Here is a 144,179-nt window from a genome sequence, read left to right on the forward strand (position 1 = left end):
ATAACAAACAATAAGAGTTGATTACATTGATGAACCTGGAAATAACGCCACCTGCTGGTCCAACTTTTACTAAAAACGTCGTGAAGTAATAGTTGATAAAATCAGCTACAACATTAGCTAATCTGTAGTCATTAAAATGTAGGGAAACATTCGTTTCTTATATAATATTAATAAAATAAACTGATGAGACACTATATATAGTAAAAACATATTAGTATAGACATGCCCGAGTCGTTCACCAGGAATTCGTGTATTCAGTCTAAAACTGTCCAAATGTAACGTTTTCATATGCCATAAGTATATACCAGTTACCATTTTATCATAACGACATTTTAAGTTTATTATTTCCAGTAACAAACGTTTGTGTATAAAATGTCTAACGTTTGCCCCCCAGTGGCTCAGCGGTATGCCTGCGGACTTACACGCAAAAATCCGGGTTTCGATACCCGTGGTGGGCAGAGCACCGATAGCCCATTGTGTAGCTTTGTGCTTAAATCAAAACAACAACAACAACGTCTAACGTACAGATATTGTTTCCTGTCATCCAAACGAGACTGTTTGAAAAAATAAAGGAAAATATTTTTACACAGTATTTCACAAATACAACAATGTGAAATAAAAGCATATTTAATACGTTTATTATAAAATAGTTTTAATTGTTTGAAAGTTGATAGAGAATTAGTTATCAGATGTACAGTTAGATTGGTAACGGTAAGAGGATATACAACATGTTTTTATTATAGAATTTTACATACCTGTGATTATCGCCACCTTCTGGTCAAGTTTCTTATCTGTAGATATAGATGTTGTCATCCTATATGTTTATACAAGTAATCTGGAAACAAACAGCAACATACAATTTTATTCTCATGTCCCAACAACGTATGGCTCCGTTTTAAAAAATGTCAGTTTGAGAAAACAAAACAACAACAAAAACACCACACAGCTTCAATTATATTGCGCTAAATATAAATAACCTTCAAACAATAACACAAGTCTAATGCCTATAACGAGAGAGAAAAACAAAATAAACAAATTATATATTCTTACATAAACAGAATATTTGTATGAGAAATTTAAACTTTGTTCATTTCGGCCCCGCATGGCTAAGCGTGTTTAGGCGTGCGACTCGTAATCTGAGGGTCGCGGGTTCGCATCCTCGTGGCGCACACATGCTCGCCCTTTCAGCCGTGGGGGCGTTATAAAGTGACGGTCAATCCCACTATTCGTTGGTAAAAGAGTAACCCAAGAGTTGGCGATGGGTGGTGATGACTAGCTGCCTTGTCTCTAGTCTTACACTGCAAAATTAGGGACGGCTAGCACAGATAGCCCTCGAGTAGCTTTGTTCGAAATTATAAAATAAACAAACAAACTTTGTTCATTTCACCGAAGTTTTCTTTCAACTACATTTATAGATCACATTACTTTATGCAGAATAGTTGTATTACCAGGAATTAGTGGACCTCCAACTGTTTGCAGATCACTTTCGCGTAACAATAAGACAAACTGCTGGATGCTGAGCAGTTAATCAGGCAAGCTTCTTGTTACTTATTGGTTGGTTAGGTTCATCCTACAATGTTTATCTTTTTTGATAACCTTCCGTTCTATCTACAACATTCACAAACCACGTGACTGATAAAAATTACTTTGGCATAAAAATGATAAAGTGTACAATAGTTATAATTACAACGTTTTTACCAGATTCACCTTGCATCCTCGAATGTAACAACAATATGTAGTTAGCTGGTGATCGAAACAACACGAACAACTAGCGGATGGATCCATTAGTATTTTCTAATAAATCATTTTTAAGGTCTTACGTAACAGGACACTTCCTTTAATTATTTAAAGTTTGTACGTTACACCACCAGGAGATTGTGCATCTTCACCGAAAGTGAACATGGGCTTGATTCTGCTCTGGGAGATCGACATGCAAGATTTAACTGAAAAACGTTCAACACTTCTACACAGTCAGTGGTTACATATGACAGTTTTCTGGTCTACCAGAAAAGTTAGCTTTCACTAATCACGTAATTTATTTTCAGGTGTAGAATAACAGTACACAGATAGATCAACCTGCAAAAATTAACTGAAACATTTCAAACACTTCTACACAGTCAGTGGTTATTGTATATGGTAGCTTTCTGGTCACATACATCTACCAGCAAAGCTTGGTTATAATACGTAACATTATTTTAATAAATAAACATCTTGTTCAGGAAGCAGGCTGTGATCTTAAAAAATATATCAGATACATGTTATTAATTGTAATAATCAATCTTAATATATTATTACTTAAAAATACTACATTATCAATATATTTATTGCAATAGCACTTATTTAAACACGAGATTTCTGAAATAATACAAAATATGATTCTTAAAGCTCACACCAAAATTTATAAGTCAATTTGTTTTAGGCCTAACATCAATTAAACCTTTATCAATCTGTGTATGTTTTTTGCGATGGTTTAATTAAGGCGAAACTTTATTGAACGTAATACTAGTGATAAATAAATTATGTTATTTTGAAACCGAAAGATAGAGTTTGAAAAAAAAATTGATAAGCTATTATTATTTTGATAGATTATATAATTTAATTAAAAATATTAAATTACGTTAAATATCCTTTAAAAATTATTGATAACGAACCTTTAAATAATTCTATTTAAAAATAAACGTTCTTTTATATTTATAAGTGATGTTCATGTAACTATTTCAATAAATGAAATCATATACTCATTAATAACAATGTATCAGTAACATATCGTGAGAGCAAACCAACGGTTCAAGCATGGCCAGGAAATTAGTACGTTCGAGTGGTGATCGAAGAGTCGCAGGTTCGAGCTTTCACCGTAAGAAACGTGACCGCCGTGTTGGCGTTATAAAGTGATGATCAATCACACTATTCGTTGGTAAAAAACGTAGCTCAGAAGTTGGCGGTTGGTGGTGATGACTTGTTACTTTCCCTCAAGTCTCACACTGTAAATTAGGGACAACTTGCGCAGATGGCTCTCGTGTTTACAGAAAATGAAGTATTGGAATTTAACATACTAAGATTGAAGTAAAATCGTTTTAATAACTGGAACCTTTAGAAACATAATATACATGTATTATGTCTGCAGAATAACTTACCTTTCAGATAGTAGACATATATATTAGGTCGTTTGGTTAATTACAAATGTAACTTTTTATTTAGACCTTAAACATCAATTGGAAGTGTTAGTTATGTCTTGTGTTTATTAAAAATCGCTGTATGTGTGTTTTTCTTATAGCAAAGCCACATTAGGCTATCTGCTCAGCCCACCGAGGGGAATCGAACCCCTTAGTTTAGCGTTGTAAATCCGGAAACATACCGCTGTACAAGTGGAGGGCGTCACTATATGATTTATCTGATTTATTAAAGAATCTATATAATGTTTATTGAAGCATTTTGCGACAATTCAAATGTTTGAAGTATTGAACACTTATTAGTATTAAGGAAAAGTGTGACTTACATTCATAAAAAATATGAAAAAATGGTTACATAACGAAGATTACCTGAGAAGAGAGACATATTGATAAACTTTCCTGTTTATACTAACCGCGAACAACGCTCTCAAGGTCATAAAAAGAGAGACTGAAGCATGGGAGAAGCTTCGGTAAATGTTCACATTACCATGTAAAAAACTGCCAAGATAAAAAAGTCGGGACTTTGAAGTAGTATCTATTTCAAAAGTGAGTATGGATACAAGTGAGAAGGCAGCTAAGTTGCCGACTTTATCTGCAACCAAGGAGCCACTGGTTTTGTTATTTGTATTTTAGTGTCACAAACAATGAAGATAAAATGACCAATTGAGTGTCAGAACTACTTCCAGGTAAATGTGTTTACTATTTGGAACATCGTAAGAATACCAGAAAGTATTTGTATGAAAATTCTTGTTTGAAGATCGAAAATCAATTCTTATGATCTCAAAGCTAGTTCTTGATAACCTCGAAAATAGTTCTTCCTGATCTGAAATAAGTCACAACCATCACCAAATGAATCTCTGAAGCTATTTGTAAGTGACGTATTGCGATTATTGCTATTATCAGATAACACAGTTGAGTTATACAGTGTAATGAATAAGAGATGTTATGGAAAGTATTCTTAATGAACGTTTTGCTATTTATACTAAATGATTTTAGAGCTTGTTAGTTTAATCAAGCTATTCAGATATTGATTGTAATATATAATATTTTGACAGCATATGAAAAAGTGCTTTATGTAAAATTTAGTCTTAGAGTCAGATTCTTTACTGTAACAGTAAATTCTCTAAGTTAGTGCTTGTGTGATCTAGTCGCCACTGCATTCCTCAATTAGATTATGTTGTGTCTAGTGGAATTAGTTGAAACTCCAATGGCTGAGCGTACCCGTTCGGCCTGTCTATTACATTAAGGTTTTTAAGTCATTTTCAGTTTACAGTTTATTAACCTAAGCTAATTTGTGCATGTGAGTTATGATTATTATTAAGAATTTATCAATTTTAATAATTAACAACTTAATTATTATATTACAGATCTCCTTTTCCCAAATGTAAAACTGAAAATATAATCTGTAACATAAAGGACTAATGTATTTCATGGTTAATTGCACCATTTAAATTATTTTGTCTTTTGTGCTTTGTGCCTACTATCTTTCTATAATGTGATGTCACTTGATATCTAATAATTTAAATTTGGCTCCATGAAACATTTCCTGGCGATACTTCGGTTATTCTGAGGTTCTGACACTGTTACACGAAAGGAAGTCAATGAACTTCTTATCATTGCAGTATTACATAAAAGACGTAAAAGTGTCTTTTATACAAAATGATGCTTTGAATAAAGTAACCATTGTGGGATGTCTATAATAAAGTATTGTAGAGATATAGACTTATTTATCATATAACTCTTTGAGTTACAACACGTAACTGTTGGTGACGTCAGTTTGGATGGCTGGTTGTTTGGAATTAATTAGCTATTTGTGCTCTACTCACCATGGGAATCGAAACCCGGGTTTTAGCGGTGTGAGCCCCCAGACACGTCATTGTGTCACTGGAGAGCAGATCACGTCAATCAAAGTATTCGGTTCTATTCAAATTCACACAGATTTCACATGACACTTCACATTAAAAACAATTATTACCACAGTGAATAAAAATTACAACTAATACTTCTGATTAAAGTGAAAATACATTTAGATACCCTATTGGTTGTGTTTTATAAATAACTTAAGAGATTAATGTGTAGTTTATATAAGGGGCCGGAAGCACTCTTAGTTAGCTTGCCAAGAGAGTGAATATTTGGGACATTGGATTTGCTCAAAGTGTGACAGTCAAATTGGGGTATTCGGTCACACAAGATTTACTAGATCATTGATAGTGGACGCTGTTAAGAATATCTCATTAAATGTAAGAACGGTCATGCACAGATTTGTGTAAGTTTACGTGAAATAGTAAACGAAATATTTATTACAACATTACTGCTTTAAAATTTTATTCATTAAATTTTCTAACGGTACAAAGTCCATTTTTATAAGGAAATAGAAACTACAACTTGGATGGAACTATGTTGTAAACAGAGGTTAAACGGCCAGGTATAACTTTTAAATTTTAAACTTCTGACCAGAGAGAAGGTATATACGTAATAGCAAACGTCTCCACAAAGGCTTTAATGGAACGTATGACCTGAAAAAGGGGATTGTCTGCTGCTGTATAACGCGCCCAAACAACACAGATTAACCAATATCTTATCTCGTTGACAATCATAGTTTTGTTCAATTAGAATAAAAATAATCCAAAATTTATGAAGTTTCCATTTTACATTTTGTTGGTTTAACAGGAGATATGTAACTAATCAAAACAAGTGTTCTTTTTCTGTTCTGAAAGATTCTGGTAATAGCTCAAAATTCTCACTGGCCAACCAATATACGATCACAAACTTTTGTGTCATCAAATTTTCTCTGATCAACTGTCTTCAGATAAAAAAATCAAAACTTTATTACTTTGTTTTACAATTTTAACGAAAAACTACACAAGCAGGAAATAGTAAACAGAAACCCGCGCGTACTCTTGTGATTCTACCATCACTACAACTATGAACCCTTAGATTCACCAACAGAGTAGGCTAAACATTAGGCTACGGCCAGCCTTAAATAAAAGCATATCAAAATATCACATGCACCTAAAATGTTCATACGAATATCGATTATATGGAAGGAGAGAAAGAACAAACTTACTTTATTGAGTTTACTCTGACATGCTTGGGACAAACAAGGTCTGAAAACGATAAAAAGACGAAATTGAAAATAGAGAGAGGATTTTATTGTTACAATAACAATGTTTTTAAAACAAACAAAACTGTGAATTTGTTTCATTTAATGTTTACATTTAACCCTCTATTAACATTAAGTTACTTTCTCGGATTATTAATAAATAAATAAAAAGCATTGTGTTAGTGCGTAGTTACACCGAGACAAAAATAGTTCATGAACAAATCTATCCTAATTATTTTAAAGAATACATACTGTTATGATTGAGTAAAGATGACGGACCACCTTGTTAATTATAAAACAATATTTTTGTAGTTGAGGTATAGAGTATGCTGTAGTTTCGTGAATAATACTATGCGGTGAAATTACGCAAGAATATTTACTGTAGGGGAGGGTTACAGCAGTGCATCGTAAAAATTCATTGCTTTTGAACTCTGTTCACTAATACATTCAATTACTCATTAACTAACTAACTATCTCATCCTTTTTTAAACAATATTCGTTTCACTCTGCGTCACATGTCATCACGACGTTATGCCATAAACTCCCTCTAAACTATACTTTAGATTATTTTACCCAAACATAAAAAATTATCTATTCAACTTCAGAAGTATTTACCATTACATGATATGAAATGTTCGTTGTTGATATTTTCCATCCTCATCTTCCTGGGATGTAAAACGATAAACGATAAAGAATAAAATTTAAAAATAATTATGTTTATATTTGTATTAGTATTTACTTAATAGGTTTTGAGTTTAAAATTGTATTCAAATATATAAGAATTATTATGCTATTTTGTCACTAAATTGTGTTAACATACGATAAAAGATTACTTTTATTCTCCAAACACAAACACATGGTTTTGATATCATAACATGGCTGTAGTGACATTCCTTTTTGAGAAATTAAAGTTGTGGTTTATTTTTCGAAGCCAGTCTATTTCTTTTTTAAATAAGTATAATCTAAAACAAAAATGTTTATATTTAAATACGAATACAAAATTTTAAACTTAAAATTCATTATAACAATTCGAAATCAATCTATAATATATTTAATAAAGATCTATCTATATAGAAAGATGCAGGGTAAGTAGAATATTTTTATAAGAAGAGATTAATGATTTTATGTAATATGACGTAAATTTACAAATATAGAAATCATCTGAAAATATTTGTGTTTTTATTAAGTATCAAAGAAATAAATAAACATTTGCATGAAATAAAATAAATGTAGTAGTTAAGAATATAAAAATATTTGAATGTTAACCATATGCCCACTCAATTTTCAGGTTGTCGAACAAAACTTTGAAACTCTTAGTAACACTTGTTTCTCTTTTTTATTTCTTTGTGTACATGTATATTCGTTTTGTTTATTAAACATATTTTTCAAGTTGAAACCAGTTACGCATACATCAAAAAATGGACAAATCTTCGAAACATAACTTGGTATCTGCCAATTTATTCTCTCTCACAATGTTAAGTAAAAGTCAAACTACACATCCACAAGTGCCCTTCTCAATAATATCTCCATCCTCGTTACAACAGTTACAATTTGTATGAACATATTTTCCTTCAGTTAAAAACCAATATGGCATTATTTATATATTAGTACATTATCAGCAACTATCATTTAAACATTTATGTGTTAGATATTTCTGTGTTATATAATGTTTGGTCAAACCTTCAGATTATGTATTAAATACTTCTATGTTATATAATGTTTTCTCAAATCTTTAGGATATAAGGTGAAAGTGCTTCACATTCTAAACAAGATTTTGTCAAATTTTTATAGTTTCTTCCAGTCAAAGCTAGCCTCGCTCCAAGGCGATAGAACAACACGGCAGTGGCTCTACCTATCCCTAAACGTGAACCTAAATGATTAGATATCCATTAGGTATGTAAATTTATAAAATAAGAAATTATTTCACAGGTATAATAAATGGAAAAATATAAATAAGATGTTGATTATTTTATTTTAAATTTATCATATCAGAGGTTTATAATGTTAAAACAAATAATCAAAACTAATTCACCGACCTGTGATTAACACCACCATCTGGTCCAGTTTTTTCTCTTAATGTCGTGAAGTAGCCATTGATGAAATTATCTACATCAAGAAGCTATATTTAATGTGTCTTTTTTTTTCTAAATTTAGTACAATATAAACAGGTGTGTTATATGACACATATAAGATACAACAAAATCAATATTTATTGTTGAAAATTTTCAACACCGACATTCAAGATTTGCTAATATGTTTTAGATTACTGGGAATTTTATTGATACATTGACTTAAAAACAAGATAGAAAACTGCACGAAAAACTACCGTTATCTTCTGCATGTGTACAATAGCAAAATATATGTCTACTCATCACATACTGTATCTCGTGGGTATAAAATTATATATCAAAATGCCTTTTCTCACGAATATGTTACAAGAGTGTTATTTATTTTTTAATTCTTAAAATTTCATATCGATATAAACATCAATTTGTAGGTTTTTAATCAATCTAATAAAAACCTGAGAAGGAATTCACGAAAGAAGCGAGACTTTCTCCTTTGACTGACTGTAAGAAATATTTTAAAAATATGGACATAAAAGGTAAAAACGTACAAAGAGATAAATCTTACATAGTACAGTTTTGCTGTTGTTCTGTATAATTACAATACTGTGCAAAACTGTCGGGACTATACTAGAATATATTATCATTTTAATGTGGGTAATTCTTCCATACCATTACAGAATGTAAATTTCAACATTATAGTAATGTTTCACTGATCCTTGTTAACGACTGAATGAGACAGAGTGAGAAAACTTATTATTCTTTAGAATTCCCATATACTTGTACCAAGGGTATGTCATAAGGGTTCTGGTTGAATGAACAAACGTAATGGAATTTAAGGTATGGATTAACTTTTATGGTACCTTATCCAGTGTCTTACCTACATAGAAAGAAGCTAGCAAGGAGTATATGGTAAATGTAGATACCAGAAGAAATCAATTTAATAGCACTCCACAAATAAGTTTGATTAAAAACAATCTTTAACGCAATATATCAAGTTTTCTAGTCATGCCACAGCCCAAAAAATGTAGAGAATTGACAGTAGAACAGAAAGCTTGTATAAAATCTTTACAGGTTGGACATTCTGACAAATTGCTACAGACTTGAAATGTTCCCCAAACACTATCAGGTACACCCCAGATCATGAGACCAAGACAGGTAAATTTGAAAATATAAAAGGAAAAGACAGAAAACCTAAACTCAATGATACTGATGTTAAATATCTTCGTTCATTGAACTATCTGGACAGAACGGAGACTGCTTCTGACCTCAACCATGAGATAAACAACCATGTACCAAAAGACAGAAAATTGTCCAGATCTGCATTTTCAAGAACACTCAAAGATAACGAAATATTTGGTTGTGTAGCAGTTAAAACCTTCACTTCTGAAAAGTGCAAACTCGAGTGTTATGATCTGGAAAAGTGAGTCCAAATTTGAAATATTTCATTTAAAGCGTTGGTTGTATGTCTAACGTAAGAAAGGTGAAATAAACTTATCAATACACAACACCTACCATGAAGCATGGTGGGGCAGTGTCGTGGTTTGATGGTGTTTTCCTGCTGAGATGACAAAATAAATAGACCAACACAAGTACAATAAGATACCGATCCATCATTGTTTGAATGTTATTTGTAATGGATTATAATACCAAGTACAATCAGATACTGATCCATCATGGTATGAATATTATTTGTAATGGATTATCATACTAAGAAGATAATGACCCAAAATGCGCATCCAACCTATGCAGAAATTATTTAGTTAAGAAAGAAGATGCTGTAGTCATTAAAATGATGCAATGACCCTCACAGAGTCCGGATCACAACCAAACTGAGAAAGTCTGGGATTTGGTTGATAAGAAAACTAGAGAAATCAAACGTTACTTCAATAGAAACTTTATAGTAACACATAGGAACACTTCAAGTAAAATCCCAAAGAACACTTTGATTACATATGTTACAACAATGCCTTAAAGACAGTTTGCAGTAATTAAAACAAAAGTAGGCCACACAAAGTATTTACTATTTGCTCAACTAAAACACTTCCATTAAGTTTCTGTTGTACTAATTATAAAACTTTTGATGTTTCATCTGTGATAAAGACTCATGTCCTTCAATTCATAATAAAAAATATACTTCTAACCCTATCAGTGCAAAATACAGTCAGGTGCATTATAAAGTGCTTAAATTTAATATTCATTACAAGTAGTTGTGTGAAGTTTATTTTATTTTAAGGGCACTACTGATACACTTCACTTTTTTACTCCAAGAATTATGTGATTTAATGTTACATACAAAGAAAATAACCTATAAACTAATGTGAAGGTTCTTCCATTGTTCTTTGAAAGAAGACTGAAATCTAATTATTGACTTTGTCCTATCACTTTAGCTCAATATTCCAAATGAACATTTTTAATGAAAGGAAACGGGGTGCATATTTTTGAAACACAAAAATTACTTCGTATTTCACAGTCAGACCTTTGCTGGCCGGATGTGATTCGAGAGAGCTACTGCACTATTTCCATGATTGCAATGTCAAGTGGAAACATGTTACATTTTTTATACAAAATATTCATTTCCTAAATTATTTTAAATCATGTAACATAATGTTGTCCCATTTTTAGGTTTGTAAAATTTAAATATCTGTACATAAAGGTTTGTCCCCTGCTGTTACAGCGATAAAATAATGGATTCGATAGCCATCGTTGGAATTAGCAGCAAGGCCGATGTTGCTTTGGTATAAGAAAACACACACACACAAAAAATAGTTTTAAAGAACGTGACGGTCACACACACAAACACAAAACGTTATCCACACTGAAACAAAAAGATGTATAAGCTGGATCACAATTTGTTAATGTTTCATCTTTTAATTATTAAATTACGTTTGGGAAACATTTAGTGACATGAGACGTTCACTGATGCAAATAAACTGAAAACTTATTTTGGTTCAATTTCGACGTGTAAGAATAGAGAGAGTCAGCTATTCATATCCACCCTCCGCCAACTCTTGGGCTGCTCCTTTACCAACAAATAGTGGTTTCGACTGTCACATAATAACATCCCTCCACGGCTGGAAGGGCGAGCATATTTGGCGTGACTGAAATTCTAATCAGTAACTCTCAGACTACAAGTCGAGCGCCCTAACCACCAGCCCGTGACGGTCCTTTTTGTTTATCATGATAAGATCCGTGATAATAATATACACAACAATATATTCATTTGGTGAAACACATATATAATATCTACTCATTCTTTTATTGTGTCTTGTTAAGGTAAAGATTTGGATGTACACATTTCCAAACTTTATATACCAGTTGTATACATAAAAAAAAACAATAACACGATGTAATAATCAACAACTTATCTAAACAGTTTATAATAACAGTAGTGTTATACATCATAACATGTGAACCAGGATATTTAAAACAACAAGAATATTACTCTATAAATATTTGATATATATATATATACACACACACATGCATTAAGACAGAAATTGTCGAAAACACGTACTGTAACATACATCACAGGTCTCTCAAACAAACATAATATCAGTACGATCTCTACTAAATGAGTTCATACACAAAAAGGACACAAAACTACTTTTAATCTGTTAAAATACTTCAACTAAAATGTATGAAGGACTGTTGTCTGCATGACAATCAATCAGTATAACACCAAGGAAGAGATACTAATTGGTAGTGATAAACACCATAGCCAGTGATAAACAGGAACCACTTGATCTTAGACCTTCTCTACAAGATAAAGAGAAAGGAGTTGAATTACTAAATACATTAGATAGAGTTTATCATTATGATTAGTTAAACAGATTAATCTTGTAAGACCTAGAAAGTAAAATAAACAAAGATTACCCAACCATAAGTGGACAGGGATATAGAATGTATGGATAACTAGTGACATTAAGGGTAAATAAATTAATATTTCTAAAAGCAGAAAGCGATAAGTCTATCTTGAAATGTATAAAGATGAAATACTAAAAGAAATATCTATTTTGTGTCTGATACAAAACATAGTGATACAATATTGTTTAATTAATATAAATACTTTCCAAATGGAAAGAAAAAGATTCGGACAAAAACAAAATATGAGTGTTCAAAGGTTTACAATCACAAATGAGAAAATGTTTAAAGGAAAATGACGCTTGAAATTCAGGATAAGTTTGTCTTTATAAAGCTAAAACCTGCAAAACTATCAATATTTATGTATAAATAGTGACTGATTTCCAATCATTATTCCAGGCATTTGTTCAACTTGTTATATAAGCTAAATCGGATATTGGTTCAATTTCTTATATAAACCACACTAGGTATTGGTTTAACTTGTTATGTAAACAACATCAGACAATCGTTTACCTTGTTACATAAACAACATCGGACACTCGTTATGCACGCCACTTCGGATATTACTTCGATTTCTTATATGAGCCATATCGGAAATTGGTTCAATTTGTCATACAAACCACGTCAAGCGTTTGTTAACCTTGTTACATAAAACACGTCAGGCGTTGGTTAAACTTCTTACATAAACCACGTAAGCGCGTCAGTTCAATTTCTTAAACAAACAAGGTCATGTGTATGTTCCACTTTTTATATAAATCACGTCAGGCGTTGGTTCAAATTATATAAACTGCATCAGGCATTGGTTCATCTTGTTATATAAACCACATCAGGCATTTGTTCAACTTATTATACAAACTACACAAGACATTAGTTAAACGTGTTACACAAATTACGTCAAGAGTTGGTTCAACTTGTTAAATAAACCACGTGAAGCATCAGTTCAACTAGTTATATAAACCAAGCCATGTATTGGTACAACTTGTTATGTAAAAAATTTAAGACATTGGTTTAACATTTTCCATAAACCACGTCAGACATTGGTTCAACATGTTATATAAACCACGCCAGGCATTGGTTCAAATTGTTATATAAACCTCGTCAGACAATGGTTCAAATTATTATATGAACCACATCATATATTGGTTAAGCTTGTTATATAAACTACATCAAACGTTGGTTCAACTTATACAAACTACATAAGACATTGATTTAACTTGGTATATAAACCACACCGTGCATTGGTTGAACTTGGTTTATAAATTACACGACCAATTGGTTCAACTCTTTGTATAAGCTATGTCGGATATTGGTTCAAATTATTATATAAAACACACTAGAACTGGTCCCACCTATTAAGCAAACTACATAAGACACTGGCTCAACCTAAAAATCGACTTTTAATCTTGTCATCTAGTAAAACACCAAAACAATTAAATTATTTAACTGTAACCGTCACACTTTTAGTACGTTATACTTTAAATTAATAATTAAAAACAAACAAATATTATTTTCTTGGTATCAGTGAAATTACTTGAATGTGTACAACTGTGAATTTATTATTTCACTTAATAACTTATAAAATTGTAAATATTCATACAACATCAAGAAAGATGCAGTTATGTGTTTTATCCAGTGTCTTAAGGCTGCTGGCATGTGTAACAACACAAGATGAAGATGAAACATTGTTCTCAGCTTTATTAGTAAGTTTTAATAGACATACTAGCCGTCGTAAGATAATTTTCACTTCAAGTGATTTCTCGTCACGAATTGTAACCAGTGTTTAAAGGACTCATTTTAAGTCTGCCTAAATCCCTTGTGTTTTCGTGTACATTTAATTTTAATTAATTCTTGTAGAAACAAAATGTTTAATATTCAGCTTCAGTGATTACTATTTAATTAGGATATATCCGTGTGTTATCGTAGTTCATGACATAACAGTAATGAGAAAAAGCTCAGAATGTCTCCCATCGTGAACGACACATCAGGAACTTGTGATAAACTTTTAAATTTCCGTTTCATACAAAGAATGCGCAAAATCACATTTTTAAAAAGCTATACAAGTCAACTTTTTAACTCTAAGAACTATGTTTGGATCATTCAGACTCTAAATATTTAATTTTAATGAATCAAAGTATTGCTTAAGAAAAACTATTATTCTATTCAAACAATACTTTTACCGTATAGTAATACAAATAAATATAAATACCATAAAATTCTTTAACTAATCGGGTTTTTAAGAAAATTAAATCTTTCCTGGGTCATCCTGTTGGTCAATTTGTGTTTTAATGCACAATGAGACGATTTCATATTATCTGTAACTGACGAACTGAAAAGTGTAATCGTCCGAAACAATTGTGTAAATTTTCTAACCTTAACCATCTGGTTGTTTTATCGCGTGTGACAAGAAATACAAGTTGAACAGGATTGTATCAAACTCTTGTGACTTAAGTTATTATGTGACCTGTCGTAATAACCTTTTGCTGCAACTGGTGTGTTGTATTTCAGAAATAGTTATTAATAGTTTTTCTTCTATTTTCACGGTGAATAAATACACCAAAGAAAACAATGCTGATTCATCATTCTTGTGTTTTTCCTTACCTCGTTTTTCTCGTCTTATACTGTGGTTGTTATGACACGTATTTATGACTTATTTACCAACTCTCTCAAAACCACCGCCTGCCTTTGTGGGGTTTACAGGAAACGATAAAACTACGCAGTTTTAACATTGTTGGGTAAAACGAAACCTTGACCCTGGTCAGTTACAACAAGAAGGAGAGTAAAACAGGTTACTATACTATTAATCTCCAACTTTGGTAAAGTTAAGGTTTTTGTGATGTTAAAAGTGTTTTCTCCAGAAACCACCAGGTCCGCCCTTACTTCTTTTATCCTCTCTTTGTGTTAGATATTATATTTAAAATATCTTCTCAAAATGACACCTCAACATTTTCGAGACGAAAGAACAGAATCACACCGCGTGTTCCAAGTCGTAAGTGAGGTCGTTTTAAATTATGATAAATTATGTTTAATTAATCTAGTGTTTGAGTAATAAATAGCAGCAAAATTTGTAAAACATTAAAAATTATTCCTTGTAAATTCTTGCTTTAATTTTTTTAACTGACCAAATGAAATTAATGACTAAAGAAATCTACCAGTCTTTTAGACAACCCTACATCCAACATTTTCAAATATATTCCTCTGCCTCGACAACATTTATTAACTCATGGAAGCAAGAAGAGATGAGAGACAATGGTAACTAACGAGATACTGTTGTTAGTTTGAAGTGTACTACACGAAACAGTGCTAATAGTTCAACTCTGTATCTCAGATAGTGGACCACTCGCCTAACGATAACGAATCCGAGCCGAAGAAATAATCATAAAAAAACTGAAATCACCAAAAGATAAACTGGAGTCAAACTAGTATTCATTCTCAACTCTTAAGATGACGCATGAGGGTCAGCCTTATGTCTAAGAAGAGGAATTATATGGTACTTTGGGTTATCACAAAGGATCTTACTAGCAGATCTTAACTAACTGTAAACTGAGCGAAACTAAATAAACAACATGCACTCTGCTAACTCTCATGTTTTGAAAACCCGGCAATGCCAGGTGGTTTATGTACTTGACTCACAATCGGAGTGTCGCGGGTTCGAATCCCCGCGGCTCACCAAATCTGTTCGCCCTTGCAGCCGTGGGAGAATTATTATATGCCAGTCAATACAACTATTTGTTGGGAAAAAGAGCAGCTCAAAAGTTGCCTTCCCTCTAGCCATAGACTGCTACTTTGAGGATGGCTAACGCATGTGTCCGTCGTGTAACTTTGCGCGAAATTCTATCACGTCCACCTATTCACCATTTCTGTTAAATACTGAAACTTTACAGAAGTAACAACAAATCACATTGTTTATAGCAAGAGAGAGATAAGGTTGGTTTATACATGTCTTATCTAATTACTCTTAATTTTAGTGAAGAATTCATATTATCGTAGCAAAGTGATTTACTAACAAACGTTCGGTTGTAGAAAAGTGCCGGGTTCGAATCCAGGTTGACAAAATAATGTATTTAAAGTTAATACAGCTTAAAAGACAATTTCAGATTATTTGTTTGGTATCAAATGCTTCAATAGTTGCATTGTGAAAATTTAAATAATTTATCAATTAAATTACATTAATAAAGTGAGAGCTAGTACTCCCCCCATCCACCCAAAAAAGTAGGCTTAAAACTGTTTTCGAGAAGTGGGAACATTTTCACGTGATGAACTGAAGTATTTTTGGAACAGAATTAAGAGACTGTGTTTTCATCCCATCATTTAACAATTGTCAGCATTTCACTCTTGTTATGTATTTAATTAATTGTCCACGTCTGGTAGTGAGATATGATAATACAATTGAGAAAACAATAAGGAAATTAGAAATAATTAAAATGTTCTTAAAAATTATAAAATAAAACGTAAAGCAATAAAGTGTTGTTTATATTGTATATACAAACTTTAACCGATTGTTGCTTTATATGCAGTGGAACATAATGTAATAAATTAGTGGAATAGAATTATAAGATAAGAATACTTAGTTAATACTTACTGTAAGTAACTAATGAAAAACGTCACGGAGTAATTTAACTGTTTCTTAGTACAGACCACAGAGTACAGTAATAACTATGTCTCAAGACTCTCAGTGGAGACGGGTGATAGTGACCCTGCTTTTTGTAAGTGTTCAAGAAATACAGCTGGTGCAAAACAAAAGGGGCGGGGTCTTTCCCATCATCCAGGTATGATTAAATTAATACAGTTTATAACTTAGCGCCTTATATCTTCGGTTCCTGGGTCCTCAGAACGGCAAGTATCGTGTTCAGAACAGCTTTACGCAATTAGATCACCACAAAAAACCCATTGCACCAAACTTGTAAGGACAAGCTCTCAGAGCGTTAGAGAAATATATTATACTTATCCGGAACTGTAAAATAACGTATGGCTATTTAAATGCTCGACACCATTAGAGTACGTTTACTGGCTGTCACCCAGTCCACCTACATGAAATAGAATATCATATCAGTGAAATTCCTTCTTTTGATATTCACTACAAGTTGTTCTGTTTGTTTCTTTTAACTCAGATCGTTTTTGTACTAATTCTGTAACTTATGTTATTCCATACCATGCGACGTCATGGAAACATATCCCACTTTTTAACTACCTTTATTTAAAAATTATGCAAACGTTCACAATAGTATCTTAATAATTTACTTCATGTTATGTTATAAGAACTTACAAGAGATTTTTTTCATTACTATTAGATATATGAGGCTATAAATAATTATGTTACTTATCTGATAGATTTTTTAGGCAGAGTATTTAACTGAATAGATTTCAACTGCCTGTTGTAGATACTTTAGGACGCCTATACATCAAATGTGTTAAGACTAAGCCTAATAATAATATTGTTCATTAAACTAACTATAGATTTGTGTGATAATAGAAATAAGAACTAGTGATATAATAAAGCAAATAACTTAGTTATTTAGTTGATAAGGTTAAAAACGACAACACAATATTAAAATAAAACTGACTGCACAAGTATGTAAATAAAGCCTAAAGCAGGATACAGGAGGTTGAACTGTACAACAACTTAGTAATTTGCCACCATTTTAAAATTAAATCACTAGTTTAGAAATAATTATATTCTGAGCGAACCACAAAATGGATGGGATTTTAGTGTCACTTACCAGACAATCAAAGCTTCAATTTCGGCTTTAGCTTCTTGTTATTTTTTCAGTGTAAAACTACACAATGGGCTACCTGAACTTCGTCTACTGACTTCAGGGTTACTTAATTTAGCATTTTTCACAGGTAAAAAAGACGACACTGACATGTGACGACACTTCTCACTAACCCAAAATTAAGATAAATATTATAAACACATAACGAATAAGCCAATAAACATTGATTAATAATAGTTATTAACCAGTATATTACTTAATTTGTATATTGAAATAGAGTTATGTAAACGTTAAACTTTAATAATTATCAATGGACATCGAATTTAATTCAATATTTGTAAAAAGGAATACCTTAATGTTTATTTTGATAATTAAAAACGAATATCTAACGTAATTTCGCTTTTTGTATTTGAGTTATATAAATGCTCATCTAAAGTAATATTTTATTTTTAAGTAGAGTTACATAAATTTTATTAATAGAAAATTGATGAAACGTATCTAATGATTTTTTTTAAATATATTATCGGGTTATTATTTGTTTTCAGTACAAGCTGGGTGAATCAAAACATTTCTTTGTTTACTTTCATAACTTTGGACTTGTGTAACTTTAAAAATGATAAAATATATGTTATCATTTTTCTATTTGAAGCAAAAGCTAAAATCATATTTTAATAGTGCATGAATAATATTTTATTAGCCATTTATTTATTTATTAGTATAAAACAAAGAAAAGGAAATGTATTTGTTTCGGAAGTAGAAAAACAAAAACAACAATACTCTACTTTTCTTCATCATGTTGTTACCTGAGTGTTTTAAAACAAACAAATGATACAAAATAATTTTGTTAACAGACAATTTCTTTGAAATTCGCGCAAAAATACACGAGACCTATATGCACTAGCCGTTCCTAATTTAACAGTGTAAGATTAAAGGGAAGGCAACTTGTCATAACCACCCACCGCCAACTTTTGGAATACTATTTTACTGACGAATAATGGGATTGACCACACATTATAACGCCCCCATGTCTGAAAGGGCGAGCATGTTCGGTGCGTTTGGGATTGGAACCCGCGAATTTTAGATTACGATTCGAGCATCTTAATCCACCTGGCCATGCCGAGCCTAACAAACAGTAACTATGCCAGTGTTTAATTTTTCGACCTAGAGTCGTGTATTTATTTTTAATATTGCAGTTAAATAAAAGTCCGGGTAGTAGTAAATGTTAAATTTTTGCTTATTCTACAAAATTGTTTTCTGAGCGGAAAAGCCAAATATATATTAACATGCTATAAATTAGCCGTTTAATAATACTAATATGAATAATAACATAGCATTTTTATTTTTTAAACAAGTGCCTCAGACAATTGATGGAATTCGCACAGTATTTAATAAATGCAGTTTTCATCTGTGTCTTTTTTTTACGTGGATGGAATTACGTAGATGTAATCTCAGGTGGTAGTGGTGGGCAACGTGAAAGTTCGCAAACAGTTTGGGCAAAATGGTGGTGAATGGAAGCACGGGAGGGCAAAATTTTCAAAAATAAGCTTTAAGTGTTCCCACCAGCTTTACATGCCTGGTTACTGATGTAGAAACTTATTGCAAGATAAATCTACAGAAATTATTAATAAAATTGAATAGGATGTAAACAATCACAGACTTTGTTATTAAGTAAAAAGTTACACAATGAGCTAACTGTGCTCTGTCCACCAAGGGTATTGAAACCCTAGTTTTAGTGTTATAATCCATCACATTTAAAGCTGAGCCATCGGGAGTGTCATTTATGTAATCTTAATTTTAAACAATAAAAATTCACACAATTTAATTCAAACCGTCAGTAATAATTCGTTCTGTCAATTTCAAACCGTCGATAATTACCGATAGTGTTGAAGCTCTCAACAAACCTTGAACTGTTTCAGAATTTTGATTGTTTTAGGAGTGAATAAATTTTATGGTTAAAAATCATTCTATTTGTAACTGAAGTATTTCTGAAAAGCTTCACGAGAGCATTTTACCTGACAAAGTAAAGTTTAAATTTCTAAGCTACGAAGGGTAAGAGAAAGTTTCACGTAAGGATGTCATTAAATTCGCATTACGACTCAAAGCAAACACACCTTTATTATTTGTATCCTTCAATCACTCCTATAGATAACCTCTGAAGAAGTGGTGTTGTTTTCATAAATAAAAATAATTAGGACACCTAATGAGGTAACGGAGCACGTGCGCCAAATTTAGTACCTCTGGCGTTTGAGTGAGGTACGAAAATGGAGTCCTCGGATTCTGAAGTTAACAAGCAACATTAAACGAGATACCATATTCTAAGTCAATGACCTTTAAAACCTTCTCGTAGACATACATCATGTCTGGTTGACCTTTTAGGATCGTCTTAATGCCCCATGACACTCCTCCGCACATCGCACAGATAAGGACGCCATGTCACAAAATTGTTAGTGCAGGTTCTAGAGCTATTCCCAACACAGTGAAAGGTTCTACTTTCACATCGTAAAAATTAAAGGAATATCGGGGGAAGTTAGACTTAAACTCCTGAAATCTAGTGACAGCGAAATAAAACAGTTTGTAAAATATTTCAACAAAGACATGAAAAGTATGTCATATTGTTAAACTTTCTCACTTTGGTTCTGAATTGCTTTACGTTTCAAGACACTGCTTTATATTTTGTGATCTAGTTTCCCTGCAGGGGTGTTTATTTACAAAGTACGAAAGGAGAAATAAATTAACTGTTCACAGAAAAAAACACATAACGGGAAAATATTTAAAACAAAGAAGTTACAGACAGAGAGATAAAACTTCGTTTAGTTTATTTTTCTTGCTCTACAACAACAGAATGCTTATTTATTTTCTCGCGGAAATCTGCTGATGTTTCTATCTGCACTTTTAGAATTACGGACAATTCTAGTGTCCGTAATTAAGAACTATAAATACGATTGAAGTGTCTGTAATGTGGAGTTCCAAGTACAACTGTAGTGTCTCTTCTATAGAACTATGAATACGATTGAAATGTCTGTGATACAGAGTTCCAAATATAATTGTAGTGTCTGTAATATAGAGTTGTAAATACAAGTGTAGTGTTTGTACCAAAGATCTATAAATATGATTTAAGACCCTGAATGATTGAATTATGGGTAGTGGCTAATAGATTAATACTAAAGGTTCAATATTGTGATTTCAGCCATCTCTGAAAATAAACATTTGTTTTTCGCCAATGTAAACTGACCGAGTGTCAAGAGTTTGTAAGTTACACCACCAGGATATTATGTATATTTACCTAACGTGAACATGGACATGATTCTGATCTGGCAGATCGACATCCAAGAATTAACTGAGAAAAGCTCAATACTTTTACACAGTTTGTTGTTACATATGACAGTTTTCTGATCTGTTACATCTACCAAGAAAGTTTGCTTTCACTAATCACGTGGTTTGTTCACAGGTGTATAATAACAATGTTTATGTAGATTCACATATAAAATGAAACAATTTCGATCCCTCTATATATTCAGCAACATATAGCAACTCTCTGATAATGTAGAAGAAATATGTTTTGAATAGGCCTAGTGATAAAAACAAATTACATGTTTAGCGTCTCTGTCTGATTCATATTTTTAAAGGCTTCTCTCCTCACTTTTTTAAGATATTTCCCCTTTTTTGAATTGTCGTTTTTTTAATCTTACAAAGACACACAGAATATAACTGTTTCAAACACGTTCATGTTTCTCCAATAGAAGTCGTGGCAGTTATCACATTGTATTTTATATGGAATGTTGGTGTGGTGTTTTTCAATGGCTAGAACTGGCGATATTTGTTTTAACACAAGTTGAAATACAACTAACACAGCATTACATCCACCACTATACAAGTACAGATATGTAAACGAAACGATTGTGGGATTCACATCTACAGAACAGACACTTAATTCTTTCAATCACATTAACTCTATACATCCCAACATTAACTACACATGCAAAGATGAAGAAAGCAATTAAATTTCATTTCTTAACCTCAAAATTACAAGAACTGATACACAATTTAAAATAAATCTACTGAAAAATCTCTCACACTGGACTATACATTCCTTGGGACTCAGCACATGAAACAAAACAAAAACTCAATATACAAAGAAATCAAATAAACACATCCATAAAACTATGCTCACCAGATAAAATTAACGACGATTTACACAAAATAAAACAATACTTCATCAACATCAATAAGTTTCTTCCACAAACCGTAGAAAACACTATACGCACACACCTAGACAAAAGCAACTAACAAAAGGAATTATATCTCAGGAATTAAAAAATCACGAAACCATTTACTGCTGCATATCACATATTCCCGACATAAGCAGACAAATAACCAACATTTGGCAAAAACTGGCAACAAAATATGACATTCCAGTTAATACTAAATTTATTCAAAAACCAGGCACAAAACTAAGGTCTATACTATGTAAAAACTACACTGACAAACACAACACCAACATTATTTCGATGTCAGAAAAAACTGTTTTCGTAAGCGAGTATTTGTGACTGAAATTAATCTAGAATAGAATACTTTGGTTGATGTCATCCAACTGATGTACCATTTAATATAAAATTTATGTAAGCAATATTATATTTGGTTTATTTTGTTCTTAATGACCATTTTATTCAAAATTAATAACTAGAGGCTGAACGGAATGAATTAGTAATGTTTTATTTAAAGACAAAAAATGTGTTTTACACCAAAAATAAAAACAAATGTTAGAAAGATCAGAACAGTCAACCAATAGACTTAGATCAGTTAAATCGCCACCTTAACTACCATCACACAAATAAAGAACAAACGGAATAAATTAGTAACTTAGGTTTTATTGTTGTAGAAGAAAAACAAAAAGCAAACTTATTAGTAAGAGACAGTTTTAGCGCCATCTATCACAAGGGTTTCTACTGTTATATACGAAGCTTCGTAAGAAGCGAGAAAAGCGATTGCATTGGCGACCTCTTGAGGTTGTACCCCACGACCAAGCGGATATGACAGGGCTGCTTTTTCCATTATCTGTAATATACAGATTTAAAGATATTTATGTGCATGTAATGTTAAATTTCAATGTTATCAAGTGAAAAATAAGTGTATATATAAATTGTATTTTCATTTATATTAATAACTTATTCAACTAAACCGAATGCATCAGAGAATCTTCTGGCAAAGAGGTGAAAATTATGTTAAGAGGGTATTTGGTGTATATGTCTAAAATAAATATCCCCGGTTAGTGTTTATTCTGGTTTGATTTTCGAAATGTATTTATGCCACGTTATATTCTGTATTAAAATGTTAAATGAATTAGAAACCAGTATGATTGTTATCAGTATGGTAGAAACCCGCCTGCTATCTAACAGGGCTCTGAGATCAGGAAAAACTTGAAACTGAACAATTAATTCTTGTAAATAAACAAAAACATTTCTAATACCTTTAGATAACCATGCTGAAATAATTTAGGTTTATGAAATGTATTGTGTTTATCGTAACCCCACATATACGGTCTCGATTAATAGTAAAAATGTGCATTTTTGTACACTGTTTATGGATGAAACAGTCCCACGGTAGGACAGTGGTAAGTCTTCGGATTTACAGCCCAAAAACCATCGGCTCGATTCCTCTTCATAAAGACTGAAGATAGCACAGATGTGCCATAATTGTAAGAAAACGCACTCATGAACCGAATAGCTGACGGATCCATTACTTTGTTGGTTAGGAGATTCTTAAAAACATTTGGGTTCCAAAGAGTGGTAAACAGAATAACATCAATATTCTAACAAATGCCAATAGTTTATGTTGGACTTCACACTATATCTTTGATTTCAATTAACAAGAGTGACCAGTATTTTTTATGAATCTAGTGACTTTTTCTAACTTTAAATAAATCGTATTATAGTTATATATCAACAAACTGATACACTTTTCACATACTTCCTTTGCGTCTAATCCAATAGTTGACAATATATTTGTTTCAATAAATCCAGGACTGCAAAATAAAAATAAGTAGAGAACATTAGCATGTAAAATATTTGAAACATTACTTGCAAAATTTAATTGAGCAAAAAAAAAAACCAAAGTATTCTATTCTTTATAAAGTCTCACAGATTAAGACCATTTTACGTTCAAATTGTTAGAAATACGAAGAATAAAAATAAAACTAACAAGAAAAACTAAACTGAATAAAAATATAAATATTAAATTATCATTTATAAATTGAGTAAGAAATACATGTATAGTCTTGAGTGTGACACCGGGAATCGCCTATGTCACATGTGAATTACCAGAGGATTGATAGAGGGCGCTGTTAACGTGTTACCCAGCTGTCCTCCTTCAAGTCCAGTCGAAAACTACAAATATATTGATGATCATGCTCAGAAAACCTTTTATTTGTGTTTATGTGAAAGTCCTAAGAAATCTGTATATCAATTAAAAATTTCATTCTTCGAACTTCCTATATTTCTCTAATTTGAAGACCGTTTCTAAAAATACAAAGTGTATTTTTTATAAAGAAGTGCTACTCACAACCTGAATGGTATCTTATGCATCAGATCAGCCTAACTGACCAGACAAAACGCTTGTAGTGTTGACCTACTGGCTAATAGAAAGTCACATAGCAAGTAGTACACATCAACACAAGGGTTTAATAGAATCTTTGATTTGTGAAACGGGATTGAGTGCTACCACGTCACGAGTCCATAGCTGATAGTGCAGAACGTGTTCAGCAGCATCACATCTCACACGTTAGATCTTTCCGACAGAAATTAACAGGGTAACTAATAATTCAAACAATAGAGAATAACTAATATCTTCAGTGATGTCGAGAAAACCCACCTGTAGAGAAATATATATGCAAAAACGGCTCGTTTGGGTTGAGAAAATAGTTTACATAGAAGAGCGAACAACGTTTCGACCTTCTTCGGTCATCGATCTTCTTTGTAAAATATTTTCTCAACCCAAACGAGCCGTTTTTGCATATATATTTAAATAATATCTTAACTTGTTTATAATGAATCGTATTTTTGTTCAGTTGCGATTACAGTACTCCAGAATTTGTAAAGCATTCATACAATACGTTAATTTCATTTTTTGTTAATTTATCAGGTCATGGGTATCTCCTCAAAAATAATTGTATTGCTTTCGGATCTGGAAACAGATCAAAATTCTCACTGATCAACTGTCTTCAGATAATAAAAACATAGATCAAAACTGGATGACTATTTTTTTACAAATTTAGCATCAAACTAAACTTACAGCTCTACAAAACTTCATTAGCTGTACATAATTTTGAACTCGTAAACTGATCAACAACGCCCACCGCCAACACTTGGGTAACTATAGTAGAATCATCTATGGTTGCCAATCATAAACCCTGAGGTCAGTGATGGCAAGTGCAAGAGACTTGAGAAGGCATAGATTCCCCAAATAGGAGAAGAAAGATATCTCTTTCCTGAATGCCCAAAGAGCACTTCCCCTTCCTATTGTGTATAAACAAAGAGCTCTTGAAACGAAAATATTCCTTACGGAGCACAATTTTCAACAATCAAAAATATTATACAGTAAAAAAAAATGTATTCTCTGGTAACACTCAGAGTCAAAGCTCTAAGCTACTTATACCATCCACCACAAAAAGTAATTCCTGAGTATTTCATTCATGTTAAGAGTCACTCAACAATAACATACAGTAAATCTACATTTATATTATTTAAGTAACGTAAAGTTTTGAAATGTAAATGACAGTGTGATTAGTTCCTGTTCTCCAGTTATTATAAAAGTGAATGTTGAGGTTGTCTTGCGTGCTCAGCTATTCAAATAGAACACAGAAGATCGTTGTGATAAACACCATCGTTCGCAACATGTATATGATATCTGACATAATATGATATCAAAACAAAATACTCTCCACCAATACATCAGATTCACAATGCGAATACGTTAAACAATAAACTGAGCTCAGTTTTAAATAAATAAAAATAAAAATTGATATATATCTAAAACAATTTTCTAAATAAAGGTTACGAACACATAAAAACATACTTACTTTACTGAGTTCACTCTGATTTGTTTTGGAGCAAGATCTGGAAAAATAAGAAATTTCTAAAGACAATCCAACCGGTGATAAATATCTGTTTCTATGGTTTACGTTACCCTGCTATTAATATGAACACTGGTACCAGCTCTTTCAATTTTTATATGAAAAGAACATCGAGAAAAGGTTTCAAAGGGTGTAATTATATTTAGACCAAAAAATAGCTCAAAAAGTAATAAATAATCGAGATTATTTTAAGGAATATTTACTCTTATTTTAGCAAATAATAAATAACGTAGATAACGTTTATAGTGATTACACAGTGTATCGACAATACAGAAGTAAATTCTATTTAGAATAATCTGTTACACTTTGAAATGGATGTAGTAATATTACACTTGTATATTAACGTTGCAGGACAATTACTCTCACACAATGGGCAAAACAGAATTTTTACGAACTCTTTAAACTAATACTGAAAGTAAGCATACGTTGAATTTGACATTTCTTCAGTCAGTCGTCAGGCTTACACTAACAACAATCTTAAAGACTTAAGATAGAATTCACGTATTCTGTAATAAAATTGAAAATAAAGTTCCAATAAAAATTATCTTCAGAAAATGCAGACTGAAATGTGTGTTATTCCATATAATCAATTCGTTTATTTTACACTTAAGATTTTAATTAATTGAATGTGCTATTCAAACTAGTGGTATTGTTAACTCATTTTAACGAACGTTTAACGGATTATACTTCAAGGATTCAAAACTGTTACTTAGGGTTAATTTCGGTAAACTTGTATAAATAATAATTTGTTTGTACGTGGAAATATAATGATCAATATTCACAATGAAATATAAGTTAATCACTCAGATGAATAAATCTATATCTTACGATGTAAATGAACAAATAAACAAAACCTTACTTTAAGATATAAAACTTAAAATTTATGAACAGTCCCAGATGTTTTTATATAAAACTATGTTCGTTTCTCAATATTTATGTATTTGTTAACAAACTCACCTAATGCCACACTTCTGGTAAACTGATATAAAGCGCCTTTTGACATGGAATTGGACAGGGTTCTTGCACACTAGAAAAATTCATAAAATTGTTATAATATGAAAACTACAAATATGCCATGTTTTGCTTTAGAAACTACAATAGAGTTAACTAAATCTGTCAAGCAATTTCAATTAAGTTTAACGTCTTTCATGTTTATATAGGATTACGACCAAACTTGTCGCTAACATTGAAAGTTCCAAAATATTTTATGGTTAAAAACTCGCCATAAAAAGGACTGTGATAAAAATTATGGGATAAATTAACATGACATTAAGAAGTGAAACAAAACAAATTACACCTTGAAAATTAATGAAAAAAATATATCATTCTGTACCACGTTTCAATCAAACCACAATCTGTAATTTTTCACTGGCTCTTACATATTGGTCCGGCATGGCCAAGCGTGTTAAGGCGTGCGCTCGCGGGTTTGCATCCCCGTCGCGCTAAACATGCTAGCCCTTTCAGCCGTAGGGGCGTTATAATGTTACGGTCAATCCCACTATTCGTTGGTAAAAGAGTATCCCAAGAGTTGGCGTTGGGTGGTGATGACTAGCCGCCTTCCCTCTAGTCTTACACTGCTAAATTAGGGACGGCTAGCACAGATAGCCCTCGAGTAACTTTGTGCGAAATTTAAAAACAAACAAACAAACAAGCTCTTACATATTAGACTACTTACTCCCCTTTTGCTGAGAACGCTTGAAACGTTGACAATTGAACCTTTACTTTCAATCAGGTGAGGAAACGCTAGCATCGTCAAGTGGTACACAGAACTTGGAAGACATAGAAGAAAAATACTTAGAATGTTTTTAAAATTAACCATTAAAACAACAGATGACGTCACTATCAAAACCAATATGGTGTTCGGTCGCATATGTCTGCAAAATATTTTTTATGACCGAACTATTTTACAACGATCCTGGAGAGTTTTTCCTTAACGAAAATTGTTTATAAATTACTATTTACTATCCATATCCACTAATTCTACAGTTTATTTCAGGCAGATTTAATATCGAATTATAACGTAAGGTACACATTGCTTTATTTTAATAGAAAAAACAATATTCTAAAACGAAATTAGTTCATGAGAAACTAGAGGTTGAATCTTTTAAAATTTAGCCTCACAATATTTTTCTTATCTACATATAATATACGTATAAAGTTCTTTCATTATGTACATATAATATTCCAAGTCTATGTGTTTACTTGTTTGATTCATTGTTCTTTTCATGTATTCTCTGAGCACGTCACATTTCTCACATGTGATGGTGCGCAAACAACAATTTTATATTGATATACGCATCTATCGTCTGCTACCCGAAGCAGTAATTTTATCGTTAACATATATAAATATCACGAATAAATTCTTTGCTGACTTGGCATTTTTTGGTAAGTTTGAGTTAATATTTAATTACAGGCCAATTTAGTTAAATCTAATAACTATACAGCTACTAATGCAACATAAAATTAATTCACATACAGACGAGATATATACAGAATTAGTATGTTTGGGAAAAAGAAACAGTAAAGCTAACTTATGAAATATAAAATGTCTACCATAAAACATGCTATGTAAAAGAGAAAAGTTTACATTACAATAATTATTATGTAAAATGAGATTAAAATCAAGTCAACTTATATATATTATTCTATACTTTTTCTTCCGGATGCTTCAATACCTGGAAGTGGATTTTGTCTTTGATACATTATAAAGTATTATATTGTATTTTGTTAAAAGCATGTTTCATTCATTAATTTCAAAATGTGAATGTGGGATCGCATTCATAAACATATATTAAATTAACATTGAACTTAATATTAAATAAATATTTAAGTTTGAAATTTTAATAATCCTGGGGGGATGAGGAGAGATGGGGAAATAAAACTAAGCTTATCCTGTTCACTAAAATGGACACTCATACGTGCACAAGATAATCAAAATATTATCCATAAGGGACTATTTATCCTTACTAGTGAAGAAAAAATGAAAATCATCGTCTATGAGAAAGCTCTGATTTAAAACAGGTTCGTGGTTTATTTTCAAAATCAACGCTATGTTTTTTTTCATAAATAAACAAAGTATTTTGCTACCTATCGAAATATGGAACGGGAAACAGAGACAGTAAGGTGTTTTTTTGTTTTCGAAAACTCTGCAACACTGAGTAACACAGCTAGTTTTTATTTAATGTACAATGTTTCATTTTTTTTATACAAGTACAATATACCGTCTAGTGGCATAGAAGTATGCCTACAGAATTCAAACACTAGAAACTAGGGTTTGAAACCTGGAATGATTAGAGGACATATCGTTTTTGTGCTTAACTACAAACAAATTCTACTATGTGCATACAGTATTGAATACAAATAGTAAATACACACAGTCCTCTCCTTGTCTGCCGAAATATATGTGTGTGTGTGTGTGTGTGTGTGTTGTGTATATATTCCTTATTTCTGAATATAATTACTACATGCTAGCTCCCTCACAGAACATTGTTTTTTCACACCAAATCTAGTGTCCCTAAAGAACCATCTTTAGCTGAGTCCAGTGCTACTATTCCAGCATTATTAACCTAAAACAAAAATAACACATTTTACTGTTCCAACATTACATTCCCATTTTTTTTATCTTTACGAATTAAAAATTAAAGACATGTAAAATGTTAACTGTGTCACAGAATTTTATACATTTTGGTTTCTGGTGCTTTGGTAGCTATTAGGGTTATAACTGAAACTTCTGAAGCTGATTGAGTTTGTTACTAGGCGACACGCGCTATGATGATCTCTTCGCATGGGATAATTTCTGTTTTCTCCATACCTCTTACTTTTAGTGAGTACAGATCGTTATTATATATCTATATCTAAGTAAGAATTTCCATGATCTCTAATCACCAAGGTTGGAATCCTACTGTGTCACTTCAATTAAAAAGAAGTGATTTACAAGTACAGATGAATTTCAGGGAATATTACATTACAGAATGTGTCCTTATTCCTGTTTATTAAAGTATGAAAAGATTTTCATCTCTTTCATCTCAACGAACGGACTTTTTTAATATTTAACTGTATCGTTAAACAAGAAATGCTTTGAGTACAGTAGTAAAACACTGGCTATTCTAGAACGATATGTAGTTTGTGTGACAGAGGAAACCCAAGAACGTCTTGATACTTTGTAGGTTAAGTAGGAACCCACATTTAGACTCAGAAAAGTAACAGGAAGGTTCTACAAAACATAACCAAAGTGAAGGAAGAGCAGTTGGTATTGGGTCATAGAATTAGGTCGTCACATTGGACAATGTATATTTTCAGTGAAGGAACTCTAACAAAACTTACGTGATGGTTATTATTTATAAATAAAACTACCAACTTTACATATAATGCAATATATAATTAGAAAAGTAGGACATTAACTCGTAAGTAAATATAACACATAAAAAATTGGTAAACAGATACTAAGCTTAAATACTTTATCTGAAAACTGGACTAGTTTATTTTCTATACTTGGAGTGCCTGTTAAATAATGGGTCCGCCAGGCTTAAACTTTGACTTGTAATAGTAACACCATGTCACAAATTTTTTTTCTTTTTTGTTTCTGGGCAGAAAGTGTTATTTTCCAATTATTTATGCTTAAAGTAGATGGAAAAACCTATTTTTCTCTTCAAACTTTACTTTTGTGACCAAATAGCGTATAACGAAAACATGATTGAATACTATATTTGGGGCTGATACGTAAAAGTGATTTACATTACAGTCGCAAATCTCGATAAAACTACTCACTTCTAAACACTTTTGTTCATTTTTATATAACTTTAGTATAAATACATGTAAATCTTGATTCACATGTTGTTTTACATATAAAATAGGTTAATTTCTAAATTTCATTATTCAGGTCACAAAAGCAAAGTTTGAAGGGAATAATGGCCATTTTCTGTACTTTCACAACACAAGTAATTAAGAAATAACACATACTATCACGTAAAAAATAACGGAAAAACGTTATAGACGTAATGTGTTAATCTATATTTTTTTCTAATAACTAAACTTACCAAATATCCAGTCTTCCATAGGTATCAATTGTTGACTTCATAATCTGTTCAATATCTGATTCTATAGTTAAATCACCGACGATACACAAAGGCTGAAATACAAAAGAAGGTGAACATTTAAGTTAGAAAAAATTAATAATAATACTGAGCTGTGTGTATCAAACTAAATTTTTACCTTAAATTACTGTATGATGTAATTTGTGTAACAGAGAAAATCCAAGAACATTATTTCGTACTTAAATAATATATAACACAGCTATATAATAGCTATACAATTTTACCGCTTGTGTTATTATATTATTGTGTTATCGTTTTTTACCGGTTTTTTATGAAAACATTTCTAATTTACTGAAAACTTCTATGTTATATGATGTTTACTCAAACCATTAGATTATGTGTTAAATACTTCTATGGTATCTTGTGTTTGATCAAACATTTATATTATGCATTAAATACTTCTATGTTATATAATGTTTAGTCAAACCATTAGATTATGTATTAAATACTTCTATGTTATGTCAGGTTTGGTCAAACAATTAGATTATAAGAAGAAACTGTTTCACATTCTACAGCAGATTTTGCCAAATTTTCTTGGTTCCTTCCAGTCAACGCTAGCTTCGCTCCTAGGCGTGAGAACAGTACGGCAGTGGCTCTACCTATCCCTGAACTAGCGCCTAAATATTTAGATATCCACTTAAGTATCTTAATTTCTAGTAGAAGAAAAAATACATCGCTTTTAAACAAACAGGTAAACATTGAACGCTTAGTTTATCAACATTACAGAAATAGGCATCAGAGGTACAGTTAGAATAGAAACGGCAAGAAGACATACAACATGTTTTTATATAATTTTACATACCTGTGATTATCGCCACCTTCTGGTCAAGTTTCTTATCTGTAGATATAGAGGTTGCCATCCTATATGTTTATACAAATAATCTAGAAACAAACAGCAACATACAATTTTATTCTCATGTCCCAACAATTTTTGGCTCCGGTTTGAAAATGTTAGTTTGAGAAAACAAAACAACAGCAAAAACACCACACAGCTTTAATTATATTGCGTTAAATATAAATAACCATCAAACAATAACACAAGTTTAATGCCTATAGCAAGAGAGAGAAACACAATAAACAAATTATATATTCTTACATAAATATAATATTTTTATGAGAAATTTAAACTTTGTTCATTTCACCTAAGTTTTCTTTCAAATACATTTATATATCACATTACTTCATGCAGAATAGTTGACTTACCAGGAATTAGTGGACTCCCAACTGTTTGTAGATCACCTTCGCGCTGCAGTAAGACAAACAGCTGGTTGCTGATTCGTTAATCAGGAAAGCTTCTGGTTTCTGATTGGTTGGTTAGGTTCATCCTACAATGTTAGTCTTTTTTTGTAACTTTCCTTTCTCCCTACAACATTCACAAACCACGTGACTAATAAACGATGACATTACACTATTTTATTATGGAATATAAAGTGTATAATAGTTACAATTGCAGTGTTTTAACCAAGTTAAGCAGGCACCCTAAGATATATGTAGTTAGGTGGTAATCAAGATAACACGAAAAACATAGGATACATTCGTATGTAATAATAAATAATTTTTAAGTTTTACGTAACAGGGTACTTCCTTTAATTATATAACTGTTTTGATATTAATTAATAATGGTTCAATAATGTGATTCAGTTAACTCTGTAAATTAATATTTCTTTTCAGCAGTGTAAACTAATCAGGTGTCGATAGTTTGTAAGTTACACCACCAGGATATTATGCATCTTCACCTAAAGTGAACTCGGGCATGATTCTGATCTGAAAGCTAGACACGCAAGAATTAATTGAAAAACGTTCAATACTTCTACACAGTCTGTGGTAACATATGACAGTTTTCTGATCAACCAATAAAGTTAGCCTTACGTAATCACGTGATTTGTTTCCAGGTGTAGAACAAAAAATAACAGTACATAGAGAGATCAACCTGCAAAAATTAACTAAAAGATTTTCAAACACTTCTACACAGTCAATGGTTGTTGTATATAATAGGCTTTCTTGTTAAATACATCTAACAGCAAAGCTAGGTTATGATAATAATACGTAACTTTAGTTTAATAAATAAACAACTTGTACAGGAAGCTGGCTATGATTCTATAAAAATACATCAGATACGTATTACTTTTAATAATCAATATTATATATTATTACATAAAAATACTACATTATGTTCTCAAAGTAATATATTTATTGCAATAGTACTTCTATAAATACGGGATTTCTAGAATAATACAAAAGAATTCTTATCGCATACACCGAAATTTACAGGTCATTTTGTTTTAGGACTCACATCAATTTAGCCTTTGTCAATCTATGTACATTTTTGCGCTAGTTTAACTCGGGCTAAACTTTATCGTACGTAATACTTCCAATAAATATTTTTTTATGTTATTTTAACGCCGTAAGACATTCTTTCTAAAAATTAATAAACTTTTAACATGTTGTTCTACCAAATGTCTATGAAAAGTAAATTTACATTATATTTTCAGTTCAGATAAAAACTGAGTGTTATTATAATAGATTATATAATTTAATTAAAAATACTGAATTATGTTAAATATCCTTTAAAAATTATTGATAACGAACCTTTGAATAATTCTATTTAAAAATACACGTTTTTATGTATGCATAAGTGATGTTCATCTAACTTTTTTAAAAAAATGAAATTATGTTCTGTTTGATAACAACGCATCAGTGTCAGATCTTGAGAGCGAACCAACGATTCAAGCATGGCCAAGTGGTTAGGGCTTTCGAATCGTAAGCGGAGTGTCGCGGGCTCAAGCCTTCGCCACACTAAACATGACCGCCGCGTTTACGTATGATGTGATGGTCAATCTCACTATTCGTTGGTATAAAGAGTAGACCAGGAGTTTGCGGTTGGTGGTGACACTAGTTGACCAATGTTTACATAATCATGTACAAAACTGTCAAGAAAGAAAGTAAGTCGGATCTTTGATGTAGAGTCTATTTCAAAAGTGTGAGTATGGATACAAGTGAGAAGTCTGCCAATTTACTGCTTTACCCCTAGTCTTTGCTAAATTCGAAACGATTAACGCAGATAGCTCTAGTGTATCTTTGCGTGAAATTCAAAAATCGAACCAAACCAAACCTGTCCCCAGTGAGGAGAAGAAAGATCTGGAAAAATAAGAATTTTTTTAAAGACAATCCAACCGGTGATAAATATCTATTTCTCTGGTTTACGTTACTTTATTTTAATATAAACATTGTTTTCAGCTTATTCATTTTTTATATGAAACGATCATCATAAAACTTTTTCTGACGGTGTATAATTATATTAAGACAAAAATTAGGTAAAAAGTAATAAATAATCAAGATCATAAATAAATTAGATAACGTTTACAGTGATTATACAGTGTATTGACAATACACTAAAAAATTCCATTTAGAATAATCTGTTACACATAAATCGATGTACTAATATTACACTTGTATATTAACGTTGGTGGACGGTTACTGTCGCTCAATGGGGAAAACAGATTTTTTACGAACTGTTTAAACTAGTACTGAAAGAAAGCATCAGTTGAGTTTGACATTTTTCAGTCAGTTATCAAGCTAACACTAACAAGAATCTTAAAGACTGAAGATAGAATTCACGTATTATGTAATAAAATTGAATACAAAGTACTAATAAAAATCATTTTCAGATAATGCAGACTAAAGTGTGTCTCATTGTATAAAATTAGTCAATGTACTTTTAGGCTTTGGAATAGAAACTAGTGGTGTTGTTAACTCCGTCTGACGATCGTTTAAGGAATTGCATTTGATTAATCTAGGATTCAAAAGTGTCACTTTTCGTGTTTTTAAGCTGACGATTACAGAAATAGATGGAGAGACTATCAAAACTAAAGTTGTTTCGGTTGCACATCTCAAGAGAATATATATTTATATTTTAATTTATTTCCGAACTATTTCACAACGATCCTGTAGAGTTTTCCAGCGCTTCCCATCGACGAAAATAGTCTCTAGATGTATGCAAATTACAAGCGAATATAATTTTATTTTCAAATGCGTTTTATTTTTGAATTACTTCAAAACTACTCGATATTTCATATCCACTAATTCTACATTTTACATTAAAAAGATTTAAAAGCAATTTATAACGTAACGTAAACATTTCTTTATTTTCATATCAAAAACAACATTTCAAATTAAATAACAATAAACCAGAGCTTCAAACTTCCAGATGCTAGTATTACAACATTTTCTTTGTATCTATATTTAATATATGTATAAAGTTCATTTATTGTGCACATTTGAAACTCAAAAAATTTGCGTTTGTTTGTTGCTTGCTTTTTGTTTCTCCGCTGTGTTCTATACGCAAGTCACAATTCTCACAGGCGAAAGTGCGCAAAAACACAATTTCAAGTTGATGTGCACGTCTATCGTCTGCTACCCGTAAAAGTAAATTTTTTACCATTAACATGTATAAAGCATGAATAACATCTATGCAGAGTTGTCACTTTTTGTAAGTTTTTTAATTACAGACCTATTTATTTTCAAATGATTTTATATACATTCAACTCATACGGAGAAGAAATATATGCAGAATTAGAATGTCGTGAGGAAAAAAGAAAACAATACGCCTAATGTATAAAATAAAATAGCGGTGTCTACCATAAAATACATTATGTAAAAATAAAAAGGTTTACATTATCATACTTATTATGTAAATTGAGATTAAAATCAAGTGAACCAATGTATTTTTTCTAATTTTTTTCCTCTGGATGGTTAGATACTGGAAGTTGATTTTTCTTATGATATATTATAAAGTAAAATATTACACTTTGTTTGTTGTGTGTTTCATACATGAATATCATAAAGTGAGTACGGTAATACATTCATATAAACATATTAAATTTACATTAAAGCAAATTGAACATACTGTTAAATAAATATATACGTGTAAAATTTTAGTATTCGTGGAAGGATGACGGGGAATAGGAGAAACAGATGTAGGCTTATCCTGTTCTCCGGAACGGGTACTCACATGCGTGCAACATAATCTAAAGATTTCCCATAAGGGCTTATTTATTCTAGCCAGCTAAAAAAACAAAAAAACATTGTTCATAAGAAAGCCCTGATTTAAAACAGGTTCGTTGTTTATGTTCAAAAATGAAACCTAAAATTTTGTTTTCATTAGTTCACAAAATATTTTTCGAAATATGGAACGGGGAAACAGAGAGCAAATGTTGTTGATTTTTCTCAAAAAGCTCGGTAACACCAAGTAACACAGCTAGTTTTTGTATAAATTTATTATGTGTGTAAATTATTTTCCTTATTCTTCCTATATAACTGCTATATACCTTCCGGTGACATAGCGGTATTTCTACGGACTTACAGCCTTAGAAACCGGGTTTCGATACCCGTGATGGCCAGAAAACAGATAGCCTTTTGTAATAAATTAGAAACAAATACTACTGTGTGTGTGCAGTATTGATTACAAATTCTATATACACACAGTCCTCTCCTTGTTTGTCTAGGTACATATGTGTGTGTGTTTGTAAATTTTAATTACTTCTCTAACTACTAGATGTTAGCTTCGTTACCGGATATTGATTTTCCACATCAAATCTAGTGGAGTCAAAGAACCATCTTTAGCTGAGTCCAATGCTGCTATTCCGGCATTGTTAACCTGACGAAGAACAAAACATTTTTAATGTTCCTACTTTCCTCTTATATTCATATTAATCTGAATCATTTCGATTCAAAAATAAAAGGCGTGTAAAATGTTAAATGTATCACGAATTTTAGACATTTTGATTTCTAGTGCTTTGCCAGCTGTTAGGGTTAGGACCGAAACTACTGATGCTGATTGAGTTTGTTATTAGACAACACACGCTGTGATGATCTATTCATTTGAAGTAATTTCTCTTTTCTTTATACCTCTTACTTTTAGTGAGTACAGATTATGATTATATATCGTGATCTGTAACCACATTCAGGTTGGAATATCTGATTGTTCTGTGTCACTTCTGTTAAAGAGCAGTTATTTACAAGTATAGATTAATTTTAAGAAAAACTACATTACAAAATGTGTCCCAGATGATTAAACTACAAAAAGCGTTTTATCTTTCCAGAGAACGATTTTTTTTACAGTATTTAACTTGATAGTTAAAGCTGAAGAAGGCATGAATACAATTGTAAACACTGGCTATTGTTCGTGATATGTAATTTACTCGGACGTAAATATAATAAAGAAAATAATGTAATCATAGGCTAAGTAAAATAGTTTGGTTAAAATTTTATCAGTTTACTTTCTTTACTAGGAGTGCTAAGCCTTTTATGTTCCTGTTAAACGATGGGTCTGCCAGGTTTAAACTTTGACCAGAAATAATAATGGAACACTAGCCTTCAAATGTTTAAGAATTGGACTAAAAATAAAAATAAAAGAAAAAAGTCCGTTGTTGATATTTTCATCCTCATCTTCCTGGGATGTAAAGCGATAAAAGACATTAGAAAAAAATGTAAAAATAATTATGTTTATATTTTTATTAGTTTTTAATTAATATATTTCGAGATAACAAATGTGTTCAAATATATTAGCATTATTAAGTTGTTTTGTCACTAAACGGTGTTAACATACGATAAAAGATTAGTTTTATACTCCAAACACAAACACATAGCTTTGATATCATAACATGGCAGTAGTGACATTCCTGTTTGAGAAATTAAAGTCGTGGTTTACATTTCGAAGCAAGTCTATGTTTTTAACTAAGTGTAATCTAAAACAAAAATGTTCATATTTAAATAGGAATATAAAAATTTAAACGCATAATTCATTATAACAATTTCGAAATCAATCTATAATATATTTAATAAAGTTATATCCATACAGAAAGATGCAGGGTAAGTATAATATTTTCATAAAAAGAGCACGTGTTTGTGTGTGTTTTCTTATAGCAAAGCCACATCGGGTTATCAGCTGAGCCCACCAAGGGGAATTAAACCCCTGATTTTAGCGTTGTAAATCCGGAGACATACCACTGTACTAGCGTGGGTCGTTAGAAGAGATGAATTATTTTATGTTATATGACGTGAATTTACAGAAATGAAAATTTAGTGTAAAATATTTGTGTTTTTATTAAGTATTAAATAAAAATAAACATTTTCATGATGTATAATAGGTGTATTAGTTAAGACTATAAAAATATTTGATCTTTAACCATGTGTCCACTCAGTTTTAATGTTTTCGAACAAAACTTTGAAACTGTTACAAACACTTGTTTCTATTTTTTATTTCTCTGTGTACAACTATTTGCTTTTTGTTTATTAAACATATTTTTCAAGTTGAAACCAGTTACGTATATATCAAACAATGGACAAATCTTGGAAACAGAACTAAGTATCTGCCTATTTATTCTCTCTCAAAATGTTAATTAAAAGTCAAACTAGGACACACCCACAAGTGCCCTTCTCAATAATATCTCCATCCTGGTTACAACAGTTACAATTTACATGAACATATTTTCCTTCAGTTAAAAACCAATATGGCATAATTTATATATTGGTACATTATCAGCAACTATCATTTAAACATTTATGTGTTAGATATTTTTATGTTTTATAATGTTTGGTAAAACCTTTAGATTATGTTTTAAATGTTTCTATGCAATATAATGTTTCGTCAAACCTTTACAATATAAGGTGAAACTGCTTCACATTCTTAAGCACATTCCAGTCAAAGCTAGCCTCGCTCCCAGGCGTGATAACACCACGGCAGTGGCAATACCTATCCCTAAACGTGAACTTAAATGATTAGATATCCATTAATGTATGTAAATTTATAGAAGAAAAAATTATTTCGCAGTTATAATAAATGGAGAAATATAAATAAGATGTTGTTTATTTTATTTTAACTTTATCATATCAGTGTTTTATATTGTTCAAACAAATAATCAAAACTAATTACATTTCACCCTCCTGTGATTAACGCCACCTTCTAGTCCAGTTTTTCTCTTGATGTCGTAAAGTAGCCATTGATAAAATTATCTACATCAAGAAGCTATATTTAATGGTTCTCTTTTTTTTCTAAAGTTATTATACTACAATATAAACAGGTGTGTTATATAACACCTAAAAGATACAGCAAAACCAATATTTATTGTTGAAAACTTTCAACATCGACATTCAAGATTTGCTGATTTGACTCTGAGTGTAACCAAGAATGTAACACAATTAACTTTTCTAAAGTTCGTGAAATAATTTAAATTGTTAGACTAAATTAAACTATTCCATCACAGAGGAAGGACACAGTTGTTTTTACTGTATAATATTTTTGAGTTATTGAAAATTATGTTCCATAAGGAGTATTTTCGTTTGAAGATCTATTGTTCATACACAATAGGAAAGGAAAGTGCTCCTTGGAGATTCAGGAAACAGATATCTTTCTTCTTCTATTTGGGGAATCTATGCTTTCTCAATTCTCTTACATTTGCCATCACTGACTTTAGGGTTTATGATTGGCAGCCATAGATGATCCTTTTATAATTACCCAAGTGTTGGCGGTGGGTGTTGTTGATTAGCCTACGAGTTCAAAATTATGTACAGCTAATGAGGTTTTGTACAGCTGTAAATTTAGCTTGATGCTAAATTTGTAAAAAATAGACATCCAGTTTTAATCTATGTTTTTGTTATCTGAAGACAGTAAATCAGTGAGAATTTTGATCTGTTTCCAGATCGAAAACAATACAATAATTTTGAGGAGTTACCCATCTCCTGATAAAATAGCAAAAGTTGAAATTAACGTATTTTATGAATGCTTTACAAATTCTGGAGTACTGTAATCCCAACTGAACAAAACTACGATTAATTATAAACAAGATAAGATATTATTTAATCAGTATTATTTGAATTATTAGTTACCCTGTTAATTACTGTCGGAAAGATCTGACGTTCGAGATGTGATGCTGCTTAACACGTTTTGCACTATCAGCTATGGACCTGTGACATAGTAGCACTCAATCCTTTTAGAAATCAATGATTCATTTAAGCCTTTGTGATTATGTGTGCTACTTGCTTTGTAACTATCTCTTAGCCAGTAGTTCAACACTACAAACGCTTTATCATTTAGGTTGATCTCATGCACAAGATTCTATTCAAATTGTGAATTCCACTTCTTTATAAAAAATACACTTTATATTTTTGGAAACGGTCTTGAAATTAGAGAAATATAGGAAGTTCGCAGAATAAAAATTTTCAAGCGATAGAGAAATTTCTTAGGAATTTAACGTAAGGACAAACAACAGGTTTTCTGAGCATGACCGTCTCTATATTTGTTGTTTCAGACTGGAGTTGAAAGAGAACAGCTCGGCTACACATTAACAGCGCCCTCTGTCAATCCTCTGGTAATTCTTGTTTAACACAGGCTATTCCCGGTGTCACACTTAAGACTATACATGTATTTCTTACTCTATTTATAAATGATTATTTAATAGAATATCTATAGTTTATATTCAGTTTAATTTCTGTTATTAGAATTAATAACGTATAATGTTTGATATCTGTGAGAATTTATAAAGCATAGAACTCTTTGGTTGGGGTCACCCAGTTGTTAAAGTTTGTAAGTAATGTTTTAAATATTTTACTTACTAATGCTCTCTACTTATTTTTATTTTGCAGTCCTGGAGTTATTGAAACAAATATGTTCCCAACTATTGGATTAGACACAAAGGAATTACGTGAAACGTGTATCACTTTGTTGGTATATAACTATAATACGATTTATTTAAAGTAAGAAAAAGTCGGTATATTCACAGAAAATACTGTACACTATTGTTAATTAAAATCAAAGATTTAGTGTGACATTCAACTTAAACTATTTGTATTTGTTAGAATATTGATGTTATTCTGTTTACTATCGTTTATAACCCAAATGTTACTAGGAACCTCCTAACCAACAAAGTGCTGGATCCGTAAGCTATTCGGTTCATGTGTGTGTTTTATGACAATTATGTCACATCTGGCTATGTTGATCGTGTCGGAATATGTGGGGTTATGATAAATACAACACATTTCATAAAACTAAATTATTTCTCCATTGTTATCATAAGGTGTTGGAAATGTTGTTTTTATTTATTTACAGTAATTAATTGTTCAGTTTCAAGTTTATTTGTTTCTTTATCTTATCCCAAAGCCCTGTTTGATAGCGTGTGTGTTTCTACCATACTGATAACAATCATACTGGTTTACAATTTATTTAAAAATGTTATACTGAATATAACATGGCAAAAATACATCTGTTTGAGTAAGAAATTTTAATGAATTCGTAAAACCTACAACAGTCATTGAAGTTCCAAAAATAAAACCAGAATAAAAACTAACCGGCGATATTTATTTTAAACCTAACATCAAATAACCTCTTACAATACTTTTCAACTGCATGCCAGAAGTTTTTCTGATCCATTCGGTTTAGTTGAATAAGTTATAGATATAAATATAAGTACAATTTATATATACACCTACTTTTCACTTTTTAACATTGAAACTTAACGTTACATGCAACTAAATATCTTTAAATCTGTGTGTTACAAGTAATGAAAGAAGCAGCTCAGTCATATCCTCTTGGTCGTGGGGGACAACCGCAAGAGGTCGCAAATGCAATTGCTTTGCTGGCTTCTAACGAAGCTTTGTTTATACAATTACACAAATGTTCGCTTATCAAAACAATTCTAACACAGAAATGTTACTTTTGTTGTATCGTGTCCAATGGGGGTCGACGTTTTTATAAATCATATGAAAAACATGAACGTGTTTGAAACAAATATCGCCAGTTCTAGCCATTGAAAAACACCACACCAATATTCTATATAAAATACAATGTGATAACTGCCACGACTTCTATATTGGAGAAACATGAACGTGTTTGAAACAGTTATATTCTGTGTGTCTTTGTAAGATTAAAAAAACGACAATTCAAAAAAGGGGAAATATCTTAAAAAAGTGAGGGGTGAAGCCTTTAAAAATATGAATCAGACAGAGACGCTAAACATGTAATTTTTTTTATCACTAGGCCTATTCCAAACATATTTCTTCTACATTATCAGAGAGTTGCTATATGTTGCTGAATATATAGAGGGATCGAAATTATTTCATTTTATACGTGAATCTACATAAACATTGTTATTCTACACCTGGGAACAAATCACGTGATTAGTAAAAGCTAATTGACCGTCTCACAAATGTTTTCTCTATAGAACTCTAAATGTCCAAATGTTTAGACAACTGTTTCCTATCATGTAACAATGAAGGAGTTCCTTTGTATTGGTTTATTTTGAGCTTGAGTTGTTGTATAAGTGAGGCTTCTTTAATTTTGCGTTTGTTTATGTTTGTTTCGTTATTGAATGTTTGGGTGTTTTTTATGGTTATGTTGTGGTTACTTGATTTGCAATGTTAGGAAAGGTGTGAAAATGACTTTTTGTGTTCTTTGAATCTGGTTTCCATTTTTCTACTTGTTTCTCTGATATAGAAGTCGTGTCAGTTATCACATTGTATTTTATAAATAATGTTGGTGTTGTGTTTGTCAATGTAGTTTTTACATAGTATAGACCTTAGTTTTGTGCCTGGTTTTTTAATAAATTTGGTATTAACTGGAATGTCATATTTTGTTGCTAGTTTTTGCCAAATGTTGGTTATTTTTTTCCTGATGTAAGGAATATATGGTGTGCAGCCGAATATGGTTTCGTGATTTTTTTAAATCATGGGTTACATTTACTTTTGTTAGTTGATTTCTGTCTAGGTGTGTGCGTACAATGTTTTATACGCTTTGTGGAGGAAACTTATTGATGAAGATGAAGTGTTGTTTTATTTTGTCTAATTCGTCATTAATTTTATCTGGTAAGCATAGTTTTATGACTATGTTTATTTGGTTTTTTAGTATGTTGAATTTTTGCTTTGTTTCATGTGCTGAGTCCAAAGGAATGTATAGCCCATTATGGGTAATTTTTCGGTGGATTGCTCTTTTACACTGTATATCGGTTCTTGTAATTTTGAGGTTAAGAAATGATATTTGATTGCTTTCTTCCTGTTCACATGTAAAGTTAATGTAGGGATGTATAGAGTTAATGTGATTGAACAAATAAAGTGTGTGTTATGTAGATGTGAATCGCTCCACATATCTGTACCAGGATAGTGGCGAATTTAATGCTGTGTTACCTTAAGTGATCAAAAATATGACGTACGTTACCTAAAGTCATCTCTTTTACCATTAATTTATGATTGGGTACTAACAATCACACATACCTTCTTTTGTTTTACTAATTAAATCTGTGATCACAAGACAAATTACAGTGTGCTACTGATGCTGCGCTGCCCTCTACGTTCAGCAATTTCGTTATTCCCAATGCTAAAATATTAAAAGTGAATCTTTCTTATATTTAGAATATAAGGAATTACAATTTTTTTAAATTTCTAACAGATATTCAGTTCAATAGTTTTATGCCCATATTAATAATTTCCTGCAAGGAAACTAGATCACAAAATATAAAGCAGTGTCTTGAAACGTAAAGCAATTCAGAACCAAAGTGAGAAAGTTTAACAATATAACATACTTTTCATGTCTTTGTTGAAATATTTTACAAACCGTTTTATTTCGCTGTCACTAGATTTCAGGAGTTTAAGTCTAACGTCCCCCAATATTCCCTTAGTTTTTACGATGTGAAAATAGAACCTTTCACTGTGTTGGGAACAGCTCTAGAACCTGCACTAACAATTTTGTAACATGGCATCCTTATCTATGCGATGTGCGGAGGAGTGTCATGGGGCATCAAGACGATCCCAAAAGGTCAACCAGACATGATGTATGTCTACGAGAAGGTTTTAAAGGTCATTGACTTAGAATATGGTATCTCGTTTAATGTTGCTTGTTAACTTCAGAATCCGAGGACCCCATTTTCGTACCTCACTCAAACGCCAGAGAAACTAAATTTGGCGAATGTGCTCCGGTACCTCATTTGGTGTCCTTATTGTTTTTCTTTATGGAAACAACACCACTTCTTTAGAGGTTATCTATAGGAGTGATTGAAGGATACAAATAATAACGGTGTGTTTTCTTTGAGTCGTATTACGAATTTAACGACATCCTTACGTGAAACTTTCTCTTACCCTTAGTAGCTTAAAAACTTAAACTATACTTTGTCAGGCAAAATGCTCGCGTGAAGCTTTTCAGAAATACTTCAGTTACAAATAGAATGATTTTTAAGGTAAAATTTATTCACTCCTAAAACAATCAAAATTCTTAAACAGTTCAATGTTATTCGAGAGTTTTAACACTATCGATAATAATCGACGGTTTGAACTTGACAGAAACAATAATTACTGACGGTTTGAATTAAATTGTGTGAATTTTTATTGTTTAGAATTAGGATTACATAAGTGATGCTCCCGATGGCTCAGCTTTAAATGTGATGGATTATAACACTAAAACTAGGTTTTCAATACCCTTGGTGGACAGAGCACAGTTAGCTCATTGAGTAACTTTTTACTTAATAACAAACAAAGTCTGTGATTGTTTACATCCTATTCAATTTTATTAATAATTTCTGGAGACTTATCTTGCAATGAGTTTCTACATCAGTAACCAGGCATGTAAAGCTGGTGGGAGCACTTGAAGCTTATTTTGAAGATTTTGCCCTCCCGTGCTTCCACCCACCACCTTTTTGCCATGTCCATTTCTCCTTGTGAATTTCCACCTTGCCCACTACCACCTGAGATTACATCTACGTAATCCCACCGCTTGACCTAAAATAAAAGACACAGATGAAAACTGCATTTATTAAATATTGTCCGAATTTCATCAATTGTCTGAGGCACTTTTATAAAAAATAAAAATGCTATATTGTTATTCATATTAGTATTTTTAACGGCTAATTTTAGCATGGTTATATATTTGGCTTTTCCGCTCAAAAAACAATTTTGTAGAATAAGCAAAAATTTAACAATTACTATTATCCCGACTTTTATTTAACTACAACATTAAAAATAAATACACGAATCTAGGTCGAAAAATTAAACACTGGCATAGTTACTGTTTGTTAGGCTCGGCATGGCCAGGTGGATTAAGGTGCTCGAATCGTAATCTAAAAATCGCGGGTTCCAATCCCAAACGCACCGAACATGCTCGCCCTTTCAGACATGGGGGTGTTATAATGGATGGTATATCCTATTATTCGTCAGTAAAAGAGTATTTCAAAAGTTGGCGGTGGGTGATTATGACAAATTGCCTTCCCTCTAGTCTTACACTGCTAAATTAGGAACGGCTAGTGCATATAGCTCTCGTGTATCTTTGCGTGAATTTCAAAAAACAAATTGTTTGTTAACAAAATTATTTTGTATCATTTGTTTGTTTTAAAACACTCAGGTAACAACATGATAAAGAAAAGTAGAGTATTGTTGTTTTTGTTTTTCTACTTCCGAAACAAATACATTTCCTTTTCTATGTTTTATACTAATAAATAAGTGAATGGCTAATAAAATATTATTCATGCACTATTAAAATATGATTTTAGCTTTTGCTTCAAATAGAAAAATGATAACACATATTTTATCAAAATAGACTGGCTTCGAAAAGTAAACTACAACTTTAATTTCTAAACAGGAATGTCACTACAGCCACGTTATAATATCAAAACTGATTGTATTTGGAGCATAAAACTAATCTTTAATCGTATGCTGACATCATTTAGTGACAAAACAACATAATACTGCTAATATATTTGAACACATTTTTACTCAAAATCTGTTAATTAAAAACTAATAAAAATATAAACATAATTATTTTGACATTTTTTTCTTATGTCTTTGATTTTTCTATCGTTTTACATCCCAGGAAGATGAGGATGGAAAATATCAACAACGGACATTTTACATCATGTAATGGTAAATACTTCTGACATTCAATAGATCGTTTTTTACGTTTAACAAGTGTACAACATGGTTCCATTTACGTTGTACTTTCTATTTCCTTATAAAAATGGACTTTGTATCCTTAGAAAATAAGTAAAATTTAATGAATAAAAGTTTAAAGCAGTAATATTGTAACAAATATTTATATTTACTATTTCACATAAACCTACACATACATTTAATAGGATATATGTAATATAATAATTAAGTTGTTAATAATTGAAATTGATAAATTCTTAATAATAATCATAACTCACATACACAAATTAGTTTAGGTTAATACATTGTAAACTGAAAATGACTTACAAACCATAATGTAACAGACAGGCCGTCCGGGAAGGCTTAGCCATTGGAGTTTCAACTAATTCCACTAGACACACTTTAATCTAATTGAGGAATGCAGTGGCGCCTAGAGCACACAAGCACTAACTTAGAGAATTTACTGTTACAGTAAAGAATCGGACTCTAAGACTAAATTTTACATAAAGCACTTTTTCATATGCTGTCAAAATATTATATATTACAATCAATATCTGAATACCTTGATTAAACTAACAAGCTCTAAACTCATTTAGTATAAATAGCAAAACGTTCATTAAGAATACTTTCCATAACATACCTTAGTCATTACACTGTATAACTCAACTATGTTATCTGATATTAACAATAATGGCAATACGTTACTTACAAAGAGATTCAGAGATTCATCTTGTGATGGTTGTGACTCATTTCAGCTCAGGGAGAACTATCTTCAAGCTCATCAAGAACTAACTTTGAGGCCATGACAACTGATTTTCGATCTTCAAACAGTAATTTTCATACAAACACTTTCTGGTATTATTATAATGTTCCAAATAGTAAACACATTTACCTGCAAGTAGTTCTGACACTTAATTCGTCATTTTTGTCTTCATTGTTTTTAAACACTAAAATACAAAACCTTTGGCTCATTAATTGCAGATAAAGTCGGCAGATTGGCTGCCTTCTCACTTGTATCCATACTCATACTTTTGAAATAGATACTACATCAATGTCCCGACTTTCTTAACTTCGCAGTTTTGTACATGATAATATGAACATTCGCAGAAGCTTCTCTCATGCTGTGATGACGTCAGTCTGTCGTTAACAATCTGAATTCGGTCTCTCTAAAAAAGTTTTGGTAACTCTTATTATGACCTTGAGAGCGTTACTTGTTGTTAGTATAAACAGGAATGTTTCTTAACATGTCTCTCTTCTTAGGAAATCTCCGTTATATAATAATTTTGTATATGTTTTGTGAATATAAATAACACTTTTCCTTGATAATTGTTCAATACTTGATACATTTGAAATGTCGCAAAATACTTCAATAAACATTATATAGGTTCTTTAATAAATCAGGTAAATCATACAGTGATCTTTAATGGACACAAGACATAACTAACACTTCCAATTAATGTTTAAAGTCTAAATAAAGATTTAACTTATTAATTAACCATACGACCTACCACTATTGGTTTATTCGGTCGTAATTATATTTATCATATCTATGGTGTCAAAGTAGTATTTCCACTTTAAAAACAAATCTTATCTAACGCTATTAGCATAGTCACTAAGTAAATGTGTAAATCAGTACATGTATGTATATATTGGTAAGGAACGTTCACACGAAGCTGAAAGTGACGACTGCATGTAAAGCTCTGGGACGAAAAGTACACCCGATAAACAATAGTATTATTTGTTTTTGTTGGTCTAATATATATATATATATATATATATATATGGGCTATCTGACTAACAAGTTATTCTGCAGAAATAATACATATATATTATGTTTCTAAATGTTCTAGTTATTAAAACGATTTTACTTCAATCTTAGTATGTTAAATTCCAATACTTCATTTTCTGTGAACACGACGGCCATCTGCGCTAGTTGTCTTTAATTTACAGTGTGAGACTTGAGGGAAAGTAACAAGTCATCACCACCAACCGCCAACTTCTGATCTACACTTTTTACCAAAAAATAGTGTGATCGACCATAACTCGTAACGCCAACACGGCGATCATGTTTCGTATGGCGGAGGTTCAAACCCGCGACTCTCCAATTACCACTCGAACTTACTAAGTACCTGGCCATGCCTGAACTGTTGGTTCGCTCTCACGATCTGTTACTGATACATTGTTATTAATGAGTATATGATTTCATTTATTGAAATAGTTACATGAACATCACTTATAAATATAAAAGAACGTTTATTTTCAAATAGAATTATTTAAAGGTTCGTTATCAATAATTTTTAAAGGATATTTAACCTAATTTAATATTTTAAATTAAATTATATAATCTATCATAATAATAATAGCTTATCAATTTTTTTTTCAAACTCTATCTTTCGGTTTCAAAATAACATAATCAATTTATTTATCACTAGTATTACGTACAATAAAGTTTCGCCTTAATTAAACTAGCGCAAAAAACATACACAGATTGATAAAGGTTTAAATGATGTTAGGCCTAAAACAAATTGACTTATAAATTTTGGTTTGAGCTTTTAGAATTATTTGGTATTATTCTAGAAATCCCGTATTTAAAAAAGTATTATTGCAATAAATATATTAACTTGAGAGAATAATGTAGTATTTTAAAAGTAATAATATGTAAAGATTGATTATTAAAATTAATAAAATGTATCTGATATATTTTTATAAGCTCACAGCCTGCTTCTTGTACAAGATGATTATTTATTAAAATAAAGTTACGTATTATAACCTAGCTTTGTTGGTAGATGTATTTCACAAGAAAGCCTACTATATACAACAACCACTGACTGTGTAGAAGTGTTTGAAATGATTTAGTTAATTTTTGCAGGTTGATCTATGTACTGTTATTCTACACCTGAAAATAAATCACCTGATTAGTGAAAGCTGACTTTTCTGGTGGACCAGAGAACTGTCATATATAACCACTGACTATGTTGAAGTCTTGAACTTTTTTCAGTTAAATCTTGCATGTCGATCTCCCAGAGCAGAATCAAGCCCATGTTCACTTTCGGTGAAGATGCATAATCTCCTGGTGGCGTAACGTACAAACTTTAAATAATTACAGGAAGTATCCTCTTACGTAAGACCTTAAAAATGATTTATTAGAAAATAATAATGGATCCATCCAGTTTTTCGTGTTATTTTGATCGACAGCTAATTACATATTGTTGTTATATTCGAAGATTCAAGGTTAATCTAGTAAAAACGTTGTAATTATAACTATTGTACACTTTATCATTTTTATATCATAAGTCATTTTTATCAGTCACGTGGTTTGTGAATGTTGTAGATAGAACGGAAGGTTACCAAAAAAGACCAACATTGTAGGATGAACCTAACCAACCAATCAGTAACAAGAAGCTTGCCTGATTAACTGCTCAGCAAGCAGCTGTTTCTCTGACTGTAACGCGAAGATGATCTGCAAACAGTTGGAAGTCCACTAATTCCTGGTAAGTCTACTATTCTGCATGAAGTAATGTGATATATAAATGTATTTGAAAGAAATTTTCGGTGAAATGAACAAAGTTTAAATTTCTCATAAAAATATTTTATTTATGTAAGAATATATAATTTGTTTATTGTGTTTCTCTCTCTTGCTATAAGTATTACACTTGTGTTATTGTTTGAAGATTATTTATATTTAACACAATATAATTAAAGCTGTGTGGTGTTTTTGTTGTTGTTTTGTTTTCTCAAACTAACATTTTCAAAACGGAGCCATACGTTGTTGGGACCTGAGAATTAAATTGTATGTTGCTGTTTGTTTCCAGATTACTTGTATAAACAAATAGGATGGCAACTTCTATATCTACAGACAAGAAACTTGACCGAATGTGGCGATAATCACATATAAATAAAATAATATAACAAAAAACATGTTGTATGTCCTCTTACCGTTAACATTCTAACAGTATATCTGAAACCTATTTGTGTATACATTATGAAACAATCAATACTATTTTATAATAAACGTATTAAATATGTTTTTATTTCACATTGTTGTATTTGTGAAATATTGTGAAACAATATTTTCCGTCATGTATAACAAACAGTCTTGTTTGGATAACAGGAAACAATATCTGTACGTTAGACGTTGTTGTTGTTGTTTTGATTTAAGCACAAAGCTACACAATGGGCTATCGGTGCTCTGCCCACCACGGGTATCGAAACCCGGATTTTTGCGTGTAAGTCCGCAGGCATACCGCTGAGCCACTGGGGGGGCAAACGTTAGATATTTTATACACAAACGTTTGTGACCGGCAATAATAAATTTAAAACGTCGTTATGAGAAAATGGTAACTGGTATATTCTTATGGTTTATGAACAATCGTCACATTTGGAAAGTTTTAATTTGAATAAACGTGTTCCTGGTAAACGACTCGGGCATCTCTTTACCCATGTGTGTTTACTATTTATAGTGCCTTATCATTTTGTTTTATTAATTTGTATTGTATAAGAAACGAATGTTTCATTACATTTTAATGACTACAGATTAGCTAATGTTGAAGCTGATTTTAGGAATAAACAAATTTATTGTTTATCATTTAAGTCATGCAAAAGCCAGTGTGTGTGTGTGTGTGTAATGTCACCTCTCGTATATGACTTCTTGAAACAAAAGGATTCATAAAAACTAAAATGCATTTTTTCAGACAGAGTAGTTCGATAATGGTTTGATTTTATGATTTTAGTGACGTGGGTTCAAGAGGTCTATGAGGGGGTGATGGTGTCGTGAAACCTTTTTAGTATAATGAGTGTCAAGCTTAAAGTGAAGATGTAGCCTGGATCACCTAGCCTAGAAATTTTAAATTAAGAAATATTTTTTTTCCATTTTTGCTGTTTATACATTTCGCTTTATTGTTAATGAATACGTTACGAATTCGTTTCATAAATGATCTTAATTCTGATTGGCTCACAAATGAATTTACCAACGTTTGACTGCATCGATTACACTTTACTAGCTCTTTATTGGTCAATGTTTATTTCACAAAATGTATTTATTTCAGTAAGTTATGAAATGCAAGGTTAAGGTAATTTGTGGGGTTGAGGTGGTTTTGCCTACCTCGTCTTTTGTCACGGGCTGTACACTAATAATAAAATAAACGTTTAATACAATAAATTAAAATGAACAACATTCATATTAATATTGATGAACTAAGTGTTCATTCTTTACATGTTTGTTTAATGCTATAAACTCTTTATTCTTCTACAAATTAAGATATTTAAGTGTATATCTAAACATTTAGGTGCTAGTTCAGGGATAGGTAGAGCCACTGCCGTGTTGTTCTTACGCCTAGGAGCGAGGCTAGCTTTGACTGGAAGGAACAAAGAAAATTTGACAAAATCTGCTGAAGAGTGTGAAGCAGTTTCATTGTATAATCTAAAGGTTTGACGAAACATGATATAACATAGAAGAATTTAGTACAAAAACTCAATTTAGAAACAACACTATGTAACAACAACATAGAAGTATTTAATGTAAAAGAAATGCTTAGATAAAAATCAGAATAAGATATGTTCACTCTCCAGATATACATTTATATTCATTTTATCCAGCGTTTAATATTCGAACATATTAAACCTGCTGAATCCACACAGGCGAAACTTTGGTTAATTTTTTAAAATCTATAGAGTTATTAGGAGATTAAAGGTCGTTTTTTCTTCTACTAATGAGAAATTCTGACACATTTTGACCTTTACTTTAGAACAAAAGAAATAAATAAGAAATATATAGTTGTTGCAACTCTGGTATTATTCTGGGTCTGTGAAGAAAACACATGAAAGTATTCTCACATCATGGTTCTATAATGTATTCTTTCAAATATACTTAACTTGTTTCAACCCAGAATATATGTTTACCAACACACAAACAAATACTTGTGAACAGAGAAATCAAATAACTAAAAGTTCCAAATATTTGAATCACAAAGGTCTATCTCTTGTGAAACATGGTTAGTAAATACGGTTCATGGTGATTAAAACGTAATAGATTATAATTAATACGTTATACATAATAATTAAAATACTCAATTATAACTAGAATGTAACAGATTGCGATTAAAAGTTGATAAATGTAAGTTATGTAATAAAGTATATGTTAATCGTGATACATTAAAATTAAATCAATTAATATAATTGGAATGTGATAAGTTACAATGAAATCATAATTATACTAACAACAAAATATACTGTACTCAGCTTGATAACACAAGGAACATATTTCTGCAGAGGAGTTTATCAGATGTTTATTTTATGTGAACAGTTTCCAAATTCTGTTGGTGTTGGTAAGCTTACTTATAATGCAAAAAATCAAAAACAGAAAGCTGTAGATTTGTACATGCGTGAAAGAATTTTCATTACTATTACCATATATGGTGTGTCATGGCCGATGCAGGTAGCAGATACAATCCATCCACCACATGTTTTTTGTTGTTGTTATTGTTAAACACAAGATTATACAATGGTATCGAAACTCGATTATTAACGTTATAAACTCTCGGACATTACCGCTCAGGTAACTGGGGTAGCTATGTCACGTTAGTGAAGTTTTTACATTTAAAACATTTGTTTTAACTTCAACAAAACATGATTGAACGTGACGCCAATAATGTTTCTTTAACGTCAAAATGGTTTCAGGAGTGAAATATTTTAATTTCTTTAGTATTTTATTAATAAATAATCTTGAAAGTCACCATATTTTTATTTCGCCCTTAAACATTCATTTATTACCAGAGTTTTATTCTATTTTATTAACCCCCTAGTAATATAGCCGTATGTCTACAGATATTTTTGGTACCTGTAGTTAATACCTAGCTTCAAAACAAATTTGTTTTATTTGAAATATTTTAACTTTTTTCTCATGTTATAACTTACTACATTTTAATAAAACACACGCTGAAGAAACATATAATATCATACAATAGTTTTATTCGTGTTTTCTAACTTGAAATGCTCACTTTCTTTTGTATTTCAGCCTTTGTGTACCGTCGGTGATTTAACCATAGAATTAGATATTGAACGTATCATGAAGTTAACAATTGATACCTACGGAAGACTGGATATTTTGGTGAGTTTAGTAATCACAGAAAATATAGATTTAACACATTACTTATGTACCTTTTGTTTTTCTTTCGTTCTGAGTCTAATTCTTAAACATTTGAAGGCTAGTGTTCCATTATTATTTGTGGTCAAAGTTTAAACCTAGAAGGCCCACCTTTTAAGAGAAATATAAAAGGCTTAGCACTCCAAGTTTAAGAGAGTAAACTAGTAAAAGTTTTAACTAAAGTATTTTATTTAGCCTATCGTTACATTTTTATGTATTATATTTATGTCCGAGTAAATTACAAATCATCCTATAGCCACTGTTGTACTAAAGCCTTCTCTAGGATTAACCATATAGTTAATTACAACAAAAAAGAAGGTTTTCTTACTAAAAGTAAGAGGTAGAAAGAAAAGAGAAATTTCTTCAAATAAAGAGATTATCATAGCACGTGTTGTCTAGTAACAAATTCAATCAGAGTTTTCCATCCTAACCCTTAGAGCTGGCATAGCACTAGAAACCAAAATGTCTAAAATTCCGTGATACACTTAGCATTTTACACGCTCTTTATTTTTGAATCGAAAATATTCAAATTAATATGAATATAAGATGAAAGTAGGAACATTAAAAATGTTTTGTTTTTTCTTTAGGTTAACAATGCTGGAATAGTAGTACAGGACTCAGCTGAAGATGGTTCTTTGGCTACACTAGATTCGGTTTGGAAAGCCAATGTTCGGTAACGAAGCTAACATCTAAGAGTTATGTAGAGAAATAAAGAAAATATACAACACAAACACATATATATATTAAGACAAACAAGGAGAGGACTGTGTGTATATACAATTTCTACTCAATACTGTATACACGTAGTAGTATTAGTTTCTATTTAAGTCCAAAAGGCTATCTGTTTTTTGGCTATCACGGTATCGAAACCCGTTTTCTAGGGTTGTATGTCCGTAAAACTTCCGCAATGTCACTGGAAGGTAAATAATAGTTTGATAGGAAGAATAGGGATAATAATTTACGCACATAGTAGATTTATAAAAAACTAGCTGTGCTACTTGAAGCTGCCAATCTTTTCGAGAAAAACAACACCTCCTCTTCCTGTTTCCCCGTTCCTTATTTCGAAAGGTTCAAAAAATATTTTGTGAACTTATGAACACAAAATTATAGGTTTTATTTTTGAAAATAAACTACGAACCTGTTTTAAATCAGGGCCTTCTTATGAACAATGTTTTTTGGTTTTTCTTCACTGGCAAGGATAAATAGGCCCTTATGAAGAATATTTAGATTATCTTGTACACGTGTTAGTAAGCCTACTTCTGTTTCTCCCATTCCCCGTCATCCTTCCACGAATATTAAAATTTTAAACGTAAATATGTATTTAACAGTATGTTCAATTTCCTTTAATGTAAATTTAATAAGTTTTAATGAATGTGATACTGTACTCACTTTATGATATTCATGTATGAAACACACAACAAACAAAGTGTATATATTTCACTTTGTAATATATTAAAAAAAAAAATGAAATTCCAGTATCTAACCATCCAGAGAAAAATAAAGTAGAATAAAATACATTGTTTCACTTGATTTAATTTTTACATAATGTATTTTATGGTAGACAGCGCTATTTTATTTTATACATAGGACTATTGTTTTCTTTTTCCCTCATGACATTCTAATTCTGCATATATGTTTTCTTTTTATGAGTTAAATGTTTAGATAATCATCTGTAAATAAATAGGTCTGTAATTAAATGTTAACTAAAACTTACAAAAAATGATAACTCTGCATAGAAATTATTCATGCTGTATATATGTTAATGGTAAAAAAATTGCCTGTTCGGGTAGCAGACGACAGACGTGTGTATCAACTTAAAAATGTGACTTTGCGCACTTTCGCGTGTGAGAAGTGTGACTTGCGTATAGATCGCAGTGGAAAAACAAAAAATCAACCAACAAAAAAACAGAAATATTTTGAATTTCAAATGCACACAATAAAAGAACTTTATACAAACATGTCTGGCCAAAATTTTAAAGCCAATGAACATAAAGAAAAAATATGCATTTTGCGTTGTTAGAATCAACTACTTATTTTAGTAGAGCGTCGAAAGATGAAAATAAGAAAAGGGAAAATAAAAATAAAATTTTTAGCATTTAATAGGGAAAATGTGAACACTATGAAATTAGCCTAAATACTAGTTGGTCAAAAGTTTAATACCATACTGAAACGAAGCGTTAATCGGTAAACACGTAACGAAATTTAGTCATTTGTGTTCAAGTATTAGTGTTGTCGACATCTCCTGCGTGACATTTGATAAAAACATGGCAAAGGCTAAAAAGGTGACAGAGTTTGAGTGTGGCAGAATTGTCGAGCTGCAAAAACAAGGTCTCTCTCAACGTGCCATCGCTGGTGAGATTGGGCGTAGTAAAACTGCTGTTGCAAATTTCTTAAAGGACCATGTTGGATACAGTATGAGAATTTGAATTGGTCGGCCCAAAAAAATGTTGCCGACGTTGAGCAGGAGGATTCGTGAGGTTGTCCGACAATACACCAGCCGATCGTCGAACCTGATTAAGGCCCTTACGGACGCAGAATACAGCGCAAAAACAATAAGACGGCATCTACTAGAGAAATTTTAAACGTCTTCAGAGGCAATGCGTCATTCCACACAACGAAACAGCTCGGTTAAACTTTGCTGAGAAACACCAAACATGGGACGTAGAAAAGTGGAAGAAAGTTTTGTTCTCTAAAGAGAAAAAGATATATCCTGGACTGTCCAGCTGGCTTTCAACGTTACTGGCACAATAAGGATTACCGACCGGAGACATTTTCTACACACACAGTGGAGAAGGTTCCATCATGATCTGGGGTGCTTTCTACTTCCATGGAACAATGGAGCTTCAGGTAATACAGGGGCGTCAAAAAACAGCTGGCTACATTTGCATGCTGGAGAGAGCATCCTTATTGACTAAAGGCCCTCGCTTGTGTGGAACTGACTGGATCTTTCAGCAATACAATGATGCAATCCACAATGCTTGCAGGAAAGAGGACTATTTCAATGCAAATAATGTGATTCTTTTGGACCATCCGGTGTGTTTACCCGAACTGAACCCCATTGAAAATGTTTCGGGGTGAATGGCAAAGGAAGTCTATAGAAATGGACGTCAATTTCAAACAGTGCATGATCTTCGTAAAGTCATCTTCACCACTTGGAATTTCATTCCAGCCAGCCTTCTGGAAACGCTTATATCGACCATTTCAAAGCGAATGTTTAAAGTTATTCGCAATGACGGCCGTGCAACTCACTACTGAGACCACTTGTTGGGGTTGGTACTCTGTTTAAGACTTCTTTTTGGTATGGTCTTAAACTTTTGACCAGCTAGTATTTAGGCTAATATCATGGTGTTTGTATTTTCCCTATCAAACGCGAAAAAGTTTTTATTTTTGATTTCTCTTTTGTTATTTTTATTATTCGAAGCTCAACTCAAAGAAGTGGTTGAGTCTAACAACGCAAAATGCATATTTTGTCTTTATCATCATTGGCCTTAAGATTTTGTCCAGCAGTGTATGTTGAATAAGTATTGTAAAAATTAGTTTCTGGAAGTTTTAAGATCTAATTTTTTATCATTTAATTTCGTTAAGATTCGTATATTGGAATATTCTTTTTCGATATTAAAACAAAGAAATGTGTACGTCACGTTATAATTCGCTAATAGATCTTTTTAAAGTAAAATGTAGAATTAGAGGATATGAAATATCAAGTATTTTTGAAGTACTTGAGAAATAAAACGTATTTGAAAATGAAATTCTAGTAACTTGTAATTTATATTCATATAGAGACAAATTTCATTCATGGGAAGCGATGGAAAACTCTACAGGATCGTTATAAAACAATTCGGAAATAAATTTAAAATATATATATATATATTCTGTAGAGATATGAAACCGAAACCAGTTTAGTTTCGCCATCTGTTGCTGTGAAAGTTAGTTTAAAAACATTCAAAACATTTTTCTTCTTGACTTCCAAGTGCTGTGTATCATTTGACGATGCTAGCTGTTCCTCACCTGATTGAAAGTAAAGGTTCGATTGTCAACGTTTCGAGCGTTCTCGGCCAAAGGGGAGTGAGTAGTTTAATATGGAAGAGCCAGTGTAAAATTGTAGAATTTGATTTGATTAAAATTTAATAATGAAGTGAAAATTATAAATTTATAATTTATCTCGTTTCTCCTCTAATATCACATTAAGTTTAGTCCTATAATTTACTTATAGTTTCCGATAATAATAGTAATTATTTCGTTCTCAAGATCTAATTTCTAATCAAATTATTTTGTCATTTTTTCTAGTTTGTTGAATCACTCACCTATACCATTTCGAAAGGCGCTTTAGATCAGTTTACCAGAAGTGTGGCATTAGGTAAGTTTTTAACAAGTACGTAAGTCTCGAAGACGAAATACAATTTTATACAAAAACATTTTGTACTGTTTAGTAATTATAAGTATTTTTTTGAAGTAAAGTTTTGTATATTTGCACATCGTAAACAACAAATTCTCTTGTCTGAGTGATTAAGTTATGTACAGTCCCCTCTGTTTCACCATCAATTTTGACCAGTAGGTTTCAACCTAGAAATGGTTACTGATACAAGTATACAGAAATTAGACCTAAAGTGACACTTTTGAACCCTAGATTATTCAAATATAATTTCTTAAACGTTCGTAAGAGGGAGCTAACAACACAACTAGTTTTTACAGCATATTTAATTAATTAAAATCTCAAGCGTTAAATAAACGAACTGATTGTATGGAATAAAACACACTTCAGTCTGTAGTTTTTATTGATTTCTATAAGTCCTTTATATTTAATTTTATTATAGAATACGTATATTTTAACTTCAATCTTTAAGGTTGTTGTTAGTTTTAGCTTCACAACTTACTGAAGAAATGTCAAACTCAACTAATGCTTTCTTTCAGTATTAGTTTAAAGTGTACATATAAATTACGTTTTACCCGTTGAGCGATAATAACCGTCCTCCAACGTCAATATACGAATGTAATATTACTACATCGATTTGAAAGTGTAACAAGTTATTCTAAATATTATTTACTGTTGTGTTGTCAATACACCGTATAATCACTATAAACGTTACCTACCTTATTTATTATTTACTAAAATAAGAATGAATATTCCTTAAAATAATCTCGATTATTTATTACTTTTTCACCTATTTTTGGTCTAAATATAATTGCACCCTTTGAAAACTTTTCTCGATGATCGTTTCATATAAAAATTTAAAAGCTGGTACCAGTGTTCATATTAATAGCAGTGTAACGTAAACCAGAGAAATAGATATTTATCTCCGGTATGACAGTTTTTAAAAAATTATTATTTTTCCAGATATTGCTCCCAAACAAACAAGAGTGAACCCAGTAAAGTAAGTGTGTTTTTATGTGTTCATAACCTGTGTTCAGGAAAGTGTTTCGGGTATATATCAATTTTTAATTTGATATATTTAAAACTGGATATCATTCATTCTTTAACGCATTAGCACTGTGGATGTGAAGTATGGACTGAGAGGATAGTTTTAGTATCTCATTCTGTCACATATCATACATATTGCAATACATGGTGTTTGTCACGTGTCGTTTTGAAATATATATATATATATACATTGTTTTATATATATATATATCATTTATTTATTATATATCATATATATTTATATCCATTTAAAAACTTTGCGTTGCTTAAATAATATAAATGTAGATTTACTGTATGTTATTGTTGAGTGTCTCTTAACATGAATGAAATACTCAGGAACTACTTTTTGTGGTGGATGGTATAAGTAGCTTAGAGCTTTGACTCTGAGTGTTACCAAGAATAAAACACAATTAACCTTTCTAAAGTTCATGAAATAATTTAAATTGTCAGACTGACTTAAACTCTTCTTGTCACTGTAGACAGGTTTGGTTTGGTTTTCGAATTTCACGCAAAGCTACAAGAAGGCTGTGTTAGTCATCCCAAAGTTAGCAGAGTATGACTGGGGGAAAGGCGGCAAGTCATCATCATTCAACGCCAACTTTTGGGCCATTCTTTTACTAAGGAATAGAGGAATATAATGCACCCACGGGTAAAGGAGCGAGCACCTGTGGGGTGACAGACATTCGAACCCATGAGATTCAGATTTCGAGTCGAGTGCCTTAACCACCAAGCTGGAAGCCTGGGACGAGTTCTTCTTTTATACTCCTTAATATTTTTTGAGTTGTTAAAAATTACACTTTACAAAGGGTGTTTTATTCCTTTATCCACAACATGTGTTAAAGAAGGTGAGGAAAGTACCCTTTATGAATTCAGAGTAAAGATACCTCTCTTCATATATTTGTGGAAGCTGAGCCTTCCAAAGTCTCTGAAACTTCCCATCTCTGACCTCATAGTTCAGTTTACAGTCATAAATGATCCTACAATATATATTCAAGAGATGGCCGTGGGTACTGAAGATTTGTCTATCAGTTCAAAATTAAGTAAGGCTAAAGCAGTCATTTAGTTTTTACCTATTTTTTATTATCTCAAGACAGTTGATGAAAGACAATTTTGAGTTTTTTCAAAGCTGTAAAAGAACAATTATTTTGAGGAGTTTTCTATCTCCTGTGGATTTTAAAAAGTAAAAAGTAACGTTTGGTTGGTGTAACCCAGCTGTTAAAGTTTGTAAGATATGTTTTAAATATTTTACATGCTAATGCTCTCTGCTTATTTTTATTTTGCAGCCCTGGATTTATTGAAACAAATATATTCTTAACTATTGGATTAGACATAAAGGAAGTACGTGAAAAGTGTATCAGTTTGTTGGTATATAACTATAATACGATATATAATAGAAATAGTCAATAGATTCATAGAATTTACTGTACACTCTTGTTAATTAAAATCAAAGACATAGTGAGATGTGTAACATAAACTATTGGCATTTGTTAGAATATTGGTGTTATTTCTGTTTGCTATTGTTTATAACCCAAATATCTCTACGACCTTCCTAACCAACAAAGTAGTGAGTGGCCCGCCATGTCCAACGGGAAAGTTAAACATAGAGAGTTCGCGCTTACGCGAAGATTAAGCGCTATAGAAGAATATACATTAGATTAGATACTGAATGGGTCCATAATTGTGTCGAGCAATAAAGAAAATTTAATAAGCAACTCTCTTTAATACATAGGCATTTAATCATTGGCACAATGACGTGATATTTCCGTAATCACGAAATCTCATACGTTCCAATTGTTCTTTGAGATTTACTTACGAGCCCTATTTTGAAATTATTTCGTAACAAAAATGGCAGCTAATCATAAAAGAAAAATTGACGACGAAAACCGGCAGTTTCATGATGATTGGACTGCGCAATACTGTTTTGTTCAACAACAGAAGAACGTGATTTGTCTGCTGTGTCATTCGACAGTAGCAGTGGCGAAGGTATCCAATATAAAGCGTCATTATGAGTCGAAGCATAAAGATTTCCACCACGTTGTAGGTGATGAACAAACAGCTCGAATTCAATCTCTGCGGCGGTCGCTAAATCACCAGCAGAGCGTGTTCTCCAAGCAGTCAGCAGATTTAGGTGCAGCATGTGAGGACAGTTACGATATTTCGTTGATGACAGCGAAATCTGGCCGACTGTTCACTGATGGTGATTTTGTCATACAATGTATGATTACTGCATCGGAAAAGTTGTGTCTGGAAGCAGTTTGCAAGCTATAGACGGTGGCTTTGAATCGTATGACAGTTCAACGAAGAATTTCACACCTCTCAGCAGACGTGACAAGGCAGCTTACAAATAAAGCAGCCAACTTTGTCTACTTCTCTTTGGCAGACGACGAGTCGACTGACTTCAGTTCAACAGTACAGCTACTAGTTTTTGTTCGTGGTGTGTAGTCATCGTTTGATATCACAGAGGAACTAATCGGCATGGGTTCTATGAAGGGTCAGACAACTGGGTTTGCTCTATTCGAGGAGACAGTACGACTGTGTAGTAGTGTTTCATTGGATTTCACGAAACTGGTAAGTGTAACAACTGATGGAGCACCAGCCATGACCAGAGAAAGTAGCGAGCTGGTACTACTGTTGATGAAGCATCGGGAAAAGCAAAACAGACAGTTGGTGATGTTGCACTGCATTATTCAACAACAGAACCTGTGCAGTAAAGATTCTTTTGTTTGTTTTGGAATTTCGCACAAAGCTACTCGAGGGCTATCTGTGTTAGCCATCTCAGATTTAGCAGTGTGAGACTAGAGGGAAGCCAACTAGTCATCATCACCCACCGCCAACTCTTGGGCTACTCTTTTACGAATAGTGGGATTGACCGTAACTTTATAACGCCCCCACGGCTGAAAGGGCGAGCATGTGTGTTGCGACGGGGATGCGAACCCGCGACCCTCAGATTACGAGTCGTACATCTTAACACGCTTGGCCATCCCGGGCCTGTGCAGTGTAGAACTTTGTTTTCAGGCACTGATGGCATTAGTGACGAAAACCATTAATTTCATCAAATTACGAGGGCTCAATCACCGTCAGTTTCGCAGTCTTCTTGAAGAAATTGATTCAGACAATGGTGACCTTGTGTATCACTGTAAAGTATGCTGGGTGTTTCGGGGGAAGATGCTCAGAAGATTCTGGAAGTTGACTGATGAGGTGATAGAATTCCTCAGAAGTGGTTTCCGTGACTAATCCAGCATGGCAAGCTAAATTGACCTTTCTGATAGACATAACACAACACTTGAATGATTTGAATTTGAAGTTGCAAGGTAAAAATCAGCTTGTCTGTCAGCTTGCAAATCACGTCTCAGCTTTCAGGACAAATTTGCAGTTGTTCCGGCAGCAAGTAGCATCAGGCAACTTCATGCACTTTCCCACATTTCAGTCACAGCTACAGAAGAATCAGGACATTGACACACAAGTTTATTTTGGTAAGATAGATACCTTTATTCAATCCTTCAACTCACGGTTTCATGAGTTTGACCAATCCAGATTGTTAATGAAACTTTTTGCTGATCTGTTCAGTGTGTCAATGGATTACTTGTTAGCAGAATAGCAGCTCGAACTTACTGATCTCCAGGCATCTGATAAACTGCGTGCTATTTACCGACAAAATAGCTCGCTTGACTTTTACTAAACGTTGCCTCATACATTTGCTAATCTGAAAGAGAACGCACTTGTCCACATCAACAAGTTTGGCAGCACGTACTGCTGCGAAAAGGATTTCTCGCATATGAAACTGAACAAAAACAACACTCGCAATCAGCTGATTTATGATCATCTGGAAGCAGTCTTGCGTCTTTCAACGTCAAACATCAAGCCGGACATTTCTGAGCTCGTAGATGACATGCAGCACCATCCATCGCACTGACTACGTGAAAGTTGACGTATCATAACATTTCTTAGAAAAATGTGCAAACTCTTTGATGTAATCGTTATTTGTGTGTTCTTAAATGTGATGTTCATCTTGTGTGAAACAACTGTGGGACGATTTTAATCTTCCCTTTTTTGTGGTCCTCAATGGTTACGAGAAGTCTTTTTGTGGCCCCTGACTCAAAAAGTTTGTGCACCACTGCTGTATAATAACTGAAAACGTTACCTACGTTATTTATTATTTACTAAAATAAAAGTGAAATTCCTCAAAATGATCTCGATTATTTATTACTAATTTACCTATTTTTCGTCTTAAGCAAACTTTTCGCCATGATCGTTTCATATAAGAAATTTAAAAAGCTGGTGTTTATATTAAAAGCAGGGTAACGTAAACCAGAGAAATAGATATTTATCACCGGTTGGACTGTCTTTAAAATTACTTATTTTTCCAGATCTTGCTCCCATACAAATCACAGTGAACTCAGTAAAGTAAGTGTGTTTTTATGTGTTCATAACCTATGTTCAGAAAAGTGTTTCGGATACATATTAATTTGTAAGTTTATTTATTTAAAACTGAATTCAGTTCATTCTTTAACGTATTAGCACCGTGCATCTGATGTATAGGCGGAGAGTATTTTGTTTTGGTATCTTATTCTGCCACATATCACATACATATTGCAATACATGGTGTCTGGTACGTGACGTTTTGAAATATATATATATACATTAGTTTATATATATGATTTTATTTATTAGATATCATAAATATATATATATATATACATTTAAAAACGTCCCGTTACTTAAATAATATAAATGTAGATATACTCTATATTATTGTTGAGTGTCTCTTAACATGAATGAAATGCTCGGGAATTACTTCTTGTGGTGGGTGGTATAAGTAGATTAAAGTTTAGACTCTGAGTGAAACCAAAAATGTAATAAAATTAACCTTTCTAAAGCTCATGAAATAATATAAATTGTTAGACTGACTTACACTCTTCCTGTTACTGCAGACAAGTTTGGTTTGGTTTTTGAATTTCACGCAAAGCTACACGAGAGCTATCTGCGTAAGTCGTCCCAAATTTAGCAGAGTAAGACAAGGGAAAGGCAGCAAGTCATCATCTCCCACCGCCAACTTATGGGCTACTCTTTTACCAAGGAAGAGAGAGATGGAATATAACATTATAACGTCCCCACGGGTAAAAGGGCGAGCACGTTTTGTGTGACAGAGATTCGAACCCGTGACACTCAGAATTCTAGTTGAGTGCTTCAGTTACCTAGCCATGCCGGGCTCCTGGGGACGGGTACTTTTTATGTTGTATAATATTTTTTGAGTTGTTAAAAATTATTCTCTACAAAGGGTGTTTTATTCCTTTATCCACAACATGTGTTAAAGAAGGTGAGAAAGGTACCCATTGTGCAGTCAGGGTAAAGATACCTCTCTTCGTATATTTGTGGAAGCTAAGCCTTCTCAAGTCTATAATACTTCCAATCACTGACCTTAAAGTTCATGGTTCACAGTCATGGATAATCCTACAATATTTAGCTAAGAGATGACGGTGGATGCTGAAGATTTGTGTATAAATAAAGTTCGGCTAATGCAGGTAGCTGTTTCTATAGTTTCACGCTAAATCTGTAAAAGATACAGTCATCCAGTTTCTATTCTTTTTTTATTTTCTAAAAACAGTTGATCAGAGAGGAATTTGAGGTTTCTTTCAGAGCTGTAAAAGAACAATTATTTTGAGGAGTGGAAACTGTTAAATTTTAAAAAGAAGTTAACGTATTTTATGGATGCTTCAAAATTTCTGGGTTACCTCAATCACAATGAACAAAATTACGATTAACAATGAGATAAGATATTAGATAATCTGTATTGTTTGAGTTATAAGTTAATCTGTTATTTACTGTCGGGAAGGTCTAAGGTTCGAGACGTAATGCTGCTCAACACGTTCTGTAATATAAACCACGAACTCGTGACATAGCAGCAGTTAATTCCGTTTTACATGTCTAAAATACCAACAACATTTATGTAGTAACTTGTGCCGATGGTTATGTGACTTTCTACTGCAAGTCGGTCAACACTGTCACTGTTATACCTGGCAATTTAGCTTGACGTGTTGCATAAGACGCCATTCAGGTTGTGAGTTCCACCTCCCTGTTAAAATATACTTTGTATTTTTGGAAATAGAATTATAGGAACCTTGGAGAATCAAATTTAGCAATATAGAAGTTTCTTCGGAATTTAACGTAAGGACAAATAACAGGTTTTCTTAGATAAACGTCTTTATATTTGTTGTTACAGACTGGAGTTTAAGAAGGACAGCAAGATAACACGTTAACAGCGCCCTCTGTCAATCCTCTAGTAATTCTTGTTTGAGACAGGCTATTCCCGTTGTCACACTCAAGACCATACATGTATTTCTTACTCTATTTATAAATAATAATTTAATAAGATATATATATTTATATTTAGTTTGATTTATGTTATTAGTTTTAATTTATTTTCTTCGTATTTCTAATACGTTGAACGTATAATGTTTTTAATCTGTGAGAATTTATAAAGAATGGAATACTTTGGTTGGTGTCACCCAGTGTGTAAAAAAATGTTTTAAATATTTTACATGTTAATACTCTCTGCTTATTTTTATTTTGCAGCCCTGGATTTATTGAAACAAATATATTGCTAACTATTGGAGTAGACACAAATGAAGTACGTGAAAGGTGTATGAGTTTGTTGTATTATAACTATAATACGATATATAATAGAAACAGTCAATAGATTCTTAAAAAATACTGTACAAGAATGTTAATTAAAATCAAAGACATAGTGTGATGTCCAACATAAAATATTGGTATTTGTTAGAATATTAGCGTTATTTCTGTTTACTGTTGTTTGAAACCCAAATATTACTAGGGACCTCATAATTAACAAAGTAATGGTGTTATTTCTGTTTGCTATTGTTTGTGACCCAAATGTTACTATTAACTTCCTAAACAACAAAGTAATGGATCCGTAAGCTATTTGGATCATGATTGTGTCACAATAGGCTATCTTCAGTCTTCGTGAAGAGAAGTCGAAGTGATGGTTTTTGGGTTTTGAATGCGAATACTTACCACTGCCCCACCTTAGGACTGTTTTTTATATGAACAGTATAGAAGAATGTGCATTTTAATGTTGATCGTGTCGGTATATGTGGGGTTATGATAAACACAATACATTTCATAAAACTAATTTACTTCTCCATTGTCATCCTAAGGTGTTGGAAATGTTGTTTTTATTTATTTACCGTAATTAATTGTTCAGTTTCAAGTTTATTTGTTTGTTTTTCTCATCTCTGAACCCTGTTAGATAGCCTGTGTTTCTACCACTCTGATAACAATCATACTGGTTTATAATCATTTCAAATTTCAATACTGAATATAACTAACCGGAGATGTTTATTTTAGACATATACACCAAATACCCTCTTAACATAATTTTGAACTCTATGCCAGAAGTTTCCTTGATTCATTCGGTTTAGTTGCATAAGTTATAAATATATATGTAAATACAATTTATATATACACTTATCTTTCAATTTTTAATATTGAAATTTAACGTTAAATGCAACTAAATATCTTTAAATCTTTCTGTTACAGTTAAAGGAAAAAGCAGCCCAGTCATTTCCGCTTGGTCGCATAGGACAACCGCAAGAGGTCGCCAATGCAATCGCTTTTCTCGCTTCTAACGATGCTTCGTATATAACCGGAGAAACTCTGGTGATAGATGGCGCTAAATCTGTCATTTACCCATAAGTTTGCTTTTTGTTTTTCTTCTACAACAATAAAACCTAATTTGCTAATTTATTCCATATGTTCTTTATTTGTGTGACGCTAATTAAGGTGGTGGTTTAACTGATCTAAGTCTATTGGTTGTCTGTTCTGATCTTTCTTTTTGGTGTAACACATTTTTTGCTTTAAATAAAACATTATTAATTCATTCCGTTCAGCCTCTAGTTATTAATTTTGAATAAAATGGTCATTAAGAACAAAATAAACCAAACATAATATTGTTTATAGATTTTTTATATTAAATAGTACATCACCTAGGTGACATCAACCAAAGTATTATATTCTAGATCAATTTCAGTCACAAATACTCGTTTACAAAAACAGTTTCTTCTGACATAGAAATACTACATTCATTGCAGCGTGTCTGATGGGGAGTCAATAGTTTTATAGATAATTTGAAAAACTTGAACGTGTTTGAAACAGTTATATTCTGAACAATTTCCACGCGAGTGAACAATCAAATGCTGTCATGTATTCTTGGATAACAATGTAGTCCAACGAAGTGATTTGACTGCGTTCAGAATATATAGGACTTTGTATACACTTTCTATACAACTGTAGCGTATTTATAGTTCTGGAGAAAAGACACTTTAATTATATTTACAGCTCTATATTACAGACACGTGAATCGTATTTATAGTTGATTAGAGCGGTACAGTAATTGTTCTTCGAACTCAAAACTACAAACACTTTTATGGTATTTATAGCGCTATAGTACAAGTACTACAGTCGTATTTACAAATTCATATTACAGACTTCAATCGTAGTTATGGATCTATAGAATAGACACTACACTTTTACCTGGAAATCTGTATTGCTGAGACTTGAATCCTAGTTATATTTCTAAATAATAGACACTACAATTGTATTAACAACTCTATATTACAGACACTTCAATCGTATTTATAGTTGTATAGTAGAAACACTTAAATTGTATTCATAACTCTCTATTACAGACAATACAATAAAATTTAGAATTGTCACGTGATGGGGTCGTTGACTGACCTGCGGGCAGAACGAGTGGGTTTAATCTGTTTAGCTGTTGGAGCTTCGAGTAATACTACCCGCTGTCGGGTGCAAAATTTGTTTTTAAGTGAGGATGTCGTGACGAATGGAACTCATAGGCACTAACTCAAGTCTTTACTGTTCAAACAAGAAACTCGAACCCAGGACGTTCAATAAAAACACTATATATACTTTGAAACATTTTACACAACACACGTATATACAGTCTAATATGCTAAGGTTAATTATAGATCGTCAGTTATTTCTATTACCATGGTGACTGGTGTTATAGAATAATTGCATCAATAACACTAACCAAGAGCTTGGGTATGAAGACATCTTTTTCTTCCATTGAGATTCTGACTGAGATACTCAGCTGTTGTTATTACTTAGATGAGTAACTAACAATCTCACTGGTCTTATTTTACCAGCCCTTTTATATTAGTAAAAGGGTGATTATCGGCTTACTCAAAGAAACAGCTTATTTCCTGTTTACTGTTGCTGTGAGTTTCTTTCGTGAAAAAACTCTTACAGACACACCCTTAAACTGTCAAACTTTGTTGACGAACTCCTACGTTCTCCAATTAATTACTAATTCTGATTTTAACACGGACATGGTTGATTTAACTGACCACATGACCTCTTCTCTATACTTGTAAAGTATATCCTCCTCCAGCCGAGAACAATGGTCCGATTATAGCGTCGTCTCATTAATCGAAATCTTCAGGTTAAACATGTAAGTTTTTATATTTCCTTACAGGTTCGCTGACATCTACTGATTTAGTTCAACATTCATAAGACATTTCTTCGATTTTAGTTTCTAGCTTGGGTAATCTGCTGTAACTCCGAAAACATCTACTTGTTCAGGTTAAACACATAACTGAAATCCCCCGGTGTGTTTCTCTGAAGTAATGTTCTAACTGATGCTTCTGTATTTATTTGACCTTTGTAAGCATCAGTTTGCTTAAAATATCGTTGTTCTCTCAATAATCATTGTTGTTTAAAAAAAAAAATGTTCGCTTATACTGCACTTTCAGATTACTCGTAGGGCAACACATATCTCGATATGTTTACCTCAAATGTTGTAATTTTCTAAACATCATTACTTTGAAAAACATATTTATTTGTACGGCATTTTTCTCTGTTTATTGCTACAATTAATAATCTGGGGCATCCACATATTTAGCGATGCCTCTCAATGATATAGTACAAAAACTACAATTGTGTTTAAACACCATATTACTGATACTACAATTGTAATTATAACACTGTAATGTAGATAATGCAATTGTATTTACAGTATTAACCACTAGTATTCACAGTACATTCTATCGGACTAACCTGTTAACCTGTGTTGTCCATGGTTCATCTGATGTGGCCAGATGTAATACAAAACACCAGCTGCAGTGAAATTTCTGGACCACATGTTGATGTGACATTTGACCTATTTTAATATTTGACCAATTACTAAAGTACGTTTTAGCCTGGTGACTCATCAATAAATCTGTAGTTCTCGCTATAAGCCTAACGTATATAATCCATTGTGTAACTTGACGTTTAATGACAAACACACCAAACTTACTTTAAGTGATCATCGATAGGACTTACGATACATAAAGTTATCTCTTTTTACCATCAATTTATGATTGGATACTAACAACCAGACATACCTTCTTTGGTTTTGCAAATTAAATCTATGATTATAAGACGAATTACAGTGTGCTGCTCATGCTGTGCTGCCCTCTGCGTTTAGAAATTTAAAATATTAAAAGTCAATCGTTCTTGTATTTAGAATATGCGGCATTTGATTTTTTTTTAAATTTCTAACAAATATTTATTTCAATAGTTTTTATGACCATGTTAATGACTGTTAAGCGATAAGCCTGAAAAGTTATAAAACTGATATTCAGGACTCGATTCCGCTGGTGAAAACAGTGCAGATAGCCACATCAGCAGATTCCCGCTTAAAAATATACAACCATTCTGTTGTTGTAGAGCAAGAAAAATAAAAACCAAACTAAGATTTATGTCTCTGTCTCTTCTGTTTTTTTGTAATATTTTCCCGTTATGTGTTTTTATGAGTTTTTCTGTAAGCAGTTAATTTATTTCTCAGTTCGTACTTTGTAAGAAAACACCTTCGCAAGAAAACTAGATCATAAAATTTAAACCGGTGTCTGAAAACAATTCAGAACCAAAGTAAGAAAATTTAGTAATATTACATATTTTTCGTGTCTTTGTTAAAATATTTCTCAAACTCTTTTATTTGGCTGACACTAGATGGCTGGACATTAGAACTAACTTTTCCCTCGTAGTTCCAAACTTGATTGTTAGGTTTTTTCTTGTTGTTGTTTCTTTTTTGAAAGTCTTTTATACTCAGCAGTATGTCTGCGGACTTACAACGCTAAAATCCTGGTTTTTATACCCGTAGTGGGCATAGCACAGATAGCCCCTTGTGTATCTTTGTGATTAATTCAAAACAACAACAATAACACAACATTTTAATCACAAAGCTACACAATGAACTATTTGTCTTTTGGCCACAGATGAAATCAAACCCTTCATTTTAACAATGTGAGTTAAAAGTTTATTGCTTCCTCTGTGTGGGTAACAGCTATAGAACCTGCACTAACAATTTTGGCACGTGGCGTCCTTATCAATGCGATGTGGGGATTGTCATGGGGCAGTAAGACGATTCCAGGAAGTCAACCAGATATGATCTTGGTCTACGACAGGGTTTTAAGGATCGTTGAGCTCGAATATGGTATCACATTTTATGTTGCTTGTACCCTTCAGAAACCGAGGACGCCATGTTCGTACCTCATTAAAACGCCAGAGGGACTAAACTTGGCACACGTGCTCAGGTACATCAGCACGTCCTAATTATTTTTCTTTAGGAAAACAATACCGAAATGAGACCCTAAGTGTCACTTTTGATCTTGTATTAATGAAATGTAATTCCTTATACAGTCATGAGAAGAAGCTAACAACACAAAACTGGTTTCTGTTTTATTTATTTAAAACTGAAATCTACAATTAAGCGAACCGATGTTTTGAAAGAAAACACGGCTACCTCAGTAACAGCATTCTGTCAATGTAATATTTCATTAGGGCTTTTCATTTAATGGTATCATTCAAATTAACAATAATTACTGTCTCTGTTACAGTAATCCTCACCACTGAACGGAAAGTTGTATAATATGTATTGAGACTTTCTTAAGTGTATTGGTGAACAGGGTTCAAAAACACACAGTTTTTCCGTTGCATAATAGTAACCCTCCGACATAGATTTATACAAGTGAAACAGCAGCTTACTCTACACCTCCGCTACAAAAAATATAGTTCTATTATTAACAAGGTGTTCAGTCATCTTTACTAAATCATAACAGTAAGTATTCTTTAAAATAACTAAGGTGTATTCCTATTTTTGTCTTGGTGTAACTACAGACACAAAATGAGTTATTTATTTATTTATTAATAATCCGAGAAAGTAACTTAATGTTGATAGAAGGTTTAATGTAAACATCAAATGAAACAAATTAACAGTTTTGATAGTTTCAAAAACATTGTTACTGAAACAATAAAATCCTCTCTTTATTTTCAGTTTTGGTCTTTTCATTGTTTTCAGACCTTAGTTCCAAGCATGTCACGGTAAACTCAGTAAAGTAAGTTTGTTCTTTCTTTCCTATAATCGATATTTGTATGAACATTTTCGGTACATGTGATATTTTGATATGTTTTATTTAGGGGTGGCCGTAGCCTAATGTTTAGCCTACTCTGTTGGTGAATCTGAGGGTTCATAGTACAATCACTAGAGTAGGCGGGGTTTCTGTTTACTATTTCGTGCTTGTGTAGTTTTCCGCTAAGATTGTAAAACAAATTAACAAAGTTTTGATTTTTTTGTCTGAAGACAGTTGATTAGTAAAAGTTTGATCACCGAAGAGTTAGTGATTGTGTATTATATGATCAGTAAGAATTTTAAGCTATTTCCAGTGTCTTTCAGAACAGGAAAAGAACACTTGTTTTGATTAGTTACCAATTTCCTGTTGAACAAACAAAAGGTATTATCGATACTTCATAAATTTTGGATTATTTTTATTCTAATTGAACAAAACTATGATTATCAACAAGATAGGATGTTGGTTAATTTCTTTCATTTGAATGAATATGAATACATGGTGTGAGTGGATTATTGGTTACTGTATTAGTTACTGTTGGATAGGTTTAAGGTTCGAGACAATGTGCTTTTCAACACGTTCTACATTATCAACTATGGGCACGTTATACAGTAGCAGTCAATCCAGTTTTACAGGTCATAGGTTCCAAAAAAGCCTTTGTGGTGACCTTTGCTATAACGCATATACCTTCCGTCTTGTCAGCAGTTTAAAATTAAAAACAGTTATACCTGGCCGTTTAACTTCTTTGTATAATATGGTTCCATTCACGTTGTAGTTTCTATTTCCTTATAAAAATGGACTTTGTATCTTCAGAAAATAAGTAAAATTTAACGAGTAAAAGTTCAAAGCAGTAATATTATAACAAATTTTTTACTATTTCGCGTAAACCTACACAAATCTGTGCATGACCGTTCATACATTTAATGAGATATTCTTAACAGAATTCACTATCAATCATCTGATAAGTTTTGTGTGACCGAATACTTCAATTTGACTGTCACACATAGACCACATCGAAGACCATAAATATTCACTCTCTTGGCAAATTAACTTAGAGTGCTCCTGGCCCCATATATAAACTACACATTAATCTCTTAACTTATTTATAAAAAAACAAACCAATAGGATATCCAAATCTATTTTCACTTTAGTCTGTAGTATTTGTTGCAATATTTATTCACTGTGGTAATATTAGTTTTTAATATCAAGTGTCGTGTGAATATGAATAGAATCGAATACTTTGGTTGACGTCATCTGCCTCCCAGTGACACAATGAAGTTTCTAGGGGCTCACACCGCTAAAATACGGGCTTCGATGCCCATGGTGGATAGAGCACAGATAGCTCATTAATTCCAAACAAACAGCCATCCAAACTGATGTCACCAACAGTTACGTTTAGTAAATACTAGTTTTGATATAAGTTTGCTTTATTAAAAATTACAGCTATTACACTTGTGTATAGTTGCACCTGCTATAAAAATATTCTTACCTACCGTAAAAGATGTAACTTGTGATAAAATATTATCCGTAAATAATACTTTAAATATTTTACATGTTGATATGTCTTTTTATTTTCAACTGATTTTTATTTTACAGTCCTGCAACTATAGAAACCAACATCTATTCAACTGTTTGTTTAGTCACGAAGGAAGCACGTGAAAAGTGTATCAGTTTGTTGGTAAATTACTATAATATGATTTAATTAGTTATAATTAGAAAACAGTCAGTAGATTCATGTACAATACTAGTTATTGTTGTTAATTAAAATCAAAGATATTGTTGGTTTCTGATGGCTGTTTATATGATATAGACTTATAATTTAACTTTTATTTACTAACTTGCGCTTATACTGTTTATTACAACCTGGATTCATTTACGTAGTAATGTTACAACATGAAGAGTTAATAATTAAACGTAAAACAGATGAATCATTTATTTCATATGCAAAATAACTATTGAAACCCAACATAAATTAGTGACATTCGTTACAATATAGTTTTATTTCAGTTTTCTTTTATTTGTGAGTCAAATGTTACCAGAGACCTTCTATCCAACAAAGTAATGGATCCCTTAGTGAGTAATTTATACATAAAAAATGGTTTTAAAGTAATGTTGTGTAGATTTATCTATGGTTATGATAAACACGCTGCATAGAATTTTTGAGCTGTCTTCTGGTGGTATAATGGTAGTTTATGCGGTGTTCGATTCCCGAAATAACAAAACTGATCCATTAAGTCATTTTGGTCAGGTGATACACTGTTTTGTGTTCATGCTTGTAAATACGCTTATAAAGCCTTGTTCCAATATTCCTCTAACGACGACTGGGTGTCCTTTAAAATTCAAATGATTCTAATATTAATGAAATTCATACGAAAGTTTACATTTAATAACACGTTTTAACGAATTCTTAAAACATAAAATCTTTTTAATATTTTCATAATATAAAACCATTAGAAAAATAATTTAAAGATAATTATTTCTAAAATTTACACCATGTAGCAGGTGTAATAGACGTACGTTAGAAAACGTAGAAAATGTACGTTAGAAAAGGAATGTGGTTCAACTTCGGACACCAGGACCATGCAGAAAGAGATCTGTAACAACTCTTGCCTAGTTGTAGTAAGTAAAATGAGGTCTTTAGTAAAATGTGAAAATTCACAAACACAGATTAGTGACAAGAGTCATCTCTATGCACCACGTACACAAATATGTAATCCCATGTCACATCTTTCTCTGCTTCCATTTTATTAACAAGGTTATAAATGTTTGTGTATGAATTAAAGATACTCACGTTAGGTCCCTAAAAGTGTTCTGTTTTAAGAGTAAATCACACACAACTTAAGAGTAACAACCATTTGTATTTATTGCTTTAAACGTTCATATGTGATAATGTTCTATTTCCGACAGAATGCATAATTCTTCTCGCGATTCATGGCATATGCACATTTTACTGACGTCACGACAATACACTACTGTACAGTATTGTCAGTGGTTAAAACAGGTGACCACTCTATGTCAATAATTGATATCATATAAATATTTATGTAATATTTATATACAAACCTTATTTTTAACTTTCAAAGCATCAGTTACTGGACTTCTTCAAATGTATATATTATAGACAATGAAAGATGAAGCTCGTATTTATCCACTTGGGCGTGGGGACAACCAGAAGAGGTCGCCACTGCCATCGCTTTCTCGCTTCAAGTGAAGCTTCCTTCATTACTGGAGAAACCTTGGTGATAGATGGCGATAGACTCACCTCTTGCTAATTTGTTCTGCAGTAATAAACGTTTTCCAGGAAATAAAGCCTTACTTGATAATTTATTCTGTTTAATCTGTTGTTATTTGTCGTTTAAAGTATTTACATTCAGATTGCTCCAAATAGTAACTGTCAAAGAAGTTCTTAAAATGATTCTTCACGTGGTTACTTAAACCTAGAGTTCACTACTAGCAAATTATACTTCCTGTGTTGTTTTAACCTGTTTCGTCCAACATATTGTCTGTTCTAATAATCGATTTGATAGTAGTTAATGTAGTGTTTTAACTCATCTTAGGCTCCTGGTTGACTGTCGTAATCTGTAAGTTACAGTTAAACTTAGTGCTGTTTTAATCAACTTATCCAAGCTTAATTGTTGTCTGTTCTACCCATGGAACTGAATAACAATAACACTTTCATCTACTTAACTGCAATGGTTATAGGTTAACATTGTCTATTGTTTTCTTTTGTTTCATTAAGTATACTTTCCATAACATCACTTAATCATTACATTGTATAACTCAACTATTTATCAACTATGTTATCCGATATTAGCGATAACGACAATAAGTTACTTACAAAGAGATCAGGCGAGACACGTTTGGTAGACTCATCACCTGGGTGGTCATTACTGTTCTTCACAGATTCGTCTAATAATGGCTGTGACTCACTTCAGCTCAGGTAGAACTATCTTCGAACCTACAAAGAACTAACTTTGAAGTCACGAGAACTGAATTTCGATCTTCAAACAGGAATTTTTGTACAAACACTTTTCTGGTATTCTTACGATGTACCAAATAGTAAACACATTTACCTGTAAGTAGTTCTGATACTTAATTGGTCATTTTTTCTTGATTGTTTTGAAAGATTAAAATACAAAACCGCTGGCTCTTTTTGGTTGCAGATAAAGTCGGCAAATTGGCAGCCTTTTCAGTTGTATCCATACTCACACTTTTGAAATAGAAACTACATCAAAGTCCCGACTTTTTTATCTTGGCAGTTTTATACATGATAATGTAAACATTCGCCGAAGCTTCTCTCATGCTGTAATGACGTCAGTCTGTCGTTAACAATATCAGTTAGGTCTCTCTAAAGATGTTTTAGTGACTCTTATTATGACTTTGTAAGCGTTACTTGTTGTTAGTATAAACAGGAACGTTTCTTAACATGTTTCTTTTCTTAGGAAATCTTCGTTATACAATCATTATTTATGGAAATAAGGTAGGAATTTCCCATTTTAAATTATTCAAATTTACTTAACCTTAAGAAGGCTGTCTGATGATGTTTATGTAACAAGTTGAACCAATGCCTGGGGTGGTTTTGACAAGTTGAACCAAAGTCTAATGTAATTTGTATGATATGTTGAACCAATGTTTGATGTGCTTTGTATAATATGTTGAACCAATGCATGGTGTGGTTTATACACCAAGTTGATTCAATGACTGGTGTGGTTTATATAACAAGTTGAACTAATATCTCATATGGTTTACATAAGAACTTGAACCAATGTATTTGTAATTTGTATACGTTGAACCAACGACTCTATTCTAGGTTTGAAAGAAGTTTTGGGTCACAGCTGTTCGAGTGTAACCGACTACACTAACTTAAATAACTTGGCAGATAATTTGGTTTTTAAATCTAAAAGGTCTTTCGGGTATTGAGGCATAACCAGGAACGATCAATACTGTTGGCTCCACTTGTCAAATTGGGGTTTAATATTTTAGTGTATAAGGTGGGTTTTTAAGTTCAATATTTTAATGGGCAAGAAGTTTTTAACTAGGATTTGCTTATAAAAAATCTGGATTAACCGAGAGTTTTTAATTATAAATTATGGTTTAAATATTGAAATTCCTTCTGATATTTGGACATTTTGTGGTTGTAGAAATATGGAAACAGGATGAAAGACGGAGATCCTGTATTTGAATTATAAACTCTTCATATTTTACATTGGCAGGAATTTTAATTTTTAATTTTTCAAATTTACTTAAACTTAAGAAGGCGTGACATGGCCTGGTGGTTAAAGCACTCGATTTGTAGTCAGAGGGTCGCTGGTGAGAATTTCAGTTACGCCAAACATGCTCACCCTTCCAGGCATGAAGACGTTATTATGTGACAGTCAAAACCACTCTCCGTTGGTAAAAAAGTTGCTTAAGAGTTGACGGTGGATGGTGATGAATAGCTGCCTTTCCTCTATTCTTACACTTCCAAATTCAACCAATCTAAATTTTCAGTTTAATTATGTCAGAGATCGTCTGGTGTCACTAAATGTTTTCCAAACCAAACTATTACGTAATTTAATAATTAAAAGATGAAACACTAATAAATTGTGATCCAGCTTATACATCTTTTTGTTTCATTGTGGTAAACGTTTCGTGTTTGTGGGTGTGACCATCACGTTCTTTAAAACTATTTGTGTGTGTATTTGTTTTCTTATACCAAAGCCACATCGGGCTATCGACTAATTCCAACGATTATTATCGAACCCATTATTTTATCACTGTACCAGCAGGGTCAAATATTTATGTACAGATATTTAAATTTACAAACCTAAAATGGGACAATATAATTTTACATCGTGATTTGTTTTAAAATATTTTAGGAAGTAAATATTTGTTACAAATAATATAACAAATATGTTGACACTAGATATTGTAATTTCGGAATTAGTGTAGTAGCCTTCTCGAATCACATACAGCCAGCGAAGGTCAAAGGTCTTAGTGTTGAATACGAAGTAATTTTAGTGTTTCAAAAATATATGAACGAAGTTTCCTTTCATAAAGGTCCTGCATGATCATATGGGTTAAGGTTAAGGTTGACTCGTAATTTGAGGGTCGCGGGCTCGAATCTCTGTCACACCAAACATGCTCATCCTTTCAGCCGTGGGGGCGTTATAATGTGACCATCAATCCCACTATTCGTTGGTAAAAGAGTAGCTTAAGAGTTGACGGAAGATGGTGATGACTAGCTGCCGTCCCTCTAGTCTTATACTGCTAAATTATGAACGCCTAGCGCCGATAGCCCTCGTATAGCTTTGCTCGAAATCCCAAAAGAAACAAACGATCGGTCTCTCCAACGAAGCTTTCGTAACTCTTTATGACCTTGAGAGTGTTACTTGTGGTTAGTATAAACAGGAACGTTTCTCAACATGTCTCTCTTCTTTGGAAATCTCCATTATATACTCTTCAAAAAAAGAAACGCAAAAGGGATATTTTTGTTATTTTAAAGAGAAAAATATGTAATAGCGTTACAAGCTCAAAGTATGTGATGTTACACGTGTTAAGGCACTGATTGTCAGACCAAAATGACAATAAAAGTTGTACACTTTGAAAACGGAGGAAAACTTCGGATTTTTCGCCAAAACGTATTCGTGTCCAATAAATTTGTTTGAGAGATCTGCACGTTCTGCAAGTTCAACATGTGCAAAATCCCTATAAAAGTGACGGGTTCTCGGTTTCCATAGCTCAGTGTTAAGCCGCCGACACGCAATACAGTTACGCCAAGACTGACTGAAGCACAACGCAACAACGCCATTAGTCGCTTGGAAGCAGGCGAATCTCGATCAGATGTTGCCAGAGCTGTGAATGTCCTCCCAAGCACCATCACAAGGCTATGGAATCGTCACCAACAATATGGATCAACTCGTGACCGTCCACGATCTGGCAGACCTCGTGTGACCACGCCCGCACAAGATCGCTACATCCGGTTACGTCACCTTCGGGATAGGACCACCACTTCAACGTCTACTGCCTCAACCATACCAGGGCTGCGTAGTATTTCCGATCAGACCGTACGCAACGGTGAACGTCAACGACGTTTTTCAACATGACAACGCCCGTCCTCACACAGCCCGACTCACCACTGTCTTCTTGAGACATCACAACATCAACGTTTCTCCCTGGCCCTCCAGATCACCAGATGTAAACCCCATCGAACATCTTTGGGACGAGTTGGACCGACGTCTGCGATGGCGACAACCTCAACCGCAGACTCTACCTCAGCTTGCAGCAGCTTTGCAGGCTGAGTGGACAGCCATTCCACAGGATGTGATTCGTCATCTCATCGCTTCCATGGGTGGGAGATGCCAAGCAGTTATTGATGCTCACGGGGGGCGTACTCGTTATTGACGTTTAGTGACGTTAAACTTCAACTAGTGAGCGTGGACTTCGCCTTTGCAGACTTTGGATGTTCAGCAGTGAATGTGCAAAGTTTTACACATGTCATACAGAACTACCCGGAATAAACTTGTTAACAAAATGTCTCAAATTTTGCCTTTTGCGTTTCTTTTTTTTTTTGAAGAGTATATAATATTTTTTATATTTTTTGTGAATATAAATCACAATATTCCTTAATACTGATAACTGTTCAATACTGGAAACATTTGAAAAGCCGCAAAATGCTTCAATAAATATTATATAGATTCTTTAATAAATCAGGTAAATCATACAGTGATCTTTAATAAACATAAGACAAAACTAACACTTCCAATTAATGTTTAAAGTCTAAATAAATTTTTAAATTATTAATTAACCATACGACCTACCACAATTGGTTTATTCGGTTGTAATTGTATTTATCATATCTATGGTTTTAAAATAGTATTTCCACTTTAAAAACAAATCTTATCTAATGCCAACACTCTGGACACTGAGTAAAAATGTAAATCAATACATGTACATATTATTAAGATACGTTCATACGAAACTCAAAGGCCTAAAAGTTCTGGGAAGTCAAGTACATCCGATAGACAATAGTATTATTTATTTTTATTGGTCTATTAATATATATATGCAATATCTGACTAACAAGTTATTTTGCAAGCTTAATACATGTATATTATGTTTCTAAATGTTATTGTTATTAAAATGATTTCGATTCAATGTTAGTAAGTTAAATTCTAATACCTCATTTTCTGTAGACTTCTGATAATTTTGTTGTAATTTATGTTACGTAACCCTAATCGTGACTCTTACCCTCTATATTACAAGTTTAGATACCCTCCCAGCCCCACGATTTTTAATTACCGTTGATACTTTTAAGAATAACGGACAAACTAAGTCTAAATTAAGGAATAAAAATTACAATTAACTTTGAGTACACGAACCAATAAATATCGATTAATAATAATTATTAATAGACAACTATTGTAAAATTTTAAGGCGTATAACAAATCGACCTTTCCTCTGACAGAGAACTATTTTTGCCATATAACTTACCTGCTTATAAAAGTCACATAACTTCATCTGAAACATTTAGATGCACAACGATCACGTGATCACGTTACAAAATCATACTTACTGTTATTCACTAACACACCGTTATTATCGTAGCAGATTACCCCATCCTGACTGTCGTATCTTGTTAGATCTTCAGCATCTATATACAAATTGTGACCCGTGGATCGCATGTTCATTCGTCTGTTATTTCGAATTCCATGCAATGCAATAAAAGGGTCATCTGCGCTAGCTGTCCCTAATTTACAGTGCAAAACTAGAGGGAAAGCAGCTAATCACCATCAACAACCGCCAACACCTGGTCTACTCTTTACAACAACGCATAGTGTGACTAACCATCACATCATAACGTCTACACGGCGATTATGTTTAGTATGAAGGGGACTCGAACCCGTGATCCTCCTCTTACGACTCGAATGCCCTAATCACCTCACCATAACGGAACCGTTGGTTTGTTCACAAGATCTATCACTGATGCATTGTTATTAAAGAATATATCATTTCATTTTTTTTTAAATAGTTACATGAACATTACTTATCTTTACATAAGAACGTGTATTTTTAAATACAATTATTTAAAGGTTCGTTAATAATAATTTTTGAAGGATATTAACGTAATTCTGTATTTTTAATTAATTTATATTATATATCGTAATAATACTCAGTTTTATCTGAATTGAAAATACGCATGCGCGTACATAATAGGTAGAAGTAAATATTCTTGTGATACACATTTTGCAGAACAACATGTTAAAAGATTATCAAAGTTTTTTTAAAAAGTTTATCTTTCGGTTTTAAAATAACATCAGAAATTTATTTATTGGAATCATTACATACGATTAAGTTTAGCCCTAATTAAACTAACTGAACAAACGTACACAAAGTGTTAGGCTTAAAACAAATTCACTTTTAAATTTCGGTGTATGCGATTAGAATTATTTTGTATTATTCTAGAAATCACGTATTTAAAGAAGTACTATTGCAATAAATATATTAATTTGTGAACATAATTTATTATTTTTAAGTAATAATATGTAAAGATTGATAATGAAAATTAGTGTGTGTTTGTGTGTTTTCTTACATCAAAGCCACATCGGGCTAGCTGCTGATACCACTGCGGGGAATCGAACCCTTGATTTTAGCGTTGTAAATCCGTAGACATATCGCTGTACTAGCGTGGGCGTAAAAATTGATAAGAATGTGTGTGTGTGTTTTCTTATAGCAAAGCCACATCGGGCTATCTGCTCAGCCCACCGAGGGGAATCGAACCCCTGATTTTTGCGTTGTAAATCCAGAGGCATACCGCTGTACTAGCGGGGGGCAAAATTGATATGAAATATGTGATCCTATAAAAATACACCAGGTTTCCGGTCACATATATCTACCATATATAACAACCATTGACTGTGTAGAAGTGTTTGAAATGTTGTAGTTAATATTTGCAGGTTGATCTATCTAATGTACTGTTATTCTACATCTGGGAACAAATCACGTGATTAACGAAAGCTACCTTTACTGGTAGACCAGAAAACTGTCATATGTAACCACAGACTGTGTAGAAGTATTGAACTTTTCTCAATTAATTCTTGCGTGTCGATCTTTCAGAGCAGAATCAAACCCATGTTCACTTTACGTGAAGATGTATAATATCCTGGTGGTGTAACTTACAAACTATCGACACCTGATTAGTTTACACTGGTGAAAAGAAATATGAATTTACAGATTTAGGTTCAATCACAAAACCATATAATAACATATCAAAACAGTTAAATAATTAAAGGAAGTTCCCTGTTACGTGAAACTTAAACAAATATTATTATCAAATACTAATGTATCTATCCGCCATTTTCGTGTTATTTCGATCACCAGATAACCACCTACAGTTTCTCAGGGTGCCAGGTTAATCTGGTAAAAACCTTGTAATTGTAATTATTGTGCAGTTTATATTCTATAATAAAGAAGTTTAAAGTCACCTTTATCAGTCACGTGCTTTGTAAATGTTGTAGATAGAACAGAAAGTTACAAGAAAAAACTAACATTCTAGGATGAACCTAACCAACCAATCAGTAACTAGAAGCTTCCCTGATTAACGAATCAACAACCAGCAGTTTGTCTGACAGTAAAGCGAAGGTGATCTACGAACATTTGAAAGTCTACTAATTCTTGGTAAGTCTGTTATTGTGCATAGAGTAATATGATGTATAAATGTGTTTCAAAGTATGAGGGTTATTTCAGTTCCATGCGATCCACGTTATGAATCATTATTGTGGTTAATAATGATATGATGTTAGTAATCCTTTCTAAAGTTTGTAAAAGACATAAATAAAACTGATAAAAATACACTTCACTAATTTAACACCATAACAGTTGTTATAAATAGAAAAATTCAGTGAACTGAACAAAGATTATATTTCTTGTAAAAATGTTATATTTATGTGAGAATATATAATTTCTTTATTGTGTTCTTCTCTCTTGCTATAGGTATTAGACTTGTGTTATTGTTTGAAGGTTATTTATATTTAACGCAATATAATTAAAGCTGTGTGGGTTTTTTGTTGTTGTTATGTTTTCTCAAACTAACATTTTTAAAACGGAGCCATACGTTGTTGTGGCCTGAGAATAAAATTGTATGTTGCTGTTTCTTTCTAGATTACTTGTATAAACATATAGGATGGTAACCTCTATATATACAGATAAGAAACTTGACCAGAAGGTGGCGATAATCACAGGTATGTAAAATTATATAATAAAAAACATGTTGTATGTCTTCTTACCGTTACCATTCTAACTATAAATCTGATACCTATTTCTGTATCCATTACCAATCAATTAGCAGTATTTTATAATAAACCTATTAAATATAACATTGCTATATTTGTGAAATACTGTGAAAATATATTTCACTTCATGTATATGCCCGATATACAAGCGTGTTAAGGCGTGCGACTCGTAATCTGAGGTTCGCGAGTTCGCATCCCTGTCGCGCCAAACATGCTCGCTTTCCCAGCCGTGGGGCGTTATAATGTGACGGTCAATCCCACTATTCGTTGGTAAAAGACTAGCCCAAGAGTTGGCGGTAGTTGGTGATGACCAGCTGCCTTCCCTGTAGTCTTACACTGCTAACTTAGGGACGGCTTGCACAGATAGCCCTCGAGTAGTTTTATGCGAAATTCAAAGAAACAAACAAACAAACCTTTTATTTCACATTGTTGTATTGGTGAAATACTGTGAAAAAATGTTTTCCTTCGTGTATAACAAACAATCTCTTAACGTTACACATTTTGAAGACAAACGTTTCTAACTGGAAATAATAAATTTAAAACGTCGTTCTGATAAAATGGTAACTGGTATATGCTTAGGGTTTATGAAAAACGTTACATTTGGACAGTTTTAGTTTTAATATACGTGTTCCCGGTAAACGACCCGGGCATCTCTATACTAATGTGTTTTTACTATATTTAATGTCTTATCAGTTTATTTTATAAATTTGTATTATATAAGAAACGAATGTTTCACTACATTTGAATGACTACAGATTAGCTTATGTTGAAGCTGATTTTATCACTGGCTACTTTCCGATATTTTTGAGCGATACCTCGACCAACAGGTAACGTTAGTCGCAGGTTTGGCAATAAAATGAACTTTTATTGTTTCTGACGGGCTGTACGCTGTTAATAAAATAAACGTCTGATAAAATAAATTAGAATAAACATCAAACCGATTAATATTGATAAACTAAGTGTCCATTCTATAAAATTCTACAAATTAGGATACTCTAGTGTATATCTAAACATTTAGGTTCTAGTTCAGGGATAGGTAGAGCCACTGCCGTGTTGTTCTCACGCCTGAGAGTGATAATCTTGACAGAACGTTATATGACATAGAAGTTTTTATACATTAGAAATATTTGATAAAAAATCCGAAAAAAACGACCTTTATTTTCATATATATATATATATATTTATTTATTTATTTTACCCAATGTTTAATATTCAAACAGTTCTCCACATTGAACTTGAAGCCTCAACAGCGAAACATTTGTTAATACATCTATACATACATACATATATACATCTGCAGTGTAAGGTCGTTTTCTTTCTTAACTTTTTTATCAAAATGTGTAAATCCCTTCAGCATGCACTACATGCGCTACATGAAATGCATGAAATGTTTACATGACAAATATTGTACATTTAGTAATTTATAAATGACGCCATATTAATTTTTGATTGAACTAAAATATGTTCTTAAAATAGGAACTGTTGTTTCAAGGATGTAGAAACTAATAAGAAAGTCTGACTTAGGTTGACCTTTAGTTGAGAATCAAAATGAATAAATAAAAAATAGACAGTTGTAACAACTCTGGTATTGTTCTGGGTCTGTGAAGAAAACACATGGAAGTATCCTCACATCACGGTTTTATAATGGATTCTTTCAAATATACTTAACTTATTTCAACCGAGAATATTTGTTCACCAACACACAAACAAATACTTGTAAACAGAAAAATCAAATAACTAAAAGTTCCAAGTATACTCTTCAAAAAGAGAAACGCAAAAGGGATATTTTTGTTATTTTAAAGAGAAATATATGTAATAACGTTACAAGCTCAGAGTATGTGATGTTATACGTGTTAAGACACTGATTGTGAGACCAAAATGACAATAAAAGTTGTACACTTTGAAAACGGAGGAAAACGGAGGATTTTTCGCCAAAACGTATTCGTGTCCAATAAATTTGTTTGAGAGATCTGCACGTTCTGCAAGTTCAACATGTGCAAAATCCCTATAAAAGTGACGGGTTCTCGGTTTCCATAGCTCAGTGTTAAGCCACCGACACGCAATACAGTTACGCTAAGACTGACTGAAGCACAACGCAACAAGGCCATTGGTCACATGGAAGCAGGCGAATCTCGATCAGATGTTGCCAGAGCTGTGAATGTCCTCCCAAGCACCATCACAAGGCTATGGAATCGTCACCAACAATATGGATCAACTCGTGACCGTCCACGATCTGGCAGACCTCGTGTGACCACGCCCGCACAAGATCGCTACATCCGGTTACGTCACCTTCGGATAGGACCACCACTTCGACGTCTACTGCCTCAACCATACCAGGGCTGCGTAGGATTTCCGATCAGACCGTACGCAACCGTCGACGAGATTCTTAGGCCCCATGTGCAACCCATCATGGTGAACGTCAACGACGTTTTTCAACATGACAACGCCCGTCCTCACACAGCCCGACTCACCACTGTCTTCTTGAGACATCACAACATCAACGTTTCTCCCTGGCCCTCCAGATCACCAGATGTAAACCCCATCGAACATCTTTGGGACGAGTTGGACCGACGTCTGCGATGGCGACAACCTCAACCGCAGACTCTACCTCAGCTTGCAGCAGCTTTGCAGGCTGAGTGGACAGCCATTCCACAGGATGTGATTCGTCATCTCATCGCTTCCATGGGTAGGAGATGCCAAGCAGTTATTGATGCTCACGGGGGGCATACTCGTTATTGACGTTGAGTGACATTAAACTTCAACTAGTGAGCGTGGACTTTGCCTTTGCAGACTTTGGATATTCAGCAGTGAATGTGCAAAGTTTCACACATGTCATACAGAACTACCCGGAACATGTTAACAAAATGTCTCAAATTTTGCCTTTTGCGTTTCTCTTTTTGAAGAGTATATTTCATTCGGAAACTAATTAATTTCATACTAATTAAAGCGTAATAAATAATGAATAATACATTACATTATATTTAAATACTCGATTATAACTAGAATGTAACAGATTATAATTAAATCTTCATAGTGATAACTAACACGCAATAAATTATATGTTAAACGTGATATATTATAATTCAATCAATTAATTATAATTGGAACGCAAATATAATTGAATGTGATATGTTATAATAAAATCATAATTATACTGACAAAAAATATATTCTACTAAGCTTGATAACCCAAGTAACATACTTCTACCTAAAAGTTTATCGGATGTTTGTTTTATGTAAAAAGTTTGTAAAACCTGTTGATGTTGGTAAGCTTACATATAAAGCAAAAAATATTTGAAATATTTTTTCTTTTTTTTTCTCTCTTTATAACTTACTACATTTCTAATACAACACACGCGGTAGTAACACAAAATATCATATAATAGTTTAATTCAACAGTTTACTGTGATACACACAACTTAGTAATTTATTCTTGTCTTCAAACTTGAAATGTTCACTTTCGTTAATATTTCAGCCTTTGTGTGACGTCGGTGATTTAACCATACAATCAGATACTGAACGGATTATGAAGTCAACAACTGATACCTGATGAAGACTGGATATTTTGGTGATTTTAGTTATTACAGAAAATAAAGATTAACACATTACTTTTATACCATAATTATTTTTTCTTTCATTTTTCGTCCAATTCATAAACATTTAAAGGCTAGTGTTCCATTATTATTGCAAATCAAATTTTAAGCCTGGCAGGTCTGGTTTATATTAACTAAAGGAATATAAAAAGCTTATCACTCCAAGTAAAGAAAGTAAACTGGTAAAAATTTTAACAGACACATAAAAAGCTTAGCATTTCAAGTAAGAAAAAGTAAACTAGTGCAATGTTTAGATAAAGTATTTATGATTATCCTCTGATTACTCTTTTTGATGTACTATATTTACGTTCGAGTTAATGTCCCACTTTTGTTATTATATATACGAAGCAGAACAAATGGTCTTTTATATCTTAGCTTTTTGTATTTTATGTAAAGTTGGTAGTTTTATTTCTAAATAAAAATCACGTGACTTTTGTTAGACTTCCTTCACTGAACACATACATTGTCCAATGTGACGACCTAATTCTATGACCCAATACCAGCTGCCCTTCCTTCACCTTTGTTATGTTTTGTAGAATCTTCAGAACGTGGCTCCTGTTACTTTTCTAAGTCTAAAGGTGGGTTCCTACTTAACCTACAAAGTACCAAGACGTTCTTGGGTTTCTTCTGTTACACAAAGTACAAGTCGTTCTAGAATAGCCAGTGTTTTACTACTGTACTCAAAGCATCTCTTGTTTAACGATACAGTTAAATATTAAAAAAGTCCGTTCTTTGAAGAGATGAAATTCTTTTCATACTTTAATAAACAGGAATAAGGACACATTCTGTAATGTAATATTCCCTGAAATTCATCTGTACTTGTAAATCACTTCTTTTAATTGCAGTGACACAGAAGGATCTGAGATTCCAGCCTGAGTGATTGCAGATCATGGAAATTTTACTAAGATATATATAATAACGATCTGTACTCACTAAAAGTAAGAGGTAGGGATAAAATAGAAATTATCTCATGTGAAGAGATCACCATAGTGCGTGTTGCCTACTAACAAACTCTATCAGCTTCAGAAGTTTCAGTTATAACCCTAATAGCTGGCAAAGCACTAGTAACTAAAATGTCTAAAATTCTGTGATACACTAAACATTTTACATGTCTTTAATTTTTAATTCGTAAAATCAAAATAATGGAAATGTAAGAGGAAATAAGAAACATTAAAATGTGTTGTTTTTGTTTTAGTTTAATAATGCTGGAACAGTAGCACTGGACTCAGCTCAAGATGGTTCTTTAGGGACACTAGATTTGGTGTGGAAAACCAACGTTCGGTAAGAAAGCTAATATCTAGTAGTTATATAAAGAAGTATTTGATTTTTGAAAATAAACTACGAACCTATTTTAAACCATGGGTCCCTCATAGACGATGTTTTTCATTTTTTCTTCACTAGTAATGATAAAGAGGCCCTAATGGAAAATATTTTGATTGTCTTGTACACGTATGAGTGTCCGTTTTAGTGAACAGTATAAGCTTAGCTATATTCCTCCATCCTACCTCATCCCTCCAGAAATATTAAAATTTCAAACGTAAATATTTATTTAATATTAAGTTCAATTTGCTTTAATGTTAATTTGATATATTTTTATGGATGCGATACCGTATTCACATTTTGAAACATGCTATAAACAAAATATAATATATTACTTTATAATGTGTCAAAGAAAAAATTCGCTTCCAGGTATTGAAGCATCCAGACGAAAAAATATGTATATGTTAACGATAAATACCGCTTCCGGTAGCAGACGATAGACGCGTATTTCAACTTAAAATTGTCGTTTGCGCACCTTCACTTGTGAGAAATGTGACATGGGCAGAAAAAAGCATAAAAACAATCAATCAAACAAACAAATACAGAGACTTGGAGAATTATATGAACACAATGAATGAACTTTATACTTATTTTATATGTAGTGTTAAGAAAAATATTGTAAGACTAAATTTTAAAGGATTCAACCTCTGTTTCTTATGAACAAATTTCGTTACTTTTCATGTATTAGAATATTGTTTTCTCTATTAAAATAAAGCAATGTGTACTTTATGTTATAATCTACCTAATATAAACTGTAGAATTAGTAGATATGGTTAGAACTAGTAATTTATAAACAATTTTCGTTAAGGAGAAATGCTTATAAACTTTCTAGGATCGTTGTAAAATAGTTCGGTAATAAAAAATATTCTGTAGAGATGTGCGACAGAACGCCATATTGGTTTTGATAGTGACGTCATCTGTTGCTTTAATGGTTAGTTTTAAAACATTCTAAATATTTTTCTTCTATGTCTTCCAAGTTCTGTGTACCATTTGACGATGCTAGCGGTTCCTCACCTGATTGAAAGTAAAGGTTCAATTGTCAACGTTTCAGGCGTTGCCGGCAAAAGGGGAGTAAGTATTCTGATATGGAAGAGCCAGTGAAAAATTGTAGATTTTGGTTTTATTAAAATGTGGCACGGAATTATATTGTTTTTAAATACTTATCAGCTTGTAGTTTGTCTTATTTTACTTCTTAATGTCATGTTAATTTTATCCTATAATTTTTTATCACAGTCCTCTTTATGGCGAAGTTTTAATAATAAAATAGTTTTGTCGTAATCCGATATAAACATGAAAAAAGTTAAACTTAATTGAAAGCTCTTGTCAGATTTAGTTAACTCTGTTGAAGTTTCTAGAAGCTAAAGATGGTAAATTCTTAGTTTTCATATTGTAACGGTATTCACTTTGTTTTCTAAATCTAGTTTCTAATCAAACAATTTTATATTTTTTTCTAATGTGCAAGAACCCTGTCCAATTTCATGTCGAAAGGCGCTTTAGATCAGTTTACCAAAAGTGTGGCAATAGGTGAACTTATTAACAAATACAGAAATATTGAGGAACAAATACAGCTTTACATAAAAACATCTGGGACTGTTCATAAATTTTAAAATATAACATAACTATAGATTTCTTCGTCTGAGTGATAAAGTTATGTTTCATCGTCAATTTTGACCACAATATTTCCATCTGCAAATTATTATTGATACAACATTACCAAAATGCCCTCCAGTGGCTCAGCGGTCTGTCTGCGGACTTACAACGCTAAAAACCGGGTTTCGATACCCGTGGTGGGCAGAACACAGATAGCCCATTGTGTAGCTCTGTGCTTAATTCAAACAAAAACATTACCGAAATTAAGCCCAAAGTGATTTCTCGATTAATGAAATACAATTGCTTAAAGGTTTGTTTGTATAGCATATTTAATTAATTAAAATCTTAAGCTCAAAATAAACGAATTGATTATGTGGAATAACTTACATTTCAGTCTCCATTTACTAAAAATCATTTTTATTAGTACATTATATTTAATATTATTATAGAATACGTGTATTCTAACTTCAATCTTTAAGGTTCTTGTCAGTGTAAGCTTGATAACCGACTGAAACAATGTCAACTTATGCTTTCTTTCAGTATTAGTTTCAAGAGTTCGTAAAAATTCTGTTTTGCCCTTTGAGGAATAGTAACCGTCCTCCAACGTTAATATACAAGTGTAATATTACTACATTGATTTAAAAGTGTAACAGATTATTCTAAATAGAATTTACTTGTGTGTTGTCAATACACTGTATAATCACTCTAAACGTTATCTAGGTTATTTGTCATTTACTAAAATAAGAATATTCCTTAAAATTATATCAATAATTTATTACTTATTGAGCTATTTTTTGGTCTAAATATAATTACACCCTTTGAAACCTTTTCTCGATGTTCGTTTCATATAAAAATTTAAAAAGCTGGTAGCAGTGTTTATATTAAAAGCATGGTAGCGTAAACCAGAGAAACAGATATTTATCACCGTTGGATTGCCTTTAGAAATTACTTATTTTTCCAGACCTTGCTCCCAAACAAATCAGAGTGAACTCAGTAAAGTAAGTGTGTTTTTATGTGTTCATAACCTATATTCAGAAATTTTTATATTTTTATTTTTATATCAAAATTTTTATTTCTATTTATTTAAAACTGGGCTCAGTTTATTGTTTGTCGTATTCACACTGTGAATCTGTGGTATAGGCGGTGAATATTTTGTTTTGGTATCGTCTTCTGTCACATATATACATGTTGCGAACGATGGTGTTTATCACAACGATCGTCCGTGTCCTGTTTTAAAAGCTGTTTACGTAAGCGAACCTCAACATTTGTAATGATGGGAGAACAGGAATTAATCACACTGTCATTTACATTTCAAAACATTACGTTACTTAAATAATATAAATGTAGATTTATTGTATGTTATTGTTGAATGTCTCTTAACATGAATGAAATACTCAGGAATTACTTTTTGTGGTGGATGGTATAAATAGCTTAAAGCTTTGACTCTGAGTGAAACCAAGAATGTAACACAATTAACTTTTCAAAAGTTCGTGAAATAATATAAATTGTTAGACTGAATTAAACTATTCCCATCACTGGGGAAGGGTACATTTGTTTTTACTGTATAATAGCTTTTAGTTCTTATCAGGAGTGTTTTCGTTTGAAGAGCTCTTTGTTTATACACAATAGGAAGGGGAAGTGCTCTTTGGAGATTCAGGAAAAAGATATCTTTCTTCTCCTATTTGGGGAATCTATGCCTTCTCAAGTCTCTTACACTTGCCATTATTGACCTCAGGGTTTATGATTGGCAGCCATAGATAATCCTACTATAGTTACCCAAGTGTTGGCGATGGGTGTTGTTGATTAGTCTACGAGTTGAAAATTATGTACAGCTAATGAAGTTTTGTAGAGCTTTTAGTTTAGTTTGATGCTAAATTTGTAAAAAATAGTCATCCAGTTTTGATTTTTGTTTTATTATCTAAAAATAGTTGATCAGTAAGAATTTTGAGCTGTTTCCAGATCTGAAAACAATACAATTATATTGAGGAGTTACCCATCTATTGATAAGTTCATAAAAGATGAAATTAACGTATTTTATGAATGCTTCACAAATTCTGGACTACTCTAATTCCAACTAAACAAAAGTACAATTAATTATAAACAAGATAAGATATTAGTTAACCTGTATTGTTTGAATTATTAGTTACCCTGTTAATTACTGTCAGAAAGATTTGACGTTCGAGATGTGATGCTGCTTAACACGTTCTGCACCATCAGCTGAGGACCCGTGACGTTGTTGCACTCAATCCCGTTTTAGAAATCAAAGACTTAACTAAGCCTTTGTGATTATGTGTGCTACTTGCTCTGTAACTCTGTAACTAGTTACAAAACAAAGTAACTACTGTTATAATATGAAAAGTAACAATCTGCCATGTTTAACTTTTAGAAACTTCAACAGAGTTAACTAAATCTGACAAGAGCTTTCAAGTTAGTTTAACTATTTTCATGTTTATTTAGGATTATGACCCAACTTGTCGTTAACAGTGAAAGTTCCAAAGTAGTTTATGATTAAAAACCCGCGATGAATAGGACTGTGACAAATCATGGGATACATTAACATGGCATTAAGAAGTGAAACAAGATAAATTACACGCTGAAAAGTAATGAAAATGTATATCACTCCATACCACGTTTCAATAAAACAAAAATCTATAATTTTTCACTTGGCTCGTCCATATTAGACTACTTACTCCCATTTTGCTGAGAACGCTTGAAACGTTCACAATTGAGTTTATTTTGGGAAGATTTAATTGCGAATTATAATGTAAGGTACACATTATAAGGTATTATAATGTAATACAATATTCTAATACATGAAAGGTAACGAAATTTGTTCATAATAAACTGGAGGATGAAACTTTTAAAAGTTCGCCTTACAATATTTTCCTTATCTCTACATATAATATATATGTATAAAGTTCTTTCATTATGTACATATAATACTCAAAGTCACTGTGTTTGTTTGTTTGATTGATTGTTTTGTGCTTTTTTCACGTTCGTGTCACATTTCTCACACGTGAAGGTGGGCAAACGACAATTTTAAGTCGATATACGCGTCTATCGTCTGCAACCCGAATTTATCGTTAACATATACACAACACGGATAATTTCTTTGCAGATTTGGCATTTTTTTTTTGGAAAGTTTGAGCTAATATATAATTATGGGCCTATTTAGTTACAAGTTATCAACTATACACCTACTAATGCATCATATAATTAATTCACATACAGAAGAAATATATGCAGAATTAGAATGTCGTGAGGGAATTACCTCGTCTACATGAAATGTATATAGAACAGAAATGGAAAAATACTTGTTGATTTCTTAATTAAGAATGCTCATTAGAGAGGTTTATTTTTTACCAAAAGCTTCTTGATATAACAGAAAATAACTTACTTCAAAATCGGTATATTTACTTTAATAATAAATTTTATGCAGTTTCTTCTAGTCAGGATGATCCTACACTAGGTCTTTATTTTCGATATATTATACCAACACTCACTTTAGTTACAAGGTGTTGCGCCACTATCACTCAGACCTCCAGCACCCCGTCACTAAAATCATAAAATAATTGAAGTATTTTATCTAAATAAAGGCTTTTGGGCTTTTATGACCCCTCGTATTTCGAGATAACAAGCAAGTCCTAACGTTACACACACCCTGCCTTTTATAAAAGTTAGATGACAAACGATAAAAGTTGATTTTATTGCTGAACCTGTTGGTCGAGGTTTCACTCAAAAACATCGGAAAGTAGCCAGTGATAAAATCAGGTTCAACATAAGCTAATCTGTAGTCATTCAAATGTAGGGTAACATTCGTTTCTTATGTAATACAAATTTATAAAATAAACTGATAAGACACTAAATATAGTAAAAACACATCAGTATAGAGATGCTCGGGTCGTTTACCAGGAACCCGTTTATTAAAACTAAAACTGTCCAAATCTAACGTTTTTCATAAACCATAAGTAGAAACCAGTTACCATTTTATCATAACGACAATTTCAATTTATTATTTTCTAGTTACAAACGTTTGCGTACAAAATGTGTAACGTTTAGAGATTGTTTGTTATACATGAAGGGAAATATTTTTTCACAGTATTTCACAAATACAACAATGTGAAATAGAACATATTTAATACGTTTATTATAAAATAGTATTGACTGTTTAATAATGGATACAGAAATAGGTATCAGATGTACAGTTAGAATGGTAACGGTAAGAGGACACACAACATGTTTTTATTATATAATTTTACATACCTGTGATTATCGCCACCTTCTGGTCAAGTTTTTTATCTGTAGATGTAGAGGTTGCCATCCTATATGTTTATACAAGCAATCTAGAAACAAACAGCAACATATAGTTTTATTCTCAAACCCCAACAACGTATGGCTCCGTTTTAAAAATGTTAGTTTGAGAAAACAAAACAACAACAAAAACACCACACAGCTTTAATTATATTGCGTTAAATATAAATAACCTTCAAACAATAACACAAGTCTAATGCCTATAGCGAGAGACAAAAACACAATAAACAAATTATATATTCTTACATATATATAATATTTTTTACGAGGAATATGAACTTTGTTCAGTTCACTGAATTTTTCTATTAATAACAACAAATGGTGTTAAATTAGTGAAATGTATTTTTATCAGTTTTATTTATGTCTTTACAAACTTCAGAAAAAATTAATAACATCATATCATTAGTATTTTATAATAAATAAGTTTTACGTTTTACGTAACAGGGAACTTCCTTTGATTATTTAACTGTTTTGATATTAATTATTAAGGGTTCAATAGTGTTATTTCACCTAACTCTGTAAATTAATATTTCTTTTCACCAGTGTAAACTAATCAAGTGTCGATAGTTTGTAAGTTACACCACTAGGAGATTATGTATCTTCACCTAAAGTGAACTCGGGCATGATTCTGATCTGAAAGAATGACACGCAAGTATTAATTGACAAAAGTTCAATACTTCTACATAGTATGTGGTTAAATATGACAGTTTTCTGGTCTGCCAGTAAAGTTAGCTTTAGCTAATCACGTGATTTGTTCCCAGATGTAGAATAACAGTACATTAGATAGATCAACCTGCAAAAATTAACTAAAATATTTCAAACACTTCTACACAGTCAATGGTTGTTAAATATGGTAGATGTATGTGACCGGAAAGATGGTGTATTTTTATAGGATCAGATATTTGTAACTAATTTTCATGCCCCCCGCTAATACAGCGGTATGTCTACAAAACCCTTTTAGAGACATAACGTGAGTATCTTTAATTCATACACAAACATTTATAACATTGATAATAAAATGGAAGCAGAGAAAGGTCTGGCTTTTGTCACTAACCTGTGTTTGAGAATTTTCACATATTACTGGAGGACTAGTTTTACATACTACATCTAATACAAGAGCTGTTACAGATCTCTTTCTACATGGTCCTGGTGTCCGAAGTTGAACCACATTCTTTTTGCTTTCTAACGTACGTCTATTACATTAAGTACTTGGTGTAAAAGCGTGTTAAGGCGTGCGACTCGTAATCTGAGGGTCGCGGGTTCGCATCCCCGTCGCGCCAAACATGCTTGCCCTTTCAGCCGTGGGGGTGTTATAATGTGACGGTCAATCCCACTATTCGTTGGTAAAAGAGTATCCCAAGAGTTGGCGGTGGATGGTGATGATGACTAATTGCCTTGCGCCTAATCTTACCCTGCAAAATTAGGGACGGCTAGCACAGATAGCCCTCGAATAGCTTTGTGCGAAATTCAAAAAACAAACAAACAAACTAACTAACTAAGTTGGTGTAAATTTTAGAAATAATTATCTTTAAATTATTTTTCTAATGGTTTTATAATATGAAAATGTTAAAAGATTTTATAAGTTTTAAGAATTCGTTAAAATGTGTTATTAAATGTAAAACTTTCGTGTGAATTTCATTATTATTAGAATCACTTTAATTTTAAAACGACACCTAGTTGTCCTTAGAGGAATATTAGAACAAGGCTTCATAAGCGTATATACAAGTTGTATATAAGTATATACAACGCAAAACAGCGTGTCACATGACCAGAATGACTTAATTGATTAGTTTTGTTATTTCGGGAATCGAACGCCGCATTTTGGAGTTATAAGTCCATAAACTACCATTGCACCACCAGAAGACTAGTCAGGTATTCTATGCAGCGTGTTTATCATAGCGATACATAAATCTATACGGTCATCATTACTTTAAAACCATTTTTATATATAAATTACTCATTAAGGGATCCATTACTTTGTTGGATAGAAGGTCTCTGATAACATTTGACTCACAAATAAAAGAAAACTGAAATAAAACTATATTGTAACGAATGTCACTAATTTATGTTGGGTTTCAATAGTTATTTTGCATATGAAATAAATGATTCATCTGTTGTACATTTAATTATTAACTCTTCATGTTGTAACATTACTACGTAAATGAATCCAGGTTGTAATAAACAGTATAAACAAAATTTAGTAAATAAAAATTTAAATTATAAGTCAATATTATACTTTTCACGTACTTCCTTCGTGTCTAATCCAACAGTTGAATTGATGTTGGTTTCTATAGTTGCAGGACTGTAAAATAAAAATCAGTTGAAAATAAAAGACATATTTACAGGTAAAATATTTAAAGTATTATTTACGGATAATATTTTATCACAAGTTACATCTCTTATAGTACGTAAGAATATTTTTAGAACAGGTGTGACTATACACAAGTGTAACAGCTGTAATTTGTAATAAAATAAACTTATATCAAAACTAGTATTTACTAAACGTAACTGTTGGTGACATCAGTTTGGATGGCTGTTTGTTTGAAATTAATGAGGTATCTGTGCTGTACCCACGATGGGCATCGAAACACGGTTTTTAGCGGTGTGAGTCTGCAGACATGTCCCTGGTGAGCAGATGACGTCAATCAAAGTATTCGGTTCTATTCAAATTCACACAGATTTCACACGACACTTCACAATAAAAACAATTATTACCACAGTGAATAAAAATTGCAACAAATACTTCAGATGAAAGTGAAAATAGATTTGGACATCCTATTGGTTTGTGCTTTATACATAAGTTAACAGATTAATGTGTAGCTTATATAAGGGGCCGGGAACACTCTAAGTTAGTTTACCAAGAGAGTGAATATTTGGGGTCTTGGATGTGCTCAAAATGTGACAGTTAAATTCAAGTATTTGGTCACACAAGACTTACCAAATGATTGATAGTGAACTCTGTTAAGAATATCTCATTAAATGTAAGAACGGTCATGCACAGATTTGTGTAGGTTTACGTGAAATAGTAAATAAAAATATTTATTACAATATTACTGCTTTCAAATTTTATTCATTAAATTTTACTTACTTTCTGAGAGTACAAAGTCCTTTTTATAAGGAAATAGAAACTACAATATTAATGGAACCATGTTGTACACAAAGGTGAAACGAAAAGGTATAACTGATTTTAATTTTAAACTACTGACCAGACGAAAAGTATATGCGTTATAGCAAACGTCACCACAAAGTTTTTTTTCAAACCTGTGACGTGTAAAACTGGATTGACTACTACTGCATAACGTGCCCATAATTGATTGTGTAGAACGTGTTGAAAAGCTTAGACCTATCCAACAATAACTAACACTGTAACTAATAATCCGCTACGTCCATGTATTTATATGCATTCAAACAACACAGATTAACTAATATCCTATCTCGTTGATAATCATAGTTTTGTTCAATTGGGATAAAATAATCCAGAATTTATGAAGTATCCATAATATAGATTAATTTTACCTTTTGTTGGTTTAACAGGAGATAGGTAACTAATTAAAACAAGTGTTGTTTTCCAATTCTGAAAGTCTGACATGTTTGGGACCAGCAAGGTCTGTAAACAATAAAAAGACAAAATTGAAAATAGAGAGAGAATTTTATTGTTACAGTAACAATGTTTTAAAACAAACAAAACTGTGAATTTGTTTTATTTAATGTTTACATTAAACCCTATATCAACATTAAGTTACTTTCTCGGATTATTAATAAACGAATAAAAAGCATTGTGTGTGTGTGCGTAGTTACACCAAGGCAAAAATAGTTCACGAAGGAATACATCGTAGTTATTTTAAAGAATACATACTGTTATGATTTATTAAAGATGACGGAACTCCTTGTTAATAATTGAACTATATTTTTGTAACGCATATATAGAGTAAGCTACTGTTTCACTTGTAATACTATGTCGGAGGCTTACTGCGGTACAACGGAAAAACTGTATGTTTTTGAACCCTGTTCTCTAATACATTTAACAAAGTCTTAATACATATTATACAACTTTCCATTCAGTGGTGAGGATTACTGTAACAGAGACATTAATTATTGTTAATTTGAATGATACAATTAAATGAAAAGCCCTGATAAAATATTACCTTGACAAAATGCTGTTACTTAGGAAGCCAAGTTTTCTTTCAAAACATCGGTTCGCTTAATTGTAGATTTTAGTTTTTAAATAAATAAAACAGAAAATAGTTCTTCTCATAACTGTATAAGGAATTACATTTCATTAATACAAAATTCAAAAGTCACACTTAGGATCTCATTTCGATCTTGTTTTCATTAAAAAAAATAATTAGGACACCTGCTGATGTACCTGAGCACGTGTGCCAGGTTTAGTCACTCTGGCATTTCAATGATTAACGATTCTGAAGGGAAGAAGAAACTCAAAATGTCATACCATATTCGAGCTCAACGACCTTTAAAACCTAGTTGTAGACCAAGATCATATGTGGTTGACTTCCTGGGGTCGTCTTACTGCCCCATGACAATCCCCACATCGCATTGATAAGGACGCCACGTGCCAAAATTGTTAGTGCAGGTTCTAGAGCTGTTACCCACACAGAGGAAGCAATAAGCTTATAAACAATGTTAAAATGAAGGGTTTGATTCCATATGTGGCCAAAAGACAAATAGTTCATTGTGTAGCTTTGCGGTTAAAATGTTGTTGTTGTTTTGAATAAATCACAAAAATACACAAGGGGCTATCTGTGCTATGCCCACTACGGGTATGAAAACCAGGTTTTTAGCGTTGTAAGTCAGCAGAAATACTGCTGAGCTACTGGGGGACGCGGATAAAAGACTTTCAAAAAGAAACAACAACAAGAAAAACTTAACAATCAAGTCTGGAACTGCGAGGGAAAAGTTAGTTCTTATATCCAGCCATCTAGTGTCAGCCAAACGAAAGAGATTGAGAAATATTTTAACAAAGACGCGAAAAATATGTAATATTGCTAAATGTTCTTACTTTGGTTCTGAATTGTTTTACGATTTCAGACACTGATTTAAATTTTATTATCTAGTTTCGTTGCAAAGGTGTTTACTTACAAAGTACGAAATGAGAAATAAATTAACTGCTTACAGAAAAACCCATAAAAACACATAACGGGAAAATAGTACAAAAAAACAGAAGAGACAGACATAAATCTTCGTTTGGTTTATTTTCCTTGTTCTACAACAACAGAATGCTTGTTTATTTTGAAGTGGGAATCTGCTGATGTGGCTATCTGCACTGTTTTCACCAGTGGAATCGAGTCCTGAATATTAGTATTATAACTTTTCAGGCTTATCGCTTAACAATCATTAACATGGTCATAAAAACTATTGAAATGAATATTTGTTAGAAATCAAGAAAAAAGTCAAATGCCGTATATTCTAAATACAAGAACGATTGACTTTTAATATTTTAAATTTCTGAACTCACAGTCTTATAATCAAAGATTTAATTTGGAAAAACAAAGAAGGTATGTCTGGTTGTTAGTATCCAATCATAAATTGATGATCAAAAGAGATAACTTTATGTATCGTAACTTCTATCGATGATCACTTACAGTAAGTTTGGTGTGTTTGTCGTTAAACGTCTAGTTACACAATGGATTATCTACGTTAGGCTTATAGCGAGAATCGAACCTTGAATTTAAGCATTATCAAACTACAGATTTATTGTTGAGTCACCAGGCTAAAACGTACTTTAGTAATTGGTCAAATATTAAAATAGGTCAAATGTCACATCAACATGTGGTCCAGAAATTTCACTCCAGCTGGTGTTTTGTATTACATCTGGCCACATCAGATGAACCATGGACAACACAGGTTAACAGGTTAGTCCGATAGAATGTACTGTGGATACTAGTGGTTAATACTGTAAATACAATTGCATTATCTACATTACAGTGTTATAATTACAATTGTAGTATCAGTAATATGGTGTTTAAACACAATTGTAGTTTTGTACTATATCATTGAGAGGCATCGCTAAATATGTGGATGCCCCAGATTATTAATTGTAGCAATAAACAGAGAAAAATGCCGTACAAATAAATATGTTTTTCAAAGTAATGATGTTTAGAAAGTTACAACATTTGAGGTAAACATATCGAAATATGTGTTGCCCTACGAGTAATCTGAAAGTGCAGTATAAGCGAACATTTTTTTTTAAACAACAATGATTATTGAGAGAACAACGATATTTTAAGCAAACTGATGCTTACAAAGGTCAAATAAATACAGAAGCATCAGTTAGAACATTACTTCAGAGAAACACACCGGGGGATTTCAATTATGTGTTTAACCTGAACAAATAGATGTTTTCGGAGTTACAGCAGATTACCCAAGCTAGAAACTAAAATCGAAGAAATGTCTTATGAATGTTGAACTAAATCAGTAGATGTCAGCGAACCTGTAAGGAAATATAGAAACTTACATGTTTAACCTGAAGACCTCGATTAATGAGACGACGCTATAATCGGACCATTGTTCTCGACTGGTAGAGGAAATACTTTACAAGTACAGAGAAGAGGTCCTGTGGTCAGTTAAATCAACTATGTCCGTGTTAAAATCAGAATTAGTAATTAATTGGAGAACGTAGGAGTTTGTAAACAAAGTTTGACAGTTTAATGGTGTGTCGGTAAGAGTTTTTTCACGAAAGAAACTCACAGCAACAGTAAACAGGAAACAAGCTGTTTCTTTGAGTAAGCCGATAATCACCCTTTTACTGATATAAAAAGGCTGGTAAAATAAGACCAGTGAGACAGTTAGTTAGTCAGCTAAGTATCTCAGTCAGAATGTCAACGGAAGAAAAAGATGTCTTCATACTCAAGCTCTTGGTTAGTGTTATTAATGCTATTATTCCTTAACACCAGTCTAACATGCTAAGGTATATTATAGATCGTCAGTTACTTCTATTACCATGGTGACTGGTATAAATAGAAAGTATAAATAGTGCTTTTATTGAACGTCCTGGGTTCGAGTTTCTTGTTTGAATAGTAAAAACTTGAGTTAGTGCCTATGAGTTCCATTCGTCACGACATCCTCACTTAAAAACAAATTTTGCACCCGACAGCGGGTAGTATTACTCGAAGCTCCAACGGCTAAACAGATTCAACCCACTCGTTTTGCCCGCAGGTCAGTCAACGACCCCATCATGTGACAATTCTAAATTTAATTGTATTGTCTCTAATATATAGTTATGAATACAATTTAAGTGTTTCTACTATACAACTATAAATGCGATTGAAGTGTCTGTAATATAGGGTTGTTAATACAATTGTAGTGTCTATTATTTAGAACTATAACTACGATTCAAGTGTCAGCAATACAGAGTTCCAAAAAAAGTGTAGTGTCTATTCTATAGATCCATAACTACGATTGAAGTCTGTAATATGAATCTGTAAATACGATTGTAGTGTTTGTACTATAGCGCTATAAATACGATTAAAGTGTATGTAGTATTGAGTTCCAAATACAATTACAGTACCGTTCTATAGAACTATAAATACGATTCACGTCTGTAACACAGAGCTGTAAATATAATTATAGTGTCTTTTCTCCAGAACTATAAATACGCTACAGTTGTATAGAAAGTTGTATATTCAGTTCTATATATTCTGAACGCAGTCAAATCACACAGTTGAACTAGATTATTATCCAGGAATACAGGCCAGCACTTGATTGTTCACTCGCGTGGAAATTGTTTAGAATATAACGGTTTCAAACACGTTCAAGTTTTTCAAATGATCTATAAAACTATTGACTCCCCATCAGACACGCTGCAATGAATGTAGTATTTCTATGTCAGAAGAAACTGTTTTTGTAAACGAGTATTTGTGACTGAAATTGATCTAGAATATAATACTTTGGTTGATGTCACCTAGGTGATGTACTATTTAATATAAAAATTCTATACACAATATTATATTTGGTTTATTTTGTTCTTAATGATCACTTTATTCAAAATTAATAACTAGAGGCTGAACTGAATGAATTAGTAATGTTTTATTTAAAGCAAAAAATGTATTACATCAAAAAAGAAAGATCAGAACAGTCAACCAATAGACTTAGATCAGTTAAATCACCACCTAAACTACCATCACACAAATAAAAAACATACGGAATAAATTAGCACATGTGGTCAGCTTCCGGTCAGTTACCTCTTTCTTTGTGAACCTGACGATGACCGAAGAAGGTCGAAACGTTGTTCGATCTTCTATGTAAAATATTTTCTCAACCCAAACGAGCCGTTTATGCATATAAATTTCTCAACAAGTGGGTTTCTCGACATCACTGATTATCATCTTGGGTTTTATTGTTGTAGAAGAAAAACAAAAAGCAAAGTTATGGGTAAATGACAGTTTTAGCGCCATCTATCACCAGAGTTTCTCCGGTTATATACGAAGCTTCGCTTGAAGCGAGAAAAGCGATTGCATTGGCGACCTCTTGCGGTTCTCCTATGCGACCAAGCGGATATGACTGGGCTGCTTTATCCATTAACTGTAAAATATAGATTTAAAGATATTTAGCTGCATTTAACGTTAAATTTCAATGTTAAAAACTGAAAGATAAGTGTATATATAAATTGTTCTTACTTATTTATAACTTATTCAACTAAACCGAATAAATCAGAGAATCTTCTGGCATAGAGTTCAAAATTATCTTAAGAGAGTACTTGGTGTATGTGTCTAAAATAAATATCTCCCGTTAGTTATATTCAGTATTAAAATTTTAAATGATTATAAACCAGTATGATTTTTATCAGAATGGTAGAAACACACGCTATCTAACAGGGCTCTGAGATAAGATAAACAAACAAATAAACTTGAAACTGAACAATTAATTACTGTAAATAAATAAAAACAACATTACCAACACCTTATGATGACAATGGAGAAATAAATTAGACACAATCAACATCAAAAAGCTTATTCTGTACTGTTCATATAAAAAACAGTTCCACGGTGGGACAGTGGTAAGTATTCGCATTCAAAACCCAAAAATCATCACTTCGACTTCTCTTCACGAAGACTGAAGATAACCTATTGTGACACAGTCATGAACCAAATAACTTACGGATCCATTACTTTGTTGGTTAGGAAGTTAATAGTAACATTTGGGTTACAAACAATAGCAAACAGAAATGACACCATATCTTTGTTAATTATGAGGTCCCTAGTAACATTTGGGTTTCAAACAACAGTAAACAGAAATAACACCATTACTTTGTTGGTTAGGAAGGTCGTAGTAATATTTGTGTTACAAACAATAGTAAACACAAATAATGCTAATATTCTAACAAATACCAATAGTTTATGTTTGGACATCACACAATGTCTTTCATTTTAATCAACATTCTTGTACAGTATTTTCTATGAATCTATTTACTGTTTCAAATCATTAAAAAAAATCGTATTATAGTTATATACCAACAAGCTGATACACTTTTTACATACTTATCAGTGATGTCGAGAAACCCACTTGTTGATAAATGTATATGCAAAAACGGCTCGTTTGGGTTGAGAAAATATTTTACATAGAAGAGCGAACAACGTTTCGACCTTCTTCGATCATCGTCAGGTTCACAAAGAAAGAGGTGACTTACCGGAAGCCGACCACATGTTTGAAAGGGGTTGTGTAACTGTGTGTCGAAATGTAGAGGGCGGTATTAGATGTTTGAATATATAATTTTATTTATTTTATTATATTAATATAGGTATAAAGGCGTTCCTTTATATTGGTTTATTTTGGGTTTAAGTTGTTGTATAAGTAAGGCTTCTTTAATTTTGCGTTTGTTTATGTTTGTTTCTTTATTTAGTATTTGAGTGTTTTCTATGGCTATGTTGTGTTTATTTGACTTGTAGTGTTCGAAAACGTGTGAAGGTGACTTTTAATGTTCTTTGAATCTGGTTTCCATTTTTCTACTTGTTTCTCCAATATAGAAGTCTTGGCAGTTATCACATTGTATTTTATAAATAATGTTGGTGTGGTGTTTGTCAGTGTAGTTTTTACATAGTATAGACCTCAGTTTTGTGCCTGGTTTTGAATAAATTTGGTATTAACTGGAATGTCATATTTTGTTACTAATTTTTTGCCAAATGTTGGTTATTTGTTTGCTGATGTCAGGAATATATGGTATACAGCAGTATATGGTTTTTTGGTTTTTTTTATTCGTGAGCTGTATTTACTTTAGTTGGTTGATTTTGCTTTCTGTCTAGGTGTGTGCGTATAATATTTTCTACGGTTTGTGGAGGAAACTTATTGATGTTGATGAAGTATTGTTTTATTTTGTCTAATTCATCGTTAATTTTATCTGGTGAGCATAGTTTTATAGCTGTGTTTATTTGGTTTCTTAGTATGTTGAGTTTTTGTTTTGTTTCATGTGCTGAGTCCCAAGGAATGTATAGTCCAGTATGGGTGATTTTTCGGTGGATTTCTGTTTTGAATTGTGTGTCAGTTCTTGTACTTTTGAGGTTAAGAAATGATATTTAATTGCTTTCTTCCTGTTCACATGTGAAGTTAATGTTGGGATGTATAGAGTTAATGTGATTGAAAAAATTAAGTATGTGTTCTGTAGATTTGAATCCCGCAACCGTGTCATCTACATATCTGTACCAATATAGTGGTGGATGTAATGCTGTGTTAATTGCTTGTGTTTCAACTTGTGTCATAAAAATATTGGCTAGAACTGGTGATACTGGGTTGCCCATGCTTAGGCCATTTGTTTGTATATAGTTTTGGTTGTTGAACATTAAGTTTGTCTTTATCGTGGTGAATTCTATGAGGGTTGCTAACTGGTTACTGGGAATTTCTATAGTTGGGTTAGGGTCTCGGATATAGAGTTCTAAGGCTATCTTGCAGGCTTCAGTGGTTGGAACTTCTGTAAAGAGGGATATAACATCGAAACTGGCTATTAAGGCTTTATGATTAAGTTGATTTAGATTAGACTTGAAATTAAAATAGTCTTTGATGAATGAGTTGGCTGATGTTACCTATTTGGATAAAATAATAAAATAAATAAAATTATATATTCAAACATCTAATACCGCCCTCTACATTTCGACACACAGTTACACAACCCCTTTCAAACATGTGGTCAGCTTCCGATCAGTTACCTCTTTCTTTGTGAACCTGACGATGATCGAAGAAGGTCGAAACGTTGTTCGCTCTTCTATGTAAAATATCTTCTCAACCCAAACAAGCCGTTTTTGCATATAAATTTTTACATACTTCCTTTGTGTCTACTCCAATAGTTGGCAATATATTTGTTTCAATAAATCCAGGACTGCAAAATAAAAATAAGCAGAGAGTATTAGCATGTAAAATATTTAAAACATTTTTTACACACTTTAACAGCTGGGTGACACCAACCAAAGTATTCTATTCTTTATAAGTTCTCACAGATGTCAAACATTATACGTTCAACGTATTAGAAATACGAAGAAAATAAATTAAAACTAATAACAGAAATCAAACTAAATATAAATATAGAAATTCTATTAAATTATCATTTATAAATAGAGTAAGAAATACATTTATAGTCTTGAGTTTGACAACAGGAATAGCCTGTATCAAACAAGAATTACCAGAGGATTGACAGAGGGCGCTGTTATCGTGTTATCAAGCTGTCCTCCTTCAACTCCAGTCTGTAACAACAAATATAGAGACGTTGATCTAAGAAAACCTGTTGTTTGTCCTTACGTTACATTCCTAAGAAACTTCTCTATTGCTTGAAAATTTCATTCTCCAAAGTTCCAAGAATTCTATTTCCAAAAATACAAAGTGTATTTTAACAGGGAGGTGGAACTCACAACCTGAATGGCATCTTATGCAACACGTCGAGCTAAATAACCAGGTATAACAGTAACAGTGTTGAACTACTGGCAGTAGAAAGTCACATAACCATCAGCACAAGTTACCACATTAACTTTGTTGGTATCTTAGACATGTAAAACGGAATTGACTGCTGCTATTTCACGAGCTCGTGGTTTATAGTACAGAATGTGTTGAGCAGCATTACGTCTCGAACCTTAGACCTTCCCGACAGTAAATAACAGATTAACTTATAACTCAAACAATACAGATTATCTAATATCCTATCTCTTTGTTAATCGTAATTTTGTTCAGTTGTGATTAAAGTAATCCAGAAATTTTGAAGCATCCATAAAATACGTTAATTTCTACTTTTTATAATTTAACAGGAGATAGGAAACTCCTCAAAATAATTGTCCTTTTACAGCTCTGATAAAAACTCAAAATCCTCTCTGATCAACTGTCTTTAGATAATAAAATAATAGATAAAAACTGGATGACTGTATCTTTTACAGATTTAGCGTGAAACGATAGAAACAGCTACCTGCATTAGCCGTACTTTATTTTAAACTGATAAACAATTCTTCAGCATCCACCGCCATCTCTTAGCTAAATATTGTAGGATTATCCATGACTGTGAACCATGAACCCTAAGGTCAGTGATTGGAAGTATAAGAGACTTGGGAAAACTTAGCATCCACAAATATATGAAGAGAGGTATCTTTACCCTGACTACACAACGGGAACCTTCCTCACCTTCTTTAACACATGTTGTGGATAAAGGAATAAAACACTCTTTGTAGAGAATAATTTTTAACAACTCAAAAAATATTATACAACATAAAAAGTCCCCGTCACCAGGAGCCCGGCATGGCTTGGTGGCTAAAGCACTCAACTAGAAATCTGAGTATCACGGATTCGAATCTCATAAGTTGGTGGTGGAAGATGATGACTTGCTGCCTTCTCCCTAGTTCTACCCTTATAAGTTAGGGATGACTAACGCGGATAGCCCTCGTGTAGTTTAGCTTGTACTTGTTTACAGTGACAGAAAGAGTTTAAATCTGTCTACCAATTTAAATTATTTCGTGAACTTTAGAAAGGTTAATTGTATTAGATTCTTGGTTTCACTCAGAGTCTAAGCTCTAATCTACTTATACCATCCACCACAAAAAATAATTCCTGAGTATTTCATTCATGTTAAGAGACACTCAAAAATAATATAGAGTAAATCTACATTTATATTATTTAATTAACGTAAAGTTTTTAAATGTAAAAACATTTAAACATTACCTATCAGTGAAAAATACAGTCAGGTGCATTATAAAGTGCTTAAATTTAATATTCATTACAAGTAGTTGTGTGAAGTTTATTTTATTTTAAGGGCACTACTGATACACTTCACTTTTTTACTCAAAGAATTATGTGATTTAATGTCACATACAAAGAAAATAACATATAAGCTTATGTGAAAGTTAAATGTTTTTAAGGCATTTTTTGTAAGTTTTACTTAACATTTAATTACAAACCTACTTTATTTACATGTGAACATTCAACTCATAGAGAGAAGAAATATGTGCAGAATCAGAATGTCGCGAGGGAAAAAGAAAACAATAGGCCTAATGTATAAAATAAAATAGCGCTGTCAACCAAAAAAATATTATGTAAAAATAAAAAGGTTTAATTATCACACTTGTTATGTAAAAGGAGATTAAAATCATGTGAGCCAATGTATTTTATTTTACTTTATTTTCTTCTGGATGGTTAGATTCTGAAAGTTGATTTTTGTTTTGATACATTATAAAGTGAAATATTACACTTTGTTTGTTGTGTGTTTCATACATGAATATCATAAAGTGAGTGTGGTATCACAATCATATAAACATTTTAAATTTACATCAAAGAAAATTGAACATGATATTAACTACATATTTACGTTTAAAATTTTAATATGCGTGGAAGAATGACGGGAAATGGGAGAAACAGAAGTAGGCTTATCGTGTTCTTCAGAACGGGTACTAACACGTGTACAACATAATCTAAATATTCTCCATAAGGGCCTATTTATACTTGCCAGTGAAGAAAAACCAAAAACATTATTCATAAGAAAGCCCTGATTTAAAACAGGTTCGTAGTTCACTTTCAAAAATCAAACCTAAAGTTTTGTTTCCTTGAGTTCACAAAATATTTGTTCTACCTTTCGAAATATGGAACGGGCAAACAGAGAAAGCAAGTGTTGTTGTTCTTCTCTAAAAGCTTGGGAGCTTCGAGTAACACTGAATAAAACAGCTACTTTTTCTATAAATCTATTATGTGTCCAAATTATTCTCATTATTATTGCTATATAACTAATATGTACCTTATCTTCCTTGTCACAGCGATATTACTACGGACTTACAACACTTGAAACCGGGTTTCGATACCCGTGATAGCCAGGAAACAGATAGCCTTTTGTACTTCATTAAAAAACAAATACTACAATATATATACAGTATTGATAACAGATTGTATACACACACAGTCCTCTCCTAGTTTGTCTACATATATACATGTGTGTGTATTATGTGTATATTTTAATTACTTCTCTATATAACTACTAGTTGCTAGCTTTGTTACCGAATATTAGTTTTCCACACCAAATCTAGTGTCGCCAAAGAACCATCTTCAACTGAGTCCAACGCTGCTATTCCGGCATTGTTAACCTGACATAAAACCAAAACATTCTTAATGTTCCTACTTTCCTCTTATATTCCTATTAATATGAATCTTTTAGATTCGAAAACAAAAGGTGTGTAATGTGTTAACTGTATCACAGAATTCTAGACATTTTGGATTCTAGTGCTTTGCCATCTGTTAGGTTAGGACCGAAGCTCCTGATGCTGATTGAATTTGTTACCAGGCAAAAAGCGCTGTGATGATCTCTTCATTTGATGTAATTTCTCTTTTCTCCCTACCTCTTACTTTTAATGAGTACAGATTGTGATTATATATCGTGATTTGTAACCACATCTAGTTTGGAATATCTGATCTTTCTGTGTCTCTTCAATTAAAGAGCAGTTATTTACAAGTATAGATTAATTTTAAGAAAGACTTCATTAAAAAATGTGTCCCATATCATTAAAATATGAAAAGCGTTTCATCTTTCCAAAGAAAGAGTGTTTTTGTTTATGTTTTTAGTATTTAACTGTATTGTTAAACCTAGAGAAGGCTTGCGTAAGTAGTAAAACACTGGCTATTCTAAAACGATTTGTAATTCACTCGGACGAAAATATAATACATAAAATGTAACCACAGGCTAACTAAAATACTTTAGTTAAAAATTTTGCCAGTTTAATTTCTTTACTTGGAGTGCTAAGCCTTTTATATTCCTCTTAAAAGGTAGGCCTGCCAGGTTTAAACTTTGACCACAAATAATAATGGAACACTAGCCTTCAAATGATTAAGAAATGGACTAAAAGTGAAAGAAAAACAATTTATGGTACAGACGTAATGTGTTAATCTTTATTTTCTGTAATAACTAAACTCACCAAAATATCCAGTCTTCCGTAGGTATCAATTGTTGACTTCATAATCCGTTCAATATCTGATTCTATGGTTAAATCACCAACGATACACAAAGGCTGAAATACAAAAGAAAGTGAACATTTTAAGTTAGAAAACAGGAATCAAAATACTGAGTTATGTGTATCACAGTAAACTGTTGAATTAAACTGTTGTATGATGTTATTTGTTAGTACAGCGTGTGTTGTATTAAAATATAGTAAGTTATAAAAAGAGAATCATGTTAAAATATTTCAAATTAAACAGATTTGTTTTGAAGCAAGGTATTAACTACAGGTATTAAAAATATCTGTAGACATACGGCTATATTACTGGGGGGGTTAATAGGATAAAACTCTGGTAATAAATGAATGTTTCAGGGAGAAATAAAAAATATGGTGAGTTTCAAGATTAATTATCAACAAAATACTAAAGAAATCAAAATATTTTCACTTCTGAAACCGTTGTGACGTTAAATAAACATTGTTGATGTCACGTTTTGTTAAAGTTAAAACAAATGTTTTAAATGTAAAAACATCACTAGAAGAAGAAAGAAATCAGATGATGTGTATCTGTACACATATAGAAACATAACTGGGCTACCCCAGTTATCTCAGAGGTAGTGCCCGAGAGTTTATAACGTTAATAATCGAGTTTCAATACCATTGTGTAGTTTTGTGTTTAACAACAACAAAAAATTAGGTGGATGGATAGTATCTGTTATCTGCATCGGCCATGACACACCATATATGGTAATAGAAATGAAACGTCTTTCACACATGTACAAGTCTACAACTTTCTGTTTTTCATTTTTTTTGCATTATATGTAAGCTTAACAACACCAACAGAATTTGGAAACTGTTCACGTAAAATAAACATCTGATAAACTCCTCTGTAGAAATATGTTCCTTGTGTTTTCAAGCTCAGTACAGTGTATTTTGTTGTTAGTATAATTATGATTTCATTATAACTTATCACATTCCAATTACATTTGATTACATTCTAATTATAATTAATTGATTTAATTTTAATGTATCACGATTAACGTTTATTATATATTACTTATCATTTATTAACTTTTAATTGCAATCTGTTACATTCTAGTTATAACTGAGTATTTTAATTATTATGTATTACGTATTAATTTTAATCTATTACGTTTTAATTACTATAAAACTTGTTTACTAACCATGTTTCACTAGAGTTAGACGTTTGTGAATCAAATATTTAGAACTTTCAGTCATTTCATTTCTCTGTTTGCAAATATTTGTTTGTGTGTTGGCAAACAAATATTCTGGGTTGAAACAAGTTAAGTATATTTACAAGAATACATTATAGAACCATGATGTGAGAATACTTCCATGTGTTTTCTTTACAGACTCAGAACAATACCAGAGTTGTAACAACTATATATTTCTTATTTATTTCTTTTCCTTCTCAACTAAAGGTCAAAATGTGTCAGAATTTCTCATTAGTAGAAGAAAAAACTACCTTTACACTCCTAATACCTCTAAAGATTTTAAAAATTTAACCAATGTTTCGCCTGTGTGGCTTCATCAAGTTTAATATGTTCGAATATTAAACGATGGATAAAATGAATATAAATATATATATGGAGTGTAAACATAGTTTTTTCTAATTTTTTTAACTAAACATTTATTATGTATTAAATACATCTATGTTACATCGTATTGTGTCTAAATTGAGTTTTTGTACTAAACACTTCTATGATATGTTATGTTTGATCATACCTTTAGATTATGTTCTAAATATCTATGTTTCATAATGTTTGATCAAACCTTTATATGACGTATTAAATACTTCCATGTTATATAACGTTCTGTCAAACCTTTAGATTATAAGGTGAAACTGCTTCACATTCTACAGCAGATTTTGCCAAATTTTCTTGGTTCCTTCCAGTCAAGGCTAGCTTCGCTCCCAGGCGTGAGAACAACACGGCAGTGGCTCTACCTATCCCTGAACTAGCACCTAAATGTTTAGACATGCACTTAAGTATCTTAATTTGCAGAAGAATAAAGAGTTTATAGCTTTCAAACAAACATGTAAACAATGAACACTTAGTTCATCAATATTAATATGAATGTTGTTTATTTTAATGTATTGTATTAGACGTTTATTTAATTTTTGTGTACAGACGGTGACAAAAGACGAGGTAGGTAAAACCACCTCAACCCCACAGCTTACCTTAACCTTGCATTTCATAAGTTACTGAAATAAATACATTTTGTGAAATAAACCTTGACCAATAAAGAGCTAGTAAAGTGTAATCGATGCAGTCAAACGTTAGTCAATTCAATTATGAGCCAATCAGAATTAAGATCATTTATGAAACGAATTCGTAACGAATTAATAGTAAAGCGAAATGTATAAACAACAAAACTGGAAAAATATTTCTTAATTTAAAATTTCTAGACTAGGTGATCCAGGCTACATCTTCACTTTAAGCTTGACACTCATTATACTTAAAAGGTTTCACGACACCATCACCCCCTCATAGACCTCTTGCACCTACGTCACTAAAATCATAAAAATCAAACCATTATCGAACTACTATGTCTGAATAAGTGCATTTTAATGTGAGACTTGACATTACACACACACACACTAGTTTTTGTATGAGTTAAATGATGAACAAAAAAGTTGATTATACTGATGAACCTGTGATTAACGCCACCTGCTGGTCCAGCTTTTGCTCAAAACTTCGTAAAGTAGTCATTGATCAAATCAGCTACAATATTAGCTAATTTGTAGCCATTAAAATGTAGTGAAACATTCGTTTCTTATATAATACAAATTAATAAAATAAACTGATAAGACACTAAATATAGTAAAACACATTAGTATAGAGGTGCCCGGGTCGTTTACCAGGAACACGTTTTTTCAAACTAAAACTGACCAAATATAACGTTTTTCCATAAACCATAAGTATATAACAGTTACCATTTTATCATAACGACAATTTAAATTTATTATTGCCGGTCACAAACGTTTGTGTACAAAATGTGTAACGTTTAGATATTGTTTCCTGTCATCCAAACGAGATTTTGTTTTACATGAAGGAAAACATTTTTTCACAATATTTCACAAATACAACAATATGAAAGAAAAACATATTTAATACGTTTATTATAAAATAGTATTGACTGTTTAATAATGGATACAGAAATAGGTGTCAGATGTACTGTTAGAATGGTAACGGTAAGAGGTCATACAACATGTTTTTATTATATAATTTTACATACCTGTGATTATCGCCACCTTCTGGTAAAGTTTCTTATCCGTAGGTATAGAGGTTGCCATCCTATATGTTCATACAAGTAATCTAGAAACAAAGAGCAACATACAATTTATTCACAGGCCCCAACAACGTATGGCTACGTTTTGAAAATGTTAGTTTGAGAAAATAAAACAATAACAAAACACCACACAGCTTTAATTATATTGCGTTTAATATAAATAACCTTCAAATAATGACACAAGTCTAATGCTTCTAGCGAGAGAGAAAAACACAATAAACAAATTATATAATCTTACATAAATACAATATTTTTACGAAAAACTTGAACTTTGTTCATTTCACCGACGTTTTTTTCCAAATACATTTATATATCACATTACTTCATGCAGAATAATAGACTTACCAGGAATAAGTTGACTTCAGACTGTTTGTAGATCACCTTCCCTTTACTGTTAGACAAACTGTTGATTGCTGATTCGTTAATTTGGCAAGCTTCTAGTTACTGATTGGTTGGTTAGATTCATCCTGCAATGCAACGGAAACTGTCCGTTCTATATACAACATTCACAAACCACGTGACTGATAAAAGACGACTTTAAACTTTTTTATTATAGAATATAAAGTGTACAATAGTTATAATTACAACGTTTTTACCAGATTAACCTGGCATTCTCGGATATAACAACTATATGTAGTTAGCTAGTGATCAAAATAACACAAAATACTGCCGGGTAGATCCATTAGTATGCAATAATAAATAATTTTTAAGTTTTGCGTAACAGGGTACTTCCTTTAATTATTTAAAGTTTGTACGTTAAGCTAACAGGATATTATGCATCTTCACCTAAAGTGAACATGGGCTTGATTCTGCTCTGGGAGATCGACATGCAAGATTTAACTGAAAAAAATTAAACACTTCTACTCAGTCAGTGGTTATATATGAGTCTTTTAGTCTACCAGAAATATTAGCTTTCACTAATCACGTGACTTGTTTCCAGTACATAAGTAGGTCAACCTGTAAAAATTAACTAAAACATTTCAAACACTTCTACACAGTCAGTGGTTTTTGTATATGGTAGCTTTCTGGTTACATAGAACTACCAGCAAAGCTTGGTTACCGTACGTAACTTCAGTTTAATAAATAAACATCTGCTACAGGAAGCAGGATGCGATACTATAAAAATACATCAGATGCATGTTATTAATTTTAATAATCAACCTTTATATATTATTACTTTAAAAATACTACATTATGCTCTCAAGTTAATATATTTATTGGAATAGTACTTTTTTAAATACGGGATTTCTAGAATAATACAAAAGAATTCTAATCGTACACACCGAAATTTCTAAGACAATTTGTTTTAGGCCTAACATAAAATAAGCCTTCATTAATCTGTGTACGTTTTTTGCGCTAGTTTAATTGGGGCTAAACATTATCGTTCGTAATACTTGTGATAAATAAATTGATTATGTTAGTTTAAAACGGAAAGATAGAATTTTTAAAAAAATTGTTAAGCTATTGTGTATGCGCATGCGTATTTTCAATTCAGATGAAAACTGAGTATTATTATGATAGATTAAAGAATTTAATTGAAAATATTGAATTACGTTAAATATCCTTTAAAATTAATGATAACGAACATTTAAATAATTATATTTAAAATACACGTTGTTATATATTTGTAAGTTATGTTCATGTAACTATTTCAATAAATTAGATCATAACCTTATTAGTAAGAATGTATTAGTAACAGATCGTGAGAGCGAACCAACTATTCAGGAATGGCCAGGTCCTTAGCACGTTCGCTCGTAATTGGAGAGTCGCGGGTTTGAGCCTCCGCCATACGAAACATGATCGCCGTGTTGGCGTTATAATGTGATAGTCGATCTCACTATTCGTTGGTAAAAAGAGTAGACCAGAAGTTGGCGGTTGGTGGTGATGACTTGCTGCTTTCCCGCAAGTCTCACACTGTAAATTAGGGACAACTAGCGTAGATGGACCTCGTGTCCACAGAAAATGAAGTATTGAAATTTAACATACTAAGACTGAAGTAAAATCGTTTTAATAATTAGAACATTTAGAAACATAATATTCATGTATTATTTCTGCAGAATAAATTATTAGTCAGATATTGCATATATATATTAATAGACCAACAAAAACAAATAATAGTACTGTCTATCAAGTGTACTTTACTTCCCAGAACTTTAAATATAGTCGTCATTTTCAGCTTCGTATGAACGTACCTTAACATTACATACATACATATACTGATTTACATATTTACTTAGTGTCTAGACTGTTGGTGTTTGATAAGATTTGTTTTTAAACTGGAAATACTTCTTTGACACCATAGATATGATAAATATAATTACGACCAAATAAACCAATAGTGGTAGGTCGTATGGTTAATTAATAATTTAAATCTTTATTTAGACTTTAAACATTAATTGGAAGTGTTAGTTATGTCTTGTGTTTATTAAAGATCATTGTATGATTTACCTGATTTATTAAAGAACCTATATAATGTTTATTGAAGTATTTTGCGGCTTTTCAAATGTATCAAGTATTGAACAATTATTAGTATTAAGGAAAAGTGTGACTTATATTCATAAAAAATATTATATAACGGAGATTTTCTGAGAGGAGAGACATGTTGATAAACTTTCCTGTTTATACTAACCACGAGTAACGTTCTCAAGGTCATAACAAGTGTTACTAAAACTTCTTTAGAGAGACTGACCTGAGATTGTTAACGACAGACTAGCTTTGTCAGAGAATGGGAGAAGCTTAGGCGAATAATATACAGAGATAATTTTATTGTTACAGTAACAATGTTTTAAAACAAACAAAACTGTGAATTTGTTTAATTTATCGTTTACATTAAACCCTCTATCAACATTAAGTTATTTTCTCGGATTATTAATAAATAAATAAAAAAGCATTGTGTGTGTGTGCGTAGTTACACCAAGACAAAAATAGTTCACGAAGGAATACATCGTAATTATTTTAAAGAATACTTAAATGTTTTAAGGCTAAGCCTAATGATAACACTGTTCATCAAAGTAACTATGGATTTATGTAACAATAGAGAATAGAACTAGTAATATAATGAAGCAAACATGTAATCAACCTAGTTGTTTAACAGATAAAGTTAAAACCAACAATACAATATTAAAATAAAGCTGACTGCACAAGTGTGTAAATAAGGCCTAAAGCAGGATATGGGAGATTGAACTGTAGAACAACTTTGTTAATTTACCGCGATGTTAAAATTAAGACACTACTTTAGAAATAATTATATTCCTAGCGAATCACTAAATCGATTATATTTTAGTGTTACTTACCAGACAATTAAAGTTTCGTTCTCGACTTTGGTTTTTTGTTACTTTTTTAGTGTAAAGCTACACAATGGATTGTCTGAACTTCGTCTGCTGACTTTAGGGTTACGTAAATTAGCGTATTTCACATGTAAAACATTACGACACTTCACACTAACCCAAAATTAAGATAATTATTTAAAGACATGTTGAGTAAACGAATAAACATTGATTAATAATAGTTATTAACCGGTATAGAACATAATTTATGTTTTCAAATAGAGTTATGTAAACGCTAAACTTTAATAATTACCAATGAATATTGAATGTAATTCAATGTTTCTAAAAATGAATACATCAGCGTTCAGTTTGATAATCAACAAGGAGTATCTATCGTAATTTGGTCTTTAATTATATAATTAATAGCAAAGCATCTAAAGTAATATTTTGTTTTTAAGTTGGGTAACATAAATTTTCTTTATAAATAATTGATGAAACATATCTAATGATTTGTTTGAAATGTATTATAAAGTTATTATCTGTTTTCAGTACAAGTTAGGTGAGTTTGTTTGTTTGGGAATTTCGCACAAAGCTACTCGAGGGCTATCTGTGCTAGCCGTCCCTAATTTAGCAGTGTAAGACTAGAGGGAAGGCAGCCTAGTCATCACCACCCACCGCCAACTTTTGGGCTACTCTTTTACCAACGAATAGTGGGATTGACCGTCACATTATACACCCCACGGCTGGGGTGGCGAGCATGTTTAGCGCGACGCGGGCGCGAACCCGCGACCCTCAGATTACGAGTCGCACGCCTTACGCGCTAGGCCATGCCGGGCCAGTTAGGTGAGTGAAAACATTTATTTATTCACTTCATGGCTTTGAACTTGTGTAACTTTAAAAATGATAAAATATATGTAATAATTTTGCTATTTAAAGCAAAAGCTAAAATCATATTTTAATAATGTATAAATAACATTTTATTAGCCGTTCACTTATTTAAGAGTATCAAAAAATAGAAAAGAAATACACGCAATAGCGCAAAGCTGCACGAGAGCGACCCGCGCTAGCCGTCCTAATGTAGCAGTGTAAAGACAAGAGGGAAGGCCACTCACCCCCAACTCTTGGGCTACTCTTTTACCAACGAATAGTGGGATTGACCATCATTTATAATGCCCCCACGGTCGAAAGAGCGAGAACGTTTGGTGTGAAGGGGAATCGAAACCGAGATCCTTGGATTACGAGTCGCACGTCTTAACCCACCTGGCTGGCGTCGTGTATTTATTATTTAATGTTATAGTTAAATATAAGTCTGGATTGTAGTAAATATTAAGTATTTTCTTATTCTACAAAACTGTCTTGAGGGCGGAAAAATCAAATACATAGTCATGCTAAAAATTATCCATTTATTAATACTAATATAAATAATAATATAGCATTTTATTTTATTTTTTTAACAAGTTCTTTAGACAATTGATGAAATTCGGACAGCTTTTAATAAATGCAGTTCTCTTCTGTGTCTTTTTTTACTAGGTCAAGCGGTGGGATTACGGAGATGTTATCTTCGGCGGTAGTAGGCAAGGTGGAAATTCACAAGGAGATTGGACATGGTAAAATGGAGGTGTATGGAAGCATGGGAGGGCGAACTTACCAAAAACAAGCTTTAAGTGCTCCCACCAGCTTTACATGCCTGGTTACTGTGCTGACATAGAAACTCATTGCAAGGTTAGTCTGCAGAAATTATTAATAAATTGAATATGATGTAAATTATAACACATTTTGTTTGTTATCAAGTAAAAAGTTACACAATGAGCTAACTGTGCTCAGTCCACCTACTGTATCGAAACGCGAGTTTTAATGTTATAATCCATCTCATTTAAAGCTGACCCATCGGGAGCATCACTTATGTAATCTTAATTTAAACAATAAAAATTCACATTATTTAATTAAAACCGTCAGTAATTATTAGTTCTGTCAATTTCAAACCGTCGATTATTACCAATAGTGTTAAAACTCTAAAAAAAACCATGAACTGTATCAGAATTTTAAGTGTTTTCGAATGAATAAATATTGTAATAAATAAATTTCTGTTAAAGTGTGCACGTATGAAGAGATAATGGAAAACTGAAGATCACAGGGATGTTATTTCAACATAACCAGTTTCTTTACTTCTGTAATACATAAAGAGAAACAAAAGCGTCACTTTATGATGATTAATGTATTCAGAATAACTTTAACTTTGTCAGGTAAAGTTTAAATTTTCAGAGATTTTTGTTCATTTATTGGACTAACTTGATAACTATTCTTAAACATATTTCTAATAATTTATTAACTATATTGTTTGGACCGTCTTCAGTATGGGTACTACCATCTTCACTTTTGGGCGCGTAGTCACATTCTGAGACTGAGGTTTTCTGATAAGTTGGAACGTTTCCCATTACAGAACTTCACAAGATCGTATATGCTTTAACAGTTATTTACTATTGAAATCCAGTTGTTATTATTTTTTTCATATTACATTTGCATTATGTTAGTTTTGACATATAATTTTGTTTCAATAAATAACAGTAGAACCAAGTACAGAAACAGAGGGAAAAAGTATATTAAATATTGATGGGCACTTACGGTTCAGCAATAAGTGTGAAGTATCATAACAAAACGGACACAATACAGACAGTTCATTGTGTTGCTTTAGGCTTAACAACAAATAAACAAATTAAACAAAGTTTTCACAATATATACACCGAATTTCTATATTAGTTTATTTATTATTATATAATTTGTACTTTTACCTTTTAGTCTATTCTTTCAATAAAGAGTTAAAATTAGTTATTTTGTTTCAATTTAAAGGTATTTGGATTTCACTTTCTAGTTTGTCAACAAAGTCTAGCTGTCTAAAGATGTCATTATATTAACTGACATATTACTAATGTTATTTTCTGTTCCTTCTCACTTAACGCAAAATGTTCAGGTTTTTCGTGCTTGTTACAATGGCAGTATGTGAAGTATGTACTGTCCACCAGGTACAGTGTTCAACCAGCAGATCTTCACGCGTGATTATGAAAATATTGTTGACATCAAGTCTTCTTCTTTCTTCTTCTACAAGAACAAAGAACTTGGGAAAGTACATTCTGAATATACTTATACAGATAATCCAATAATTTATCCATCCCAACCACAACGCCCTGGCTATCCAATACCACCAAAAAAACCTGACTACCAATTACCGCCAGAGCCACCCGAGGTATCCAACCCTCGCGGGAACAATCAGCCGATCCAACCGTGTCAAAACACTCGGGCGGTTCATTCCAACAAGGCCACTGAGCCATCCCAGTCCCTCTAGGTCTAGGACATCGAGCTACCCATCCTTTTAAACACATTTATCAAGGGGAACGTCTAGTAGAAGTGGGCATAACACCAAACGTGTATATTATTATGGCGTCAGCGGGGCCAAGAGACTACAAGGTTTCCAGCTACCGCTGTAACGCCTCAATATTTTTGTACTTTATAAAGTCATTTTTCTTTATCTTTTGTTTAGGGTTATCTAAACTTATTTGGGTGAAATGTTATTATGGGTATGTTTTCAAACAAGATGTCAATAAATTTGTTTTTTGGGAACATGGAATTTTTCAACGTTAGTGTCTGATAGCTGTCACACCCTGTAGAATAATGTGAAGTTTGAGAGTGACGTCATTTATCAAAACACGGAGAATTCAATTTTGATATTGTAATGTAAAATTTTATATCAGTTATTTTCATGTGTTAATATGATAATGTATTTGTCTCCTTTACTTGAAAACCAACACAAAGAAACATTTTACATTACATCCAGATATTTCCAAATTACTTTGCGAGTAAATGGTTTATCTTGTCCCCTTGTAGCACAGCTGTGTCTCCGAACTGTTAGGTATCACACTTTATCCTGGACGAGTCTCCGATTTATTATATTACGTAAATTACGTATTGTTATTTCAAATAATCGGAAATTTGAATTTAGAAGTTAATTAAATGTTATTATGTATTAAATTTATGATATTTGCCAACAATATTGATACATACAATTTTATTGTTTTAATACAAATATACTTTATTACATAAAAAACAAAATTTATAACAACGGTTATTACGAATATTTGCCCTCCAGTGGGTCAGCGGTATGTCTGCAGACTTACAACGCTAAAATCCGGGTATCGATACCCGTGGTGGGCAGAGCACAAATAGCCCATTGTGTAGCTTTGTGCTTAATTCGTAAAACTACAACGAATACTTATTTGATTGTTTATATACAACAGTTTCAAAAAGTTATAAACAATACTAAGCAACCCCGAATTAAGACATGAGCTTACCGGATTGAAGCCCAGGGCTACAAGTCATGACTTTAAATGCATTATATGTAGAGTTTCTGTTCCGAGGAGGCCTCTATGAGTTGAAAAGCCTAGAGCCAATAAAATTCTCAATGTTGCCTTGATATAGAATCCCATATCCTGTCTAGAACTAGATGTTTTATCGACGTCCACGACGAGAAAATTAATTCTGAGTTGATATTGTAACAAATCTCACTTGAGCGACTTCATACTGTTGACTTCTGATTTTTACCGACGGATATATTTAATATTGTTTTGTTTTTTTGGAACTTCGCACAAAGCTACTCGAGGGCTATCTGTGCTAGCCGTCCCTAATTTAGCAGTGTAAGACTAGAGGGAAGGCAGCTAGTCATCACCACCCACCGCCAACTCTTGTGCTACTCTTTTACCAACGAAAAGTGGGATTGACCGTAACATTATACGCCCCCATGGCTGGGATGGCGAGCATGTTTAGCGCGACGCGGGCACGAACCCGCGACCCTCGGATTACGAGTCGCACGCCTTACGCGCTTGGCCATGCCGGGCCAATATATTTAATATACTCTTAGAAATAATAATATGTGAAGTAATTCACTGAAGTTAAACAATTTGTAATGTTTTAAATCTATAAATGTTCCTGATTAAATTCTGTATTTCCAGATTAATAGGCGTTAATAACAATTATAACTTCCGATGCTCATAGAACACTGACTGTAGCTGTCCTATAATAACCTTTGTCCATTACTGATTCTTGGTTAACTGCTTTTATACAAACACGCGAGTTCTTGAAGTTTCAACAATGTTCTAGCGCGTTTTCGTAAAAGGAACAGTGATGATTCTTACACTCAAGAATTTTCTACAGATTTCGAGAACAGGCGGAACTTGCGCAATATAACCCAAAGGCAAAAAATAAAACTGCGCTGAAACAAGCGTACATATTAAATTAGACGTGTAACAGAAAATCCGTTACAGAATTTATAACACCAGAAACTTGTATCGATACCCGTGGTGGTTAGAACACAGATATCCCACTGTGATTAATTAAAAACAAATAAACAAATCGTCCATTCAGTTTAACCTCATCTCGCTGGACGACATGATTAAGAACTAAAATAAAATTTGAGCAGATGTTAGTGTTCCAGCCAAGAACGTCCCATATCTTTACCACTTCTCACTATCTGCAGCCAGATGCGAAAAGATGGTTGCTCAAAGGGAAAAATAAGTAAACACAACAAGAAGTACATGTGTGTTCTCGTATAGCACAACAGCTTCAGGCTGTCTCATGTGTTCACAGAAGAGAATCGAAGTTCTGATTTTACCATTGTAAATTCACTGTTTCACTGGGAGAGACAAACGCAGAAAGGAATAATAGAATACTTTACATTAATGGGGAACAACATTACCTGCTCAGTTTTCATTTATTTTTTCTTAATCATGTGAGGCCTTTTATAAGTGTCAGGCAAGATTATAGAAACTTTAGCTAAAACAACAGTACTGTCATTTACATACACATAGTACATTGTTGATTCCTACATCTGAGAATATTCTACATCTTTAATGAATATGTGGGACCCTCAGACTACGAGTCACACGCCTTACGCGCTAGGCCATGCCAGGCCCATCGATATTAAAATAAATATATAATAGTAAATTCATCACATACAACAGACAAAGTATTTCTCATGGGACCTCTAAAATGCCATCAACAATATATCCCACATTGGATAGAGATCATGACACAATAATTATGGCTTTCCATACAGGATCTTAAACATGTAGCCAACAGAGAAAGTATTGGAATCCAGCGCATTTTAGCAGCATACAAAGAAGGTATTCTGTATGGAATCAAAGGTATGTCAGCAACAGACAAGTTATATTATACTGAAACCTCAAACATGTCACCTGCAGACAAAGAAAGTATCCAATATTGAAATCCTGAATATGTCAGTAATGTATACATTTGAGAATACCGTGGGAGTTATTTGACAACTAAATAATTTATTTCGAAACTGCTACATATCCTGAGAAAACATCTAATGGACTTTGGAACATGCGAGGACTAACTTACTTGAATTGACCACACGTGTATCTTAGCATGCCCACTCTTCGTATTTATGGAAAATAATCTGTTATTGTTCTTTCTACAAATTAATATAACAGTGTTATTTTCTTAAGGTTTTGTAATCAAATACTCCCAAGTCAGTAAATATACTCTTTCTTAGCTACTAAGAGTAAGAGAAAGTCTCACGTAAGAATGACTTTAAACATGTAATACAATTTAAAGCAAACACACCACTATTATTAATATCCTCCTATTACTCCTATAGACATCCTCTGAAAGAAGACATCCATAAAGAAAAACAATTAGGACACCCAATGGCGTTTGAGCGAGGTACGAACATGGAGTCCTCGGGTTGTGAAGGGTACTAAAAACATAAATTGTGATACCATATTCGAGATAAACGACACTTAAAACCTACTCGTAGATCTATATCATGTCTGGTTGACCTACTGGGGTCGTCTACGTGCCCCATGACACTCCCCAGCTGCATAGATAAAGACGCCACGTACAAAAAATTGTTAGTGCAGGTTCTAGACCTGTTCCCCACACAGTGAAAGCAATAAGCTTTTAGACTAAAAATGTTAAAATTAGGGGTTTTATTCCGTCTGTGGCCAGAAGACAAGTATTTCACTCTGTAGTTTTGCGGTTAAAAGATTATCAAAAAGAATCAAGTTTGTATGTTTGTTTTTGAATTTCACGCAAAACCACACGAGGGCTATCTGAGTTGGCCGTCCCTAATTTTGCAGTGTATGGCTTGAGAGAAGGTAGCTAGTCATCACTACCCACCACCAACTCTTGGGCTACTCTTTTACCAACGAATAGTGTGATGGACCGTAACTTTATAATGCCCCCACGCTGAAAAGGCGAGCATGTTTGGTGCGACGGGGATTGGAAACCGTGACCCTCAGATTACGAGTCGAACGCCTTAACAGAAACGGCCATGCCGGGTCGTAGAAAGAACAAAAAACCTAACCATCAAGTCTGGAACTACAAGCGAAAAGTTTTACGTAATGTGCTGCTATGTAGTGACAGCCAAATAAGACAGTTTGTGAAATATTTTAACAAAGCCATGAAAAATATGTTACATTCCTAAATTTTTTTAGTTTGGTTCTGAATTGTTTTACGTTTTAAGACACTGGTTTATATTTTATGATCTAGTTTCCTTGCAGGGGTGTTGATTTACAAAGTATGAAAAAAAGAAATAAATTAACTGCTTGCTTGTTTGTTTGTTTGGAATTTCGCACAAAGCTACTCGAGGGCTATCTGTGCTAGCCGTCCCAAATTTAGCAGTGTAAGACTAGAGGGAAGGCAGCTAGTCATCACCACCTACCGCCAACTCTTGGGCTACTCTTTTACCAACGAATAGTGGGATTGACCGTAACATTATAACGTCCCCACGGCTGGGAGGGCGAGCATGTTTAGCGCGACGCGGGCACAAACCCGCGACCCTCAGATTACGAGTCGCGCGCCTTACGCGCTTGGCCATGCCGGGCCATAACTGCTTGCAGAAAAACACATAAAAACACATTACGGGAAAATATTACAAAAAAAGAAGATAGAGACAGAGAAATAAAACTTCATTTGGTTTATTTTTCTAGCTCTACAACAACAGAATGGTTGTTTATTTTTAAGCGGGAATCTGCTGATGTGGCTATCTGTACTGTTGTTACCATAGGAATCGACTCATGATTTTAGTATTATAATCTTTCAGGCTTACCTCTGAACCTTTATTAGCATGGGCATAAAAACTACTGAGATGAATATTTGTTAGAAATTAAGAAAAAAGTGTAATTTCTTTATACTAAATATAAGAAAGATTAACTTTTAATACTTTAACATTTGGAATAACGAAATTATTGAATGTAAAGGGCATCACAGTATGAGTAGCAAACTGTAATTAGTTTTATGATCACAGATTTGATTTGTAAAACAAAGGGAAGTATGTGTGGTTGTTAGTATCCAATCATAAATTAATGGTAGAATGAGGTCACTTTAGGTACCGTATGTCCTATTTCTTATCACTTAAGGTAACACAGCATTACATTCACCACTATACTGGTACAGATATGTAGAGGGATTCATATGTACAGAACACACACTTTATTTGTTCAATCACATTAAACATCCCAACCTTAACTTCACATGTGAACAAGAAGAAAGCAATCAAATATCATTTCTTAACATCAAAATTACAAGAACCGATACACAATTGAAAACAGAAATCCACCGAAAAATCACCCATACTGATCTATACATTCCTTGGGACTCAGCACGTGAAACAAAACAAAAACTCAACATACTAAGAAACCAAATAAACACAGCCATAAAACTATGCTTACCAGATAAAAATAACGACGAATTAGATAAAATAAAACAATACTTCATCGACATCAATAACATTCCTCCACAAACCGTAAAAAACATTATACACACACACCTAGACAAAATCAAGTAACAAAAGTAAACATATTTACGATTTAAAAATCACGAAACCATATATGGCTGCATACTATATACTCACTACATCAGCAGAAAAATATCCAACATTTGGCAAAAACTAGTAAAAAAATATGGCATTCCAGCTAATACCAAATTTATTCAAAAACCAGGCACAAAACTGAGGTCTATATCATGTAAAACCACCCTGCCAAACACAACACCAACATTATTTATAAAATACAATGTGATAACTGCCACGACTTCTATATCGGAGAAACAAGTAGAAAAATTGAAAACCAGATTCAAAGAACATAAAAAGTCACCTTCACACGTTTCCGAACACTGCAAGTCAAATAAACACAACGTAACCATAGAAAACACTCAAATACTAAAAAAACAAACAAACATAAAGAAACGCTAAATTAAAGAAGCCTTACTTATACAACAACTCAAGCCCAAAATAAACCAATACAAAAAACCTTTTACCTATATTAATAAATATAATCAACCATCTAAGCACGTCCTCTATATTCCTACACTCAGTTACAGAACCCCCTTCAAACATGTTGTCAGCTATCGGTCAGTAACCCTTCCTTTCCTTGTAAACCTGACGATGACCAAAGAAGGTCGAAACGTTGTTCGCTCCTCTACATAAAAGTTTTCTTGACCCAAACCAGCTGTTTTTACATATATAGTTTTCTCTACAAGTGAGTTTTCTCGTAATCACTGATTAGAATACTTTGGTTGATGTCACCCAGCTGATGTACCATTTAATAACAAAAATTCTATAAACAACATTATATTTAGTTTCTTTTGTTCTTAACAACCAGTTTATTCAAAATTAATAAGCAGATGTGTGTTTGTGTTTTCTTATAGCAAAGCCACGTCGTGCTATCTGCTGAGCTCACCGAGGGGAATCGAACCCCTGATTTTGCGTTGAATAAGCAGATGCCAAACGGAATTAATTTGTAATGTTTTATTTAAAGCAAAAGATGTATTTCTCCAAAAATAAAAACAAATGTTAAAAAGATCAGAACAAGTAACCAATAGACTTAGATCAGTTAAATCACCACCTTAACTACCATCACTCAAATAAAGAACATACGGAATAAATTAGTAACTAAGGTTTTACTGTTGTAGAAGTAAAACAAAAAGCAAACTTATTTGTAAGAGACAGTTTTAGCGCCATCTACCACCAGGGTTTCTCCGGTTGTAAACGAAGCTTCGTCAGAAGTGAGAAAAGCGATTGCATTGGCGACATCTTGTGGTTGTCCCCCATGACCAAGCGGATATGACTGGGCTGCTTTTTCCATATTTATTTAAACATATTTAGTTGCATGTAACGTTAAGTTTTAACGTTAACAAGTGAAAAGTAAGTGTATATATAAATTGTAAAACTAAAAACTAAAACTAAAATTAAAACTAAAAAACATAAATTAAACTGAATAAAAATATAGATATCTTGTTAAATTATCATTTATAAATAGAGTAAGTAATACATGTATAGTCTTGAGTGTGACACCGGGAATCGCCTATGTCATTCAAGAATTACCAGAGGATTGATAGAGGGCGCTGTTAACGTGTTACCTCGCTGTTCTCCTTCAAGTCCAGTGTGTGACAACAATATAGAGACAGTAATGCTCAAAAAACCTTTTATGTGTGTTCACATGAAATTCCGAAGAAATCAGTATATTAATTAAAAATTTCATTCTGCAAACTTCCTACATTTCTCTAATTTGAAGACCGTTTTCAAAAATACAAAGTGTATATTTTATAAATTAGTGGTACTCACAACCTGAATGGTATCTTATGCATCAGATCAGCCTAACTGGCTAGATAAAACGCTTCTAGTGATGAACTACTGGCTAAGACATAATTAAAGCAAGCAGCACACATCATCACGAAGGATTAGTTGAATCTTCGATTTGTAAAACGGGATTGAGTGTTACATCGTCACGGGTCCATAGCTGATAGCGCAGAACGTGTTAAGCAGCATCACGTCTCGAACGTTAGATCTTTCCGACAGTAATTAACAGGGTAACTAATAATTCAAACAATACAGATTAACTAATATCTTATCTTGTTTATAATTAATCGTACTTTTGTTCAGTTGGGATTACAGTATTCCAAAATTTGTGAAGAATTCATAAAATACTTTAATTTTATCTTTTGTTAACTTACAAGGAGATGGGTATCTCCTCAAAAATAATTGTATCGTTTTCGGATCTGGAAACAGATCAAAATTCTCACTGATCAACTGTCTTCAGATAATAAAACACAGATCAAAACTGGATGACTATATACTTTTAGCATCAAAATAAACTAACAGCTTTACAAACCTTCATTAGCTGTACATAATTTTGAACTCGTAGACTAATCAACAACACCCACCGCCAACACTTGGGTAACTATAGTAGGATCATCTATGGCTGCCAATCATAAACCCTGAGGTCAGAGATGGCAAGTGTAAGAGACTTGAGAAGTCATAGATTCTTCAAATAGGAGAAGAAAGATATCTTTTTCCCGAATGTCCAAAGAACACTTTCCTCTTCTTATTGTGTATAAATAAACAGCTTTTCAAACGGAAATACTCCTTATGGAACATAATTTTCAATAACTCAAAAATATTATACAGTAAAAACAAATGTACCCTTCCCAAGTGATGGGAATAGTTCAATTCAGTCTAACAATTTAAATTATTTCATGAACTTTAGAAAGATTAATTGTGTTTCATTCTTGGTTGCACTCAGAGTCAAAGCTCTAAGCTACTTATACCATCCACCACAAAAGTAATTCCTGAGTATTTCATTCATGTTAAGAGACATTCAACAATAACATACAATAAATCTACATTTATATTATTTATGTAACGTTAAGTTTTGAAATGTAAATGACAGTATGATTAGTTCCTGTTCTCCATTTATTATAAAAGTGGATGTTAAAGTTTGCCTACGTGCACAGCTATTCAAATAGAACACAGACGATCGTTGTGACAGACACCATCGTTCGTAATATGTATATGATATGACAGAAGAAGATACCAAAATAAAACACTCTCCGCCTATACCTCAGATTCACAGTGATAATACAATAAACAATAAACTGAGCTTAGTTTTAAATAAATCAAATTAAAAATTAATATGTATCCGAAACTCATTTTTTGAATATAGGTTATGAACACATAAAAACACACTTTACTGAGTTCACTCTGATTTGTTTGGGAGCAAGATCTGGAAAAATAAGAAATTTCTAAAGGCAATTCAACCGGTGATAAATATTTGTTTCTCTGGTTTACGTTACACTACTTTTAATATAAACACTGCTACCAGCTTTTCAAATTTTTATATGAAACTATCATCGAGAAGAAGTTGTATAAGGGTGTGAAATTATATTAAGACAAAAATAGTTCAAAAAGTAATAAATAATCGATATTATTTTAAGGAATATTCACTCTTATTTTAGTAAATAATATATAACCTAGGTAACGTTTATAATGATTATACAGTGTATTGACAATACACCAGTAAATTGTATTTAGAATAATCTCTTACACATTTAATACGATTACGTAATTACGGAAATATCACGTCATTGTGCCAATGATTAAATGCCTATGCATTAAAGAGATTTGCTTATTAAATTTCTTTATTGCTAGACACAAGTATGGACTATCCAGTATCTAATCTAATGCATATTCTTCGAAAGCGCTTAATCTTCGCGCACATATCTGTTACACAATTAAAACGATGTAGTAATATTACATTCGTATATTAACGTTAGAGGATGGTTACTATCACTCAACGGGAAAAACAGAATTTTTACGAACTCTTTAAACTAATACTGAAAGAAAGCATTAGTTGAGTTTGACATATTTCCAGCCAGTCGTCAAGCTTACACTAACAAGAACCTTAAAAACTGAAGTTAGAATTCACGTATTCTATAATAAAATTAAATATAAAGTACCAATAAAAATCATCTTCAGAAAATGCAGACTGAAATGAATGTTATAGGATATAATGAGCTTAAGATTTTAATTAATTAAATATGCTATAGCACCTAATGGTGTTGTTAACTCCTTCTGACGAACGTTTGGGGGATTATATTTTAGAATACAAAACTGTCGCTTTCGGTTTACTTTCGGTAAACTTGTATCAATAATAATTTATAGGTGGAAATATAGTGGTCAAAATTCACTCAGACGAAGAAATCTATAGCTTACGATGAATATGAAGAAATAAACATAACTTTACTTTAAAATATAACTTATATTTAATAAACAGTCCCAGATGTTTTTTATATAAAACTATTTTTGTTCCTCAATATTTATGTATTTGTTAATAAACTCACCTAATGCCACACTTCTGGTAAACTGATCTAAAGCGCCTTTTAACATGGAATTGGACAGGGTTCTTGCACACTAGAAAAATTGATAAAATTGTTTGATTAGAAACTAGATTTACAAAACAAAGTAATTACCGTTATAATATGAAAACTAACAGTATGCCATGTTTTGCTTTAGAAACTACAACAGAAACTAAATCTGACAAGAGCTTTGAATTAAGTTTAACTTCTTTCATGTTTATATAGGATTACGACCAAACTTGTCGCTAACAGTGAAAGTTCCAAAATATTTTATGATTAAAAACTCGCGATAAAAATTACGGGATAAATTAATATGACATTAAGAAGTGAAACAAGATAAACTGCACGCTGATAAGTATTGAAAAAATATATCATTCCGTACCACGTTTCAATCAAACCACAATCTATAATTTTTCACTGGCTCTTCCATATTAGACTACATACTCCCCTTATGCTGAGAACGCTTGAAACGTTTACAATTGAACCTTTACTTTCAATCAGGTGAGGAACAGCTGACATTGTCAAATGCTACACAGAACTTGGAAGACATAGAAGGAAAATATTTAGAATGTTTTTAAAACTAACCATTAAAGCAACAGATGTCGTTACTATCAAAACCAATATGGCGTTCCCTCGCACATCTCTTCAGAATATGTTTTATTACCGAACTATTTTACAATGATTCTGGTAAGCTTCGAAGGGTTTCTCCTTAACAAATATTGTTTATAAATTACTAGCTACTATCCATTAATTCTACAGTTTATTTTAGGAAGATTTAATTGCGAATTATAACATAAGGTACAGATTTTAATAGTTTGTTTGTTTTGAATTTCGCACAAAGCTACTCGAGGGCTATCTGTGCTAGCCGTCCCTAATTTAGCAGCGTAAGACTAGAGGGAAGGCAGCTAGTCATCACCACCCACCGCCAACTCTTGGTCTACTCTTTTACCAACGAAAAGTGGGATTGACCGCACTTTATAACGCCCCCACGGCTGGGAGGGCGAGCATGTTCGGCGCGACCGGGATGCGAACCCACGACCCTCGAATTACGAGTCGCACGCCTTAACACGCTTGGACATGCCGGGCCTTATTTTAACAGAGAAAACAATATTCTAATACATGAAAAGTAACGAAATTTGTTCATAATAAACTGGAAGTTGAAACTTTTAAAATTTAGCCTTACAATATTTTCCTTATCTCTACATATAATATATGCATAAATTTCTTTCATTATGTACATATATACATATGTACTCCAAGTCTCTATGTGTTTGCTTGTTTGATTCATTGTTCTCGTCATACTTTTTCTGCGCATGTCACATTTCTCACACGTGAAGGCGCGCAAACAACAATTTTAAGTTGATATACGCCTCTGTCGTCTGCAACACGAAGCGGTAATTTTATCGTAAACATATATATATATATATAACACGAATAATTTCTTTGCTGACTTGACAATTTTTGGAAAGTTTGATCTAATATTTAACTGCAGGCCCATTTCGTTACAAATTATTAACTATACACCTACTAATGCATCATATAATTAATTCACATAGAGAAGAAATATATGCAGAATTAGAAAGTCCTGTGGGAAAAAACGAACAGTGGAGCTAACCTATAAAATAAAATCATGCTGTCTACCACAAAACAGATTATGAAAAAAAAATGGTTTACATTATAGTAATTATTATGTAAAATAAGATTAAAGTCAAGTCAACTAATATATATTATTCTATATTTTTTCTTCAAGTTGCTTCAATACCTGGAAGCGGATTTTTCTTTGATACATTATAAAGTAAAATATTATATTTTGTTTATAGCATGTTTCAAAATGTGAATACGGTATCGCATCCATAAAAATATATCAAATTGACATTAAAGCAAATTGAACTTAATATTAAATAAATATTTACGTTTAAAATTTTAATAATCCTGGAGGGATGACGGTGGATGGGGGAATAAAACTAAACCTATCCTGTTCACTAAAACGAACACTCATACGTGTACAATATAATCAAAATATTCTCCATAAGGGCCTATTTATCCTTACTAGTGAAGAAAAAATGAAAAACATGACTATGAGGAAGGCATGATCTAAAACAGGTTCGTGGTTTATTTTCAAAATCAACGCTAAGTTTTTTCCTAAATTCACAAAATATTTTTCTACTTATCGAAATACAAAACGGGTAAACAGAGACAGTAAGGTAATTTTTTTTCGAAACCTCTGCAACACTAAGTAACACAACTAGTTTTCATTTAATCTTCAATTTGTTTAAATTATTTTCATGGTTTTTCTTCTACATATAATATACCCCCATAGTAGATCAGGAGTATGTCTAAGGACTTACAACACTAGAATCTGGGTTTTGATACCCGAGATAGGCAAAGAAGAGATAGCCCTTTGTGCTTAGCTACAAACAAATACTACTATGTGTATACAGTATTGACTAGAAATTGTATATACACACAGTCCTTTCCTTGTTTGTTTAAATATACATATGTGTGTGTGTGTTGTATATTTTCTTTATTTCTCTACACAGCTACTAGATATTAGCTTCCTTACCGAACGTTGGTTTTCCACACCAAATCTAGTGTCCCTAAAGAACCATAATGAGCTGAGTCCAGTGCTACTGTTCCAGCATTATTAACCAAACACAAAAACAACACATTTTAATGTTCCTACTTTCTTCTTACATTCACTTTCCTCTAACATTCCCATTATTTTGACTTTTACGAGTTAAAAATTAAAGACATGTAAAATGTTAACTGTATCACAGAATTTTAGACATTTTGGTTTCGAGTGCTTTGCCAGCTGTTAGGGTTATAACTCAAACTTCTGATGTTGATTGAGTTTGTTACTAGGCAACACGCGCCGTGATAATCTCTTCACATGTAGTAATTTCTATTTTCTCCCTACCTCTTACTTTTAGTGAGTACAGATTGTGATCATATATATATATCTAAGTAGCAATTTCCATCATCTCTAATCACTCAGGTAGGAATCTCTGATCCTTCTGTGTCACTTCAATTAAAAAGGAGTGAGATACAAGTACCTATGAATTTCAGGGAATATTACGTTACAGAATGTGTCCGTATTACAGATTATTAAAGAATGAAAAGATTTTCATCACTTCAAAGAATGGATTTTTTTATGTTTAACTATACCGTTAAAACAAGAGATGCCTGAGTACAATAGTAAAGTACTTGTTATTCTAGAACGATATGTAGTTTGTGTAACATAAGAAACCCAAGAACGTCTTGGTACTTTGTAGGTTAAGTAGGAAACCACGTTTAGACTTAAAAAAGTAACAGGAGCCACGTTCTGAAGGTTCTACAAAATATAACCAAAGTGAAGGAAGGGCAGCTGGTGTTGGGTCATAGAATTAGGTCGTCACATTGGACAATGTATGTGTTCAGTGAAGGAACTCTTACAAAACTCACGTAAAAGGTATTATTTAGAAATAAAACTACCAACTTTACATAAAATACAAAAGGCTAAGATATAAAAGAAAAGTGGGACATTAACTCGAACGTAACTATAATACATAAAAAAGGGTAACCAGAGGTTAATCATAAATATTTTATCTAAAAATTGTACTAGTTTAGTTTTTTACTTGAAGTACTTAGCCTTTTATGTGTCTGTGAAAAGATAGGCCTGCCAGGCTTAAACTTTGATTTGTAATAATAATGGAACACTAGCATTTAAATGTTTAAGAACTGGACCAAAACCGAAAGTAAAAAAATAATTATGGTATAGACGTAATATGTTAAATCTATATTTTTTGTAATAACTAAACTCACCAAAATATCCAGTCTTTCGTTGTTATCAATTGTTGACTTTATAACTCTTTAATATCTGATTCTATTATTAAATCACTGACGATACACGAAAGCTGAAATACAAAAGAAAGTGAACATTTCAAATTAGAAAACACAAATAAAAATACTGAGTTGTGTGTATCACAGTAAATTTATTATATATTACTTATCACTTGTGATTCCAATATTGGCATCTTTTAGTTATTTGATTTCTTTGTTTACAAGTATTTGTTTGTGTGTTGGTAAACAAATATTTTCAGTTAAAGCAAGTTAAGTGTATTTGAAAGAATACATTATAGAACCATGATGTGAGAATACTTCCATGTGTTTTCTTCACAGACCCAGAGCAATACCAGAGATATTACAACTGTCTATTTTTTATTTATTCATTTTGCTTCTTAACTAAAGGTCAACCTAAGTCAGACTTTCTTATTATTTTCTACATCCTTGAAACAACAGTTCCTATTTATTAGAACATATTTTAGTTCAATCAAAGAAATAACATGATGTCATTTATAAATTACTAAATGAGCAATGTTTGTTATTTAAACATTTCATACATTTCATGTAGTGCATGCTGAAGGGATTTAAACATTTTGATAAAAAAGTTAAGAAAGTAAACTACCTTACACTGCAGATGTATATATATTTGTATTTATGTCTTGATGTATTAACAAACGTTTCGCTGTTGAGACTTCATCAGGTTTAATGTGCACAACTGTTTGAATATTAAACATTGGTCAAAATAAATAAATAAATATATATATATCTGAAAATAAAGGTCGTTTTTTCGGATTTTTTATCAAAATATTTCTAATGTATTAAATACGTCTATGTTATATCATGTTTCGTCAAACCTTTAGATCATAAGGTGAAACTGCTTCACATTCTTCAGCAGATTTTGCCAAATTTTCTTGGTTCCTTCCAGTCAAACCTAGCCTCGCTCCCAGGCGTGAGAACAACACGGCAGTGGCTCTACCTATCCCTGAACTAGCACCTAAATGTTTAGATATCCACTTAAGTAGTCTTAATTTGTAGAAGAAGAAAAAAATACATAGATTTTAAACAAACATGTAAAGAATAGACACTTAGTTCATCAATATTAATATGAATGTTGTTTATTTTAATTTTTTTATTAATAACGTACAGCCCATCAGAAACGACGAGGTTGCCACAACTACCCTATAGTTTATCCTAATCTCACATTTTATACCTTACTGAAATAAATACATTTTGTGGAATAAAACTTGACCATCTGTGACCCAATCAAAGTTTAAATCATTCATGAAACGAATTCGTGACGTATTCATAGAATAATTATTTCTAAAAATTTTCTAGATAAACAAATTCTAATACATATAAAAGCCAACGAGTTTGTGTAAATGTGAAACGTCGGTTTAAATAAAAAGGTATTCTTTATATTTATTTGGAGTAAAAATAGTTTTTTTCTTAACGTGTATTAAAATTGGTAAGACAATGTTTCAATTATGATTGTTATGTTGCACAGCAACAAAATTATAACCTAATGATGTACCTAGTCTATATGAAATATATATACAACAGAAGCGAAAAAATATTTGTCGATTTCTCAATTAAGAATGCTGATTAAAGAGGTTTATTTTTTATCAAAAACTTCTTGATATAACAGAAAATATATTAAGAATCGATATATTTACTTTAATACAAAATTTTTGCAGTTGCTACTAATCAGGGTGATCCTACACTAGGTTTTTATTTTCGGTATATTATACCAACACTCACTTTAGTTACAAGGTCTCGCGCCACCATCACTCCCTCTCAGACCTCTAGCACCACGTCACTAAAATCATAAAATAATCGAACTATTCTATCTAAATAAACGCTTTTGGGCTTTTATAAATCCTCGTATTTTGAGATACCAAGCGAGTCTTAACGTTACACACACCCTGCCTTTTATATAAGCTAGATAACAAACAATATAAGTTGATTTTATTGCCGAACCTGCGACTAACGCCACTAATTGGTCAAGGTATCACTCAAAAGCATCGGAAAGTAGCCAATGATAAAATCAGCTTCAACATAAGCTAATCTGTGGTCATTCAAATGTAGTAAAACATTCGTTTCTTATATAATACAAATTTATAAAATAAACTGATAAGACACTAAATATGGTAAAAACACATTAGTATGGAGGTGCCCGGGTCGTTTACCAAGAACACGTTTATTAAAACTAAAACTGTCCAAATGTAACGTTTTTCATAAACCCTAAGTATATACCAGTTATCATTTTATCATAACGACAATTTAAATTTATTGTTTCCAGTTACAAACATTTGTGTACAAAATGTGTGACATTTAGATATTGTTTCTTATCATTCAAACGAGACTGTTTGTTATACATGAAGGAAATATTTTTTTCACAATATTTCACAAATACAACAATGTGAAATAAAAACATATTTGATACGTTTATTATAAAATACTTTTAATTGTTTGATAATAAATACAGAAATAGGTATCAGATGTACAGTTAGAATGGTAACGGTAAGAGGACATACAACATGTTTTTATTATATAATTTTACATACCTGTGATTATCACCATTTTCTGGTCAAGTTTCTCATCTGTAAAGCTAGAAGTTGCCATCCTATAAATTTGCACAAATAATCTAGAAACAAACAGCAACATACAATTTAATTCTCAGGTCCTAACAACGTATGGCTCCGTTTTAAAAATGTTAGTTTGAGAAAACAAAACAACAAGAAAAACACCACACAGCTTTAATTATATTGCGTTAAATATAAATAATCTTCAAACAATAACACAAGTTTAATGCCGATAGCAAGAGATAGAAACACAATAAACAAATTATATATTCTTACATAAATACAATATTTTTACGAGAAATACAAACTTTGTACATTTTACCGATGTTTTCTTTCATATAGATTTATATATCACATTACTTCATGCAGAATAATAGACTTACCAAGAATTAGTTAACTTCCAACTGTTGGTAGACATCTTTACCTTTACTGTCAAACAAACTGCTGATTGTTGATTCGTTCGTCAACCAACTGATTGGTTGGTTAGGTTCATCCTTGAATGTTAGTCTTTTTTTGTAATTTCTGTTCTGTCTACAACATTCACAAACTACGTCACTGATAAAAGGTGACTTTAAACTTCTTTATTATGGAATATAAAATGTGCAATAGTTATAATTACAATGTTTTTAGCAGATTAACCTGGCACCATGAGATACTGTAGATGGTTAACTGGTGATCGAAATAACACGAAAAACTGGCGAATAGATACATTAGTATTTGATTTTAATATTTGTTTAACTTTCACGAGTAGGCTGAACATTAAACTACGGCTAGCCCTAAATAAAAACATATCAAAATATCACATGTACCTAAAACGTTCATACGAAGGTATATAGTAAGCTGCTGTTTCACACGTTATACTATGTCGGAAGGTAACTGTAGTTCAGGTGCCCGGCATGTTAAGGCGTACGACTCGTAATCTGAGGGTCGTGCGTTTGCATTCCCGTCGCGCCAAACATGCTCGCCCTCCCAGCCGTGGGGGCGTTATAATTTGACGGTAAATCCCACTATTCGTTGGTAAAAGAGTAGCCCAAGAGTTGGCGGTGGGTGGTGATGACCAGCTGCCTTCTCTCTAGTCTTACACTGCTAAATTAGGGACGGTTAGCACAGATAGCTCTCGAGTAGCTTCGTGCGAAATTCAAAAAACAAAACAATACTGTAGTCACTACAGTGTAGTGCAAGGGAAAAACTGTATGTTTTTGAACCGTGTTCACTTATACATTTAAGAAAGTCTTTATATACATTTTACATTTTTCCGTGTGGTGAGAATGACTGTAACAGGCATTAATTATTGTTAATTTGAGTGATACAATAAAATGGTAAGCCCTAATAAAATATTACCTTGACAGAATGCAGTTACTTAGGTAGCCATGTTTTCTTTCAAAACATCTGATCGCATAATTGTAGATTTCAGTTTTTAAATAAATAAAACAGAAACTAGTTTTGTGTTGTTAGCTCCTTCTCATGACTTTATAAGGAATTACATTTCATTAATACAAGATTCAAAAGTGACACTTAGGGTCTCATTTCGGTGTTGTTTTCATAAAGAAAAACAAGTAGAACACCTGGTGATGTACCTGAGCACGTGTGCCAGGTTTAGTCCCTCTGGCGTTTCAATGAGGGACGAACATGGCGTCCTCGGATTCTGAAGGGTAGAAGCAACATAAAATGTGACACCATATTCAAGCTCAACGACCCTTAAAACCTAGTCGTAGACCAACATCATATATGGTTGATTTCCTGGGGTCGTCTTACTGCCCCATGACAATTCCCACCTCGCATAGATAAGGACGCCACGTGCAAAATTGTTAGTGCAGGGTCTATAGCTGTTACCCACACAGAGGAAGCAATAAGCTTTTAAACTCACAATGTTAAAATGAAGGGTTTGATTCTATCTGTGGCCAAAAGACAAAAAGTTCATTGTGTAGCTTTGCAGTTAAAATGTTGTGTGGTTTTGAATTAATCACAAAGATACACAATGGGCTATCAGTGCTGTGCCCACTACGGGTATCAAAACCAGGTTTTTAGCGTTGTAAGTCCGTAAACATGTGACAGAGCCACTGGGGGCGAGATTAAAAGATTAAAAAAAAACAACAACAACAAAAACCTAACAACCAAGTCTGGAACTACGAAAAAACACATTACGGGAAAATATTACAAAAAAAAGAAGATAGAAACAGAGAGATAAATCTTCGTTTGGTTTATTTTTTTTTGCTTTACAACAACAGAATGTTTGTTTATTTTCAAGCGGGAATTTGCTGATGTGGCTATCTGTACTGTTGTTACCATAAGAATCGAGTTCTGAATTTTAGTATTGTAACCTTTCAGGCTTATCGCTGAACCATTATTAACATGGTCATAAAAACTATTGAAATGAATATTTGTTAGAAATTAAGAAAAAAGTCAAATGCCTTATATTCTAAATATGAGAAAGATTTACTTTTAATATTTTAAATTTCAAACCTTAAATTTAAGCGTTATCAAATTACAGATTTATTGATGAATCACAGGGCTAAAACGTACTTTAGTAATTGATCAAATATTAAAATAGGTCAAATGTCACATACACATGTGGTCCAGAAATTTCATTGTAGCTGGTGTTTTCTATTACACCCGGCCAGATCAGATGAACCATGGACACTACTGGTTAACAGGCTAGTTAGATAGAATGTACTGTGGATACTAGTGGTTAAGATTGTAAATACAATTGCATTATCTACATTACAGTGTTTTAATTACAATTGTAGTATCAGTACTATGGTGTTTAAATACATTTGTAGTTTTTGTACTATATCATTGAGAGGAATAATTAAATATGTGGATGAACCAGATTATTAATTGTAGCAATAAACAAAAAAAATGCCGTACAAATAAATATGTTTTTCAAAGTAATGATGTTTAGAAAGTTACAACATTTGAGGGAAACACAACGAGAAATGTGTTGCCTGCGAATAATCTGAAAGTGCAGTACAAGCGAACATTGTTTTTTAAACAACCATGATTATTGAGAGAACAACGATATTCTAAGCAAACTGATGCTACCAAAGGTCAAAAAAATACAGAAACATCAGTTAGAACATTACTTCAGAGAAACACACCGGGGGATTTCAGTTATGTGTTTAACCTGAACAAATAGATGTTTTCGGAGTTACAGCAGGTTACCAAAGCTAAAAACTAAAATCGAAGAAATGTCTTATGAATGTTGAACTAATTCAGCAGATGTCAGCGAACCTGTAAGGAGATATAGAAACTTAGATGTTGAACCTGAAGATTTCGATTAATGAGACGACGCTATAATCGGACCATTGCTCTCGACTGGTGGAGGAAATACCAAGTATAAAGAAGAGGTCATGTGGTCAGTTAAATCAACTACGTCCGTGTTAAAAAGATAATTAGTAATTAACTGGAGAACGTAGGAGTTTGTTAACAAAGTTTGACAGTTTAATGGTGTGTCGGTAAGAGTTTTTTCACGAAAGAAACTCAGAGCAACAGTAAACAGGAAACTAGTTGTTTCTTTGAGTAAGTCGATAATCACCCTTTTACTGATATAAAAGGGCTGGTAAAATAAGACCAGTGAGACAGTTAGTTTGTCAGTTAAGTAATTACAACAGCTGAGTATCTCAGTCAGAATCTCAATGGAAGAAAAAGATGTCTTCATACCCAAGTTCTTGGTTAGTGTTATTAATGCTATTATTCCTTAACACCAGTCACCATGGTAATAGAAGTAACTGACGATCTATAATATAAAACTGTATATGTTAAACTATATATACGTGTGTAGTGTAAAATGTTTGAAAGTATAAATAGTGTTTTCATTGAACGTCCTGGTTTCGAGTTTCTTATTCGAACAGTAAAGACTTGAGTTAGTGCCTATGAGTTCCATTCGTCATGACATCCTAACTTAAAAACAAATTTTGCACGTGACAGCGGGTAGTATTACTCGAAGCTCCAACGGCTAAACAGATTCAACCCACTCGTTCTGTCCGCAGGTCAGTCGACGACCTCGTCACGTGACAATTGTAAATTTAATTGTATTTCTGTAATATTGAGTTAAGCACAATTTAAGTGTTTCTACTATTCAGCTATAAATACGATTGAAGTGTCTGTAATATAGAGTTATAAATACAATTGTAGTGTCTATTATTTAGAACTATAAGTACGATTCCAGAGTCTGCAATACAGAATTCCAAATAAATTGTAGTGTCTATTCTATAGCTCCATAATTACGATTGAAGTCTGTAATATGAATCTGTAAATACGATTGTAGTGTTTGTACTATAGCGCTATAAATACGATTAAAGTGTATGTAGTATTGAGTTCCAAATACAATTACAGTACCGTTCTATAGAACTATAAATACGATTCACGTGTCTGTAATATAGAGTTGTAAATACAAATATAGTGTCTTTTCTCCAGAACTATAAATAAACTACAGTTGTATAGAAATTTTACGTTCTATATATTGTGAACGCAGTCAAATGACACTGTTGAACAAGAGTTATCTAGAAATACAGGCCAGCATTTGATTGTTCTTTCGCGTGGAAATTGTTCAGAATATAACTGTTTCAAACACGTTCAAGATTTTCAAATGATCTATAAAACTATTGACTCCCCATTAGACACGCTGCAATGAATGTAGTATTTCTATGTCAGAAAAAACTGTTTTAGTAAGCCAGCATTTGTGACTGAAATTAATCTAGAATAGAATACTTTGGTTGATGTCACCAAGCTGATGTACCATTTAATATTAAAAAAATTCTATAAACAATATTATATTTGGTTTATTTTGTTCTTAATGACCATTTTATTCAAAATTAATAACTGGAGGCTGAACGGAATGAATTAGTAATGTTTTATTTAAAGCAATAAAATGTATTACACCAAAAAGAAAGCTCAGAACAGTCAACCAATAGACTTAGATCAGTTAAATCACCACCTTAACTACCATCACACAAATAAAGAACATACGGAATAAATTAGTAACTTAGGTTTCATTGTTGTAGAAGAAAAACTAAAAGCAAAGTTATGGGTAAATAACAGTTTTAGCGCCATCTACCACCAGGGTTTCTCCGGTTATAAACGAAGCTTCGTTCGAAGCAAGAAAAGCGATTGCATTGGCGACCTCTTGCGGTTGTCCTATGCGACCAAGCGGAAATGACTGGACTGCTTTTTCCATTATCTGTAATATATAGATTTAAAGATAATTAGTTGCATTTAACGTTAAATTTCAATGTTAAAAATTGAAAGATAAGTGTATATATAAATCCTACTTACATATATATTTATAACTTATTCAACTAAACCGAACAGATCACAATCAGTGATGTTGAGAAACCCACTTGTTGAGAAATTTATATGCAAAAACGGCTCGTTTGGGTTGAGAAAATATTTTACATAGAAGAGCGAACAACGTTTCGACCTTCTTCGGTCATCGTCAGGTTCACAAAGAAAGAGGTAACTGACCGGAAGCTGACTACATGTTTGAAAGGGGCTGTCCAACTGTGTGTCGAAATGTAGAGGGCGGTATTAGATGTTTGAATATATAATTTTATTTATTTTATTATATTAATATAGGTATAAAGGCGTTCCTTTATATTGGTTTATTTTGGGTTTAAGTTGTTGTATAAGTAAGGCTTCTTTAATTTTGCGTTTGTTTATGTTTGTTTCTTTATTTAGTATTTGAGTGTTTTCTATGGTTATGTTGTGTTTATTTGACTTGCAGTGTTCGAAAACGTGTGAAGGTGACTTTTTATGTTCTTTGAATCTGGTTTCCATTTTTCTACTTGTTTCTCCAATATAGAAGTCGTGGCAGTTATCACATTGTATTTTATAAATAATGTTGGTGTTGTGTTTGTCAGTGTAGTTTTTACATAGTATAGACCTCAGTTTTGTGCCTCGTTTTTGAATAAATTTGGTATTAACTGGAATGTCATATTTTGTTACTAATTTTTTGCCAAATGTTGGTTATTTGTTTGCTGATGTCAGGAATATATGGTATACAGCAGTATATGGTTTCGTGGTTTTTTGATTCATAATAGTAAACAGAAATAACACTATTACTTTGTCGGTCAGGAGGTTCCTAGTAAAATTTGGGTTACAAACAATAGTAAACAGAAATAACACCATCACTTTCTTGGTTAGTAGGTTCCTAGTAACAGAAGGGTTACAAACAATAGTAAACAGAAATAACACCATTACTTTGCTGGTTAGAAGGCGTACGTTGTTCGCTCTTTTATGTAAAATATTTTCTCAACCCAAACGAGCCGTTTTTGCATATAAATTTCCCGAACAGATCACAGAAACTTTTGTAATGCAGTTGAAATTTATGGTAAGTGTGTATCTGGTATAAGGTTTAAAATAAATATCTCCGGTTACTTTTTATTCAGGTTTGATTTTCGAAACTTCAATGACTGTTGTAGGTTTTACGAATTCATTAAAATTTATTACTCAAACAAATGTATTTATACCTTGTTACATTCAGTATTACAATTTTAAATGAATTATAAACCAGTATGATTGTTATCAGTATGATGGAAACACACACACTATCTAACAGGGCTCTGAGATTAGATACACAAACAAATAAACTTGAAACTGAACGATTAATTCCTGTAAATAACTAAAAACAAAATTTCCTACACCTTATGATGACCATGGAGAAATAAATTAGTTTTATAAAATGTAATGTGTTTATCATAACCCCACATATACCGACATGATCAACATTAAAAGCACATTCTTCTAAACTGTTCATATAAAAAACTGTCCCATGGTGAGGCAGTGGTAAGTCTTCGCATTCAAAACCCAAAACCATCAGTTCGATTCCTCTTCACGAAGACTGAAGATAGCCAGATGTGACACAGTCATGAACCAAATAGCGGTTATAAACAATAGTAAACAAACAACACCATTACTTTGTTGGTTAGGAGGTTCCTAGTAACATTTGGTTTACAAATAATAGTAAACAGAAATAACACTATTACTTTGTCGGTCAGGAGGTTCCTAGTAAAATTTGGGTTACAAACAATAGTAAACAGAAATAACACCATCACTTTCTTGGTTAGTAGGTTCCTAGTAACAGAAGGGTTACAAACAATAGTAAACAGAAATAACACCATTACTTTGCTGGTTAGAAGGCGTACCATGAGGGTTACAAACAATAGTAAACAGAAATAACACCATAACTTTGTTGGTTAAGAAGGTCGTAGTAATATTTGGGTTACAAACAATAGTAACACCAATAATGCTAATATTCTAACAAATACCAATAGTTTATGTTGGACATTACACTATGTCTTTGATTTTAATTAACATTCTTGTACAGTATTTTTATGAATCTATTGACTGTTTCTAACTTTAAATACAACGTATTATAGTTATATACCAACAAACTGATACATTTTTCACGTACTTCTTTTAGGTCTAATCCGATAGTTGAGAATATATTTGTTTCAGTATATCCAGGACTGCAAAATAAAAACAAGCAGAGAGTATTAGCATGTAAAATATTTAAAACATTACTTACAAACTTTAACAGCTGGGTAACACTAATCAAAGTATTCTATTCTTTATAAATTCTCACAGATTTCAAACATCATGCGTTGAACGTATTAGAAATACGAAGAAAATAAATTAAAACTAATAACAGAAATTAAACTAAATAGAAATATAGATATCCTATCAAATCATCATTTATAAATAGAGTAGGAAATACATGTATAGTCTCAAGTGTGACACCGGGAATAGCCTGTGTCAATAAAGAATTACCAGAGGGCTCTGTTAACGTGTAGCCTAGCTGTCCTCTTTCAACTCCAGTCTGTATCTACAAATATAGAGATGGTCGGTCATGCTAAGAAAACCTATTGGGTGTCCTTACGTTAAATTCCTAAGAAACTTCTTTATTGCTTGAAAATTTCATTCTCCAAACTTCCTACTTTTCTATTTCACAAATAACAAAGTGTATTTTAACAGGGAGGTGAAACTCACAACCTGAATGGTATCTTATGCAACACGTGAAGCAAAATAGCCAGGTATAACAGTAACAGTGTTGAACTACTGGCAGTAGAAAGTCACATAACCATCAGCACAAGTTACCACATAAACTTTGTTGAATCTTTGACATGTAAAACGGAATTATCTGCTGCTATGTCCTAAGCTCTTGTTTATAGTACAGAACGTGTTGCGCAGCATTACGTCTCAAACCTCAGACCTTACCGACAGTAAATAACAGAATAACTTATAACTCAAACAATACAGATTATCTAATATCCTATCTCATTGTTAATCGTAATTTTGTACAGTTGTGATTAAAGTAATCCAGAAATTTTGAAGCATCCATAAAATACGTTAATTTCTACTTTTTAAAATTTAACAGGAGATAGGAAACTCCTCAAAATAATTGTTCTTTTACAGCTCTGGAAAAAACTCAAAATTATCTCTGATCAACTGTCATTAGATAATAAAATAATAGATAAAAACTGGATGACTGTATCTTTTACAGATTTAGCGTGAAACTGTAGAAACAGCTACCTGCATTAGCCGTACTTTATTTTGAACTGATAGAAAAATCTTATCACCCACCGCCATCTCTTGTCTAAATATTGTAGGATCCTCCATGACTGTGAACCATGAACTCTAAGGTCAGTGATGGAAAGTATAAGAGACTTGGGAAGGCTTAGCTTCCACAAATATATGAAGAGAGGTATCTTTATCTGAATGTACAAATGGTACCTTCTTCACCTTCTTTAACAAGTGTTGTGGATAAAGGAATAAAACACCCTTTGTAGAGAATAATTTTTAACAACTCAAAAAATATTATACAATATAAAACGTACCCGTCCCCAGGAACCCGGCATGGCTAGCTGGCTAAAGCACTCAACTAGAAATCTGAGTGTCACGGGTTCGAATCTCTGTCACACCAAACGTGCTCGCCATTTTAGCCGTTGGGGCGTTATAATGTTACCTTCTATCCCTCTCTTCCTTGGTAAAAGAGTAGCCCCAAAGTTGGTGGTGGGTGATGATGACTTGCTGCCTTTCCCTTGTCTTACTCTGCGAAATTTGGGACGACTTACGCAGACAGCCCTCGTGTAGCTTTGCGTGAAATTCAAAAACCAAACCAAACTTGTCTGCAGTAACAGGAAGAGTGTAAGTCAGTCTAACAATTTATATTATTTCATGAGCTTTAGAAAGGTTAATTTTATTACATTTTTGGTTTCACTCAGAGTCTAAACTTTAATCTACTTATACCACCCACCACAAGAAGTAATTCCCGAGCATTTCATTCATGTTAAGAGACACTCAACAATAATATAGAGTAAATCTACATTTATATTATTTAAGTAACGAGACGTTTTTAAATGTATATATATATATATTTATGATATCTAATAAATAAAATCATATATATAAACTAATGTATATATATATATATTTCAAAACGTCACGTAGCAGACACCATGTATTGCAATATGTATGTGATATGTGGCAGAATAAGATACC

General features: G+C 32.3%; 5 protein-coding genes, 1 long non-coding RNA gene and 1 pseudogene across 10 annotated transcripts in view; 1 reads left to right on the forward strand and 6 right to left on the reverse strand.

Annotated features, from left to right (window-relative positions):
• LOC143257274 (3-oxoacyl-[acyl-carrier-protein] reductase FabG-like) overlaps window positions 1–1,571 on the reverse strand; it is a 13,579-nt gene extending 12,008 nt beyond the window's left edge. Inside the window, exons 1-2 of one of the 2 annotated variants that reach the window (XM_076515710.1) lie at window positions 1,449–1,571; window positions 756–835 (exon numbers count right to left, since the gene is read on the reverse strand). In XM_076515710.1, the coding sequence (XP_076371825.1) occupies window positions 756–813 (58 nt within the window). In that variant the 5' untranslated portion in view covers window positions 814–835; window positions 1,449–1,571. Of the gene's footprint in view, window positions 1–755; window positions 836–1,050; window positions 1,076–1,448 lie in introns of those variants that run through there. The other variant, XM_076515711.1, reaches the window with a different exon arrangement.
• Window positions 1,572–11,586: 10,015 nt separating this feature from the next.
• Window positions 11,587–18,059, reverse strand: LOC143258242 (uncharacterized). The gene is made up of 3 exons (XR_013032221.1): window positions 17,918–18,059; window positions 16,780–17,224; window positions 11,587–12,095 (listed from the first exon to the last, which is right to left on the reverse strand). It is a non-coding gene; the product is annotated as an uncharacterized LOC143258242 (long non-coding RNA).
• A 4,600-nt stretch (window positions 18,060–22,659) lies between these two features.
• Window positions 22,660–31,168, reverse strand: LOC143258243 (putative oxidoreductase YmfI). The gene is made up of 6 exons (XM_076517227.1): window positions 31,076–31,168; window positions 27,715–27,808; window positions 26,997–27,066; window positions 25,986–26,022; window positions 23,879–23,933; window positions 22,660–22,966 (listed from the first exon to the last, which is right to left on the reverse strand). The coding sequence occupies exons 1-6, from the start codon at window positions 31,114–31,116 to the stop codon at window positions 22,814–22,816; spliced, it is 450 nt and encodes a 149-aa protein (XP_076373342.1). The 5' UTR covers window positions 31,117–31,168; the 3' UTR covers window positions 22,660–22,813.
• An 18,278-nt stretch (window positions 31,169–49,446) lies between these two features.
• On the forward strand, window positions 49,447–66,493 carry LOC143257278 (putative oxidoreductase TM_0325). Its single transcript, XM_076515721.1, has 9 exons — window positions 49,447–49,524; window positions 53,046–53,138; window positions 53,762–53,847; window positions 57,146–57,239; window positions 57,462–57,531; window positions 58,510–58,546; window positions 62,961–62,997; window positions 65,167–65,221; window positions 66,151–66,493. Exons 2-8 carry the CDS (start codon window positions 53,097–53,099, stop codon window positions 65,179–65,181), a joined length of 381 nt encoding a protein of 126 aa, XP_076371836.1. The 5' UTR covers window positions 49,447–49,524; window positions 53,046–53,096; the 3' UTR covers window positions 65,182–65,221; window positions 66,151–66,493.
• A 39,857-nt stretch (window positions 66,494–106,350) lies between these two features.
• On the reverse strand, window positions 106,351–112,276 carry LOC143257291 (putative oxidoreductase TM_0325). Its single transcript, XM_076515738.1, has 5 exons — window positions 112,154–112,276; window positions 111,755–111,834; window positions 110,341–110,480; window positions 108,479–108,571; window positions 106,351–107,653 (listed from the first exon to the last, which is right to left on the reverse strand). The coding sequence occupies exons 2-5, from the start codon at window positions 111,810–111,812 to the stop codon at window positions 107,564–107,566; spliced, it is 381 nt and encodes a 126-aa protein (XP_076371853.1). The 5' UTR covers window positions 111,813–111,834; window positions 112,154–112,276; the 3' UTR covers window positions 106,351–107,563.
• Window positions 112,277–127,086: 14,810 nt separating this feature from the next.
• On the reverse strand, window positions 127,087–134,721 carry LOC143257878 (3-oxoacyl-[acyl-carrier-protein] reductase FabG-like; annotated as a pseudogene).
• A 4,798-nt stretch (window positions 134,722–139,519) lies between these two features.
• Window positions 139,520–144,179, reverse strand: part of LOC143257286 (3-oxoacyl-[acyl-carrier-protein] reductase FabG-like) — a 13,296-nt gene continuing 8,636 nt past the window's right edge. For 2 of the 4 annotated variants that reach the window (XM_076515727.1, XM_076515728.1), the window contains exons 9-10: window positions 142,093–142,147; window positions 139,520–139,860 (exon numbers count right to left, since the gene is read on the reverse strand). In XM_076515727.1, coding sequence (XP_076371842.1) covers window positions 139,705–139,860; window positions 142,093–142,147 — 211 coding nt within the window. In that variant the 3' untranslated portion in view covers window positions 139,520–139,704. Of the gene's footprint in view, window positions 139,861–142,092; window positions 142,148–142,448; window positions 142,504–143,261; window positions 143,807–144,179 lie in introns of those variants that run through there. The other 2 variants (XR_013031764.1, XR_013031765.1) reach the window with 2 other exon arrangements.

This window comes from Tachypleus tridentatus, chromosome 7, assembly GCF_004210375.1.
Source record: "Tachypleus tridentatus isolate NWPU-2018 chromosome 7, ASM421037v1, whole genome shotgun sequence".
Taxonomy (NCBI): Eukaryota; Metazoa; Arthropoda; class Merostomata; order Xiphosura; family Limulidae; genus Tachypleus; species Tachypleus tridentatus.

Bases quoted from the DNA above. Each gene is read 5' to 3' on its own strand.
- LOC143258243 (XM_076517227.1), bottom strand. From the start codon at position 31,116: ATGAAGTCAACAATTGATACCTATGGAAGACTGGATATTTG. The intron at 26,023-26,996 runs GTGAGTTTGTTA...TTATTTTTCCAG, and splicing joins TACCAGAAGTGTGGCATTAG to ATCTTGCTCCAAAACAAATC. The intron at 23,934-25,985 runs GTAAGTATGTTT...TTTATTTTGCAG, and splicing joins ATCAGAGTGAACTCAGTAAA to TCCTGGATTTATTGAAACAA.
- LOC143257278 (XM_076515721.1), top strand. From the start codon at position 53,097: ATGAAGTTAACAATTGATACCTACGGAAGACTGGATATTTTG. The intron at 53,139-53,761 runs GTGAGTTTAGTA...TTTTTTCTTTAG, and splicing joins ACGGAAGACTGGATATTTTG to GTTAACAATGCTGGAATAGT. The intron at 58,547-62,960 runs GTAAGTGTGTTT...TTATTTTTCCAG, and splicing joins ACAAGAGTGAACCCAGTAAA to ATCTTGCTCCCATACAAATC.
- LOC143257291 (XM_076515738.1), bottom strand. From the start codon at position 111,812: ATGGCAACCTCTATACCTACGGATAAGAAACTTTACCAGAAGGTGGCG. The intron at 110,481-111,754 runs GTATGTAAAATT...CTAAACATTTAG, and splicing joins GAAGGTGGCGATAATCACAG to GTGCTAGTTCAGGGATAGGT. The intron at 108,572-110,340 runs GTTTGACAGAAC...TTTGTATTTCAG, and splicing joins TTTCACCTTATAATCTAAAG to CCTTTGTGTATCGTTGGTGA.